Here is a 144,179-nt window from a genome sequence, read left to right on the forward strand (position 1 = left end):
TTGGCTCTGCAGTTGTCTTCATTGAAGTAGGGATGGTTATTTTGTGTTTTCCACAGATAACTAACATATTATACTATATTTGTCTGTGGTTTCTCCCCCGGATCTGCAGACATGGGCTGGACAAACACGCGAAAAAAGAAGGGTGACCCTAAAACGAATGACAACCTGAATGACGGAAAACGAATGACAGCATTTCTAGGTGGTAAACAGTGGAATGACACCCTTTTCTACATTCAGTTAGTTGAATGACACCCTCTGCACTGTATGACCAGTGGAATGACAGCCGCCACTCTATAAAATAAGTGGAATGACAGCATTTTTAATGCTTTAGAACTGGAATGACAGCATTTCTAGGTGGTAAACAGTGGAATGACACCCTTTTCTACAATCAGTTAGTTGAATGACACACTCTGCACTGTAGAACCACTGGAATGACAGCCGCCACTCTATAAAATAAGTGGAATGACAGCATTTTTAATGCTTTAGAACTGGAATGACAGCATTTCTAGGTGGTAAACAGTGGAATGACACCCTTTTCTACATTCAGTTAGTTGAATGACACCCTCTGCACTGTAAAACCACTGGAATGACAGCCGCCACTCTATAAAATAAGTGGAATGACAGCATTTTCAATGCTTTAGAACTGGAATGACAGCATTTCTAGGTGGTAAACAGTGGAATGACACCCTTTTCTACATTCAGTTAGTTGAATGACACCCTCTGCACTATAGAACCACTGGAATGACAGCCGCCACTCTATAAAATAAGTGGAATGACAGCATTTTTAATGCTTTGGAACTGGAATGACAGAATTTCTAGTTGGTAAACAGTGGAATGACACCCTTTTCTACAATCAGTTAGTTGAATGACACACTCTGCACTGTAGAACCACTGGAATGACAGCCGCCACTCTATAAAATAAGTGGAATGACAGCATTTTTAATGCTTTGGAACTGGAATGACAGCATTTCTAGGTGGTAAACAGTGGAATGACACCCTTTTCTACATTCAGTTAGTTGAATGACACCCTTTGCACTGTAAAACCAGTGGAATGACAGCCGCCACTCTATAAAATAAGTGGAATGACAGCATTTTTAATGCTTTAGAACTGGAATGACAGCATTTCTAGGTGGTAAACAGTGGAATGACACCCTTTTCTACATTCAGTTAGTTGAATGACACCCTCTGCACTGTAAAACCACTGGAATGACAGCCGCCACTCTATAAAATAAGTGGAATGACAGCATTTTTAATGCTTTGGAACTGGAATGACAGCATTTCTAGGTGGTAAACAGTGGAATGACACCCTTTTCTACATTCAGTTAGTTGAATGACACCCTTTGCACTGTAAAACCAGTGGAATGACAGCCGCCACTCTATAAAATAAGTGGAATGACAGCATTTTTAATGCTTTAGAACTGGAATGACAGCATTTCTAGGTGGTAAACAGTGGAATGACACCCTTTTCTACATTCAGTTAGTTGAATGACACCCTCTGCACTGTAAAACCACTGGAATGACAGCCGCCACTCTATAAAATAAGTGGAATGACAGCATTTTCAATGCTTTAGAACTGGAATGACAGCATTTCTAGGTGGTAAACAGTGGAATGACACCCTTTTCTACATTCAGTTAGTTGAATGACACCCTCTGCACTGTAAAACCACTGGAATGACAGCCGCCACTCTATAAAATAAGTGGAATGACAGCATTTTCAATGCTTTAGAACTGGAATGACAGCATTTCTAGGTGGTAAACAGTGGAATGACACCCTTTTCTACATTCAGTTAGTTGAATGACACACTCTGCACTGTAGAACCACTGGAATGACAGCCGCCACTCTATAAAATAAGTGGAATGACAGCATTTTTAATGCTTTAGAACTGGAATGACAGCATTTCTAGGTGGTAAACAGTGGAATGACACCCTTTTCTACATTCAGTTAGTTGAATGACACCCTCTGCACTGTAAAACCACTGGAATGACAGCCACCACTCTATAAAATAAGTGGAATGACAGCATTTTCAATGCTTTAGAACTGGAATGACAGCATTTCTAGGTGGTAAACAGTGGAATGACACCCTTTTCTACATTCAGTTAGTTGAATGACACCCTCTGCACTATAGAACCACTGGAATGACAGCCGCCACTCTATAAAATAAGTGGAATGACAGCATTTTCAATGCTTTAGAACTGGAATGACAGCATTTCTAGGTGGTAAACAGTGGAATGACACCCTTTTCTACATTCAGTTAGTTGAATGACACCCTCTGCACTATAGAACCACTGGAATGACAGCCGCCACTCTATAAAATAAGTGGAATGACAGCATTTTCAATGCTTTAGAACTGGAATGACAGCATTTCTAGGTGGTAAACAGTGGAATGACACCCTTTTCTACATTCAGTTAGTTGAATGACACCCTCTGCACTGTAAAACCACTGGAATGACAGCCGCCACTCTATAAAATAAGTGGAATGACAGCATTTTCAATGCTTTAGAACTGGAATGACAGCATTTCTAGGTGGTAAACAGTGGAATGACACCCTTTTCTACAATCAGTTAGTTGAATGACACACTCTGCACTGTAGAACCACTGGAATGACAGCCGCCACTCTATAAAATAAGTGGAATGACAGCATTTTTAATGCTTTACAACTGGAATGACAGCATTTCTAGGTGGTAAACAGTGGAATGACACCCTTTTCTACATTCAGTTAGTTGAATGACACCCTCTGCACTATAGAACCACTGGAATGACAGCCGCCACTCTATAAAATAAGTGGAATGACAGCATTTTTAATGCTTTGGAACTGGAATGACAGCATTTCTACGTAGTAAACAGTGTGTCATTCAACTAACTGATTGTAGAAAAGGGTGTCATTCCACTGTTTACCACCTAGAAATTCTGTCATTCCAGTTCCAAAGCATTGAAAATGCTGTCATTCCACTTATTTTATAGAGTGGCGGCTGTCATTCCACTGGTTCTACAGTGCAGAGGGTGTCATTCAACTAACTGATTGTAGAAAAGGGTGTCATTCCACTTTTTACCACCTAGAAATGCTGTCATTCCAGTTCTAAAGCATTGAAAATGCTGTCATATCACTTATTTTATAGAGTGGCGGCTGTCATTCCACTGGTTTTACAGTGCAGAGGGTGTCATTCAACTAACTGATTGTAGAAAAGGGTGTCATTCCACTGTTTACCACCTAGAAATGCTGTCATTCCAGTTCCAAAGCATTGAAAATGCTGTCATTCCACTTATTTTATAGAGTGGCGGCTGTCATTCCAGTGGTTCTATAGTGTAGAGGGTGTCATTCAACTAACTGAATGTAGAAAAGGGTGTCATTCCACTGTTTACCACCTAGAAATGCTGTCATTCCAGTTCTAAAGCATTAAAAATGCTGTCATTCCACTTATTTTATAGAGTGGCGGCTGTCATGCCACTGGTTTTACAGTGCAGAGGGTGTCATTCAACTAACTGATTGTAGAAAAGGTTGTCATTCCACTGTTTACCAACTAGAAATTCTGTCATTCCAGTTCCAAAGCATTAAAAATGCTGTTATTCCACTTATTTTATAGAGTGGCGGCTGTCATTCCACTGGTTTTACAGTGCAGAGGGTGTCATTCAACTAACTGAATGTAGAAAAGGGTGTCATTCCACTGTTTACCAACTAGAAATTCTGTCATTCCAGTTCCAAAGCATTAAAAATGCTGTCATTCCACTTATTTTATAGAGTGGCGGCTGTCATTCCAGTGGTTCTATAGTGTAGAGGGTGTCATTCAACTAACTGAATGTAGAAAAGGGTGTCATTCCACTGTTTACCACCTAGAAATGCTGTCATTCCAGTTTTAAAGCATTGAAAATGCTGTCATTCCACTTATTTTATAGAGTGGCGGCTGTCATTCCACTGGTTTTACAGTGCAGAGGGTGTCATTCAACTAACTGAATGTAGAAAAGGGTGTCATTCCACTGTTTACCACCTAGAAATGCTGTCATTCCAATTCTAAAGCATTAAAAATGCTGTCATTCCACTTATTTTATAGAGTGGCGGCTGTCATTCCAGTGGTTCTACAGTGCAGAGTGTGTCATTCAACTAACTGATTGTAGAAAAGGGTGTCATTCCACTGTTTACCACCTAAAAATGCTGTCATTCCAGTTCCAAAGCATTAAAAATGCTGTCATTCCACTTATTTTATAGAGTGGCGGCTGTCATTCCAGTGGTTCTATAGTGTAGAGGGTGTCATTCAACTAACTGAATGTAGAAAAGGGTGTCATTCCACTGTTTACCACCTAGAAATGCTGTCATTCCAGTTCCAAAGCATTGAAAATGCTGTCATTCCACTTATTTTATAGAGTGGTGGCTGTCATTCCACTGGTTTTACAGTGCAGAGGGTGTCATTCAACTAACTGAATGTAGAAAAGGGTGTCATTCCACTGTTTACCACCTAGAAATGCTGTCATTCCAGTTCCAAAGCAATTAAAATGCTGTCATTCCACTTATTTTATAGAGTGGCGGCTGTCATTCCACTAGTTTTACAGTGCAGAGGGTGTCATTCAACTAACTAATTGTAGAAAAGGGTGTCATTCCACTGTTTACCACCTAGAAATTCTGTCATTCCAGTTCCAAAGCATTAAAAATGCTGTCATTCCACTTATTTTATAGAGTGGCGGCTGTCATTCCACTGGTTCTATAGTGTAGAGGGTGTCATTCAACTAACTGAATGTAGAAAAGGGTGTCATTCCACTGTTTACCACCTAGAAATGCTGTCATTCCAGTTCCAAAGCATTGAAAATGCTGTCATTCCACTTATTTTATAGAGTGGTGGCTGTCATTCCACTGGTTTTACAGTGCAGAGGGTGTCATTCAACTAACTGAATGTAGAAAAGGGTGTCATTCCACTGTTTACCACCTAGAAATGCTGTCATTCCAGTTCCAAAGCAATTAAAATGCTGTCATTCCACTTATTTTATAGAGTGGCGGCTGTCATTCCACTAGTTTTACAGTGCAGAGGGTGTCATTCAACTAACTAATTGTAGAAAAGGGTGTCATTCCACTGTTTACCACCTAGAAATTCTGTCATTCCAGTTCCAAAGCATTAAAAATGCTGTCATTCCACTTATTTTATAGAGTGGCGGCTGTCATTCCAGTGGTTCTATAGTGTAGAGGGTGTCATTCAACTAACTGAATGTAGAAAAGGGTGTCATTCCACTGTTTACCGCCTAGAAATGCTGTCATTCCAGTTCTAAAGCATTGAAAATGCTGTCATTCCACTTATTTTATAGAGTGGCGGCTGTCATTCCACTGGTTTTACAGTGCAGAGGGTGTCATTCAACTAACTGAATGTAGAAAAGGGTGTCATTCCACTGTTTACCACCTAGAAATGCTGTCATTCGTTTTCCGTCGTTCAGGTTGTCATTCGTTTTAGGGTCACCCAAAAAAGAAGACCGACGCGAGGGTATATTAAGTGATGGCCTATTACAAGTGTAATACAGCCATGATGTTGTATAATAATGTATTGAGAGTAAATTGGATATTGAAGACAATTTTCAAGTACTCTATGGTTTTCGATTATGTGTATGATTTGAAATTTTATGCCACTAAATGGCCTCCTATATGGCCTTATTTTTATAAGTGCTTACCGTGGGAGGGAGACACCCCTCCCCACTAGCTATCATGGGGATGCTGTTTCTGCCCAAAATCAACATTGAAAGAGATAACCCTGCTGACTAAGTATTTCCAAGTAAAGGTTACAGCCCAATAAACATGTGAGACCTTTTTTGCAAAACCACATAATATACTTGTAAAGAAATCTCTCAGTGTAATAATGGATGCCGCTGAAGTTGATTTCCACTGCGGTGTTAGTTTGATGTAGTGTGCCACATTGAACATCTCTGAAGTGTGTGTGTGTGTGTGTGTGTGTGTGTGTGTGGGGGGGGGGGGGTTACTGTATAATTACACATTAAAATATGTGTGGGGGGGGGGGGCTATGACAATTCTTGGGTTCATATCGGGGGAGACCTTTTTTGAGAGTGCGGGGGGGGGGGCTTCGAAAAAATATTTTCTCCCCCTCCCCATCGTACATTCTGACCCCAGCCCAATGCCAAATAATTCGCCTAACCTCAGACCACAACGGGAGGCCTAACCACTTTGTGTGTAGATCGACGCCACATCCGAAACCGCGAAAAACATCGTGTTACATGTCGTGTCGTAAACACGGAAGTCCATCTCATCTCTACTGTACTGTTCTGATCAGGGCCACGTGTAGTTTTCGCGGAATTACATAATCTGTGCGATCCCTTTTAATCACGTGATCTTCCATTTCGTTCCTTATTGGCTAAATAACTGAGGTCGTAGTACAACGCATCGGATCGTGGAGGGCATGGTCGATCAGCTGCGTCTCCGATACAGATCGCGAATTACACAAGGGTGACGAACGGGACCTACTTTACTATATCACACTTTTGATATGATTTTGTTGGACGTTTAAGCAAGTCGCTAGTAACTGATCGATTGAACATCATGATGTTGGAAGAAGAGGACATGTACGAAAGCTTGCCGAGCACAACCCATGTATCGACTCACATGATGGCCGGGGCTATGGCCGGTATCATGGAGCATTGCGTAATGTACCCGGTCGACTGTGTCAAGGTAAGCAATCTATGTACAGAATGGTTAAATCGTTTAAAAATACTAAACTATAGATCCGGAGTACATGATCACTAAACTCAGCGAGACGAGGAAAGAGCACATTACTACAACGGTACTGTACGTACGTACACTAGTCACATACCCCGTAGACTACACACGTCGGAGGAATAGTAGTATCTGTATTAAAACACGGGTAGTGTTCTCTACACCTTTTATACTGTAATTTTAGATAAAAGAGACGTTTCAAACACATGTTCTAGTTATTGTGAACGTAACAGACGACCAAACTTTGAAAGTTGAGTGGGATTAGATACCAATGTCATCTCATGTTGAAGCAAGATGGCCGCCAAACATTCAGTGCATTTACGCAATGTAATACCATGTTACAATACTACTGTGTGTACTAATCGCGACACAGGCACTCGAATCAATGTGTATGATTTAAAAAAAAATGTGTAGTGAATCTCTTATTCAGATACATTTCCCCCCCCCCCCCCAAATAATACAGATTGATCCGAGTGCCAGTGAATCGCGACATCGCAGTGAGCTTACACACAGTCATAGATCGAACTCCGCCTGCAGTAGTAGACTGTGTGAAGGGTTTAAAGCTTTCAACAAATCGGTTGAATCCGTTTGAAATGTGTACGTCGCGCTGGGGTCCGATCAGTTTGACCTTTACCCTATCAGATACGCTATAACCTTGGAACGTGTACCTTCAGGTACGCCCCTGATGACCAAGCCAAGATGAGCTCCAATGACATAGCATTGACATGAAGTTGCATACAAGTCCACGTAGTTTCCATACCATTCACCTGCACATCGCACAACATGCATGCATGTGCGCACGTGACACACACTCACAGTATGCAATGTGTGATATGTGTAAATGCACATATGTGTTTACATATATATATATATATATAGGAACATGTACATACAATGACACAAATACATACATATATGTACTGTACACATACATACGTACGTACGTACATACATACATACATACATACATACATACATACATACATACATACATACATACATGTACAATGTGTATATCATAAGCTGCAATGAATAGAATAAAAGCTAGTTTCTCATAAGTACTAATTGTCCTTTACTAAAACAATGTTTCCAGTTACAGGAAGTTATGTGACCCTACAGAACCATTCTTATTATATTTACAATTTGTTCAAATAATTTGCAGCAGGATGCTGGCATGTTGTAACTTGCCTTACATGTACATGTATGTATTGTTGTCTCTGTGTACATCTGATCATCTTCCAATTGTTGTGTTCATAGCAAAAGTTTATGATACTTCTTTTCAATTAGTGTACTACAATGTTATAGGTATACATAATGAAAAAAAGAAGACTTTCCATAATTATTCAGTATGATTTTATTTTAACCATACGCATTGCTGCAAAGTGGGTGAAACCTTGATCATTAAAAGTGCAGGTATATAAATGTCTGTAATATGCATACATTGTAAGGTCAATTTCAAAACTGTAGTGACGGTACTGCAGTGCACAAGTTAAGTTCCATGACTGGATAACGGTGTTAAACTTTCAACTTGACAGAGACACATTTGCAAAAGTGTTTGATACAAATTTTATATCATTGAACAGAACTGTAATGTACATGTATGTATAAACCATGAGATTATTTTAAGATTTTCTTGAGCGATGTCACAGTATTCTCCCTGAACAAGGCAACAGGGGCACAGCACCCTCTTGTAAATTCTTGGCGCCCCCTTGCAAGTTTTGACGAAAAAAAAAATGAATTGAATATTTTTTCAACAAATGGGGCAAAACGATTTACTTCTCTTGCAGTTCCGCTACGATCTCATGGTCGCCATTTTGGAAAGTCAAATATCTCGGTAAAGCAGCTACTAATGTCAAACTTCGTGCAAATCACATTTATGCATACTTTTTTCAAACTTGTCATTCATTCTATAGCTTTCAAACAGTCAACATGTCTTCTCTTCTCCTCTGAGGAGAACAGAAGTGAGACAGGTTACTCAGCTGCTATGCATAAAGGCAAAGTTATCTTCACCCTTATGTGTTGGACTTTTGTTTGTTTTGGTAGTGGTATGGTGATGATGCAATAAAGCTTTTGAAAATGGATTTCATTTTGTAGTAAACACTACAACTGTCTTGAAATATCTTGAAATTTGTTGCAATTTTTTACAGAAAGTTGAAGATTTTGTTTTGTTACACTCTTTCAGCATTTGTGTTAAAAAGAGCTATTTGAGCAACTATTTAGGACAAACTATTAAAAAACTAACTTTGACATAGGTAAATTTGGCTTAATTCTGTCACTATTTAAACATTAAGATATCAAAACTCACTTTGACACTGCAGTTGTGTTGAAATATTTCACATGATTAAAATGGGTTAAAATGGCTAAAAAAAAGTGCCACCAAAAGCCACCATTTCAAGATGCAAATTTCAAAAGCTCCTAGGCAGGTGGGGGGGTCACATCCCTCCTGACCACCCCCAGAGTGTTGCGCGCATGCATTGCTTTGCTCTGCTCAGCAAGAATTACCCCTTCTTTTGACAAAATCCTGGGGAGAACACTGATGTCATACATGGTGTACATTTGTACATACCTGTGAACCATGTATTCACCCTCACAGCATGCAGTGCAACCGTAAACTTACATGAATGTGTATTTGCTACTAACTTAGTCTATGAAGTTCAAAAAGAAAAGTTTCAGATTTATTGAGATTGAAATGGTGACAAGATTGTATGAATATGTATCTGGAGGAAGTTTTCAGCATAGACTATTTGCCAATGGGGTATATTTACAACGTAGTTCCCAATAGGCATTGCCCGTAGGGAACTTACACTTTGGGTTCCATCCGTCCGTGTGTTCACCCTCATATCTCTGGCATGCATCCACTGATTTCAACAAAACCTGGCATAAAGGTAGCATAGTGTACTTACAAATGTAAATCAACACAAACTTTAGGTTGACAAGTTGAATTTTGCAATTTGAGTAAGGTCTACTAATTAGGCATTCAGTTTTATCAAAATGATAAAAGTTTTGAATTTTATTAATTTGAATATTATGCTGACTCTATGTATGTCATACAGATATAAATCAGGATACTGGATTTCACTTCTACTTACAATGTACATGTACATGTATGGTAGTCAGGTGTATCCAATTGAATTGTTTCAACTCCAATTTTCTATTGATGTCCATTGGTTTTAAACTGACTGCAATCGGATAAATTTGGTAGTCTACGGTTGATTTTAGTCCTGATTAATTATTACTAATACTACGTTAAATATTTAGAAGCAAGGGTAATGTTATTGTATCTGTTCTCACTAACTAGCAAGTGATGATAAACTAGTTAAAAGTGTAATAAATATAAATATAGGACTTAATTAGGATGACTCTTGTTTTCCATATTTCTTGACGGAAAATTGTATTTTTAATTTCTTACAGACTAGAATGCAGAATCTGAAGCCACATGCCAAGGCTAATTACAGAAATATTGTCCATGCATTTGGTACTATCATGAGAGAAGAAGGCATTTTTAGAACTGTACGTGGGGTTAATGTTGTAGCCTTTGGGGCTGGACCCTCCCATGCCCTCTATTTTGCTTCCTACGAGAAAATAAAAAAGGAGCTGAGCAAGAAGCCTGGACAAAATCCTTTAGCAAATGGTAAGTATCTTGTGTAAATTAACAGATACCATATATACTATGTACTAACAGTAGTGTTTGTTAAATGTATTCCAACCACTGTGTAGGTACTAACTAAGTGGTGTAGTCTGTAGTCATGTATTCCAACCACTGTGTAGGTACTAACTAAGTGGTGCAGTCTGTAGTCATGTATTCCAACCACTGTGTAGGTACTAACTAAGTGGTGTAGTCTGTAGTCATGTATTCCAACCACTGTGTAGGTACTAACTAAGTGGTGTAGTCTGTAGTCATGTATTCCAACCACTGTGTAGGTACTAACTAAGTGGTGTAGTCTGTAGTCATGTATTCCAACCACTGTGTAGGTACTAACTAAGTGGTGTAGTCTGTAGTCATGTATTCCAACCACTGTGTAGGTACTAACTAAGGGATGTAGTCATGTATTCCAACCACTGTGTAGGTACTAACTAAGCGATGTAGTCTGTAGTCATGTATTCCAACCACTGTGTAGGTACTAACTAAGTGATGTAGTCTGTAGTCATGTATTCCAACCACTGTGTAGGTACTAACTAAGGGATGTAGTCAGGTATTCCAACCACTGTGTAGGTACTAACTAAGTGATGTAGTCTGTAGTCATGTATTCCAACCACTGTGTAGGTACTAACTAAGCGATGTAGTCATGTATTCCAACCACTGTGTAGGTACTAACTAAGCGATGTAGTCATGTATTCCAACCACTGTGTAGGTACTAACTAAGTGGTGTAGTCTGTAGTCATGTATTCCAACCACTGTGTAGGTACTAACTAAGTGATGTAGTCTGTAGTCATGTATTCCAACCACTGTGTAGGTACTAACTAAGCGATGTAGTCTGTAGTCATGTATTCCAACCACTGTGTAGGTACTAACTAAGCGATGTAGTCTGTAGTCATGTATTCCAACCACTGTGTAGGTACTAACTAAGTGGTGTAGTCTGTAGTCATGTATTCCAACCACTGTGTAGGTACTAACTAAGCGATGTAGTCATGTATTCCAACCACTGTGTAGGTACTAACTAAGCGATGTAGTCATGTATTCCAACCACTGTGTAGGTACTAACTAAGGGATGTAGTCAGGTATTCCAACCACTGTGTAGGTACTAACTAAGTGGTGTAGTCTGTAGTCATGTATTCCAACCACTGTGTAGGTACTAACTAAGCGATGTAGTCATGTATTCCAACCACTGTGTAGGTACTAACTAAGTGGTGTAGTCTGTAGTCATGTATTCCAACCACTGTGTAGGTACTAACTAAGTGGTGTAGTCTGTAGTCATGTATTCCAACCACTGTGTAGGTACTAACTAAGTGATGTAGTCTGTAGTCATGTATTCCAACCACTGTGTAGGTACTAACTAAGCGATGTAGTCTGTAGTCATACATATTCGTATAGAAACTGATGACATGTGGGTGACATATTACATGTAGTTGTGATGTCACCCTGTTGTCTTTGTTCAGTGCAGTGTTGGTATTTTATGTTACATGTTTATTTTGTGGTATATTCTTTGGTATATTCTTTGTGTTGTTAGTGAAGGTGTTCTATACAGAGTAAGGTGATGATTATTGTAATAAAACTAAGTTGAATTGGAATACATAATCATGTAAGTTTATTTCAAGAAATCATTATTTTGGCAGCCATCTTGTATTATAAAATTTTCATAATTTGACCTCTGACATTGACAATGTATGATGTCATCACATAATGACTTAACAGTTTTGAACAAATTGTTTCAAACTGTGGTGTAACGCTTGACATGGTTCTTTAGTGACCCCCATAACATCATGTGCATTTATGTACATTTGAAGTCAAAGGTCAATTGGCCATTGTCAAGCTTTCATGCAAAATGACTAATATGAAGAGTATACATACATATTACTTTGTGTTGTGGTAGTGATGTACAATAAATCAGTGTAGATGACATGAGTTGTGTCTATAGCTAACTTTTTGGACTAGATAAGAGATGAACAGACCCATTGCTAGTTACTTAGCAAGTGCTATCTTTAAAAAAATTAGTGAGACATACTGGGTATTTCATATTGATATACATGTTACATGTAGGTCCAATATATTTCAAGTAAAGGCAGTAGAGCATCATATCCATTTTGTTGGTGGGGCTTGATAGAAATATTAATTAATATTAAGAAAACTTTTAAAATAGAAACATTATACAATGTCTATCAACAGAAATGTGATTTTAACACTATGTAAGTTCATCATCAAAATGTAGCCCTGACATGGTGTTTTAATTTTGTCAATAGTGTGATTGTTAGTGTCTGGACAAAATATACACATGCTATACTGTAGAACAGGACAGTATGAATTCCAGGCTACAAATAGCCATTCACATTCTATACTGTAGAACAGGACAGCATGGATTCCAGGCTGGCTACAAATTGCCACGCTATATTGTAGAACATGACAGTATTCCCATTTTCAAATAATTGTCAATGTTGTTTTCTACAGTATCATTGTTTAATAACCAAATACACTGCAAAATTCCAGACAAAGTTTTCAACAAACCTGATGTTTTAGTTATTTCTATGAAGTACAGTGAATGAAAAGAAATCCATAGCATGATACATGTATGTTTGCATTGTACTGGTTCAATGTGAATTGTTTTTGTTAAGTCATGATGACTATACACATGTACATGTACCTGTGATTGTTACTCAGTTGGGGAGAGATGAAAGAATGTACACATTGGATTACCATGATGGTATAACGGTAAATTTATGATAATACCGTTTAAGATGTCATCATGTTACATGTATGGTCACATTTAACCTGGAGAATAGAAAATATTTTGAAAGTAATATTCCACATAATTCCATCTGTCCGTGTGGTGTAGACAGGAATCTCTGAAAATTACTTGTCAGAAGTGGAACTACTTGTCTGAATCAGCCATCTGAGGCAGATCCAGATGTGTACAATGTATGTATCAAGCTGTTATACAAAATATTACACTTTATTGGTACATCCATCCTTTATGTGTATTTCACATTCTCACCTTCAGAGCTGATATTTCTTCCATGACACTGCTAAATAACGATGTGTCTTGGACACTGCTAAATAACGGTGCATCTTGGACACTGCTAAATAACGGTGCATCTTGGACACTGCTAAATAATGATGTGTTTTGGACACTGCTAAATAACGGTGTGTCTTGGACACTGCTAAATAACGGTGCATCTTCGACACTGTTAAATAATGGTGCATTTTGGACACTGCTAAATAACGGTGCATCTTGGACACTGCTAAATAACGGTGCGTCTTGGACACTGCTAAATAACGGTGGTGTCTTGGACACTGCTAAATAACGGTGCATCTTGGACACTGCTAAATAACGGTGCATCTTGGACACTGCTAAATAACGGTGTGTCTTGGACACTGCTAAATAACGGTGGTGTCTTGGACACTGCTAAATAACGGTGGTGTCTTGGACACTGCTAAATAACGATGTGTCTTGGACACTGCTAAATAATGGTGTGTCTTGGACACTGCTAAATAACGGTGCATCTTGGACACTGCTAAATAACGGTGCATCTTGGACACTGCTAAATAACGGTGGTGTCTTGGACACTGCTAAATAACGGTGGTGTCTTGGACACTGCTAAATAACGATGTGTCTTGGACACTGCTAAATAACGGTGGTGTCTTGGACACTGCTAAATAACGATGTGTCTTGGACACTGCTAAATAACGGTGCATCTTGGACACTGCTAAATAATGGTGTGTCTTGGACACTGCTAAATAACGGTGCATCTTGGACACTGCTAAATAACGGTGCATCTTGGACACTGCTAAATAACGGTGGTGTCTTGGACACTGCTAAATAACGGTGTGTCTTGGACACTGCTAAATAACGGTGCATCTTGGACACTGCTAAATAATGGTGTGTCTTGGACACTGCTAAATAACGGTGTGTCTTGGACACTGCTAAATAACGATGTGTCTTGGACACTGCTAAATAACGATGTGTCTTGGACACTGCTAAATAATGGTGTGTCTTGGACACTGCTAAATAACGGCTATATAGATTTTGTTGTGGTTAAAATGCAAGGATTAGAAAAATAATTTCATTTGTCAAACTCTGTGGGTGGTCGATTTAAAGAACAGCCAAATTGACAGAATTATTACAGGATTATCAACTGCTATCCATTACATGTGCCTTTATTTGTATTGTAGAATGACTTGGCATATTTTACCTATTGTACTTCAGTATTGACAGTGTTGATAGCAGTGTGATCCATACATGAATTATTACCTGGACAGGGCTAAAAATTAACTTTTTTAGTTGGTAGTCACTTTGACTACCACTTTTTAAAACTGGTAGTCAACAGGGAAGTTTTGGTAGTCATTATTTTTTCAGCATTTAATAATTTATGCATAAACAAAACATTAAGTAATAAACATCTTTTTTTCATGAAATTTGAAACCTCAAACTGACACAAATTTTGGCATAACAGGTACATAATAAAGATACACATATTTTACATTCATTCAGTCACACACACATGTATACAGTACATGTACACACACACCCCCCCCCCCCCCCCCCCCCCATCCATCCACCCACAAACACACACACCAAACAGTTACTGGCTTCAAACATATATATATATATATACAGGACGTGACTGAGAGATTGTGTGATTTTTGTGTGATTTTTGTTAACACAACTGAACTGTTGTTGATGTCAGGGGGTTGAAACTTTGGGTCGGCCAGATAATGAAAAACAGAAAAAAAAGAGTCGGGTGACCCTAACGAATTGAAGTACGTCAGACAACAATTTAGCATTTCATGATCATCAGATTTGTTAAATTTTACAGTTGAAGAAAGATCAATACTGGCAATCATGAGTAAAAATACCCAATACCATACTGAACTTCAGGCTCCTTTACTTAGTTGAAGTTTTTGCTACACTGTGAACATTTTATTGTTACATATTCAACAATGCGAATCTCGTTGTTGTATTCAGAATTTAAACCATATTCAATGGAAATGCGATACTAACAATAAATTACTGTATGATACAAAGTTGAAACAATATGAACTCGTAGTTTATATACTTCCAGGTAGTTTGTATTCTACAAATACTGTGTTGTAAATTAGAACAATGCTCATAAATAGATAATTGTAGGGCAACTGTTCTTCTTTCGACATATGGCACACTTCCTACTTTATTGGCCATGGAGAATATCATTGAAATTTTATGATAGTCAACGCCATAATCGTACAAACAGAGGCTACAGACGTGACACTGACAGAAGTTCTATCTATCAACACTTCATTTCCATTCTTATTGAAAATGAATGCGAATGAGTTCACAAATGATGATAGACGCAGTGTCGCTGTTCACTTCCTTCATTGACGGTATTGAATAGAATCTCTTGAAACACCAAAACAAAGGGGTGATGAAAGCAAATAAGTGACACCTTGATACCAAAGGAAAAGCTGCGTTGCTAGTCTGTTCTTCCGGTGGTCTGAGGTTATACATGTATCAGCTGGAATCTGTGTTGTCAAGGTCCTGTTTCTTATGGAGATTCCCTATGTCTGTTACCAGCTAGGTTTCCCTATATTGTATGTCTGTTACCAGGATTCCCTATGTCTGTTACTAGCTAGGTTTCCCTATATTGTATGTCTGTTACCAAGATTCCCTATGTCTGTTACCAGCTAGGTTTCTATACCTTGTATGTCTGTTACCAAGATTCCCTATGTCTGTTACCAGTGAGGTTTCCCTATGTTGTATGTCTGTTATCACTATGTCTGTTACCAGCTAGGTTTCCCTATATTGTGTGTCTGTTACCAAGATTCCCTATGTCTGTTACCAGCTAGGTTCCCCAATATTGTATGTCTGTTACCAATATTCCCTATGTCTGTTACCAGCTAGGTTTCCCTATATTGTATGTCTGTTACCAAGATTCCCTATGTCTGTTACCAGCTAGGTTTCCCTATATTGTATGTCTGTTACCAAGATTCCCTATGTCTGTTGCCAGCTAGGTTTCCCTATATTGTATGTCTGTTACCAAGATTCCCTATGTCTGTTACCAGCTAGGTTTCCCTATATTGTATGTCTGTTATCACTATGTCTGTTACCAGCTAGGTTTCCCTATATTGTATGTCTGTTACCAAGATTCCCTATGTCTGTTACCAGCTAGGTTTCCCTATACAATGCATTGTATGTCTGTTTACCAGGATTCCCTGGTCTGTCTCCATGGTCCTCAAAGTCAAACCCTAAATAAGTACTGGTGACCTAGTTTGTTGACCTTTTAACTTACAATGTATTAAGTATGTTGACCTCATTTTATGACATGTACCCACCCATAATGTTCTTTTTGTAACCCATGACTTACATACATGTACTAGTGAAATATCAATACCAAACTTAACCTACAAATACTACAATATCTTGTGTGTATTTTAACATTGTCCATTTTGTTTGTTCTACAGCAATGGCAGGTGTAGTAGCAACATTTATGCATGATGGCGTCATGACACCGATAGATGGTAAGAAATAAATACATTCATCATTAGGTATTGATCTATTTAGTATTGAGGAGACATCCAGATTATTGATGTATTTCATTGTTCTCCCCACCCTGATTAGTACTGGTAGGCACCATGGATCTATTATTGAAATATAAAATAGATCCATGTTGGCACAAACCAGGTCTTCATGACATTAACAAAATGATTAATGTGATACCTGTCCCTTTTATATATGAAGTATACATTTGTTGATGTCTTATATTCACCTCTGTCGATATCTATTAATTAAGTGAATATTGATGTTAATCAACACTTTGTATAATATATGGTTGGGGAGAATCATTGGTGAGCAATGGTCATGTACCATGTTTGCAGTTGTGTCTGTACTTTTGCTTGTCATACATGTACCATGTAGAGAAAAGGAGAAAAGGAACAAGCCTTCAACTTGTAACTAATCATCACATTTTGTACTATGTAGATATCTCTTTGCTTTGTCTAGTCTTCAATCAGAATGTAAAGAGGATTGATTGCTTGGTTCATTCATGAATCAAATATAATATTTATTTGGTTAAGGAGAGTGACTATAAATTATTATCCTAAAATTACTATAAATTGCATTGAAAATGGAAGTAGAATTGTGTATTTGCATAACAAAACAATACCTTAGTAGTGCTAAATGTATTCTCTTCTTTTGGGGGACTTTTGGTTTTAACTGTTCTCACTTTTGGGGGACTCCTCGGTTTTAACTGTTCTCAGTTTTGGGGGACTCCTCGGTTTTAACTTTTCTCAGTTTTGACTTTCTGTTGAATATGTGTAGCTTAGTCAACCTCTTTGCATTGCCAGACTAATGCTAATGTATTTGTATGTACCCTAGAGGTGCTAACAGTGTATTTGTATGTACCCTAGAGGTGCTAACACTACAGTGTATTTGTGTGTATCCCAGAGGTGCTAACAGTGTATTTGTGTGTACCCCAGAGGTACTAACAGTGTATTTGTGTGTACCCCAGAGGTACTAACAGTGTATTTGTGTGTACCCTAGAGGTACTAACAGTGTATTTGTATGTACCCTAGAGGTGCTAACAGTGTATTTATATGTACCCTAGAGGTGCTAACACTACAGTGTATTTGTGTGTATCCCAGAGGTGCTAACAGTGTATTTGTGTGTACCCCAGAGGTACTAACAGTGTATTTGTGTGTACCCCAGAGGTACTAACAGTGTATTTGTGTGTACCGTAGAGGTACTAACAGTGTATTTGTGTGTACCGTAGAGGTACTAACAGTGTATTTGTGTGTACCCTAGAGGTACTAACAGTGTATTTGTGTGTACCCCAGAGGTGCTAACAGTGTATTTGTGTGTACCCTAGAGGTGCTAACAGTGTATTTGTGTGTACCCCAGAGGTACTAACAGTGTATTTGTGTACCCTAGAGGTACTAACAGTGTATTTGTGTGTACCCCAGAGGTACTAACAGTGTATTTGTGTGTACCCTAGAGGTACTAACAGTGTATTTGTGTGTACCCTAGAGGTACTAACAGTGTATTTGTGTGTACCCTAGAGGTACTAACAGTGTATTTGTGTGTACCCTAGAGGTACTAACAGTGTATTTGTGTGTACCCCAGAAGTACTAACAGTGTATTTGTGTGTACCCTAGAGGTACTAACAGTGTATTTGTGTGTACCCCAGAGGTGCTAACAGTGTATTTGTGTGTACCCCAGAGGTACTAACAGTGTATTTGTGTGTACCCCAGAGGTACTAACAGTGTATTTGTGTGTACCGTAGAGGTACTAACAGTGTATTTGTGTGTACCGTAGAGGTACTAACAGTGTATTTGTGTGTACCCTAGAGGTACTAACAGTGTATTTGTGTGTACCCCAGAGGTGCTAACAGTGTATTTGTGTGTACCGTAGAGGTACTAACAGTGTATTTGTGTGTACCCTAGAGGTACTAACAGTGTATTTGTGTGTACCCCAGAGGTGCTAACAGTGTATTTGTGTGTACCCTAGAGGTACTAACAGTGTATTTGTGTGTACCCCAGAGGTACTAACAGTGTATTTGTGTGTACCCTAGAGGTGCTAACAGTGTATTTGTGTACCCCAGAGGTACTAACAGTGTATTTGTGTACCCTAGAGGTACTAACAGTGTATTTGTGTGTACCCCAGAGGTACTAACAGTGTATTTGTGTGTACCCTAGAGGTGCTAACAGTGTATTTGTGTGTACCCTAGAGGTACTAACAGTGTATTTGTGTGTACCCTAGAGGTACTAACAGTGTATTTGTGTGTACCCCAGAGGTACTAACAGTGTATTTGTGTGTACCCCAGAGGTGCTAACAGTGTATTTGTGTGTACCCTAGAGGTACTAACAGTGTATTTGTGTGTACCCCAGAGGTGCTAACAGTGTATTTGTGTGTACCCCAGAGGTACTAACAGTGTATTTGTGTGTACCCCAGAGGTGCTAACAGTGTATTTGTGTGTACCCTAGAGGTACTAACAGTGTATTTGTGTGTACCCCAGAGGTGCTAACAGTGTATTTGTGTGTACCCCAGAGGTGCTAACAGTGTATTTGTGTGTACCCCAGAGGTGCTAACAGTGTATTTGTGTGTACCCCAGAGGTACTAACATTGTATTTGTGTGTACCCTAGAGGTACTAACAATGTATTTGTGTGTACCCTAGAGGTGCTAACAGTGTATTTGTGTGTACCCTAGAGGTGCTAACAATGTATTTGAACAGAATTGTAACATGTTTACTAATCTATGTTGCATGTTGCTTTATACTCCTGATATTTCCGTTCGTTCAAGAGATCAAATTTGTGAAAATGTTGTATATTTTGTTCAATGGAATGGAAGTGACATGGGTGTGAAATCAAAATAGAATTTTAATGATAACTTGTTAAAGTACTAGTCTGGAGTGTCAGTTAGCCTAGTCCAAGGATTTCAACATTTTATAGAAAGAATTTCAGTTTAATATGGATGATGAAGTCTCGTTATGTGTGAAGGTTTACAAAATTTGCCATTTCATGCCGTATTGACAACATCTGTCAGAATTATATTGGCCATTTTGAATTGAAAAAACTTGATACAATTTTATTTACCATTTGTGGAATTTGCGCTATGACCATAAATTGTTTGGTGATGTTGTCCAAATTTGACATGTACCGATACAATACATGTACATGTATATGTATACCAACAAATGATAGATGGTCTATACTGCACAAATGTACCTGCTTCATATCCAAAATGGAAATGATAACACTGTAGAAAATTAGCATTGAGTGAATGCCAACAAATACAATTGTATACAGTTCTTGGCTATGGAATTTCTTCAAACTGAAATTGTTGCCTTTTTTTGTACTAACTATTCTTGTTTTCTTTCTTTTGCATATTGTCCTTGATTGTTGGAATCTACTTACTATTGAATCTTGTGATTTGGAACTATCATCTCCAAAACAGTCATTAAACAAAGAATCCAAGTTTACAGCAGTCCTCACAAAGGTGTGATGGACTGTATCAGGACTATATACAGGACCGAAGGCATACGTGCCTTTTATAGAAGTTACACAACACAATTGACTATGAATATACCTTTTCAGAGTATACATTTTATGACTTATGAGTTCAGTCAAGAAAAACTGAACCCCAAAAGAGAATATTGCCCAATGACTCACATAATGTCTGGTGCCATTGCTGGTGCTGTAGCTGCTGCTATTACAACGCCGCTAGATGTGTGCAAGACATTATTGAATACTCAGGAACGATGCATTGTCTCCAGAGTTGAATCAGATACTATCTCTGGTATGATGAATGCATTCCGGACTGTCTACCAATGTTGTGGATTTACAGGGTACTTCCGTGGTGTCAGCGCAAGAATAATCTATCAGATGCCTTCAACTGCACTATCTTGGTCTGTCTATGAGTTCTTCAAGTTTTTCATCAACGAGCACAAATTATACTAAATGGAAGACAGATTGAAACGACATTGTACAAAGGTGTATAGGAGCTTTAGTAAGAGTTCTTTCAGATATCTACGCTATAGTAGAAACATGCAATGATCACTGAATATCTATGTATCATACACATTTTATGTTCCCAATAGCCATTTAGATAGATAAGAAACAGATTTTACACAGAACGCTCATCACAAATATGAACAACACCACACCCCTCCCGACAAACAGGCACTGTATGTGCACACATGTCTCAAGGGGAACAACCATGCAAGCAGACCTGCTAGTTTCAATTAAATCGAAGTATACACATGCTTGTGTCAAAATTCTGAGCCTGCACTGTGATGATATTTGATATCTTCTTTGTTCCAGTGATGTATTGTGTGTGCCTGTGTATCAGTTGGGGTCGGCTAGTAATTGTTTACCTTTGTAATGAGTGGTCTGTATCAAGTGTGTTTCTTACCTATCTAAATCCTTGGTGCGGAACATAAAATGTTTCAAACACAGTCTCTTAGCAATCATTCCTTGTTCCTCCTGGAAGTGATAGCACTTGCATAACTTTACCATATATGAAATTCAACCAATAGGGACTATACATAAACAACCAATAAGAATGAGTTTTGTAGGTGTTTCACATTTTACTGTGTAGTTAGCTTCAAAAGCAATGAAATTCACTGCATGTCTATTTTTACATTGGTCATTTTTGTTAGCCATGTTAGAATATACATATATACCTTTATGTTCTGGTTGACTATTAAAATAGGGGTTCCTTTTTTTGAAATGGGAAAGTTGAAATTGAGAGGTGGAGTTTCAGAAGTCTTGCAAGTCAAGCTGTTATGGAAAAAAAAGTATATCAATATCATAAATTATTGAAAAATAGAAAGATTTCTACACAATTTGTTTGATGTTTGACAAATTTAAAACCTGAATACAGTCATAAACTGTCAGTACAGGAAAATGAGACTCACATTATTATCAGGAGGAAATATACAAAATCTTAGTATCATTGACTCTATCTCAAGGCTTCTTCACTAATACACACAATCTTAGCATCATATCAGCAATCATTTTCTTATTTTAATCATTTAAAAAGAGAGTGTATGTTAGGAACATAATTGTAATTTGTCACACACATTTACAACAATGTAATGTATATATAGCTTAATTTAACCTACGTTGAATCATCAAGGAAAATAGCTACAGTTACTTTTGAAATTAGTTGAAAGATTATGAGTTTTTTGCATTGGCAGCTGTGTGATATAGGTATTATTGCCCATGATATCTCACAGCATGACATGGTCGAGCGGATTATGTAAATAGTTTATTTCCGTATCACGCAGACTAACTTCATTGTGTATATTTCACAGTAGTTAATGGCCATATTTTTGCTAAGGTTTGGGAACCCCGGTAACAGAAAGGGGGAAAGAGGTAAAACTGGTAGTGCTTCGCATGCAATGTATCATAGTTTAGGTGGGGAACCTCGGTAAAATGATGTGGGAACCCCGGTAGATTTTACCTACTTACCGCCCTTAAATATTATTTCATGGGAGTTAATGGTCATATCACACAGCTGACATCATTGTGTATATTTCATGGGAGCTAATGGCCATATCACACTGCTGACATTATATATACAACATGGGAGTAAATGGCGACATTATATATACAACATGGGAGTAAATGGCGACATTATATATACAACATGGGAGTAAATGGCGACATTATATATACAACATGGGAGTAAATGGCGACATTATATATACAACATGGGAGTAAATGGCCATATCACACAGCTGACATTATATATACAACATGGGAGTAAATGGCCATATCACACAGCTGACAATATATATACAACATGGGAGTAAATGGCCATATCACACAGCTGACATTATATATACAACATGGGAGTAAATGGCCATATCACACAGCTGACATTATATATACAACATGGGAGTAAATGGCCATATCACACAGCTGACATTCTGTGTATGGCATGGGAGACTCACGTCAGTACTAAACTACTGGTCTGTGACAGCTAGATCAAAAGATTTAGGCCATGCCTTGAACTTGTGATTAGAAGTCCAAACAGAGGTCATTATTCAAATTATTGTTAAGAAGCTTGATGAGGCTAAAAAACACAACATATCTTACAGTCAAACAGCCAGATATTCTTGTATGTATTATTTAGTAGTTTATGCATTTTTGTGTATACGATATGGGAGTTGTCACTTGTCATGAAAGAGAACACCCGCAGGTTAAAAAAGAAGATACATATCGTAGTAAAATGTCATTATCACAGACATACATCAGTATGTATACATGTATGATATAGGACACAGCAGGACATCATTGTGTACATGATGTAGGAGTTAATGTCCACATTACACAGTATGACATCAAAGGAGTTAATACCCATATTACACAGCATGACATCATTGTGTACATGATGTAGGAGTTAATGTCCACATTACACAGTATGACATCAAAGGAGTTAATACCCATATTACACAGCATGACATAATTGTGTACATGATATAGGAGTTAATGTTCATATTACACAGTATGACATCAAATGAGTTAATACCCATATTACACAGCATGACATCATTGTGTACATGATATAGGAGTTAATGTTCATATTACACAGTATGACATCAAAGGAGTTAATACCCATATTACACAGCATGACATCATTGTGTACATGATATAGGAGTTAATGTTCATATTACACAGTATGACATCAAAGGAGTTAATACCCATATTACACAGCATGACATCATTGTGGACATGATATAGGAGTTAATGTTCATATTACACAGTATGACATTGTGTACATGATATAGGAGTTAATGCCCATATTACATCATTATGTACATGATATAGGAATGACTGCTCATATCACTCTGCCACAAATCATTGTGTATATGATACAACTGTTCACCCTATGACCATATGTACTTTAAAGGGGCAAGTCAAAAACTGTTGGATGATGTTGAGTCTAAAGTGAATGTGAAGATTAAATAGAGGGGATTATCCAAGCTCCTAATCTATATTACCAGAACAAATCACCCTTTTAACAACTTTCACTTCTGGTTGAATGATTTATGGTACAGTAATGCTGCCAGTAGTAGTAGCCATATTTGATTTATCAATGCTGTTGACAAATAAACTTATCATCCCATGTATTTACTGTAGTCGGATAATCTCTGATGACAACACAGTTCAACTTTGGAGAAAAATGAATAGTACACATGCCACTGTCTTGTTGCTAAGATATATAAATCAGTGAAAGCAACCAATTAGATATCAAATATGGCCATTACCGATGGCAGCAATATGTGTAGGTATCAACGTGTTAGATTTTAGGGAGCATTCTGTTGTTTCAGTCTAGTCACTTGAATAGATCGACCAGATTAATTATTCACAACATATAAAATAATATCCTGTCTGAGTTGCTCCTTTATAAGTTTTCATTGCCACTGTGCAACGTTGTGTGTATATCACTGCATAGTAGTATTAGTACATTTATATACAAACTGACTATATATATGTAATAATATATATATATATATATATATATATATATATATATATATATATATATATATATATATATATATATATATATATATATATATATATATATATATATATATATATATATATATATATATATATATATATATATATATATATATATATATATATATATATACACATACATACATACATACATACATACACACATACATACATGCATACTGTATACTGTATACATTCCATCGTAGCCATTAGATGTGGAACTCCATATGAAATCAGTGATATATTAGCCTTGGCCCATACTGTATTGTTACAATTTACATCTCCACTGTGTTAGAGACCCGGTGTCTGGATGCCAACGTGGCTAATGTGGCATCCATACTAGTGATGTATTGGCAATATCAAGTTGAGTGTCATCATAGCTACAAATTAGAATACTTTATCTAGACAAGAAATATTTACATACAGTCCAGTCAGCTGATTGTAATGCATGACTTGTCAACTTATGAAAAAGTTGAAAGTTACAAGATTTGTTAAGTTCAGAAGATTAACTTGTAATCTACAGAGTTTGTCAACTTCCAGGCCTTCATAGCGTACAGTTGTGCAACTCCTTGTCATAAGTGTATGAAGCAAACCTTTTATGCGCCCTGAATTTATAGAAAAATATTTGAAAACCTGATGTATGAGAAATTGTGCTATTACCAAATGTAGCAAAGCATAAAGTAAATTATGTAGAGACCTAGGTATTGGTCAAGTATTGTATTATTAAAGTATGTTACCAGACAAACTGATTCACTAAGAATTTGCAATCACATGGTACCAGGTTTTGGGGATACGGAATTTAATATCACAGCAGCAGTGGCAGAAATAATGGTATTTTATTGATGTCAGCATGAAATTAAGTCAGCACATATGTTTATCAGATGAGTAAAGTTGGCAGAATGCCAATACATGCATGTATATTTTGTTGTTACAGGACATTGTATGTTCTACTTTACTTATACCATTTATGGCGTACAAGATCAATGATACCAAATTCAATTTTTTATCCTCACAGGATATGCATAGATTTTAAAAGTCCTTGAACATTAAATGGAAATCTGCTTTACACCATGCTTATATTCACATTATGGAAAAGACAATACCATGATATGCAATTGTGAAAATTGACCGTTGTACAAAATACAGGCTGTGTGGGTATGTCATAACATGTTCCTGAAAATACTGGCAATGCATGCAAAATATGACATGAGTTCTGTCCCTCTAAAACATCGACTGTTGCAGGAATTAAAGCAGATTTACAGGTAATTCATTTCCATAGAATTGCTGAAATTAAAATGTTAATATTTGAACATCTGTCAACAACAATAAATCAATCATTTATGGATTACATCTATGAATATTTGATAAAATAAAAACCCCATGTCTGTAAAAGTTTTATAAACACAAGTAAAGTTGCTGGGAAAGTATTAAGGATGTTGATATTTTACATGTATTGTGCCTCTTGTCATGACTCGCCAACTATTCCAGGAGAGATAGTGAATGTTTTGTGTACACATTGCATCAAATATTAGGCATTTATGGGCTCAACACATTGTACCATTGTACTCTCTACTACTGTTATACTGTTCTCAAGAAGAGCTAACAACAAACAGAAACTTCACCTGTCCTTTCCAAGATTAATATTTTGTTAAATAAATGGCTATCAATTAGTTTGCCTAATATTTGTGAGGAAACTCCTAGTTTACAAAGATGCATAGTAAAATCCACTGTACCCATGTAATCTGACAAAAAGCTGAAACAGGAAGTAAGTGATAGTCAATACCTGATGTTACATTGGTAGAATACTCTAAGATTTTGTAAAATGTGTCAATGGAAAGTTTTGGAAATTTAAAAATCAACCACTTCCCTGTGATAGTCTTTGACAAGAATACTTTGTCTGACACATTGTGTGAATGTATCTGCTGAAATATGACTTAGTGACAAGATAGCCATAGCCTAGAAGCCAGTCATGTGGGGACTTTTGGCTCTCACCTTTCTCCTAGAACGCCTGGCATTTTGCTAACAGCCATTTCCTTGAATTGAAGGTGTGGTCAGAATTCAGATACAAATTGTCATTGGTTTTTAAATTTTCACTATGAGGTGACATGAATAACATCACCATGTGATTGGAACCAACTCAGAGGGTTGAGCTATATGATGTAAACATAATTACCATATTCAATCATCACTGCAGGAAATTGTAATCTAATTTTAGGTTTGAGTAAATCATTGCTAGCAAAATACTAGGCATGGTAGGGGAATGGCCAGAGCCAGAAATTGCCACATGACTGGATTCCAAGCTAACATTGCTGCTGTGTATTGTATTTCTGATTTACCACCTGTATACCACCATTTGATCTTTGTACATAGTTTGAAATAAATCTGACCATAGTAAATGAATCTACAGGTTACTGTCAAGGTAAGTCTGTGTAACTTTTGAGACACATCTGCCCCAGCTGACCTCTGGAGGTAAGTGTCAACTTTGTTGTTGTCATGTGTATGCCATTGCAACTACAACAATTATTGCAGACAACCAAATACAAATGAGACAGTATTGAGTTAGACTAAGAATTAATACGAAAGCACAACTGTTTCATTAAAAATACTACCAATGTTATTAAAATATGATGTAGGAATATGCTTGATTGCTTTATTTACCTCAAATTGCTTTCTATATTTTCCTTTGTTTTAAGTATGTTGTTATGCAAGTGAGCACCTGTGGGGAGCAACTTGCAGTACAACAATATAAAAGAACAATTTTAAAGGACAATGTGTGAAGGAATTCGAGGTAGTACAAGTGAGCCATCAAGTGTTGTCCCACATCAGATTATTAGATTGCAGTTAGCCATGAAATTGTCATACAGAAATGTATGCATGTGAGGCGAACGGCCGAGTCTTATACATACAGAAATGTGAGGTGAATGGCTGACAGTTTTATACACACAGAAATGTATGGATGTGAGGTGAATGGCTGACAGTTTTATACATACAGAAATGTGAGGTGAATGGCTGACAGTTTTATACACACAGAAATGTATGGATGTGAGGTGAATGGCTGACAGTTTTATACACACAGAAATGTATGGATGTGAGGTGAATGGCTGACAGTTTTATACACAGAAATGTGAGGTGAACGGCTGACAGTTTTATACACAGAAATGTATGGATGTGAGGTGAATGGCTGACAGTTTTATACACACAGAAATGTATGGATGTGAGGTGAACGGCTAACAGTTTTATACACAGAAATGTATGGATGTGAGGTGAATGGCTGACAGTTTTATACACAGAAATGTATGGATGTGAGGTGAACGGCTGACAGTTTTATACACAGAAATGTATGGATGTGAGGTGAATGGCTGACAGTTTTATACATACAGAAATGTATGGATGTGAGGTGAATGGCTGACAGACTTGCATACATGATGATACTAACTACATGAGTACATGTGTACATAGCTTATCAACAAACTAAGAATTATGATGTCCAACGCTTCTATTTGTTTGAAATAAGTCAATAGGTTTCTTCACTCTAGTTTATGTATCCAAGATGGCCATGCTTATCAAATTCATGAAATGCATCATGAGACAAAAATAATGCAAAATAAGTTCACTAGGTTTGAGATGATCGTATTACATATATGTCAATTCTCACATGATTGGTTGCCGAGTGTTAGATTATCACTCAAAAATTCACATCCTGGTACCAATTGACCTTTGACATGCCAATTCTCACATGATTGGTTTCTGGGTGTTAGGTTATCACTCAAAATTTCACATCCTGGGACTGATTGACCTTTGACATATATGTCAATCCTTGCATGATTGGTTTCTGGGTGTAATGTTATCACTCATATTAAATAGTCAAAATGGCACATCTTGGGGCTGATTGACCTTTGCCATAAAGCAGAGAATATTTTCCATGGACAATTTTCTTTCCAATCATAACTTTTCAGGATGGTTTATTTTCCAAGTTTCAGCCCAAGATAAATTCTTTTGGTATGAATTTATGCTTTGATGTTCTCCCACCAATGTTGCTGACAAATTCTTAAAGAGTTTTTTTTCCAATTCTCCAAATAATGTGATGTACATTTAAATGTCATGGTTCCTCTAGTGTTGCTGTATTGTGATTCTGCTACACTCATTCTAATGAGTACAGTGTTGCTGTATTGTGATTCTGCTACACTCATTCTAATGAGCACAGTGTTGCTGTATTGTGATTCTGCTATACTCTCATTTTAATGAGCACAGTGTTGCTGTATTGTGATTCTGCTACACTCATTCTAATGAGCACAGTGTTGCTGTATTGCGATTCTGCTACTCTCATTCTAATGAGTACAGTGTTGCTGTATTGTGATTCTGCTACACTCATTCTAATGAGTACAGTGTTGCTGTATTGCGATTCTGCTGCACTCATTCTAATGAGCACAGTGTTGCTGTATTGCGATTCTGCTACTCTCATTCTAATGAGTACAGTGTTGCTGTATTGTGATTCTGCTACACTCATTCTAATGAGCACAGTGTTGCTGTATTGCGATTCTGCTACTCTCATTCTAATGAGCACAGTGTTGCTGTATTGTGATTCTGCTACTCTCATTCTAAGGGACCGGTCAGTTTCTCCAGCCTGGGGGGGGGGGGGGGGGGGGCAGTGGATTCTTAAATCGGGCCGACAGAAAGTCACTGACCCCCCCCCCCCCATCTGTAAAACCCAAAACAGGCTGACCCCCCTATCACTTACTTTTAAAACATGATGACCCCCCCCCATATATGATATTCGCATGAGTGACAGGTATTTTTTGATCGTGACTCAGTGTGGACTTCTTGACTGTCTTGCATCTACTTTATAAGATCCCGGGTTAGCACTATCATAATTATAATTATTGACTACACAGGGTAAATATATTTGAAAAGGAGTTTAATAGCATCTTGACAGTGAAAGGTAGGGGGAAAGCTTGAGAAGGGAATATGTACAGCTGTTATGGGGGGGGGGGGGTCCTAGGGGGTCTCCCCCTAGAAGCCCAGGAGGTTTTTAACTCTGAAAAGTCAATTTTGAGACTATTCAGACATTTTTAGAAAATCATTTCCAAGCTTTACAAGACAGCACCAACATGTAAAAAGCAACTACATAAGGTTGAAATATTTTTGAAATATAGTTTGATAGGATCTTGACAGTAAGAGGCAGGGGGGAGATCTTGAGACTGGGATGTGTACACCTCATGGGGGGGGGGGGGGTCCTAGGGGGTCTCCCCCTAGAAGCCCTGGAGGTTTTTTCCCTGAAAAGTCAATTTTGAGACGATTCAGACCCTTTCAAACAATAATTTCCAAGCCTTACAAGACAACACCAACATGTAAAAAACAACTACATAGGGTTGAAATACTTTTGAAATATACTTTGATAGCATCTTGACAGTAAGAGGGGAAGAGCTTGAGACTGGGATATGTCCACCTCATGCGGGGGGTCCAAGGGGGTCTCCCTCTAGAAGCCCTGGATGATTTTTACTCTTAAAGCCAATCTTTAGGCTATTCAGACCCTTTCAAGCAATAACTCAATCCATGCTTTACAAGACGTACAGCACCATCAAGTATCAGAAACTATTCTTTATAACTTACATAGGGTTGAAATATGTTCTTAAAAAGTTAAATGGCATCATTATATACATGTAGTAAAGGTCAGCACATCTAATGGTAGTATCATTGGTAGGGGAGATTTGGAGATTAACGCAATTTTAGACTATCTTGGCAAACATTTCACATCTTGAAAAGACAATATCATCTCAAATTAGAATAGGGTGAAAATATTTAAGAAAAGTTTAATACCATTATGACAGTGAAAAGGTTGTTGGTGCATCTGATTGTTGGTTGAATGCATGAGTGACCTCTGGGGGTGAGGAAGTCCTTGGGGTTTTCCCCCTGGCAGATATGGAGTTTTTTGCTTGAGATACTAAGGCAATGTTTAGGTTATTCATAACCTTTGAGGTAATATTTCCAAGCTTCGAAAAGCTAACCTAAATGTACGTTTTAAATGAGTTTCCTATATCACACAGTTTTAACTTCCAGGGGGGGGGGGGGGGGAGGATTTTCAGTGGGGGGTCACCAATTTTTCTCAAGAAAAATTAGGGGGGGGGGGCTAAACAAAAATTTCACTATTTGTTAGGGGGGGGGGGGGGGCACAAAAAAAACACCTAAACCTGAATGTCAGGATGGACAAGTGCCAGATATGTATATAAAATAAAATATAAGCAAAACCCAACACTTGACTGTGCACAATGTCCTACAGAAGTAGCATTTAACATGGATTGATGATAAAACAGTGCACAAACCTATTAAATCACAATATTTGTATTCAGTGAAACAAAAATTAACCGGCGACTCTGCCACTTCTCAAGGTAACTTTCCCATGAAATTGTGTAGGACTTGTTTCATCACAATCACTGTCTGAGATATCAGCCGTGCTTGAAGTTTCAGAGTTATCAGAAAAACAATCATCACTGTCTATAACACCTATTATAGCATTTTCACTTTCAGAGTCACTACTATTTGTATCACTGTCAGTACTGTTGATGTTAAATAAAGTAAAGTTGAAACATGTGCATGTTTTGAATCTAAATGGGAACACTGTCTACTACACTATTTTTGGCACAACTGGAACTGTCGAGGTTCATTGTGCCTACATGTATGTCATCAAACAGTGTGCATGAGTGTGTAAATCAATGGGACTGATTGATTTGATATTTGGTATGGACATTACTTATAATGTTATCAACTAAACATAAACCTTCTGTAACAGTTCCTACTTTTCAAAGTGTGAGGTGATATTTAATATTCACTTGGTAGAATTATTTTAATTCTGAAATTAAAGTTTGAAGAGATGTTTTCACCATGGTAGGGTTCAAGTATTATATGATAGCTTTTGTGAGTTTGAATTAAACACAAAATTATTCACAGGTGCTGGGTGAGGAATGTATTCATAACAAGCCATGCATTCATAAAAATATTATTCAACCCTTTGAAGTGATACATGTACTGCCCCCCCCCCCTCAGCGCACCAGTTTACTCTCTTGAAATATAGTCCAGAAGTGTTTTATATTTTGCGTAGAGATAATATGAATACTTATAATATAGGAAGGGTCTTAATATGTATTTCAATCTTAAATAACATGTTTTCCATTTGCACTGCAATTAAAAATGTTTCTAAAATGTGTAATTTATGAAGTGTTTAAATTAATAATAAATGATTGTGTGACCATGCACCACTGCAAATTAATCCTAAAATTTGAATATGTTCACATGGAAAAAAGTTTCCTCATGGTGCAATTTTGCACTATTTTTTTCCAAACCTGTGATAAATAAGTAATATATATATATATATTTACTTGTTCATATATTTGCTAATTCATTTATGTCAGTGATGGGCTAAAAATCCAAGAAAAAGTGTAGCCAGACCAGTAGTCTATTCTGTCACCCCTCAGTTGTAAGTAGACATCCTGTCAGCCAATTTAACTTATAATTACGGTGGACGAGAAGGACATTTCCGCGCTCTCAATGATTGGGCGTTCAAAGCAATTTCCGCGCTCTCAATGACAGAGTTCAAAGCAATTTCCGCGCTCTCAATGACTGAGCGTTCAAAGCAATTTCCGCGCTCTCAATGACTGAGCGTTCAAAGCAATTTCCGCGCTCTCAATGACAGAGTTCAAAGCAATTTCCGCGCTCTCAATGACTGAGCGTTCAAAGCAATTTCAGCGCTCCCAATGACTGAGCGTTCAAAGCAATTTCCGCGCTCTCAATGACCGGGCGTTCAAAGCAATTTCACCGCTCTCAATGACTGGGCGTTCAAAGCAATTTCCGCGCTCTCAATTACTGGGCGTTCAAAGCAATTTCCGCGCTCTCAATGAACGAGTTCAAAGCAATTTCACCGCTCTCAGATGTCAGACATTTCCGCAACAGAAACGATTTCTCTGACAGAAGCGATTTCCCAGACGTACAGAAGTGGAATCCCCACAAGTCACGTGTTATTAGTGACCCGGAAGTACATGTAACTGGTAAAAATTGTGGACACAGTGACGGTGCCTGTGTGTACACATTGTCATTGATAACTACAGTAGGTATTGTCAGAGATAGCTATAGTAACAGGTATTGTCACAGATAACTATAGTCACAGGTATTGCATCCATGGCCAGAAGTCATATATTTTGCAGGAAATACATTTTTACATTTAACTCATGCACGTTTTACATTTTTTAAAACAGAAGTTAGAAATCATTTGTTACATTCTCTGACTGCACGAAATACATTCTAAGACCGGGCGGACGTCTTCGTTAATATCCCGTCGATCATCGGGCATGACGTGGCACATTAAATCGATAGCCCCACTTTGAGTACGAGGAATTTACACATAGGGTATAATAAACTATCATGTCAGAATACTGGTTTAATGATATTCTAAGCTCGGCAACCTTGTGTTCATAGTGGTCTGAGGTTTAACACAAACGTATAGTAATGACTATGTTACGTCGATTCACCCAAAATGTGCTGGAAAGGGGTAGGGGTTTTGTGCGAAGTGCCGTCTTAAGTATTAAGATCAAGGGTCTCGAGCTCTGTAAGTTTTTGTGTGTGTGGAATGTATAGAGTTTGGGTTTACCGTTTGGATTTGGAAGTCTCAGCAGAGTCATCTTATTTTATTTTACACAGTCTAGTTACGCAGCCGGCCCCTCCCCATCCCCGTCTAGGTAACAACACAAATATATTTAAACTGTATAACATCGTCGGTATGACATCACAATAAATACATTTGATTGAAAAAATAATGCCGACGATAACTCACTACCTAAAAACAATTCTTGTATAATGTACAAACAACCGTCACTGTATGGGATGGATGGCTGGTGTCACTTAGTCATGCAATATGCGCCAGAAACGAGGTCCCACCCCAAACATCTGATTACAAATTTACAATTTATTTGTACATTTAGGACGTCCAAAAGGATATGTTCATATTCCAACGCTATCTGTTACTTGTTGTCTTTGCTTTCCTTTGATCTTCGCTTTGATATCATTTTTAGTAAACAACCTGCAAACTTCATAGAAACTGTAGATAGTACGAGTAAAAGGTGTCCCTAACTTTCCAGTAAAACGTTGAAACGTGAAACGTTGTTTGTGGTTTGATTTTGATTGCGTTTCAAAAAACGAAAGTTCGAATTTCGATATCAACACCTAAAACACTAAGTTCCAAATTCACATGTAATTTCAAATGTTGATTGTTTAAACACGTATTCATGGTTCGAAATTACGTCAGAAACGAATCACATCATATCTGGATAGATTGGGATTTCACTTGGACGTCGTTAGTCACGCACCTAGTCAGTATGCAGACAGAGTATCGAGGATAGACTTCACGTGTTGTCATCAGAATGTTGAAACAACTATTCCAACATTGGTTGCAGTCAGTATATATGAAAGTTATCAAGAAATTGATATTTGTGTAAGATGAAAGGACTATGATGTTGTGATTATTGGTAACAGGACACTACACTACATGACTACGCCCCCAGACAAACAACCCGTAGGATAAATGCCCCCAATCACGCCTACAAATACACATACACTTTCATTTCAAACATGCTGATAAAGACTGAAATATTGATAATGAAATGAAATTTTAGAAAAAACGACGTGCGATAAACATGGGATTTGATTTCTAAATAAACAGTTATTAACTCATAAACAGGACCACTTTCGACCATGCCCTAGTATGTAATTATCCCACCTGAGGCCTTTCTCCGAGGGCATTTTTTTCGGGGGGGGGTGCCCTAGAACCGTCATTATTATGTTAAAGAGAAAAAAATAGTGTGACGAACTCGTGGAAAGTACACGAAAAACTCTGATATTTAACACCTAATAAAACACTAGAATAGATTGCCTACGCCGGAAAGCTAATAAGTGGTAGCGTTAGCAAGCCTTCGATAAGCGTGAAAAACCCTCTCCGTCACACCAAGCTGTTCGATTGACCTTGTGTATGGCAGAACATACACTATATAAACTTGAGTACAGACACATTCGCCAAGCCAGCGTCTCTAGACTACGGCACAACCCAAGAAACCTGAAATATCACGACCAACTCGTGAAAATAAACGCCTCAACCTCACGGAGGCATACTAGAAAACGTTTCCCTAAAGGAAGAAGTAGGTTTTAACAGGAGAGAGAGAGAGAGAGAGAGAGAGAGAGAGAGAGAGAGAGAGAGAGAGAGAGAGAGAGAGAGAGAGAGAGAGAGAGAGAGGGAGGAAGAAAAGTGTTGCTATAGCTACCTGACCAAGACTCCACCCCTCAGCAACTGACTGGCATATGAAAAGTGTGTTTCGAATAAAACACGGGATATCTAGACCTGAAGTACTGGGAAAAATCAGACGATCCAAATACAGGCACCCGGGGCGTGACACCCACAAGCTTTCCGCAACAACTATCTGTGACAATACCTGTTACTATAATAGTTATCTCTGATAATATCTGTTACTATAGCTATCTCTGACACTACCTGGTACTATAGTTATCCCGGACAATGCCTGTTACTGTTACGGCATTAAATCTCCCAATACTAGAATGTATTTCGTGCAACTCTAGAATGTATTAAATGCATTTATTACAAGCTCCCTGGACCGTCCGCCCGGTCTTAGAATGTATTTCGTGCAGTCAGAGAATGTAAAAATAGCGCAAATATTGCGTTGCCGCACAACTTCATGTTCAGGGCAATGATAGATATATAATTTTTTGAAGATTTAAAGTTGTAACCAAAACAAAATTTTCATACCTAATTTCCATCATCATAATCCAGCCATCCTATGTTGGAAGTGTACAAGACAAGTATAGCAACATCCTAATCAAACTTTAAAGGGATGTGTCTACAAGGTTTTGTACTTCTTTATTTTTTTAAATCAATTTGGAACCAAGTCATACCAATGTAACGGGTTTATCTTTCTTGGTTGTCTTATTGTAATATTGTAAAAGCTAGTTTATATGGGTAGGTGATGAAACAGCTGTCTTACAATATATTACATAATCCAGTCATAAACCAAACTGGCCATGCTACAGGCTTTACCACCAGAGGAAATAGTAAAGTAAACATTATTTAATTAACAATGTACTGTTCTCATATCACTATTAATGAGGACAAATCTACACATTCTCAACAAAGTTAAGCTCAATCTACTGGGTAATTTCAGAGTTGAAGATTTTTGAGGAAAAGCAATGACAAAGAATAACACTTCTAGAAACATCTCACCAAGTTTCAAACTCATTCACTTAGTATTTTTTGAGATATAAGTTTTTGACCAAAATTCACATTTTTACACCTTAATTCCATATCACTCATGGAATCATGGTATGCTTAACATATCTTCGTCCATACATCCCTAAATGCATTTCCATTAAATTTCAGCCCAATCTGCTCAGTGGTTTTGGAATTATAGATTTTTAACCAAAAAGACACATTTTCAGCCCTAATTTGCATATCACTGATGGAATCATCATGTCATGAACAAATCTTACTTTACACCCCCTAAAGAATGTTCCCACCAAATTTCGCACCAATCTGCCCAGTAGTTTCTGAGTTTAAGTTTTTTGACCAAAAATCACATTTTTTTTACCCAAATCACACACCTGTGATGCGATCATTTTGATTTGAACAATTTCCCAACTAGACACCCAAGGTAATGTAACCCACCAAATATCATGGCAATCGGTTCAGCAGTTTTTGACTTTAAGTTGTTTACACACATACACACACACACACACACACACACACACACACACACACACACACAGACACCGGGCGATGCCTATAGCACTACTGAACCTCAGTTCAGTTGTGCTAAAAAATTATTTCTAACTTCTGTTTTAAAAAATGTAAAACGTGCATGAGTTAAATGTAAAAATGTATTTCCTGCAAAATATATTACTTCTGGCCATGGATGCAATACCTGTTACTATAGTTATCTGTGACAATACATGTTACTATAGCTATCTCTGACAATACCTACTGTAGTTATCAATGACAATGTGTCCACAATTTTTACCAGTTACATGTACTTCCGGGTCACTAATAACACGTGACTTGTGGGGATTCCACTTCTGTACGTCTGGGAAATCGCTTCTGTCAGAGAAATCGTTTCTGTTGCGGAAATGTCTGACATCTGAGAGCGGTGAAATTGCTTTGAACTCGTTCATTGAGAGCGCGGAAATTGCTTTGAACGCCCAGTCATTGAGAGCGCGGAAATTGCTTTGAACGCCCAGTCATTGAGAGCGGTGAAATTGCTTTGAACGCCCGGTCATTGAGAGCGCGGAAATTGCTTTGAACGCTCAGTCATTGGGAGCGCTGAAATTGCTTTGAACGCTCAGTCATTGAGAGCGCGGAAATTGCTTTGAACTCTGTCATTGAGAGCGCGGAAATTGCTTTGAACGCTCAGTCATTGAGAGCGCGGAAATTGCTTTGAACGCTCAGTCATTGAGAGCGCGGAAATTGCTTTGAACGCCCAATCATTGAGAGCGCGGAAATGTCCTTCTCGTCCACCGTATATAATAGTCTTTATTTGTGATTTTATGAGTGTCCATGATTCAACAACTTTGTGCACTGGTTCAATTTTGAAGTAAGTATAAATATGGAATAAGTTAATACATGTAGCAACTGCTGGCAAATCTATGTGTTGCTGTATGTGTTTCATCTGTGCGTATTTTTGTTAGTGGTTTCAGGGGGGGGCCATGAAATAAAAACAAGAAGTCTTGGGGGGGGGGGGGCAGATAATTGATACCAGTTTTTGTAGGGGGGGGGGGGGGCACCAATAAAAATCCCTTGCTTCATTAGAAATCCTCTGGCCTCCCCCTGGAAATTAAAAATGTACACTCCCTAATGTTTTTTTAGGCAGAGATATACAGGATAGTTAAAATTTTATCACAAATTGACCATTGAAATCAGTGAAGAATATCTTAGATCGTATTGTTGTTGAATGTTGTAAATGTGGAGTAGTACATATAAAATTGAATAAAAAGTACAAAATGTATTCAGAGAAAAAAAAAACATGTGCGCCCAACGTGGGGCTCGAACCCACGACCCTGAGATTAAGAGTCTCATGCTCTACCGACTGAGCTAGCCGGGCTGCTGAAGGCAAAGTTAAAATCTTTAACTAAAAACAAAACATATCCAATCCAAAAATGGCGCGAACCTGAGATATATTTTTTCCTGATGATTTGTAAAGTATTTACAGTTCACATATATTTTGCAGTGTCTTATTTCTTCATTTTTTTCACGGAAGACAACAGCTGTCATTGATAAATGTCCCATACACACGGAATCGACATCGACAGTACAAATTCAGATAAAATAGGATGACTCATGAATGTATTCATCCTTGTAATTTTAAAGATTAAATAGAAAATCGAAAATTCCTGACACATTTTTTCCATAGATTGAAACATGAGGAAACACGTGGTTGAAACATCGGCAGTCATGATACGATGTCGACATGGCGCATGTGACATGACGGACTTGCTTATTATAGCCTGCTTATTATAGATCAAAGGCCATTGCACATGCTCAGTCTGACACAGGTATCAAACCTGAGCGTGGTGGTCGATGGTCTTCGAAAATCTGAAGAATCATAACATTTCCAAAACACGGGCTTACTTTATCAATGCCGCAAATATCCAGGACTTAGTGTTGTGAAGACAGACATGGCGTCATCTTCATCCCAGGTTGATCCAAACATCGTCGATGGGCTGGTTAATCACGTAAAGTCAGCTGGATTGTTCGACCAATTTCGTCGAGACTGTCTGAATGATGTTGACACAAAGGTTTGTAAAATTACTACAGTCGTCTGCTGCCAGTAAGCATGCAATGGCGCGGGGTGTAATATTGTATTGTATACTAATATAAAGAGGCCATTTTCAAACACACCTGATAGTATCGAACAAATTGTTGAACATACAAATACAATTGAGGACGTCAGCATGGTGGGTGGTACTTACAGATATGACACCACTAAATTTTCAATAATAATAATAATAATAATAATAATAATAATTAATAATTATAATAATAATAATAATAATAATAATAATAACAACAACAGTTTATTGTGAACGAGTGATGTTATATTGTTTAAGATACACAAGTAACATTGTGATGCTATTTCGATATTTGCTACATGTATTATTGCGTACAATATTTGCAAGATTTGTTAGTCTTCTTCAGCAAATCGAATTATGCAGTAAGCAAAATTATAAAATACCTAGTGATAATGCTGTGCCATGATTCGCTAGAATCAGTCACGTGATAGGAAATTAGAATGACTATTTCCCTAGGGAAATAGTTCCATCAACTTTTACATGGTCACGTGACCACCGCACATTCACAGCATGTCAAAATGGCAGCTTCTGACGATGTCGTCTGCCACCGCTAGTTCACAGCATGAGGTATATTATAAAACACATATTGACTGGCCTATATTCGGGCTATAGCACTCGTTCATTACCCCCTCGTGACTGTGAGTTGCCAGAATCACATACTATTTCCCTCGGCCTTTGGCCTCGGGAAATAGCTTGTGATTCTGGTAACTCACAGTCCCTCAGGTGTAATAAACGGGTGCTATAGCCCTCATGGCCAGGCAATATGTGTTCACTATTGTTATGGCCTATGATCAGTCTATAGTTACTAAATGCTATAACTATCACTGAGACGACACATCAGACTTACACAAAGTACGCCATCTTTATTATAAGGTGACCTGACGTCATCAACAACATTATACATGACCTTTGACCTATGACTGTGACTTCATACATTAACTCATATATACTAACATCTCCCTTTTTCCAAGATTTGTATTTGTAAACATCTGACTTTGACATTATACAGTGTTTTGTTATTGCATTGTCTTTGGCAATTATGTCAAATCAGAGTAAGGGTTATTGCATTGTCTTTGGCAATAATATCAAATCTCAGGCGAGTCAGTAGACTATACTGTAACGTGTTCATCAAAGCATATGATATGAAATCAATACTGTACAGTCAATAATTGTTCATTGTTCTCCGAGTCTTTATATCTTTATATGGTCCGTACTTACAATTGACAGTTGCATGCATAACTGTACATTTATATAGTTGAACACAAACTATAACTAAGTTTAAACTTCAATTTAGACAGTAAAGTCTTTATACTTGTGTGGTGCAACGCTTTGCCTCCCACACCTTGTGGTTACTACTTTTGTTACTGGTGTTGAAACCAATGGCTTAGAGTCAATGATATTGTCTTTACATTTAGCTGTTGTGATGCTGGTTGACATATCCCTTTGTCCAGATGAGGGCGCTGTTGTGGAAGACTGTTTCACAGTGTTTTCAATTTCTGACTTTACAGGATGAGACATTGTTGTTTTCTCAAACTTACTGGGTGTTATTTGTGTTGTATGATTAGGTTTGACATCACTATGATCTGGTCGTAGAAATTTCCTATTTCTTCGATACAGTTTACCTTGTTCTGACTCTATCAAGTATGAACGCGTGCCAACCTTTGCTACACACATTCCTTTCTCCCATGGTTCTCTATGTCTTATCGGCTGTAATCTCACCGAATCCCCTATCTCCAATGCTGGAAGTGGCTTAGCATGTTTGTCATATGCTGCTTTGGCTTTCTGACGTTTGGTTATGATGTTGTCATAAACACCATCAACAATTTGTGGTTTTAGTAATGGTTCAGATGTTGGTATAGTGGTTCTTGTCCTTCTGGACATCAGTTTTTGAACTGGACTTGAACCATATATATCAGGTGTATTTCTCCATTCAAGCAAGGCTAATTGTATGCACTTACTATCACGTTTAGCTTTCTTAACAAGCTTCTTAGCAATCTTCACTGCTGACTCTACCTTGCCATTACTTTGGCTGTGATATGGCGAAGTAGTTGTGTGTTTAAACTCCCATTCGCTAGAAAAAGTGGAAAATTCATCACTGATGTATTGCGGACCATTGTCTGTTACCATATCCGCTATTCCATGTCTTGCGAAATGAATCTTGGTAGTATTGATTATAGTAGTAGACAAAGTGTCATTAAGTAAGTCTATCTCAAAATAATCACTGTAGTAGTCAACGGTGACTAGATAATTTTCTCCATATAATGTGAAGAGATCTTGACCGACCTTCGACCATGGTGTGCTGGGAATTTTATGTGTCATTAATGGTTCCTTTTGTTGTTTGGCTAGGAAGTCATTACAAATTCCACATGACTGTACTTTGTCCCTAATTTCTGCTACCATACCTGGCCAAAAAAGAACGTCACGAGCTCTCCTCACACAAGCATCCGGGCCTAAGTGGCTAGAATGCGCTCTCGCAATCATCTGTGATCGCATACTAACTGGAATAATTACCTTCATCCCCTTGTACAAAACACCGTCTTGTACAGTGAGTTCATCTCTGAAATTCCAATACTCTAGGATGCAAACTGGAACGCTATCTCTCGAGTCTGGCCATCCTATCATAACTGTACTCATTAAAGTTTGCAATTGTGCATCTGCATTGGTGCACGACTTTACTTGCTGGTGTGTGCCTTCAGATAAACGCATATATTCTACCTGATTGATCTCAGCAATTTCCTGAAACAATTGCTTCTCTCTATAAAGCTGGAATATCTGGTAATCTGGTGTGCTTTCCTCCTTGATGTCTGCATATGTACTGGGCTCGTAAGCCCTGCTCAACATGTCTGCAATGAACATCTTAGATCCTGGTAAGTACTCAACATGTAGGTTGTATTTCTGCAATCGAAGCAGCATTCTCTGAAGCCGTTTAGGCGAAGAGTGTATTGGTTTGGTGAAAATCGGGACCAAGGGTTTGTGGTCTGATCCAACTGATATAGATTCTCTACCATGCAAATACTGGTCAAACCTACAGCATGCGAATACTATAGCCAAACATTCCTTTTCTATCTGCGCGTATCTGCGTTCTGTTGCTGAGAGTGATCGAGATGCGAATGCTACTGGCTGTCCACACTGTAGTAATGTAGCACCTAGTCCCGACTCTGAGGCGTCACACTGAATCGTAACTTCACTTTGTACGTCGTAGTACTTGAGTAGTGGTGCTGTGCTGATAAGCTGTTGTATGGTGGCAAAAGCTTCTGCTTGCTGGCTTTCCCATATGAACTCTATATTCTTCTCCATTATCTTACGCAGAGGTTCACAAACTTCAGAGAGTTTGGGCATGAACCTAGATAAGTAGTTGATACATCCAAGCAGGCGCTGTACTGCCTTCTTATCGCTTGGTGGTGGCATATTGGTAATTGCAGACACCTTCATAGGATCTGGCTTCAATCCTTCACTGGTGAACAGCTGACCCATAAAGGAGACTTCCTTTTTCCTGAGTCTGAACTTCTTCTTATTCAGCTTTAGATTAGTCTTGCGTGCTCGGTCTAGAAGTTTCATCAGATTTTTGTCATGATCTCTGACTGCTTCTTCCATTGTGTTTCCACAACCGTAGCACAGAATGTCATCGACTATGGCTTCTACGCCATTTAATCCAGATAATACCTCATTTTGACGACGCTGGTACTCCTCAGGAGCACTGCTGATGCCTTGTGGCATTCTTAGGTAACGATAACGACCATACGGCGTCCAAAATGTAGTCAGGTGAGAGCTCTCTTCATCTAACTTTATCTGGAAGAAACCATCTTTGGCATCCAATACTGTAAATACCTTGGCATTTGCCAGTTTGGGCAACAGTTCGTCCACTGTAGGCAATTGGTATTTTGGTCTCTTAATCGCTCTATTCAAGTCTCTTGGATCCAAACATACTCTTAGCTTATTTGGTTTCTGTACTGCTACAAGGCTGCTGATCCAGTCAGTTGGTTCTGTTACCTTGGCTATGATGCCTTGTTTCTCCATTTCATCAATTTTAGTCTTTAGCTTCTCCTTCAAAGGCACTGGTACTCGACGTGGAGCATGCTGAACTGGCTGAACAGTAGGATCTACCTGGATATGATATTCACCAGGTAAACATCCCAGTCCTGTGAATATATCTTTATATTCACGCATAATATGCTCAAATGATACAGGCTTGTATTCCTCTCCTTGTATCATATTCACTGACTTGGTAAGCTGAAGTGACAACCATCCATTCCTAATGCAAGTGTTGCCATCTATAATGGGCCATGGTGCTTGCCTTAGAATGTCAAATGTTGTGCGATGTTTACAACCGTTGCTATGTCTAACAGTCAACGTGTATGTACCCAATGGAGTAATCACTCTACCATCATACAGCTTGATTTTGCCTTTCGGCGGATCCAATTTCACACGACCTATTTGCAAAATGTTCTGTAGATCTGTGTATGACATGGCACTACATGTCGCTCCAGAGTCAAGCTGTACAGAGACTGTAGATGGATATGCTGTGTGAAATGTTAAAGGTACCATAAATGCTGACTTGACATCCATATGTTGTACTGCACCCAGACGATGAACAGTAAAAATGGAATCATTAGAATCCTCAGAATCATCCTCATATCTGTCTTGGGCTGTAGTGTGATGCACTTTCTTAGATCCCTGTCTGGACATTCTTCTATGTCCCAGACATACAGCTGCAAAGTGATTAGGTTTGCCACACTTGTTACAGTTTTTTCCATAGGCAGGACATCTGCTTTTATCTCTAGCATGATCTGAACCACAATACTTGCATACACTGCTTGTGTTTTGTTTCTTGTAGTATCCTGATCTGTCATTCTTGACTTGCTTTCCCTTGCTTCGGGTGTTGCCTTGACGACTCTGCTTATGTACACCATGTACAGTATCTTGTATTTCTGTAGATTCTTTCATCTGCTCTTTGTGTACTCTTGTCTGTTCATTTACTCTCAGTGCTTCAATACATCTACTCAGGTCAGGGACTGGGCGTTCCCTTAGCAACCTGTCTCTAGTGGCTGAATCGTGAGTGCCCATAACTAGTCTATCTCGTATCAAACTGTTATTCAGAGTGTCAAACTCACAAGACTCTGCTAGTTGGCGCAGTCTCACTACATATTGGTCAATAGTTTCGTGGTCAGTTTGGTTAGCAGAACCAAATTTAACCCTTTCAAATAGTAGATGCTTTTGAGGCACAAAATGGTCACTTAGTGCTTTCAAAATCTTATCTGGGTCTTTCTTGTCATCTTCGGACAAGGTAGTGAGGCTTTTCATGACTTTGACGCAGTCCATACCCATTACACTACACAGGGCTCCAGCTTGAACTTCTTTGGATTTTTCTTTCAACTCAGTGGCAGTGGTATAGTAGTCCCAAGCTGCTTTAAAATTGTTCCAATTCGTGGAAACATCCCCTTTCACGTTCATGGGTTGCGGTGCTGGTATCTGGTATGAAGCCATAATGTTTCTAATCGAAACGTGTACTTACGGCTAGGTTAGCTGATACCACGTGTCTGTGCTGAGACGTCGGAAGTTGTGGAAATTTCCGTGAAGAAACAATCAGTTTCGCTCGCAATTATGGACTCTACTGCATCAAAATACTGCTACTCACTAGTCGCTGACGACCCAAGTTCACTTCTGACACCATGTTATGGCCTATGATCAGTCTATAGTTACTAAATGCTATAACTATCACTGAGACGACACATCAGACTTACACAAAGTACGCCATCTTTATTATAAGGTGACCTGACGTCATCAACAACATTATACATGACCTTTGACCTATGACTGTGACTTCATACATTAACTCATATATACTAACAACTATGTATTGTCAGATTTTAAAGCCAGGGTATTTATTATCTATGGATTGAAATCACAGGTAGTGATTAATCATTATATTGATAAAGTACATGCAAGTGAGGTATTTAAACCACTTAACACTTCGTTATTTTTATGTGTACAGGCTACAGGCACTTGTTTCCCAAGATATATTGAACAATATGTTCATATCAGAATACAATAAAATTATCAATAATAGTTACATCTATACAGTACAGAGTGTATGTTCTCAACCCCCCCTTTTCATTCCTCCATTAGGCAAACTTTAGAACTGTGCATCGATCTAATGTGTATACAGTGTAGCTTCAGAGACAAAACTCTACAAATACAATTCCTCAGGATAATCTGAAATATCGATGTAATAAAAAAAATCATTAAATTGAACTTCGCTTTGTTGAACAAACAGTGATAATGGCATTCATCATATAGGACTGGTCTAATTTCATTAAAGTCATTTCTCTTGTGGCACTTGTACATGTAGCTTAGTTGAACAGTGTCATTTGCACTCATCCAGTGTCATTCAAGAAAGAACAGATGTGAATATACACATGAAGTACATGTACTAGGGTCTGATTTGTAAATATACACATGAAGTACTAGGGTTTGATTTGTGAAGAATATACACATGAAGTACTAGGGTTTGATTTGTGAATATACAAATGAAGTACTAGGGTTTGATTTGTGAATATACACATGAAGTACTAGGGTTTGATTTGTAAATATACACATGAAGTACTAGGGTTTGATTTGTGAATATACACATGAAGTACTAGGGTTTGATTTGTGAATATACACATGAAGTACTAGGGTTTGATTTGTGAAGAATATGATGAAGTACTAGGGTTTGATTTGTGAATATACACATGAAGTACTAGGGTTTGATTTGTGAATATACACATGAAGTACTAGGGTTTGATTTGTGAATATTTTATCCAGTATCTATTAGGGTGACTTTACTTTTTTTCTGTTTCTCATTACCCGACCGACCCAAATTTTCAGCTCCAACATCAAAATAAATTTTTTTTAATTTTAGCCACCCTTAATATTTTGTGGAACAGCACCCTCTCTGGCAAGAATAAACAAGTGTCTGGACAGTTGACATCATCTCTACAGTCATAGTAACGACACTTGTTCATGAACAAAACAATTCTTTCATGATGGAAGTTGTTCAAGTAGGGCCTGAGAACACATTGCCAATTGTGTAGATAAGCTGGGAAAGGGTTTGTTATAGGAATCAAATAAAAAGATGATAGATAGGAGGAAAAGGAGAAGCAGAGAAACCTGAAGATGATTTTTTATTTTTTTGCTCTTTTTTTTTAAATGACTGACCATGTCTTGTTGCAGTTTTCTGTTTTGAAAACCAGGAATCAAATGTTAAATCCAATATATGCATATATGTACATGTAAATGATGTAATATTTTAGGACAGTTGTATCCAACCAGTGTTTATCCTTCTTTTACAGCCAGCTTATCAGAACCTACGACAGAGAGTGGAAGGATATGTGTCTAATTTTTTGTCCAAGCACACATGGGCTCCAAACCTGAACAAGAAGCAGTTACGTGACAGTCTAAGAAGACAAATCCATCAGTAAGTATACAGTATACTGTGAACCCTATGTCACTGTAGTGGTTTCATCCACTCAAATAAGAATAATAGGAATAAACCAAAATTTAGGAATGTTAAGGTGACCAAATGTTCAAATTTAATCCTCTAAAACGCAAGTCTGTAGTGGAATAACCCATCCTACAAACACCTAAAGAAATACACAAAAGATAGGGAGGATGTCTTCTGTAAGGCCTTAGATTACTTCCTTTACTCATTATCTGTTTCTCTTTGCTACCATACATGGTACAAATGCTTATAACTTAATTTGTAAATTTCATTGATTATTCAAATAACTTATTAAAATTAAAAGCTATCTTAAGTGGCCGTATGGAGGACAAATGGGGTATTTAGTTTGGATTTTTAATTCTTAAAACAACTCTACTATGTTTTCCTACTAGAAGAAACTAAAGTCCATGTTTGTAACTCAATAAGTTATAAAAAACTAAAAATTGTGTATAAAAGTTTCGTATTGTACATACAATAACAAGTATTTTACACATTTTTTTTAATGTTTTGCAATTTGTTGAGTTACGAATAAGGATTTAGTATATGTTGTTTCACATTGTTTTCCCAAGTATAAAAACATACTAGAATTGTTTTCCCAAGTATAAAAACATACTAGAATTGTTTTCCCAAGTATAAAAACATACTAGAATTGTTTTCCCAAGTATAAAAACATACTAGAATTGTTTTCTGAATTGAAAATCCAAAGTAAAGACCCATTTGTTGTCCATACATGTGTATGACTACTTTAACTTTGTTATCATCATCAGTGTATGTACCAAATGTTATGATACTGTAAGCTTGCATACTTCAGAAATTGCCTAATTTTGAAAAAAGAGGTGACACAGACAGACATCACCATATTTTAATTGTCCCTTACTACTGAAGGTAAAAAGTATTTATTGTAAAGTCAGGACATTGTTCCTTTTGTCCAGTCTAAATAAGACATTCATTGGGTATCATGATATATTTCAATGCATAGCAAACAAGTAAGAATGTCTTTGTCATTGTCTTTCTTCCATAGGTCTGAGATGCTTTCTATTGGAGTAGAAAGAATTGTAGAACAAGTTGTTGAACCCAAAATTCACCACATATTCAGACCACAAATTGAAACAGCTTTTCAGGAATATACAGAGAAAGCACATGAGGAGAATCGCAGAGAAGAGACTGTTACAATATCAGAAAATTTAGCATCAGGATCATCATCAACAGAGGATAACAAAGCAGGACTCTCAATTTTAGCCACACATCCAGGTACTACAGGTAAAAAAAGGTGTATTTATATGTACATCTGTGTCTTCAATACTGTCAATTTTATAAACACATACAGGTAAAATGATGTATTTATGTATATTTTTGAAATGGTCATATAGATAAGGATTTGGTATTTATTTTGGATTTTTAATTGACAACAATTCTAGCATGGTTTCCTACTTGAAAAATAAATGTGAAACAGCATATACCATGTCCTTGTTTGTAACTCAATAAATTGCAGAAGATTAATGATAAATGTTTGTTATTGTACATGCTATGTAATAATAATCTATATACAAGTATAACCTCCCCAACTCCTTGGTGATCACGGAGTCCATACAAAATTTTGACCTGCTAAGGGTTGGAACTATCACTGTCATTCACATTTATACATTTGTAAGATATGAATAATATTAAACCTGCACTAGCCTCAACTGGGACATTTTTTATCAAATAACCAAAGATATATTTGCTTAAAATTGGTCTGTTACTTATAAAAAGTCATTGTATCTGTTAATTAGTGGTCAATATTATCTGTAGGTAGTCTAGTGACAAGTTTAAATCTTGAGTGAAAGCTTGGTTTTGAATTTGTCACTATGTTAAAACTGTAACATATGTAGTTGTAAGTGGAGTATCATTTTTCTATCAGACAACTACAGTTACATGTATGCTTACAGACAATGTTTAAAATACCAGTAATTGATTTCTGTAAGAGACTACTTCCATTGAAGTACAGTAGTGAAATGAAAACTAATTATATCCATATTTTAACATTAGGTACTCCACCAAGTGTGAAAAGTGTTCACAAGATGGCCTTGGACAAACCTATTGTGGATATACCTGCAAGGGTTAGAACTGTAAGTGAGACTTCAGAGAAGAGTATTGCCAATAAACCAGTCAAAACAGCTGGTGATCAACCACCAAAGAAACAAGTGACTGACAGCAGTGTTACACCAGAGGTTAAAAGTCGTGTGAAAGAGGGAGCTTCTTCAAAATCCAGCAAGGATTTAAAGAAGAGTGGTGGCAAAGTGCTTGACAAGACAAAATCAGCGACTGGAAAAAGTTTGAAAGTTGGTGAAGGAAAGAAATCTGATCAGAGTTCACTTAAGATCAAAGGAGGAGAGGCAGAGAAAAGTGGTGTTACAGGAAAGTTAGATTCAAGTACATGTATGAAAATGAAGACAACAGAGCAAAGTGGAAAACAGACTGAAAAACAAAAATCAGCTGACATACATATGAAATCAAAAGTAGAACAAAGTTATAAACAGTCTGACAAGCCAGATAAAAAACGGTCAACTTCAGAATCAATTTCTTCTGTTGGTGATAAATCAGTTGTTCGAAAGCAAGAACAGTTAAAAGGTGTTTCTAAAGAAGAGAAACATAAGTCAGATGTCAAGGATAAAACTGAAACAAGTAAGTCAGGAGAGAGAAGTGACAAGATGAAAACTGTGATCAAAGCAAAGGATAGCTCTGACAAAGTTAAATCAAAAGATAAAACATCTGAAGTGAAAAAAGATAAAATTGTAAAAACTGTCAAAGAGGAGAAAACAAAATTGAGTTCAACTAAGTCAGACAGTTCTTGTGATAAAAAGAGTGGAATGTCTAAAATTCTGTTTGATGTAAAAGGGGGAAAAGAAATTAGGAAAGAAAAAGCTAAAACTGCACCTAACAAAGATAGTAAAGGTCTGGCAGGTAAAGAGAGAGATGGGACAACTAGTAAGGAGCAACAAAAAGATATGACAAAGGGAACAGTAGACATAAAAAAGAAATCAAGTTTAGAGAGTAATAAGTACAAGGGAAGTGAGAGAACAGATGATGCTGGTACTTGTACCAAAGTGATATCTCTGTCAAAGGCTAGTAAAGAATCTAAGAAAGAAGTTAAAAAGGAAAGTACTGAGGTCAAGGAAAAGAAGGTTGAAAGACCAAAGGAAAACAAAAACTCTCCAGAACAAGCTGAAAAATCTACCCAGGGAATGATTGATAATGAAATATCCAAGATCTCTAGTGAAACAGTAATTGCTAAAACAAAGGACAACCAGGCTGTGACTGATCAAGTTAGAGTTAACATAGAAAGTGAAGAGTCACCAAAACTTGAAGGAGAAACATCAGGCTTAGAAGACAAGAGTGTGGCTTTAGACGAACCTAAGTCAAAAACTGAAGAATTAGAATCAGTTAAACAAGAACCATTAGACAAAGATAACAGAGATGAAGAATTTGAAGAAGATGATGATGATGATGTGTCTGATATTACAGTCAGTTCTGTACACACCAGTGACCTTTCATCCTTTGAAGATGAAATCAGCTCTGTTTCATCCCCATCCTCAACTAGCAGTGATGAAGACTTGTCATCCGATGAAAAAGATGGTAAGTCTTGTATTTCATATTTTATTTTTGAAGAAGAATGTCATACCCATGTGCCATGTTTCCAGATATCCAGACCTCCAGATTTTACATCATCTTTATATCTAATGTATTTTACACCAAGTGTGAAACCACAGTTCAACTTTATTACTAATGTAAAGCATTAGCATGATTTGCCACAATTGTCTAATAGTACATGTATCCATATATCATGTATAAAAGTATATTGTACATTGTATACCATTTCAATATTCTAATAGCATCCATATCATGTATAAAAGTACATTGTATACCATTTCAATATTCTAATAGCATCCATATCATGTATAAAAGTACATTGTATACCATTTCAATATTCTAATAGCATCCATATCATGTATAAAAGTACATTGTATACCATTTCAATATTCTAATAGCATCCATATCATGTATAAAAGTACATTGTATACCATTTCAATATTCTAATAGCATCCATACCATGTATAAAAGTACATTGTATACCATTTCAATTGTCAAATAGCATCCATATCATGTATAAAAGTACATTGTATACCATTTCAATTGTCTAATAGCATCCATATCATGTGTAAAAGTACATTGTACATTGTATACCATTTCAATATTCTAATAGCATCCATATCATGTATAAAAGTACATTGTATACCATTTCAATATTCTAATAGCATCCATATCATGTATAAAAGTACATTGTATACCATTTCAATTGTCTAATAGCATCCATATCATGTATAAAAGTACATTGTATACCATTTCAATATTCTAATAGCATCCATATCATGTATAAAAGTACATTGTATACCATTTCAATATTCTAATAGCATCCATATCATGTATAAAAGTACATTGTATACCATTTCAATATTCTAATAGCATCCATATCGTGTATAAAAGTACATTGTATACCATTTCAATTGTCTAATAGCATCCATATCATGTATAAAAGTATATTGTATACCATTTCAATTGTCTAATAGCATCCATATCATGTATAAAAGTACATTGTATACCATTTCAATATTCTAATAGCATCCATATCATGTATAAAAGTATATTGTATACCATTTCAATTGTCTAATAGCATCCATATCATGTATAAAAGTACATTGTATACCATTTCAATATTCTAATAGCATCCATATCATGTATAAAAGTATATTGTATACCATTTCAATTGTCTAATAGCATCCATATCATGTATAAAAGTACATTGTATACCATTTCAATATTCTAATAGCATCCATATCATGTATAAAAGTACATTGTATACCATTTCAATATTCTAATAGCATCCATATCGTGTATAAAAGTACATTGTATACCATTTCAATATACTAATAGCATCCATATCATGTATAAAAGTACATTGTATACCATTTCAATTGTCTAATAGCATCCATATCATGTATAAAAGTACATTGTATACCATTTCAATATTCTAATAGCATCCATATCATGTATAAAAGTACATTGTATACCATTTCAATATTCTAATAGCATCCATATCATGTATAAAAGTACATTGTATACCATTTCAATATTCTAATAGCATCCATATCATGTATAAAAGTATATTGTATACCATTTCAATTGTCTAATAGCATCCATATCATGTATAAAAGTACATTGTATACCATTTCAATATTCTAATAGCATCCATATCATGTATAAAAGTATATTGTATACCATTTCAATTGTCTAATAGCATCCATATCATGTATAAAAGTACATTGTATACCATTTCAATATTCTAATAGCATCCATATCATGTATAAAAGTACATTGTATACCATTTCAATATTCTAATAGCATCCATATCATGTATAAAAGTACATTGTATACCATTTCAATTGTCTAATAGCATCCATATCATGTATAAAAGTATATTGTATACCATTTCAATTGTCTAATAGCATCCATATCATGTATAAAAGTACATTGTATACCATTTCAATATTCTAATAGCATCCATATCATGTATAAAAGTACATTGTATACTATTTCAATATTCTAATAGCATCCATATCATGTATAAAAGTACATTGTATACCATTCCAATATTCTAATAGCATCCATATCATGTATAAAAGTATATTGTATACCATTCCAATATTCTAATAGCATCCATATCATGTATAAAAGTACATTGTATACCATTTCAATATTCTAATAGCATCCATATCATGTATAAAAGTATATTGTATACCATTTCAATTGTCTAATAGCATCCATATCATGTATAAAAGTACATTGTATACCATTTCAATATTCTAATAGCATCCATATCATGTATAAAAGTACATTGTATACCATTTCAATTGTCTAATAGCATCCATATCATGTATAAAAGTACATTGTATACCATTTCAATATTCTAATAGCATCCATATCATGTATAAAAGTACATTGTATACCATTTCAATATTCTAATAGCATCCATATCATGTATAAAAGTACATTGTATACCATTTCAATTGTCTAATAGCATCCATATCATGTATAAAAGTACATTGTATACCATTTCAATATTCTAATAGCATCGATATCATGTATAAAAGTACATTGTATACCATTTCAATTGTCTAATAGCATCCCATATCATGTATAAAAGTACATTGTATACCATTTCAATATTCTAATAGCATCCATATCATGTATAAAAGTATATTGTATACCATTTCAATTGTCTAATAGCATCCATATCATGTATAAAAGTACATTGTACATTGTATACCATTTCAATTGTCTAATAGCATCCATATCATGTATAAAAGTACATTGTATACCATTTCAATATTCTAATAGCATCCATATCATGTATAAAAGTACATTGTATACCATTTCAATTGTCTAATAGCATCCATATCATGTATAAAAGTACATTGTATACCATTTCAATATTCTAATAGCATCCATATCATGTATAAAAGTACATTGTATACCATTTCAATATTTTAATAGCATCCATATCATGTATAAAAGTACATTGTATACCATTTCAATATTCTAATAGCATCCATATCATGTATAAAAGTACATTGTATACCATTTCAATATTCTAATAGCATCCATATCATGTATAAAAGTACATTGTATACCATTTCAATTGTCTAATAGCATCCATATCATGTATAAAAGTACATTGTATACCATTTCAATATTCTAATAGCATCCATATCATGTATAAAAGTACATTGTATACCATTTCAATATTTTAATAGCATCCATATCATGTATAAAAGTACATTGTATACCATTTCAATATTCTAATAGCATCCATATCATGTATAAAAGTACATTGTATACCATTTCAATATTTTAATAGCATCCATATCATGTATAAAAGTACATTGTATACCATTTCAATATTCTAATAGCATCCATATCATGTATAAAAGTATATTGTATACCATTTCAATATTCTAATAGCATCCATATCATGTATAAAAGTACATTGTATACCATTTCAATATTCTAATAGCATCCATATCATGTATAAAAGTATATTGTATACCATTTCAATTGTCTAATAGCATCCATATCATGTATAAAAGTACATTGTATACCATTTCAATATTCTAATAGCATCCATATCATGTATAAAAGTATATTGTATACCATTTCAATTGTCTAATAGCATCCATATCATGTATAAAAGTACATTGTATACCATTTCAATATTCTAATAGCATCCATATCATGTATAAAAGTACATTGTATACCATTTCAATTGTCTAATAGCATCCATATCATGTATAAAAGTACATTGTATACCATTTCAATATTCTAATAGCATCCATATCATGTATAAAAGTACATTGTATACCATTTCAATTGTCTAATAGCATCCATATCATGTATAAAAGTACATTGTATACCATTTCAATCTAATAGCATCCATATCATGTATAAAAGTACATTGTATACCATTTCAATCTAATAGCATCCATATCATGTATAAAAGTACATTGTACATTGTATACCATTTCAATTGTCTAATAGCATCCATATCATGTATAAAAGTACATTGTATACCATTTCAATCTAATAGCATCCATATCATGTATAAAAGTACATTGTATACCATTTCAATATTCTAATAGCATCCATATCATGTATAAAAGTACATTGTATACCATTTCAATATTCTAATAGCATCCATATCATGTATAAAAGTACATTGTATACCATTTCAATTGTCTAATAGCATCCATATCATGTATAAAAGTACATTGTATACCATTTCAATATTCTAATAGCATCCATATCATGTATAAAAGTACATTGTATACCATTTCAATTGTCTAATAGCATCCATATCATGTATAAAAGTACATTGTATACCATTCCAATATTCTAATAGCATCCATATCATGTATAAAAGTACATTGTATACCATTTCAATTGTCTAATAGCATCCATATCATGTATAAAAGTACATTGTATACCATTTCAATATTCTAATAGCATCCATATCATGTATAAAAGTACATTGTATACCATTTCAATATTCTAATAGCATCCATATCATGTATAAAAGTACATTGTATACCATTTCAATATTCTAATAGCATCCATATCATGTATAAAAGTATATTGTATACCATTTCAATATTCTAATAGCATCCATACCATGTATAAAAGTACATTGTATACCATTTCAATTGTCAAATAGCATCCATATCATGTATAAAAGTACATTGTATACCATTTCAATATTCTAATAGCATCCATATCATGTATAAAAGTACATTGTACATTGTATACCATTTCAATTGTCTAATAGCATCCATATCATGTATAAAAGTACATTGTATACCATTTCAATATTCTAATAGCATCCATATCATGTATAAAAGTACATTGTATACCATTTCAATCTAATAGCATCCATATCATGTATAAAAGTACATTGTATACCATTTCAATATTCTAATAGCATCCATATCATGTATAAAAGTACATTGTATACCATTTCAATATTCTAATAGCATCCATATCGTGTATAAAAGTACATTGTATACCATTCCAATATTCTAATAGCATCCATATCATGTATAAAAGTATATTGTATACCATTTCAATATTCTAATAGCATCCATATCATGTATAAAAGTACATTGTATACCATTTCAATATTCTAATAGCATCCATATCATGTGTAAAATGTAAGCTTCACAGAAATCTCAGGGCTTGTCCCTCAGACTTATGCGGTCGTGGGGACTCGGGTTCAAACAAGCAGGCCAATGATACCGTGAGACTGATGTTCAATCAATACAACAATATAATTTAGATCTGAATAAATAATATCAATAATAATTGTAAGTTGATTACAAAGTCAAAAGAGAAAATGAACTGGATTCTCTAATAAATGTAAGTACTCAGATAACAATAAATAGTAGATTCAAATATTATATTCAAGTAAATGGAATTGATTCATGTTGATATGAAATTAAACGTAGATGTGATTCACTTGCATATACTTAAGTACTTAGAAGAATGTTTGCTGAAGTTGGAATTAGTGAACACTTGATAATTACACTTAATATGTACAATTAACTGTTGAATAAATTGGTTGACATCAAATACTAGGGACGGCAATCATTTGACCAATTAATTAAATAATATCTTCAAATATAGGAAAAGTGTACAAAAAGGTCAAATATTACAATAATTCACTCGAAATAATTCATTCTTAATTAAATTAAATACATTACTTGGACTTCTAATATAATTACAAATTAAAGAAAGTGGAAACAAACTATTGAAATCACTCAAATAGTGTAAAGAATTTGTTCACAAATTATAAAGTATTAATGCAAAATGTCACTATATTAATCTATTACACCAAAAGTAAACGAAAGAGTTCGACAAAGCAACCGCAGAAGTTCATTCAAGATGGCTGTCGTGAATCGCATTAATTAATGCACAGACGAATAAGTAACTGGAGTAAATCCTTGTGGTATAGTCCTAATCGAATATCAAACAGAATTATACCTGAATGTACTTGAAATTGTTAGAAGTCAGTACGCGTGAAACAGCTTTCAGCAACAGGCGACATGACAATTCGAATGGGAACAATGAGATAGTGTACGACAAGTCTTCAATGAAGTTCAATAAAATACGAGTTAAATGCCTACAGTAAGAAGTTTACAAAGATGAGAATTCTATGTACAGACGATAATGTCACGCACACACAATGGACAACAATAAAACACTACAAGAACAAATATAGTTGACGGAGTCTTGCACAATACATTGCACCAACACTCAGTAGTGGTTTCAAGTTCCGAATGGTCTTGAATACTCCAGTCCCTGCAATAGTTTTCTACCGTTTCCCATGCACAATACAAGTTCCAAAGCGATACAGTTTAACTCCGAACAATGATATCCCAACGACAACGGGGTGAGTTGTTGAATGAGTAAATTGGAAATATAAAGTTTTGTAGAGACTCACGGTTACATTACGACAGTTCCTGTGCGGATGATGTCTTCAGAGAGACTCGGTTACGTTACGACGGTTCCTATTCAGACCACGTCTTCAGCTTCCTCCCAAGGAATTGTATTTAGCTGGTGGACGACTTTATACCATTACTACAGCAACATTAATATTGACCATGGTGTATACAAAACTCTCACGTACTTCGTCATAGAGCAACTGTCGACAAACTGCTTACATTTACCACTATTTGAGGTTGATGTATATTACGGGACCATTGTAAAATGACTGACTGCAGACGTGGAAATGACACGTACAACACAGTACATCCTAAAGTCATAGACCTACAAGGAACTCATACAGGTGGACAACTCATACAGGTGGACAACTCACAACTGATAGGTTGATAATGTAAATAAGAATGCATAAACGAATAATAATAAAAACAAAGGCATAGAAATAAACAAGCGGTGGGGGCATCCTATACATCACGGCTGCACATACAATATAGATGTCATGAAACATTGTCTACATCTCATTGAGAAGTACATGTAATCATTGGTGTGACAGCTATCAATGCATTTACATGTATTGTACTCAGTCTGCTGTTAGCAGAAATCACTTTACTAATTGACAGTGTACATTAGAAAGGCCACATTACTACATTAATTTTTTTTTTCAGTTAGTTCAATGTTCTTTTTATTTAGTACTTTAAAGCAAGTGTGTGTGGGGTACATTTTCATTTGCTTGTTCACGATTGGCTCTGCAGTTATCTTCACTGAAGTCAAATAATCATGTATATTGCAAAGATAACAGGAATTGAAAGACAAATGAATAAAGCATTAAAAAAAAATGTATGCAAATGTGCCTAGCAACAAGACCATGCCCATACCAACAGCCAAATGATAACGTATATTGCAAAGATAATATCAGGAATTCATACACAAGTGAACAAAAACATTCAAAAATGTATGCAGTATATCTAGCGACATGACCACACCCATAGCAACAGCCAAATGATCGCGTATATTGCACAGATAGCAAGATGGTTGGATAGGCAACTGGATAGTCATTCATCAAATGAACACTTATTGTTAGCATTGACTAGCGTATGGATAAACATTTTTAAAAACTGCCCAGTTGTGCTACAATGCCATTGGCGGTATTTTTTTTGGTCTAAGTATCAACTTATATGTATAAATTATTAACTGGTCTGTATAAATTATGATATTAGTAAATTCACCTGACTCGTGATACCAAATATGATATCATTTGTGATTCGGATGACTGCTATAGTTATCACTGAGTATATAAAATATTATTTATACAGTTTACGTGTAGTTTTCCATATATAATGTTACCCAGTGGTGTTATGTATATGATACAACAACTTAAAAGCATTTTTGAAAGTTGATATTTTTGATAGTTATTAAAGCCTTCCCTGTTGTTACAGACACAGACAGATCTAGTGGAACTGGGAAAAGAATAGGCAGGGAATCTCCCTATGGTACCGGAAGTATCAGTGGAGATTCTGAAAAAAGTGGTGCATCAAAAAGGAGACCATCTTACAAAGCTTTGGCTCTCAACCGTTACTATAGCGACAGCGAAGATGAAGAGTCTAGAGAGGAAAGGAGAAAGAAGGCCGTAAGTAGAAACATTGTAAAACTGGAAAAAGGAAAAAGAATGAATTGAAAGTAACACTACAAGAATGATGAATGTGTTGATATCAAGTAGTTTATGGGTAGAAAAAATTCCTACAAGTTGATACAACTTACAAAAGTTATTGTAATCAAGGTAAAGGCAATGCCCAAAGTCACAAGATCTCATGCCATCAGCAACTTTCCCCTATCTCAAGTTTCTGAGGTGATACCTCATATTGTGCCATCAATCAATGACCTTTGAATATGTCTACAGTCTTTAGCCCTCATGGAATTTAATCTTCTTTCTAACAGGGGAGTATTTGTTTGTACTCATAAAACTAAAAGTTAGGAAAAGTAGGATTAAGGCTAATGTGAAACTACTGTTACTAGTGTTAGTGCCACATATTAACTTTGGAATGCCATAACAATGTACATTTCATTCAGACTTCTCAAAAAAAAAGCCTCAGGTGTCAGGATTCTAGTCTAGGATTGAAGCCGTGTGTATGTAATGTACATGTACACTATCAAATATAATATCAGTCATGTCATTGGACCATCACAACAGTAAACTATGAACTTTGTAGTTTTCATCACTCTTTTACATTGGACTTTTAACACTATGTACACTAGGTTGAGCAAAACAATGAGATTATAAAAGTCCTTACATGTAGTTTCTTCAAAAGTTGTGGTTTGCTGCATAGGATGTACATGTAGATGCTTTTGGAGTTAGTTATCAGGGGAAACATTGCCCTGTAGTCATCTGATGGTTTGATAAGACTTGCAAGGGATTCAGCCAGTAGATATATACCTTGAAGGTGAAATTTGCATATTTCAACTTTCAGTTATATATCTACTGGCAGAATCCGAACACATCTTTTCAAACCTCATTATAATATGCCACATGTGGAATTTACTGGAAAAAAACCCGCTATGTCTTCACTTTAAGCCTGTCCAAGGTAATGCATGTGAACACATCTTTGGGCTATTCTATTATTAAATGGGTGTTGTGATTTGATAAGGGATGATTATAATATTTGTTTATTTTGTTGAGAATTGAGTTCAAATTGTCATATGACTAAATGAAATATTAAATGTAATTCTATATCAGTAATTCATAAAACCCCTGGAATATGTATATTCCAAACTTAAAACAGGTATAGTTGTTGTTCCATGTTCTACCCAAAGGCAAATGGTTTATTCCATATCTTGATGTTGATATTATTCAAGTTCAGGGCCATATCATACAGTGCAGGAGTGATGATATTCAATTATTTCGGAATTTAGTCCAATGAACCCATTGTGTTGTACATGTATGTTGCAAGTTTTATTTTTAAGCTTCTAGTAGGATCAATTTGAAAAACAGACATAAGAAATGAAAAAAAGATTTATTGAAATAAATGACTAATGTGGATTTTAACATTGCAATACAGCGTTGGAGTCTAATACAAGGGTATATATTGGGGGAAATATAGAGTCTCATCGTATATGAAATAACAGGTATCATGGTAAGCATATTATAATTCATGGTATTTTAAGTGCTAATAAAACTGTACTTCGTGTAGGCCAAGGAGAAAGAAGAGAGAGCTGCAAGAAGACAAATGTTAAAAGAAGATATGAATGAAAGATTGAAACAATATGAGGAAGAAAAGAAGAAAAAGAGAGATGAGAGGAAGAAAGCCAAACAGGCTTTGAAGGAGAAAGAAGGTAGGGGTTTATGTTAACTGTAGTATAAATATGAAGTAGTGCTTATATAAGATAACATCACATCACATACATGTAAAATACAAATTGTTTTACTGTATCTTTATTAAGCCATGTAACACTGTCAAGGGGACATGGCCCAGCACATAACATATAACACAAATTGTTATAGATAAAAATGTCCACTCATAGAACCAAGTTTTTTGGAAAAAATGCAGTGATGTCTCATCAACATTATCAACTGGGGTCATACTAGTGTGCTGTCATCAACAAGTTAGTTGGAGTTTAGTTATTTGGAATTTCACACGTCTTGTTTCATACATGTATGTCCCCAGCAGGGAACGTTACAGCCCATTGTAGTACGCAGAGCACTAGGTGATGAGTTATCAGGTCTTGTCAGTAAAAGCTTTGGATTTGTTTTCCAATTAAACCTTTTCAACTGTATTCAGTTAACTCTGGAAAAGCTGCATCAATTCTATAATACTTTAATACAGTATGAATCAGCCAAAGTAATTTGCATGAGAATGTAAAGAAAATGAAGTAGCCACACCCTACATCCCACCCCCAGATAACAACAATGTTGTTTTCTAATTTTGTGATGTGTTAGAATTACATGCAGTACCATGTCCAACTTTAATTGTTAGTTCATTTCAGTACAAAACTACTGTTATAATATTAATAAGGCTACAACTTACAGCAAATACATAATATGAAAATTCCATGAAGACATCAAACAAATAATAACTTGGAATTCTGAAAATTAGTTAGATTTTGAGGGAAAGGCATTGTTTCATCTTTAGTGGTGTCTTTGTCTTTTTGTGGCAGTGCTTGTACATGTAGTACAGCTAATGAAAATACAAGTGAACAACATATCCATTATATCAGATGTTTTCCTCTGGTTCTCCAGTGCATTAGTTGATGTATTTAGATGTTTTATTCCCAATATTTTTCTTTGTTCAGCCAAGGACATTATGAGTGACCTAAGGAGGCTTTGTCACGAGTTGCCAGATTCGTAGTGACAACTGTAGAGTCTAATGTCGTTTGTATTTTCCAGCTGAATGAAGACAAATATTGGAGAATAACATAATTTTACCAGCACCAGTAATATCAAAGAAAAATTGGGGAAAGTAATGGCAATTTTGAATATTTTGACTCGTATTTCGAACACAGCAGAACCAGTGACACAGACATGCATTGTCATGACATAGATGAACGCTGTTGTGATGTAGAACGACCAGAGTATATATTCCATATTTTCGTGCATGATATAATAACTATTATGCCATGCACAAAGCCAAGATATTGTCTTTGAACAGAAAATATGGATTATATACCCTGGTTGTTTTATGTCACAACAACCTATGTCTATGTCACTGTTCTGTGGTGATAGCAATATGAGTCAAAATGTTAGAAATGCCATTATTTTTCCCAGTTTTTCATTAAGTATGCTTGAGGAGGTACTAAGTATAATTATTAATCCCCAATATTTGTCTTCATTCAGCTGGAAAATAGTCATGACCTATGAGTTTGTTACTACTTGTCTAGCAACTCTTTCACATGTAGTTACAAGACCCTTAGGTCACTCGTATTTTCCATGGCTGAATGAAGAAAAAACTTTGGGAATAATGTTGATACCAGATATTCACTCAAATGTGTTTTGTTGGTCCCTCTGTTAAATTTGAATTCACATTGGAGTGTTATGAGAAGGTTCTAGACTTATCCTAGGAACTAAAGTTAGAACTTTGTCATATGTGTTTAACTTTTGTGATATAGGTGAATCCTGGCACTTTTTTAGTGATCACTCAGACGATGTGTTTGCATGAGAAGAAAGGTTGTCTCTTAATGTGCCTTAAGTTAGCAGGTTTATATTTATGGTTTTTTTATTCTTCTATTTTTACTAGAAGCAGAAAAGGGAAGGCGAGGTAGAAGGACTAAGGAACAGAAAAAGGAAGAAAAAGTGCAAGCTAAAAGAGAACAAAAGGTTTTAGAGAAGAGAATGGCACTGAGGAGACAACGTACACTTAATAAAAAGTATCTTTCAGAAGATTTTACTTCCATCTTTACTGACAAAGAAACATCATTTATAAAAGGAGATCCTGATTCAGAGAATGACAACCTCAAGTCAGATTCTGGTATGAGTTCAACTAGTGGCAAATGTGGCAAGAAACGACGAAACTCCCAAGGTAATGACGATAGTGGCGCACAAAGCATATTTTACATGTCTAATATTCCTGATGTGGGTCCATCTTATGAGCAGACATTTATTGCCAAGGCAATGGAGTTAGCTACTTACAGCTGTGGTCTTCGCCGCTCTTGTCGCAAGATATCTGGTTCAGGACCAAGCCCGACAGAAGGGATGTTAGCAGAAAACCAAGAGTCAGGAGTGCAATTACCACCACGTAAACGTGGACGTCGAGCTAGTGGTGCTTCCACTTCTTCTACAGAGCTATCTACAAACAAGGATCGAGTAGAGATAGGTGTTCACAGCAGAGACCTAAAGGCAGGATCAGACGAAACAACAGAAAGAGAAAAAAGAGATGAAACCCCAAGGCCTTCTTCAACTACAGATTTTGAATCTCCAGCCACTCCAACACAAGATGAACCAGCCTTTCCAGATGACCCAGTAGAAGGTCAGGCTGTGATGGCCACTGCAGGAGACTCAGCCATTCCAATCTATAGTCTCACTCCCCTTGGAAATCAACCTATACCACCGCCTCCAGTAGCCACCATATCACAGACCGGAGCAGATAAGTCTGTGGACAAGAAAGAAAGGGATGAAACTGATATAGGAGTTGTTCAAAAAAAGGAAGATAAAGATGTTCCAAAGAAAGTAGATAAAGATGTTCCAAAGAAAGTAGATAAAGATGTTCAAAAGAAGGAAGATAAAGATGTTCCAAAGAAGGAAGATAAAGATGTTCCAAAGAAGGAAGATAAAGATGTTCCAAAGAAGGAAGATAAAGGAACATTAGAAAGAAGAGGAAGATCTAGGACGTCAGTGGAGGAACGGTTACCAAGTCAACGAAGACAAGAACGATCATCAAGATCTGACAGTGGACATGAACAATTCCGTAGAAGTGAGAGAGATTCGCGGTCTTCCATGTCCGAGTCACGTCGAGACAGGCGTTCTTTGCACGATAAAGAAGAGCGTAAATCACCAAATGATAGTTACGGCATAAGACCAAGACGACAGTCTAGCAGAGAACATTACAAACCCATGTCTGATCAATTTGACTACTACAGTGGGAGAAAGTCTTCCAAAGATGACGACCCTAGAGGGTCTCATTCATCCCATTTAAGGCACTCTCCTCCTAGAGAGAGTAGGTCTCGGAAAAGACATGCTTCATCACCACCTCCTAAAGAACACAGACAATCCAAATATAGAGGATATCCCAGACGATGAACACTAAACTTGTTAAAAGACATGTTAAATGTTAAGAATTTACATTTGTTGAATAACAAACATGATGTGATATTACTCTGGCAATATCACATTCAACAAGCTGTGAGACAAACAAACAAACTACTATTAATATATTGATATGTTTATATATCTATCAATGGAGTTCACATGACAGACAGTTTATGGGTTGATTAGTACTAACATTTCAAAATAGAACATATAGAACTTTAATTCCAGGGTTATCTGTTGAATACAAATAATATGTAATTTTGTTTTAATGACAATGTTCACATTAATGTAAATAAAAAGATTCCTCATCATGAAAATAGACAATTTCATAGTGGGTTTCACAATTTGTCTGTTAAGTGCAGCTAAAGTTCAAATTTCACCTTACATAGAAAGTCGGCATAAAATTTTAGGAGCATTTTGACCCTAAAAAATCTTTTTCAAAGAGTCAACTTAATAGGCTGCATAATTTTGATAACAGTGTGATTGCATCTGCTTCACCAGGGTACTGCATGTTACCTATTTATGTGACATAACACATGCAACAATGATAGTTCACTTTGTGTGTGTCATAGCTTGTCAAAACTGAGGTTTCAATTTAGAAGTCTATGAACTAATTAGACTAGGGGCTACTTCACTGTCACATATAATAGGTTCTATCTGTTAATTATGTACAGCTGTTACATAATATTAATAATGTTAAGAACTTGTTAAGATCAAATGTCCGTATTTTACTGGTCAACAAAAAGTTGAAAAATAGTTGATGTTTTGGGAGTAAACCTTTATAGCCTTACATTTAAGGTGTGGGAACCCTGATACTAGAAAGAGTAGAGTAGTTTTCACTAAATGTACATTGTATACTATCATTTGATATTTGGCTGGGAACCCAATGAAATGATTGACTGCCACAAATTACATCTACTTACTATGTATTATCATGAGGAGCAACAACACGGTCTAAACAGATGAGATTTGTGTCACACCAGTCACCAGTATTCTCCAATACTCATATTATTCCTTCAAAGTTTTCTTTGTTCAGCCAAGGGAAATATGAATGACCTAAGGGGCCTTGTCATCACAAGTTGCTAGATGAGTATTGACAAAACCCTTAGAATATAAGTATTTGCAACTGAATGAAGGAAGATATTGGGGATTAGTATAATTTTATTATACCTTTGCAAGCATAATTTATGATTTTCAATGTTATGACTCATATTTTGAGTTCTGCAGAACACATGAAGATACTTGTGTCGTGACTTAGAATGGCCAGGGTATAAATTCCATATTTTTAGTTTAAATGCATTCAACTTGGCTTGAGTGAGGTATAAATATTTTTTAGCACAACTGATCTAAGTCGAAGGTGGAGTTGTTGACTTGGAGAATTCAGTCATTTGAATTATACTCTACGGCTACGTCAATTTTTTTGATACTGTTCTACTTTCAGAATAATTATACATGTACTTACAAACAGTGGATTGTTTAAGTGAAGTTGTTGTTGTTAAGTTTTTATACTTGTACAAAAATGTGAAGTTGCAAGTACTGGAACTTTTGATACATGGTGTAGATTGGAAATTCAGATTGTTTCCTCCGTAATTCTTGTAGTGTACACTACAAATGATACAAAATGGTCAAATTTGGAATTATATACTAATATTAGTTTTACCATAAAAATTGTTTTAACTGTGAGAATAAATGTTGCTTAATAACTATGGCAGAACCTCAGCTTGTGAACAGTTATTGTGACAAGTGTACTATATAGTTATTACTCTAAAGTCGTCTAACCTTGTCAACATATATGGCATTGAATAGATACTGGTGTACCACTTCTCACGGACCAAATGTTAGATTAACTTATTGGCCAGTTAAACAGCATTTCAAAGAGATTGATTCCTTTCATGGTCTTTTTTTTTTACCATCACAGAAACATGTAGTTACAGCTATTTTGACATTACAAAATATTTGTTTGTTTTGTATGACTGAATCACTGCCGCCAAATAGTTGGTTGTCAATAAAGTTGATAAGTATCAAAGTTAAAATGTATTTGTTGTAAACTGAGTAGTGAAAATGAACTGGAGTGGTAGTAAAGATGTCAATATTTCAGAGGTGATCATACACAAAATATACATTACCATATTTTGTATACTATCTGTACCAGCTACAATACACTAGCTGCAACCTGGACATTTTTTCATCAAATAACCAAAGATGTATTCACTGAAAATTTGTCAATTACACATCTTCAAAATGCATCCCCATTACATTTCAGCATAATCTGCCGAGTAGATTTCGAATTACAGATTTTTTGACAGAAAAGACACATTTTTGACCTAATTTGCATATCACTCGTGAGATCATCATGTCATGAACACTTCTAGGAACACCCCAATCAAAGTTCAGCCCAATCTGCTAAGTAGTTTTGGAATTAAGATTTTTGACCAAAAAGACACATTTTTGACCTAATTTGCATATCACTCGTGAGATCATCATGTCATGAACACTTCTAGGAACACCCCAATCAAAGTTCAGCCCAATCTGCTAAGTAGTTTTGGAATTAAGATTTTTGACCAAAAAGACACATTTTTAGCCCTAATTTGCAGCATATTACTGATGGGATCATCATGTCATGAATAGTTAGAAATCTACATACCCCTAACAACGTTCCCACCAAATTTCAGAGTAATCTGCCCACTATTTTTTTTGTCTGCCCAAAATGCACATTTTTGATGCTCTCATTTTAATTTTTATAAAATCTAAACTAGACACCCAAAGAAATGTCAATACCAGATACTCAGGCAAATAGTCCGGCAGTTTTTGAGTTTATAGTCATCCACAAACACACACACAGATAGACAGATGGACAGACATCACACCATGCCTATAGCACTTGAATGTCAGGTTTGAATGAAATTGGGTATTGTATGTCTGAGAAATGATGTATTATGGGTGGATGGCCAGATGATTGGAACCCATTGCAATAGTATTCATGAGGGGGTGGGGGGGTGGTGCTAGTAATAACTAACAGTAGGCAATTGAAATTTGACTGTAAAATGCAGTTTATTAGTGGCATAGTCAGATACCGTTCACATACAAAACAAACATAAAATTACAACTGACAACAGCAAAGGTTAAAAGTGCCAAAAAATAGATATCTGAGTAGGAGGAATATAAAGTTTAAGGTAATTCTATGGTACTTAGGCCTAATAAAAAATATTGTGTGGTTCCGATTACACTCGATTTTAGAATAGGTGGGGTAGGTACATTTTTACATTTTTTTTTTCAGGTGTGAGTGTGTAGTTCAGGTAGTTATGTTTTCCATTGCTTTCCAAATGGACTCTGTGTTATTGGTTTCTTCCGATGTACAGCCATTACAGAGTGGAAGAATAGTTTTATATTGTCTTTTTAAGTTGATGTCAGTTTCCGCATCCACTATTTCTGGTGAGACTTCACAATTTTCGCGATTTTCTTTTTATTTTCTAGAATACCGGAAAAAAAGGGTTTAGGGTCGGTATGAAAAACTAGGTGGGGTCGGGTAACCAGAACCAAAGAATTTTTTTTAATAGACCTTAGATAAAGTCAAAGCAACTCTATGGTACTTAGATCAAGTCAGACAGGTAGTTGCATCTAACATGGCTGAAGTCAAAGATAAAAGGTAGAAATTAACAATAATCATGAAATAATGATAAAATGAACTGCAATATTTATGTATTTGTCCTAATATTATCATTAGTTTTGTTCCTTTGGTACTTATTGGAATTATTACTTCATTAAATGCTGTTACTATACTCAACTAAACTCTACAATAAATATACTTTATTCCATTTATTATCTTTGTTTTACTAATTTACGTCAGATTAGAATATTACATGCACAGAAATATTTGGATTGGATACAACTATGAGTCTTTGAACTCTGATTGGCTAACATATAAAAGTCCCTAAACTCTTACTGGTCAGCAAGTATGAGTATTTTAACTCTGACTGGCTAATGTATGAAAAGTCCCTAAACTCTAAATAGCTAGCCAGTACAATATAAACAAGAGTTCCATCTCTATTAAATAAATATGTTACTTCTTACTACATGAATAATGAAATACATTTCACAGAAAGAAAGGGTGTATGTTGACCAACAGGACTAGAGTGAAACATAATGGCTGACATGTTGACAGCTTAAATACAAACTCAAAGTGATTTCAAAAAGGAAATAAAAAATATTCTATTTTCAGCTGTAAAATGATTGGTTTGATTACTGCATTTACTTATTATAAATATGTCTTGTTTGGACTTTGTATTAATTTATTGCTGTAGCAATTAGTTTCAATATACATTATTTTATCAATGTCATTCAAAATATAAATTGCTAAATGGATGTAAGTAAAGTATATTTCAATTTCATTCTCATTATCTGATGACTTTTCCACTGTCATAAATTTCTTTCACTCAGAAAAGAACTTCACTCACTCGTAGTCAGAGATAAAAACTCAATTTCAAGTTAGGGGGTCAAACACTGATCCGTTCCTTAGTTAATGCTTGCTCCAACTCCCTAGCACAGTTTCTAATATGTATGTCTTTTATATGATGATCCACTTTCCTTCATTCTCACCAAGTACGGATTTCTGTCTGTCTTAAAAACTTGAGATTGATCCAACATATTAAGAAGTACTGCAGCATCATGCCAGTGGAGCATAATACTTGAGATATGAAATATTGACACAGATTGAGTATCAACTAGTCGCAATGCTATACATTGCTTCGATCCTCTTCAATCTCTCTCTCTCTCTCTAACATCAAAGAGGATCAAAGCCATGGATAGCCTGTAGACTTGATGTGGGCATATAGTGTAATCATTGTTAAAAGTTGTATTTCAAATAATGCATATAATAAGTTAAAGAAATATATGACCTGAACTGAAATTCACAGATTTTTACAATGATTACTGTATATGAATATGAATATGATTTGACAATGCTTTTTTAATAAAGACAATATTGATGTTAATTTAGTAATTAGCACCCGCTTTGGTTGAGAGTAGATGGCTAGATAGCGTTAAAACATAACAACTTGGTAACAAATCAGTGGTCATTCAAACCTTGCCAAGCTTTAGCAGCTATCTCCTTATCATTCATCACTTCTACATTTTGTAAAAAAATACAGAAAAGGAAAATACAACTATGACATTTTAATAAAATAAATACACAGTTATGTATTTCTATACTGCGTGTTATTCAGCTTTTAATAAATAAGTAGTGAAAAAAAGAAATCATTTGAAAGAATTCAACACTTTAGCACCAAACCTAGCCAGCCCCTACCCCTGGTAACTTGAATTTTGTAGTCTAATAAATAATTCACATTGTAAACTTCTATAAGTGCTAGCAGAATCACCCCTCCAACCTTACTTGGGGCAGAAAGGACAAATGACCCTGTTTCAATCAAACATACTTCACCTTTCTACAATTTTTATTTTTCTCTACAAATGCAAATTAAAATTTGTGAAGTATGCAAATTAAAATATGTAAATGAATGTCACATAGACCCTCTCTTTAGAGTGCCATGTGGTGGCGCCAATCTTGAACGAGCTATTATTTATATATAATATAAATACTACCACAGGTCTTTTGACGCCATGTTCTCATGCTTCTATTTGAATTGTATATTTTGGGGTGATGTGCTGTAAGTATTAGAAAGCAACTAATGGCTGTGTCATCTACTTCAATGTACTTTGTTCTAATTCTGTTAATCAATTTTTACAAAAAGTATATGACACAACGCAATCACTGATCCGTTAAAATATGCAAATGTTATCATTAATTAAAATTTTATGGAAACCAGCAGCCATCTTGAAATCTGATCAATAACAGAATCTAACGAAAGTTTACAGTAACAGAAAAATGAATTTTTTTAATCTTGTTATTGCTTTCATTTGACACTACTTTCTCTTTTGTACTTTACCCCAAATGACATTTTTAATACGAATTTCAGGAGATCATCAAAAAATAAAAATTTCCATTCAACTGAGTTGCGATATGGCAGTTTTTTTAAATCTTCAGCCTCTTTCCTTTTAATAATTCATTCATCTTGTATAACAGTTATAGACAACCGTTGACCAGGCCATATAAATTTTTTGGGAAGTTCAACCTGCAATGAAAAAGTAATAAACAATAATTCTATATTATTTAAACAATATTACAGGATGAAAATCAATAGGTTCTATCATTTAACACTTTCCAATACAGATATATTTCATAACATCTTTGAATGGTTCTTGCAACAATGGATCATTTTGATTGAAATTCTCACATTGACCATATATGGCAATACAGCTTTGTCATACTGTAGAGTATGTAGTACTGTACTACTACTAGACAATTGTTATACTGTAGAGTACTGGTATGCAGTACTGTACTACTACTAGACAATTCATATACTGTAGAGTACTGGTATGTAGTACTGTACTACTACTAGACAATTGTTATACTGTAGAGTACTGGTATGTAGTACTGTACTACTACTAGACAATTGTTATACTGTAGAGTACTGGTATGCAGTACTGTACTACTACTAGACAATTCATATACTGTAGAGTACTGGTATGTAGTACTGTACTACTACTAGACAATTGTTATACTGTAGAGTACTGGTATGTAGTACTGTACTACTACTTGACAATTGTTATACTGTAGAGTACTGGTATGTAGTACTGTACTACTACTTGACAATTGTTATACTGTAGAGTACTGGTATGTAGTACTGTACTACTACTAGACAATTGTTATACTGTAGAGTACTGGTATGTAGTACTGTACTACTACTAGACAATGGTTATACTGTAGAGTACTGGTATGTAGTACTGTACTACTACTAGACAATTGTTATACTGTAGAGTACTGGTATGTAGTACTGTACTACTACTAGACAATTGTTATACTGTAGAGTACTGGTATGTAGTACTGTACTACTACTAGACAATTGTTATACTGTAGAGTACTGGTATGTAGTACTGTACTACTACTTGACAATTGTTATACTGTAGAGTACTGGTATGTAGTACTGTACTACTACTTGACAATTGTTATACTGTAGAGTATGTAGTACTGTACTACTACTAGACAATGGTTATACTGTAGAGTACTGGTATGTAGTACTGTACTACTACTTGACAATTGTTATACTGTAGAGTATGTAGTACTGTACTACTACTAGACAATGGTTATACTGTAGAGTATGTAGTACTGTACTACTACTAGACAATGGTTATACTGTAGAGTACTGGTATGTAGTACTGTACTACTACTAGACAATTGTTATACTGTAGAGTACTGGTATGTAGTACTGTACTACTACTAGACAATTGTTATACTGTAGAGTATGTAGTACTGTACTACTACTAGACAATAGTTATACTGTAGAGTACTGGTATGTAGTACTGTACTACTACTAGACAATTGTTATACTGTAGAGTACTGGTATGTAGTACTGTACTACTACTAGACAATTGTTATACTGTAGAGTACTGGTATGTAGTACTGTACTACTACTAGACAATTGTTATACTGTAGAGTACTGGTATGTAGTACTGTACTACTACTAGACAATTGTTATACTGTAGAATACTGGTATGTAGTACTGTACTACTACTAGACAATTGTTATACTGTAGAGTACTGGTATGTAGTACTGTACTACTACTAGACAATTGTTATACTGTAGAGTACTGGTATGTAGTACTGTACTACTACTACTAGACAATGTTTAATTGTATGATTTGTTTGGACAGTGTCAAGTGATGACACAGTGGTAAAACACACAAATGCTATAATTGGATGTTATTCCCAATATTTTTCTTCATTCGGCCAAGAAAAATACAAGTGACCTAAGGGGCCTTTGTCAGTACAAGTCACTAGACCCGTAGTGACAACCCTTAGGTCATGAGTATTTTCCGGCTGAATGAAAAAAGTACTGGAGAATAACATAATATCAAAGAAAAACCAGGGCAAAGTAATGGCAATTTTGAACATTTTGACTCATATTTTGAACACAGCAGAACCAATGATGTAGACATGCATTGTTGTGACGTAAAATGACCAGAGTATATATTTCATAGTTTTTCTTCAACTTGGCTTGTGCATGAAATAATGACAAATGTAGTACAAGATATATATATAAATATAACAATGTCTGAATAGAAAACAAACTGCGGAGGATATTCATGGTCTTATCTTTTTAAACAGATTCAGTTTTTGGCCAGTTATCAACAAGTCACCACCTTTACTTGGCAATTGTCATGGTTTAAGCAGCCATATGATAGATCAGGTGATATTAAAGCCTTACTCAAAGACTAATATCAACTTTGTTGTGTTGGTATTGTAAGTGCTTTGATGTGGACCACTCATGTCTGCCATTTTTCACTGACATTGACACTGTTCACAATCATTACTTTTGCAAAAGCTATCAATTTTTTGTGAGTTATTAAAACATCATAATACTAAGTAAACCTTTTTTTTGCAGTACATTCAAATGAAAGGAATGGCATCATGTCATGATTTATGAGACAAATATGCAAACTGGGGTGAAAATATTAGGTCCAACTACTGGTCAGAGGGAAGTTTTCCATGTAGTTATGATATTCTCAATGCAGAGCCATAAATTCACAATTACATCATCCACAAACATTTATTCAAGCTCTTTTTTTTTTAATTTTGCCATAAAAAACCTAAAAGTAACATACAATACATGTAAAGGCTTTTATAGTCAATTTCAGTGTTTTTCTGAATAACATGACCTTGTCCACAAATTAAGATAAGAAGTGTACTGGTAGTAATATTTGCTTTCATGTCATGATAATACATGTACTTACTTCTGCAGGGTTGGTTAACACATCTAAGTCTTCAATCATTGTATCTAAAACTTCATCTGCCACAAGAATCTATAATTTAGAACAAGAATTGAGAGAGAGCATTTATATGTGGCATATGAAAGTATATTGAATCTGTACAGTACACTGGAGTAGAAACAAGTTGACATCATTGTTATGAATGGAAAGCAATATACTAACTAATTAACTCACTCACTCACTCACTCACTCACTCACTCACTCACTCACTCACTCACTCACTCACTCACTCACTCACTCACTCACTCACTCACTCACTCACTCACTCACTCACTCACTCACTCACTCACTAACTAACTGACTCTATTATTATCTGACTCATTGGTGAAAAGCTCACAGAATAAATTCCTTATGACTATTACTATCCAGCATTTCATGAGATATTACTTCCTATTTTTGTCATATCTTATTTTACTTTTGTTGAAAAATATTGTGACTTCTTATAAAGCGATTCCCAACACGATGTCCTCAAAGTGCTTCACAATCATTAACCCTAGGTGAAAATCAATAATGACAAAATGGTCCTTTTTAAGTATCTCAACTCCCTGGGAGTACACAAGCCTGCAGCTGCAGCCATTGAAGCTCAATGGACTAAAGACATATTAAACTGTATCCAATTATACATGTACAACTGGGTTGACTGGGCTACATATTAAACTGTACCCAATTATACATGTACAACTGGGTTGACTGGGCTACATATTAAACTGTATCCAATTATACATGTACAACTGGGTTGACAGGGCTACATATTAAACTGTATCCAATTATACATGTACAACTGGGTTGACAGTGCTACATATTAAACTGTATCCAATTATACATGTACAACTGGGTTGACAGTGCTACATATTAAACTGTATCCAATTATACATGTACAGCTGGGTTGACAGTGCTACATATTAAACTGTACCCAATTATACATGTACAACTGGGTTGACAGTGCTACATATTAAACTGTATCCAATTATACATGTACAACTGGGTTGACAGGGCTACATATTAAACTGTACCCAATTATACATGTACAACTGGGTTGACTGGGCTACATATTAAACTGTATCCAATTATACATGTACAACTGGGTTGACAGGGCTACATATTAAACTGTACCCAATTATACATGTACAACTGGGTTGACAGTGCTACATATTAAACTGTATCCAATTATACATATACAACTGGGTTGACTGGGCTACATATTAAACTGTATCCAATTATACATGTACAGCTGGGTTGACAGTGCTACATATTAAACTGTATCCAATTATACATGTACAACTGGGTTGACTGGGCTACATATTAAACTGTACCCAATTATACATGTACAACTGGGTTGACTGGGCTACATATTAAACTGTACCCAATTATACATGTACAACTGGGTTGACTGGGCTACATATTAAACTGTACCCAATTATACATGTACAACTGGGTTGACAGTGCTACATGTTAAACTGTATCCAATTATACATGTACAACTGGGTTGACAGTGCTACATATTAAACTGTATCCAATTATACATGTACAACTGGGTTGACTGGGCTACATATTAAACTGTATCCAATTATACATGTACAACTGGGTTGACAGTGCTACATATTAAACTGTACCCAATTATACATGTACAACTGGGTTGACTGGGCTACATATTAAACTGTATCCAATTATACATGTACAACTGGGTTGACAGTGCTACATATTAAACTGTATCCAATTATACATGTACAACTGGGTTGACAGTGCTACATATTAAACTGTATCCAATTATACATGTACAACTGGGTTGACAGTGCTACATATTAAACTGTATCCAATTATACATGTACAACTGGGTTGACTGGGCTACATATTAAACTGTACCCAATTATACATGTACAACTGGGTTGACAGTGCTACATATTAAACTGTACCCAATTATACATGTACAACTGGGTTGACTGGGCTACATATTAAACTGTACCCAATTATACATGTACAACTGGGTTGACAGTGCTACATATTAAACTGTATCCAATTATACATGTACAACTGGGTTGACAGTGCTACATATTAAACTGTACCCAATTATACATGTACAACTGGGTTGACAGTGCTACATATTAAACTGTACCCAATTATACATGTACAACTGGGTTGACTGGGCTACATATTAAACTGTATCCAATTATACATGTACAACTGGGTTGACAGTGCTACATATTAAACTGTATCCAATTATACATGTACAACTGGGTTGACTGGGCTACATATTAAACTGTACCCAATTATACATGTACAACTGGGTTGACAGTGCTACATGTTAAACTGTACCCAATTATACATGTACAACTGGGTTGACTGGGCTACATATTAAACTGTACCCAATTATACATGTACAACTGGGTTGACAGTGCTACATATTAAACTGTATCCAATTATACATGTACAACTGCGTTACATATTAAACTGTATCCAATTATACATGTACAACTGCGTTACATATTAAACTGTATCCAATTATACATGTACAACTGCGTTACATATTAAACTGTACCCAATTATACATGTACAACTGGGTTGACAGTGCTACATATTAAACTGTATCCAATTATACATGTACAACTGGGTTGACAGTGCTACATATTAAACTGTACCCAATTATACATGTACAACTGGGTTGACTGGGCTACATATTAAACTGTATCCAATTATACATGTACAACTGCGTTACATATTAAACTGTATCCAATTATACATGTACAACTGGGTTGACTGGGCTACATATTAAACTGTACCCAATTATACATGTACAACTGGGTTGACTGGGCTACATATTAAACTGTATCCAATTATACATGTACAACTGCGTTACATATTAAACTGTATCCAATTATACATGTACAACTGGGTTGACTGGGCTACATATTAAACTGTACCCAATTATACATGTACAACTGGGTTACATATTAAACTGTATCCAATTATACATGTACAACTGGGTTGACTGGGCTACATATTAAACTGTATCCAATTATACATGTACAACTGGGTTGACAGTGCTACATATTAAACTGTATCCAATTATACATGTACAGCTGGGTTGACTGGGCTACATATTAAACTGTACCCAATTATACATGTACAGCTGGGTTGACTGGGCTACATATTAAACTGTACCCAATTATACATGTACAACTGGGTTGACTGGGCTACATATTAAACTGTACCCAATTATACATGTACAACTGGGTTGACAGTGCTACATATTAAACTGTATCCAATTATACATGTACAACTGGGTTGACTGGGCTACATATTAAACTGTACCCAATTATACATGTACAACTGGGTTGACAGTGCTACATATTAAACTGTATCCAATTATACATGTACAACTGGGTTGACTGGGCTACATATTAAACTGTACCCAATTATACATGTACAACTGGGTTGACTGGGCTACATATTAAACTGTACCCAATTATACATGTACAACTGGGTTGACAGTGCTACATATTAAACTGTACCCAATTATACATGTACAACTGGGTTGACTGGGCTACATATTAAACTGTATCCAATTATACATGTACAACTGGGTTGACAGTGCTACATATTAAACTGTACCCAATTATACATGTACAACTGGGTTGACTGGGCTACATATTAAACTGTATCCAATTATACATGTACAACTGGGTTGACAGTGCTACATATTAAACTGTATCCAATTATACATGTACAACTGGGTTGACTGGGCTACATATTAAACTGTACCCAATTATACATGTACAACTGGGTTGACTGGGCTACATATTAAACTGTATCCAATTATACATGTACAACTGGGTTGACTGGGCTACATATTAAACTGTACCCAATTATACATGTACAACTGGGTTGACTGGGCTACATATTAAACTGTACCCAATTATACATGTACAACTGGGTTGACAGTGCTACATATTAAACTGTACCCAATTATACATGTACAACTGGGTTGACAGTGCTACATATTAAACTGTACCCAATTATACATGTACAACTGGGTTGACTGGGCTACATATTAAACTGTACCCAATTATACATGTACAACTGGGTTGACTGGGCTACATATTAAACTGTATCCAATTATACATGTACAACTGGGTTGACAGTGCTACATATTAAACTGTATCCAATTATACATGTACAACTGACTCCACAACCAGCAATGTACAGATACAAGCCAGTCACTCTAACCATTCAACCATCATGACTCCACAACCAGCAATGTACAGATTACAAGCCAGTCACTCTAACCATTCAACCATTTATGACTCAAAACAGCAATGTACAGATTACAAGCCAGTCACTCTAACCATTCAACCATCATGACTCCATAACCAGCAATGTACAGATTACAAGCCAGTCACTCTAACCATTCAACCATTTATGACTCAAAACAGTTTGCCATACCTGTAGCCAGGGTCCATGAGCTGCATAATGGTGGTGTTCATCTACTATTGAACCCTCAACGTGAGCTGATACTAATGTCACTGCAACATCTCCAGTTATACTTTTAAATGTAAAATGGCGGCCATGTTTTAATCTTCCTCTGTCATAAAGAGATCAGCACAATTGTAAAATTAACAGGGTATATTATGTAGAGAACATTTTCCACTTTCTTGCCATCATTTCATTCAATCTTTTCGAGAGAAAAATTTAGATTTTTAAGACTAATATTAAGGCTTATTCTGTGTACAAAATAATTAAGTGTACAGTTTTTAATTAAAGATTATCAGGCCCCTTATATATATCTTGTTCTCTAGAGATAGAAATACAAGTGAGGTTGGAAGTGAATGTGTTCTGTTACACATACCGTGTAACAGAACTCTTTTCAAAATATCACCAAGCTGAACTCATGATTTGACGTGAATCCAGGTGGCAATAAAACCTCAAACCATTGGACTGTTCCAAAATATTGTCTGATATGAACACAAGTGAGAGTTACATGTTGTATATAACTTACTTAAATGCTAAGGGTAACAAAGCACCAGCTTCCATATTGAACTTCAACCTTACACCATCCAATGTTCTCGTTCTGATAAGCTCCATCGAACTTCCTTCAAGATCACTTTCTGAACTTCCTCCTAGAGATGGCTTCCGTTTATCAAGAATGTCTTGGTTGCTATTAAAATGTAAAGTATGATTATTGTAAACTTCCATCAAACAGTCTTTTTCACAATAGTGTCTAGGTAGTGGTTTTGATGGGAGGTACCCCACCACATCAATTACATACAAACACATCATTTTCCAGGAATATGTTCAAGCAATATCATTTTGTAGTACATTTCATTAAAACACTGTTATTTGATATATTGTTGTAGTAGAATACATGTATCCAGTGTGAATGCATGGATGTTCTATTTCCATTCTTGTTGGGGGTGTATTTGCATGCATACTGTCATTGCTATGGGCCAAGAGTTATCATCAGAACACTTGTTTTGTAAGAAGTGGTGAACATATTGTCTCCTCTTCTACATATACATCTATATCAAGAAGTTTTTTTCTATGATGAAGTCAAAATTGACAAATTTGTAGAAATATGTATTCAAAGTGAAATGTGACACTTATGTGGTCAAAATGTCAGGTTTTATGTAGTTATCATCTTGTAAACAGCACTGGAACTTGTTGGCTATTGTCACTTTTGACAATGTGTAATGCCTTTAAACAGAACACCACAACCAAAGAGATAAATGCATATACCACCATTAGATGAAAATTCTAAGAGGGGTGAGCTCTAGAAGTTAGTGTATTGGCAAAGTAAAAAAATCAATGGTTTATCATCTGATTGTGGTATGTCATTTCTGAGCACACTTGTACCCGTGTGAAGTTTTTATGTATGTGACAGCAATGATACCTGAGTCTGTCTTCAAATTTTCACAACAAATGATACATTTGGAAATAAGTAAAATGCAACGAACTCCTCTGAGTGCTCGGTTCGACAGAAATTTGAATTTTGCACATGCAGACCACCCACGTTGTGCATGATGAGAACAATAGGATGCACAACCAAGCGCTTACACTGTATCTATCGGTCTTTTAACATATTTCTAAAGTTTCACTGCAGTTACTTCATCAACTAAAACAATATGTACTGGTATATTACCAGTACATGAAGAAAATTGTGCAGAAAGTACTGAAACTGGCATGATTAATAGATTTCAGTATAGCAGTTGAGAAATGTCTCTCCCACGCCAAAGAGAGTGGTTGCCTAGCAACAATAAAATGTGTTCTAGAATGCCTCTCTACTATAGAGATATACATAAAGTGAATTTTCTCCAGACAGAGATAGACAGACAGACAGACAGACACTGACGGACCATACAAGCTCTAACAATGAAAACCATTCACCTATCCCGTTCATGCCTGATATTAGCTGGTGTTTGGACATCTATTGGTGGTAGTACTGTTCTGTCTTGTCCCAGACCTCGCTGCAATGCTGCTTTGATTTGTTCTGAATCTGAAAACAAAAGTACACAATTGGTAATATTTACAACACATGGGGTGCTATACAATATTACTTTCTGAAGTGTAATCACAACACTTTTGTCAAAATAACATGTATATTATTGTATGAAATTCAAGTTGATGGTTGCAAGTTCTACAGCACAGATACTGTACTATACTCCTGAATAAACAAAGTGGAACCAGGTGTTATCTTTTTTCTGGAAATCTGTTCGAAGTAGACTCACAATTTATCTATTTACAACATTAAGTATTGACTAGCAAATACAGACTGATCATGTAAATATACAATATTTGAATTATACCGTATTTTGAAATGTGAGGTGTATTTTGTTCAGTTCCACTGCTTTCATTGGAGAAATCATCCCAATCTTCCCATGAACACTTAGCACTGACACCACTCAGATTGGAGCCATCAGCCTCAATACCATGATCCACTAGTTCTTGTAAATGAGGATCAATTTCAAATATGCTTTCTCCTCGCCTCATATCAGTTACCAACCATGGACCACCAGCACTGCAAATAAACCAGGAAAATGTAGTCAAAAAGTCATCTTTCATGTTATTAAATTTGACTTGTACCATTGTAATATGTCACTTATGTGTTTTAATCCATTCTACCTAATTCTGATCATGATACATCTCATATTGACCCCATGTTTAGGGAATTTTCAGATGAAATGTGGATGTATGTTTTATATTCACTACATGTAACACCCCCTGATTATCAACCTTGTATTCAAATTCAAACCATAGTACTATATATTGGATTAAACTGTGATATGTTCACAGTATCTTCCGATAGTGATGTGTAAACCATACATGTTCCTGCATTAATTGATTACAAGTTGTTGCTAAAATTTCGTTAAATGATGAATGAAAACTTACAGGTGTGTTTTCCGGACTAAGTCTAGCACAGCCGGACCATTCCATTGTTGAGCTGCTTGTAACTCTTCACTACACACTCCTAAAACCTACAAACAAACAAACAAACAAACAACTATTACAGTTTTTAAACATTAATAAAATCTATGCTTTATAACAAACTTTTATGAGATAAAATTTATACATTGGGGATTTGATATGATTGACAGATTTTGTTGCACAGAAAAAAAACAATGTGAAATCAGTAAATGTGAATTTAAGTTTTCTGTGTTACAATGAATTGTTCATGTACATATAGCAAGCTCTAATGCATTTATATCCCATAATTTATCACTGCCATTAATGGTGGCCATATTTGATTTCTTCTTTTCTGACTGGTTGCTTGCATCAACTTTTCAATAAGATGGTGGCCTACATCCATATTTTACTACATACATGCATAACATAGTGTAACTTTACTGTTATCAGAGATGGTGGCTGAATCATGTAGTCTTATGTAAATCATGTTTTTTTCAATTCTCAAAGGTAATTTAGTATGTTGTAGATTATCGGACAGTGGTAAAATGTGTATATTTAATATTAATGTTTTCATGTATTTTAATAAATCCAATATGACTGCTACAGATTGCAGTATTGCTTGAAATACTTGACCAGAAGTGAAAGTTGATGGCGGGAGATAGTTTGTGCAATGCTGTGTAGATAGGTGATATCATGATAAAATATCAACTACTAATAATAAATTGTAGATTTATTGATGTTTACAAAGATCAGAGTTATAAGAGCAGTTTTGGTTTATACGTTTTGTATGCAAATAGTTTAGATAATGTTAAATTTTCAAATATTTAATATTCAGGTTTGAGGGCCGAGAGACAAAGAAGAGAAATCTCATGAAGGATGGGTTAGATTTCTAGACCTGTAGCATAATTTTAGTTTGGGTACCTGGTATAACACTCAGGGAATACAAGCAGATTTTATATATTTTTAACTGTTCTCAATATTATAAATACATGTAACAAAGGAGAGCAATGGGGGTGGGGGGTGGGGTGTGGAACATGTTCTGTGCTGTCTCAATTTGTCAGTTTTTGTTCTATTTTTAGACTGAGATGTTGATAACTATTGTGGTATTATGTGTTTCATAACATTGTTATGTACATTTGTACATTGTAGTAAAAGCTGTGTTTGTTCTATTTCTATTCTCCAGTGTCTTGTTAGTCTTGAAATATTATGAGATGACAGATTCTCTTCATCAAGCCCAATGCTGAGGTATCTAGGGGCTATAAGAGCTGAAAGAGTTTATTCCGTCTATGTACATGTAGTGTTCCTTTATAATAGCAGTTTTGGTTTATATGCAAATAGCTTATACGTTAAATTTTCTAATATTTAATATTCAGATTTGAGAGCCAGGTAACAATGCAGAGAAATCAAAAACCCAAAGTTTTATCAATCAAAACAACTATTTTATGATTGTTGTTGTTATTCTGAAGAGATTAATGTTACTGTACAGTTTCTTAAATAACAACTAACATACACAGCTTACCCTTGGTTCTGAAATTTACCTACACTGGCCATAATTAATGTGTATAGTGTGTACCTTAGTTTTAAAATTAACGTGCACTGGCCATAATTAATGTGCACAGTGTGTACCACGGGTTTTGAAATTAACCTGCACTGGCCATAATTAATGTGTATAGTGTGTACCATGGGTTTTGAAATTAACCTGCACTGGCCATAATTAATGTGCATAGTACATGTAGTGTGGTGTACCCAAGTATTTTGAGCCCCCCCCCTCCCCCCCCCCCCCCCCACACACACACACACATTCTATACAAGAACTACAATAAATGTACAATAAATGCTGAAATTTACCTGAACAAATTGCACGGTACCAAACTGTGTCGTAATAGGGGGAAGCTGGGGATCATCAGCCATTAGCATGTGATTTATTCTAGACTCACTGTTGTCAAGGGGACAGTGCCATGACACATGGTCTCCACTACAAAAAATATTCTCTGAAAAAAAAGTGAATCGAGCAGTTGTAATATAAGTGATAATTTACGTTTATCATTTCATTTATAATAGACAAATATAAGAACATACAGACAAACTAAACACCACAACATACAGACAAACTAAACACCACAACATACAGACAAACTAAACACCACAACATACAGACTAACAAGTCATTGAGAATGACATAGTCCCTGCTATGATTGGGTTTTAAGGAATTAGCACTACTCTGATCACACTTGTGAACCTAAATCAAACAGATTTAGATATGTTGTGTCTGCTTGTTGGACATGGAACATGCCTACAACAATAAAGGATGGGTCGGGTATGGGGGATTGTATCACGACGAAAATGGATATGCACATGTATGTCATAGAACACTGTCCTAATACTAACTTTGAATGAGATCTGTTCAAGCATGTCTGAGTTATGGCTTTGGACATAGAAAAATCGCAAACAAAATGGCTGCCAGGGGGCCATATTAGATTGTATCACAACAACAATGAATATGCACATGTATGTCATAGAACACTGTCCTAATACCAACTTTGAATGAGATCTGTTCAAGCATGTCCGAGTTATGGCTTTAGACAGGGAAAATTTACAAACAAAATGGCTGCTCGGCGGCCATATTGGATCGTATCATGAAACAAATTGACGTGCATATGTATGCCATTGTATGTTGCCCCTGTACCAAGTTTGAAAAAAATCGGTCCAGGCATCTCCAAGAAACAGCTGCGGACGGACGCACGGACAGACAAAACCCAATCCATAAGTCCCCGTTCCAGACTTCGTCCGGCAGGGACTAACTAAACACCACAACATACAGACAAACTAAACACCACAACATACAGACAAACTAAACACCACAGAGTGTCTGTATGAAAATTCAGAATAAATATTCACAACAAAATGTATATGATCACTAATTTATAAAATGTTGATAGAAATCTAAACATATTGATAATTTTTACAACTCCTATTTAAAATTAAGCAATAAACCACCCACTGGGGATGGTATACCAAGAGGTTTTGACCAGTGAACGAAATATATGCACGAGCGATAGCGAGTGCATATATTGAGTTCACTGGTCAAAACCGAGTGGTATACCTTCCCCAGGGGGTGGTTTATCGCTATTATATTATACCAGTATATTGAAAATATCGGAAACAAGATAAGAACTAACGTTTTCTCGTTTCATATGCGCCTCTGTGTCTAATTTGCATAACAATAATGCTGCTTTTCAAGACAGCTGATCTTGGCCTCAATGTGGTGGAACGTCGTGCAGCGACTGGATTTATTTTATCTGCTCGTCGTTTCTAGGGATAATCTGTACATTGATCGGCTCATTAAAAGTGCACAGTGATGAATAAACAACCTGTTTGACTCAAGGTATAAACTTGAAGTGGTTTATTGAATACAGCGTGCTTCGATCGTTCCCGGCCGAATTCGCGACTCGGTGAAATGATAGACAGGTTGATATTTACATTATTTATATTACTGGAAGTTACATCAGTAGATTTTCGGGTTTGGGGATTTCCCTCTCAGATTGATGACTGATACTCTAGGACAGGGTCCCAGACAAATTTCTATTTAGATTAATGGTAAGTCGGCCAGTGTAACCTCTTTCACTTGCTTCATTTTTATGACAGGACATGATCAGCTCACCAATGTTTCCACTCCAACCGCGCTGTGGCTGGGACCGATCTCGTGCATGCCTAGTGCCTTGACCTTAGTACATGTAGTAGGCAATGATTTGAACAAATACGCGATGACTGGGTTGCTTTCGAAATTTCCTTCATAATTTCTCATAAAATATTGTCTCATTGAGAGAAAATCCTCCTCTGACAATTCGAAGAGTTCACTATCAGTATCACGGCGGACTACAACTCAACGCTCGTAGACGAACAAAATTTGGACGTGTGCCAGCAGTGCATTATCGTACCAGCAGTGCATTATCATTCGTTTTAGACGCGCTAGTTCAATGTCTAGACCAATCAGATCCCTCGATTTCCACCATCAATATACTGGTATAATATAATACTGTTTATATAACAATCCAATATGCAAGCATTGATATAGAATAATTGGCCCTGAAGTACTTCCTGTTAAAGTACATCCCTTGCCTTCAACCAGAGACAACAAAAATGACCATTATTAACAATGACAGGAAGAACACTGTATAATGACTTTAAGTGATAAATATTTATGCTTTAACAGATCTCTTTAGTTATAATAGTTAATAGTAAGCTTTACAGACAAATCTACAACTACATGTACTTCTATCTATTGATCTGTATCCATGGTAATGGTCTATCAACTCATACTGTCATAGACGTAAAAATACAAAATGTACATCTTTACCAGAGGGAAATATCACAAAGGTCTCACAAGATGATAAAGTCAGGTAACCATGGAAAAATCACAAATATCTTGCTAAGTTTTGGCTGATAAAGTCAAAAATGTGGTGAGCTGCATGGAGATCACTAAGAGGTGAACAGTTGGACACTGTACCTAGATTAATGGCACATACTTCAACCTTTGACATTCTCATTTTCAATTAATAGTGCATGAAACAGTACACATACTTTCTGTATAGTTCCCTTTATGTTTGGAATCAATTTGTATTCTTATTGATTTGAAATGAGTAAAATTGAAATAAAGGGTAACATTGGGATGTGTTACTACTATAACAAACATGCCATCTGCAAACTATCAAAGATAGACACAAACTGAAACTACTGTTGTTAATACACTATTAGATTTCACAAATAGATGATAGCATTGTTGAATATACAGATTTCACAAATAAATGATAGCATTGTTGTATATACAGATTTCACAAATAGATAATAGCATTGTATTGGTTATGTTGAATATACAGATTTCACAAATAGATGATAGCATTGTATTGGTTATGTTCAATATACAGATTTCACAAATAGATGATAGCATTGTATTGGTTATGTTGAATATACAGATTTCACAAATAGATGATAGCATTGTATTGGTTATGTTCAATGTACAGATTTCACAAATAGATGATAGCATTGTATTGGTTATGTTGAATATACTGATTTTACAAATAGATGATAACATTGTATTGGTAATGTTGAATATACTGATTTCACAAATAGATGATAGCATTGTATTGGTTATGTTCAATATACAGATTTCACAAATAGATGATAGCATTGTATTGGTTATGTTGAATATACAGATTTCACAAATAGATGATAGCATTGTATTGGTTATGTTCAATATACAGATTTCACAAATAGATGATAGCATTGTATTGGTTATGTTCAATGTACAGATTTCACAAATAGATGATAGCATTGTATTGGTTATGTTCAATATACAGATTTCACAAATAGATAATAGCATTGTATTGGTTATGTTGAATGTACAGATTTCACAAATAGATGATAGCATTGTACAGGGTTCGTACACTTAAAGCAAAACAAAATTCCAGGACTTTCCAGGTTTTTTTGGTCAGTTTTCCAGGGGTATTCATATTGATTCTGGCCATTTTCCAGGGGTGTTGACACTAAAGTATATTTTTTAATGACATCTTATTGTCTGATGTGGACGAGAAAAAATTAACAACAGTTTCATAATTAGTCACAAAACATTTTAAAGACAACCAACACTATGCAAGATGAAAAATAATTTTCGCCATTTCACATTTACGAGATTCAGAATCATATGAATGCCAGAATGGGTGGCTCGAGCACAGACATGACGATCGTCAATATTAATCGATCGATTGATCATGATCATTTTCCAGGGTTTTCCAGGGGTAGGACGCATTTTTCCAGGGTTTTCCAGGGTTTTCAAGGGAGGGTTTGAAATTCCAGGGTTTTCCAGGGTTTTCCAGGACCGTACGAACCCTGATTGTATTGGTTATGTTGAATATACAGATTTCACAAATAGATGATAGCATTGTATTGGTTATGTTGTACATGTACATGTATAGTTGTGTGTACATGTGCATGACTGTATAATTGTGTGTTTATTGTCAGGTTCAAGTAGTGCAGTCAGTCATGCAGGTCAAGTTGTTGGCTTTATATATGACTGTACAAAGTGTTGGTAGTACATAACATATACTATAACCTGTTATCAGTTATCTACATTAACACAGAGATGCTTCAGTATGCACAAAGAGGAATGTCTACAAAGAAGATGTATTTTTCACATTTTTTGGTACAATCCCCTTCCCAGTACTCGGCCAGTACAAGTTTGCTGATCACTGCAAAGGAGGTTTTTTTTCTATTACATGATGTATCTGTTATTACTATACACTTCCATGTTATTCATGACTCAGAGACAATTATAAAAATACCGCCAATGGCGTTGTAGCACAACTGTACAGTTTTCAAAAATGTTTATCCATATTCTAGTCCATGCTAACAATACATGTAGGTGATCATATCATGAACAATTCTTAGTAAAAACACCCTGAAGAATGTTTCACCCAAATTTCTGCCTAGTAGTTTTTGAGTTTAAGTTTTTTGACCAAAAATCATATTTTTTTACCCCAATCACAAACCGATGGTAAGATCGTTTTGATTTGAACAATTTCCAAACTAGACACCCAAAGTAATGGACCCACCAAATATCATGGCAATCAGTTCAGCGGGTTTTGACTTTAAGTTGTTTACATACACACATCCACACAGACAGACAGACAGACAGTCAGTCAGTCAGACAGACAGACAGACAGACAGACAGACAGACAGACAGACAGACAGACAGACAGATACCATGTGATCCCTAGGCTATAGCACAACTGAACCTCAGTTCAGTTGTGCTAAAAATAACAAGGATTTAGATTTAACATTAAACAAAAGAGTTTACATTGACATACATGTAACCAGTGGGCTGCTGAATTTTTTCCCCCATTATTTTGATCCCTGCTATGTCTCTTTATAATGTAAGACAGTATGTTAAACCTACATACCAGACTGGAACACATATCTTTATAATGTAAGACAGTATGTTAAACCTACATACCAGACTGGAACACATATCTTTATAATGTAAGACAGTATGTTAAACCTACATACCAGACTGGAACACATATCTTTATAATGTAAGACAGTATGTTAAACCTACATACCAGACTGGAACACATATCTTGCAAGTCCCTGCATCAACTCTGCTGGCCATGTTGGAGGGGCAGTTTCTGTAGCTTCTCTTTTCAATCGAAATGTGAGTTCCAAACCAAAACCACTTGGTCCCTCACCTCCAGTGAATCTAAATGTTGACATTAAAAATTTCACTCTGACACTTATAAACACATTGGTAAGTACAATGTACACTGTCAGCAACACTCATAAACATATTGGTAAGTACACTGTCAGCAACACTCATGCACACATTGGTAAGTACGTTCACAGCAACACTAACAAGTCATTGAAAATCACATAGTCCCCGCTATGATTGAGTTTTAAGGAACTGATTTTATGTTGTCATTTTCAAACCTGGTTAATGTTGTTTGGCCTCATATGGTTGTTTTTGATATCACTACTCTGTTCAAGCATGACATGAAAACTGCGCCAACAAAATGGCTGCCAGGCAGCCATATCGGATTGTATCACGACGAAAATGGATATGCACATGTATGTTATAGAACACTGTGCTAATACCAACTTTGAATGAGATCTGTTCAAGTATGTCTGAGTTATAGCTTTGGACATGGAAAATTAACAAACAAAATCACTGCCAGGCAGCCATATTGGATCGTATCACGACAACAATGAACAACATTAATTACGAAGCCTTCAAGACCCAAGAAGTGTTCAGAGGTACCCCAATTCCGTCAAAATCGGCAAATGTAGCAACGCATGCAACATTTTGAAACGGGCAGTATGCTGACACCTCGCTCACGTTTTCAACGTGGTCTCGTTTGCGTTAGAGGAATTGTAGCGCTTGATATGGGTTAAACGTCGGAACGAAATAAGGCACAAAAACACATAATTATTGCAGCTAATTGGTAAGTACACAATGTCTGTACAAGTATGGAATATCTATATTATTATTTACACAGTCATGTTTTTACATGAATAATAACAAGATGATAACAAAGTACAGAATGTACTGAATAAATACATCTCTGTTTACTTACTCATGAACTCTTCCATCGCCATGGAGATCTGAAAGGCCAAAACTGACATAATGCCAATGAGGTGGAATTCCCTTCTCTGGAATACCTGGATTTGGATACATACTGATATAATCTAGGGGGTCAGGACCACCTAACCTGAAAACAAAAAGCAAAACATTTTTAATTCTGTTATTGTTAAAAGATGAAATGAGCAATAAGTTTTGATAATCCTTTTAAGTTTTATTCCAATATCTTAATCTTTTAAATGATGTGGTTGTTTAATGTCGGAAATTTGAAAGTAAACATTTATAAATTATAATTTGATGAACTATGTTGTAACTCATTTCTTTGTTTACATATTTACATGACTACATGTACATTTGTATTCTTATTCAATAAAAATATCAGCTCTACACTCATTACAGGTGCCTATAAATTGTCACACAACCAGACATAAACTGAGGACGTGCTCTCCTGGGTTAGTTTCTCAATAGTAGGCTCAATCGAGGTCTAACAGAATAGTATATAGTATACATTTTTGACAATAAACATTGTTCTTACACTGGTATAGGAGAGAAACACTTCACTCCTATATCAATCCGATTAAAATCTGATGTATTGTATGGGTTCTCCTAACAAATCACAGACTTTAAAATAGTGCCAATGGCATTGTAGCACAACTGTACAGTTTTTAATAATAATAATAAATACTTTATTAATCCCACAAGGGGAAATTGGGACACTGCCAGCAGTACAACAATTCCCAAAATACAAAAATAATACAATTATACCAGATACACAACAAGATACACATACATGTACATGTAATGTTAAATTTAAATAGCTACAATAATTCAAAACTCAAACCCACAAGATCTCTGCACTACAGCTCAACATTGGTCATTAAAAATTCTTATTGCCTGTGGTAAAAAAGAATTCCTGAAGCGCTCAGTTACAATCTTTGGTAAATTAAATCGTTCGCTAAAAGTGCTCTTACAGTTACAAAAAGGGGTCTAGAATTGTTAACAGCTTTTTCAAAACTCTCTTATTGTATATCTCCTCAAATTTCTCTTGTCTTTTACCTATAACAGAACCCGCTCTCTTAACAATTTTATCTATGCCACCTTTCAGTTGTTTGTTCAAATTCCCTTCCCAACACGCAACACCAAAAAACAAGACACTGCTTACAACAGCTGTGTAGAAATTACCCAGAAAGTCACGACTAATGTCAAAGGATCGCAATTTACGAAGGCAGTACATACTAGAGTTACATTTTTTGAACAAATTTTCAGTGTTTTCTCTCCAATTTAGTTTTCCATCAATCCCCATACCAAGACACTTATATGAATGAACCATCTCAACCTCTTTATCATTGATGTAAATAGGTGTAATTGCTGTTGACTTTTTCCTAAAATTTATGACCAGCTCCTTACACTTGCTGACATTCAAATACAGGAAATGTCTGTCACACCATTGGACAAAATTATCGACTTCCTTCTATACATGGTATCATGGTCATTCTGAATAAACCAAGTCAAAGCCGAGTCATCTGCTAATTTCTGAAGAGAACAGGTGTCATCGGCATGGCGGCAATCCGCTGTATACAATGAAAATAAAAATGGGGAAAGCACAGTGCCTTGAGGCACACCTGTATCTGTGTATAAATTATCTGAAACTAGATTCTGTACACGGACAAACTGTGGGCGGCCTGTCAAGTATTTAATAATCCATACAATAGTGGATGGATTAACAGACATTTTCGTTAATCTTTCTGCTAGGAGATGGTGCTAGATTGTGTTAAATGTGCTATTAAAGTCAAAGAACATTATTCGAACCACACTACCTTTCTTTTCCAAATGGGAATAGACTTTGTGTAAAAGATGCAAAATTGCGTCTTCCACGCCAATCCGTTCCTGATAGGCAAACTGTAGAGGGTCTAAAAAATCTATGACTTGAGATCTTATACTAGGCAAAACACAACGCTCAAACACTTTCATAAACTGAGAAGTCAGCGCTGCTGGTGTTACATCATTCAATGAACATGTAGCTCATCTGCATATTTGATTACCAGACCCTCCCTTCCCTTTATATCCAGAAATTAACTTCATGCCATCCCAGACTGCTTTCATATTAGTGGTTTTTACATGTAACTTTTGTTCTAATTACAAATGTACCTCTTATATGCATGTTTACCAACATGCTGATCCATGCTAGGTACATAGGTGTTCATTTGCTGAATGATTATCCAGTTGCCTATCCAACCCTGTTGTTATCTTTGCAATATATGTGATCATTTGGCTATTGCTATGGGCACGGTCATATTGCTAGACATATCTGCATACATTTTTTGAATGTTCGTTCCCTTGTCTATGAATCCCTGATGTTATCTTTGCAATATCTACATGATCATTTGGCTGTTCCTATGGACATACATGTAGTCTTGTTGCTAGGTATATCTGCATACATTTTTGAATGATTATTCACTTGTCTAACTCTATTAATCCCTGTTATCTTTGCAATATACGTGATCATTTGGGCATGGTCTTGTTGCTAGGGATATTTGCATACACTTTTTGAATGTTCACTTGTCTAAGAATCCGTTATCTTTGTGAAATACAGCAGTTTGGCTGTTGCTATGGGCGTGGTCATGGTTGCTAGGGATATTTGCATACAGTTTTTGAATGTTTACTCACTTACATGTACCTACAAGACGACATTGCTATTTAACCAAAGTATACTGCCATTTGGTTGTTCCTAAGGGCGTGGTCACTGTTGCTAGGGCCAAATGTGTCAAAATGTTTTGAAGAAAATCTGCAGAAGAACACTTTTAGAAACATCTCACTAAGTTTCAGTCTCATTGACCAAGTACGTTTGAGATGAGTTTTTGACCAAAATTCACATTTTTATACCTAATTTGCAAACATTTCTTCATCTACATTGTATATAGTCTTGCTGCTAGACGTTCGGGCTTTCTTTCGATGCTATAACTATAAGCGAACAAAGTTCGCATGTGAGGGCTTGCCCGAACAGTCTAGCGAATGTCATTTCCAGACCGGACATTCCATTGAGATTACGGTAAGCGATGGGTTGGGCCATATATGCATATATATACTTTAATATATTCAATCTCTGCATGCAGGTGCTAACAAACACATTTATGTCATTACTATGTCTTATCAGTTTATGGTAATTGTGTTTGATGAGTGTGTAGACATTGTTATTCACACATTTTAGTTAACGCATTGGTGGTTATTTATACAAGCCCCTCCTTAAGATGAATATGCATGAAAATTTAGCTATTGTCCTCTGTTTGTGCTTGTCGCTAATATGGTTCTCTGATTGGCAGTTATTTATATCCTGATGACATTCGCTAGACCTCGGATATTCCATCCTCGATAGCGTTGTTCGGCTGTGTGTCGTATTTTATCGGAAGAACATCCGAGGGCTAGCTGATAGACTACATTGTATATACTCCCAGGTGCATCCCCATTAAATTTCAGCCCCATCTCCTCAGTAGTTTTGGAATTAAAGATTTTTTACCAAAAGGACAGCCTAATTTGCATATCACTGATGTTCATGTCATGAACAATTCTTAATCTACATAAAAACATGCTTAAGAATGTTCCCACCAAATTTCAAACTGATTAAAAATCACATTTTTTGACCCAAATCACACATTTTGATCATTTTGATTTGAACGATTTCCCAACTACATATAGACACCCACGGTAATACACCCATCAAATATCAGGGCAATTAGTCCAGCGGGCTTTGACTTTAAGTTGTTTACACACACACACACACACACACACACACACACACACACACACACACACACACACACACACACTTTGCCATGCCTTTAGCACTACTGTGCTGAACCTTATCAGTTGTGCTAAAAATCTGATGTATTGTATAAGTGGTTTCTCCTAAAGTATCACAGACTTTCAAAAACTACTATTGTGCTACATGTATACCGTATGTCCAATCCGATTAAAATCCAATGTATATTTTTTACAAATGTAGTGTACACGTTGCGATTTCTTTTTGGCTGTTACATTTCCTGTCGTTTGCTCTTTTGTGAGCACTCATTACATACATCTGACACAATACCATAGGTTTTCGTGAGCCACACAAGAGCGTTGAGTGAAATCACTCAACCAATGAAAACACGTACATGTAGTACGCTGAAACATACAGATACAGTACTTCAGAGAGCTCTATTCGAAAACAGCATGAGTACAGAGCACAGAGCACAGACAACGATATTATCATTATTATTTCGTCTTTTTCTTTCTTTCAATTTTGAACATTGAGTGTTATATTTTGGTTGGCTACTCGTAAGTATGTGATTGGGTTTGAGAAAACTTATGGTATTGTGTCAGAGAAATGTACATGTAATGAGCGCTCACAAATGAACAAATGGGGCAGTAAACTTAACAGCCAAAAAGAAATCGCGATGTGTACATTACATTGGATTTTAATCAGACTGACCACAACTTATACTGGAATTAATACTACCTGCAATGTACACTACTGTGATATACATGTACATGTCATAATATGCAATTGTAACATATCTTGCGGTCAACACCCATCCAAGTATTCATTACTGTAAATGGACAATTTCATTATTGTCTAACAAAAACAGACCTATAGTATATCAAAATAATTTTGATCCAAGTCACTATGAAAGATGGTCATACATGTATTATGATTTGTTTATGTTTTCCATAATTCTCTGTACCTGCAATAGCATTTTACCTTGTACCATGGCTTATGCTAGAGGGTCAAAATAGAATACCAACTTGCAGGTCGCCATATTTTCACATGTACCTACAATGTATAGTAATGTATGTGAAATACCTGGAGTGGAAGTTATGGTGTTGACCAAAAAATCAAATGTTTGTTATTTTTATGATGTCTGACTTAACCTGGTACATGTACATGTGTATGTACTTATGTGGTAGTACATGTTGTTGTATCAGTACTGTTACCATAACAGTATGTGTATGTGTATGCATATCAACAGCCAGGCTACATGTACATGTACATTGTAAGTATATGTTGATTGTAACTTGCATACAGTACTTGTCCTTGTACAAGTCAATTACTGCTAACAAAAAACTAAAATTAACAAAACAAGACTGTTACTAGTGTTAGTCATTCATTTATAGAGTACAGACCCCCTGGTAAGATAATAGCTATTACGCACACAGTGTTGTGGCTTTCAAGCCATACTCCACACTAGGCATCTATAAATATACAGCAGGATCTACATACTTCAAGTAAATCAAAACAAGTAAGAACACCCAGCTTGAGGTAAACAACATGATGAAATCATTCTACAGACCACTAGGACAACCAGAATGAAATGCTATGGTACAGACCACCAGAATGAAAATGTGGTACAGACCACCAAAATGGAACATCATCATCAATGGTACAGACCATGAGAATGAAAACAGCATGGTATTGGTGGGACCACCAAGAAGAACACAACATGGTATACACTAGTGTATACAGAATAAAAATAAAATGGTACAAATCACCAGAATAAAGACAAAGTGGTACAGACCAAGAATGAAAACATTCTTCTGGCCACCAGAATGAATTTGTTTAAATACATATACATATACATTGTACGTAAAGGGAATAAACCCTTCCACTGCCTGGGTTGCCATTCAACTTATCCCAAAACTAACTTGTCCCAAAGCAACTCATCCCAATGCCAACTCACAGTGTGCACCTTGACTTTGGAATTTACCTGCACACAGTATTTCAATTAAAGTTTACCTATTTACATATATTAGATTGCAGATATGTTATTGGACGAGTTTAGCACTCTTACATGTAGATGTTATGAGATAATGGTGATGAGTTTAGCACTCTTAGATGGTATGAGATAATGGTGATGAGTTTAGCACTCTTAGATGGTATGAGATAATGGTGATGAGTTTAGCACTCTTAGATGGTATGAGATAATGGTGATGAGTTTAGCACTCTTAGATGGTATGAGATAATGGTGATGAGTTTAGCACTCTTAGATGGTATGAGATAATGGTGATGAGTTTAGCACTCTTAGATGGTATGAGATAATGGTGATGAGTTTAGCACTCTTAGATAATATGAGATAATGGTGATGAGTTTAGCACTCTTAGATGGTATGAGATAATGGTGATGAGTTTAGCACTCTTAGATGGTATGAGATAATGGTGATGAGTTTAGCACTCTTAGATAATATGAGATAATGGTGATGAGTTTAGCACTCTTAGATGGTATGAGATAATGGTGATGAGTTTAGCACTCTTAGATGATATGAGATAATGGTGATGAGTTTAGCACTCTTAGATGGTATGAGATAATGGTGAGACAAGATTACCTTTAAATGACAGAATTTGTCACAGATGTAATAATTATGAAATAGATGATGAGTTTCTCTTATTATTTTCATGTAATGAGCACAATCTGAAAGATTTATAGAGTTCCAGAGTTGTAAATTGAATGCTTCTACTTCTTCTACATTTTCTTAAAAATGATAATAAAACACAATTAATTGAATTATCTTAATCTTGCTATATCTTAAAAAATCACTGATATGTGCTGACTCTCAAGAGGAGTCAAGTAGCTCTATGCAGCAAGTTGATTGTATATCATTTATCAACTCTCTGGTAGTGTGTGTAGTGTAATAAAGATTGAATTGAATTAAACTGAAGTTGACAGTGGTACAAGTGTATGGTACAAGTTGGTTTTGGGACAAAGTGACTGCCACCCTTCCAGTATGGTAAAGTAAACAATATTTTAATAGTAAGGATTGCAAACTGCTTGTAACCACACAGTATTTAATAGATGATAAGCCCTACCTCCAAGTCATACCACACATCAGCTCTTTAGAGGACTGCTGTTGCTATAGCAACAGACTGATTCCTATGTTATTCATGCATTAGCAATATACAAATAGTACTGGGTTTTTTTTCAATATCATATGCACAATAGCATTTTTACTTGCGGTTCAAGCACTAGAATTATACTTAGGTGTAAAATAACCAATATCGCCGTCTACTAGAAAGATTTCAAATGTGATGTATAATACATACACACTGTATGTAGCCATCACTTACATGCATAAACAAAGGCTGACACAGAAAAGCGAGTGATCGCTAGTGTCAATGGCCATGAGAAGTTGAAGTAAGAAGAAAAGTGTTTCGTAAACAAATCTGATACAATGTTTGCAAGGGAAGGCTGTTATGGATAATGAGCTCATCAAAAATAAGTTTTGTTCGCCAATTTTGGTAACTGTCGAAGATTGTTCAGCAGGGTTGTACGTGAGTTAACATATAGTACGACCCCGGCATACGATCGTCTCTTACGATCGACCAGACCTCCCTGATGGAGCACAACATCCACAAGACGAAGGGAAGATGTCACAAAACATTTACTTCCTTCGAAAAATCTCTTACCAATACTTCACGACTGCTGTTACTTGAAGCGGGTTGGGCTGGACAGGGTAGAGCTTTCTACATACTGAATAGATCGCTTCTAGGCCGATCGGCAACGGAGAATTCGCTTGGAAAGATTGCGTGGATCCCTCAGTCCCTGACTCCATTTTCACATAGACGTTTGTAATATTTGACGGCACTGAAACCTAAACAAGGGTGTCCTTGCTATCCTTTCTATTGTTGTCACTCCATCTGTAGATACATAAATACATTTTGATATGCCAAATTCTGAACAAAGATCCAATATAACATTTTCTTGGAAATATCTTCTTAACGTTTTGGTAACAGTATTTTTTTTAAATCGGTAAACCTACGCCGAGTAAAACTTTCCGGCAAAATTAACGTAATTGCCGTGTAAACATTTAGGGGATATACACGTAAAAGAGGACAGCCTGAGACTTCCGTTTAGGGCAACAAAGACCACCCACGTGTTGCCGGAAAAATACGATTCTTTACAGTCAGGATCATTATAAAAACTGACTGAAGTGGATGTCATTTAATTTTTTGTCAAGAAATGACCCGAAATCATCAATAAAACTATGCATACCCTTTTCCCGGCATTCTGTTCTTCCCGAACTAACAAAGATGACATCATTAAATTGCGCATGCGTACTTCATCGACGAAAGTTAAACATAATACCTTCCCAAAATGGAACCGTACGATGTCATTGCAAACCAGCCGGTCGTGATCGACAATGTAAGTAAATTTGGTACTTATCATCAAGGTTTGTCGATAGGACCAAGAAAAAAAATCACACATCTTTGGTGATAATCACTGAATAGCAATTTTAAAAATATATAGAATTCAATTTGTAAATGATACCCAGCAGACACGATAACACGCAGTCGATGCCGCGCCTGACGTGGGTGTTTCCATAGAAATTTTCGATTTAGAAAAGTGTAATATGAAAGCATTACAACTGTATATATATATGTAAATTGAACATGGTTTCCTGTTAAAGTACTGAAATATAATGCACACTCAAAGACGGTCTTTTAATAAGCGAAACATATAACGTATCAGGCAAAGACAAGATTCAAATTGTGTTGACATTAGACGTAGAAATCCCTAACCCTAATTTAAATCATTTTGATAATGTGATATCACGTTATATCATTTTTTTTTATACTTTTCACTCTCTTAAATATAACATTGCTGTGTAAAGTAGTTTTTAATACTTTATTACCCCTAACATGATAAAGATGCATCATAAAAACGACTATGTACAGTGTGCATGTCATCAAGAACTAATTTTATTTGTTTTGTAAATTGTAGGGATCTGGAGTGATTAAAGCTGGTTTTGCTGGTGATCAAATACCCAAATATCACTTCTCAAATTAGTAAGTACAGTGGTAGTAATCAAAGCTGGTTTTGCTGGGGATCAAATACCCAAATATCACTTCTCAAATTAGTAAGTACATTGGTAGTAATCAAAGCTGGTTTTGCTGGGGATCAAATACCCAAATATCACTTCTCAAATTAGTAAGTACATTGGTAGTAATCAAAGCTGGTTTTGCTGGTGATCAAATACCAAATATCACTTCTCAAATTAGTAAGTACAGTGGTAGTAATCACAGCTGGTTTTGCTAGGGATCAAATACCCAAATATCACTTCTCAAATTAGTAAGTACATTGGTAGTAATCAAAGCTGGTTTTGCTGGTGATCAAATACCCAAATATCACTTCTCAAATTAGTAAGTACAGTGGTAGTAATCAAAGCTGGTTTTGCTGGTGATCAAATACCCAAATATCACTTCTCAAATTAGTAAGTACATTGGTAGTAATCAAAGCTGGTTTTGCTGGTGATCAAATACCCAAATATAACTTCTCAAATTAGTAAGTACAGTGGTAGTAATCACAGCTGGTTTTGCTGGTGATCAAATACCCAAATATCACTTCTCAAATTAGTAAGTACATTGGTAGTAATCAAAGCTGGTTTTGCTGGGGATCAAATACCCAAATATCACTTCTCAAATTAGTAAGTACAGTGGTAGTAATCAAAGCTGGTTTTGCTGGGGATCAAATACCCAAATATCACTTCTCAAATTAGTAAGTACATTGGTAGTAATCAAAGCTGGTTTTGCTGGGGATCAAATACCCAAATATCACTTCTCAAATTAGTAAGTACATTGGTAGTAATCAAAGCTGGTTTTGCTGGTGATCAAATACCCAAATATCACTTCTCAAATTAGTAAGTACAGTGGTAGTAATCAAAGCTGGTTTTGCTGGGGATCAAATACCCAAATATCACTTCTCAAATTAGTAAGTACAGTGGTAGTAATCAAAGCTGGTTTTGCTGGGGATCAAATACCCAAATATCACTTCTCAAATTAGTAAGTACATTGGTAGTAATCAAAGCTGGTTTTGCTGGGGATCAAATACCCAAATATCACTTCTCAAATTAGTAAGTACATTGGTAGTAATCAAAGCTGGTTTTGCTGGGGATCAAATACCCAAATATCACTTCTCAAATTAGTAAGTACATTGGTAGTAATCAAAGCTGGTTTTGCTGGTGATCAAATACCCAAATATCACTTCTCAAATTAGTAAGTACAGTGGTAGTAATCAAAGCTGGTTTTGCTGGGGATCAAATACCCAAATATCACTTCTCAAATTAGTAAGTACATTGGTAGTAATCAAAGCTGGTTTTGCTGGGGATCAAATACCCAAATATCACTTCTCAAATTAGTAAGTACAGTGCCAGTGGTAGTAATCAAAGTGCATACAGAAGCTGATTGCATCTAAACACATATTTCTGTTGCTTCTCAAAGTATAAATATTGACATTGAAGTGAACAAAAAACCGATGTTTTGTCTACCTATGACATTGTTTTGTCCTTGTAATTGATTGTAAATAACCAGGCTGTAAAGACCTGTTGTTGCTTCCAAGATGCATAGTTTCTGTGTCCATATTTTCTGTATGTGCAAAAGGGTTTGCACATTCTGCTCAGGGGATAGTTGTCACCTGACCATATCCTGGGATTATCTGTAAAAATCCTTCTCTGCCATTGATGGTGTTTAGTCTTTGTTCTATAAAAATCACTCACAATTAAAGAGATCAACATGTCTTTACATCGTGTCATCATCAGTCAATCAGCAAATTTATAAAGTGCCAGTTTCCACAACAATGTAGAGTTCTGAGACGCTGAATGTTCAGAGAATAGATAGGTTCTTTTTGAAGGCATTAGCTGTTGGTTTTTGTCGTACATCGAATGGTGTAGTGCATTCCATAGACGGGGTGCAGCATGTTAGAACGCACAACCACCATTATAACAATAGTTAGTAATGTTTGTACTTGGATCCAGCAGTAAACATTTGGCAGATGGTCAGAGTGTTCTGAGAGTTGGCTTCATGTGAATTTGGTGAAAATGATGAAAACAATAAAAATGTTATTTCAGACATAAGAGAGACAAAATAATCCTTACAAAAGTTGACATGTCTTTCCATCATTTCATCTCAGTCAATCATTGAATTTATAAAGTGCCAGTTTCCACTACGATGTAGAGTTCAGAGACGCTGTATAATTAGAATGATAAGTGACAGCATCTCACACAATGCGTCTTGGAACTGGTAAATCAACTATTTGGTAATGAATGTTTTTTATGGTTACATTTATGTGTCATTGCAGTGGATTTGATTTGATGTTGATTTATATCATGTATTGTTTGCAATTTACAACAGCCAGATTATATGATATCTTTTGATTACATTGGAAAACAAGTCTGATAAAACATGTTTATTCAGCATTCACAACAGGAGACTAATTGTTTTCATTGTGTACAGTGAATAATGTGATATTATGCTCTAAGAAGATGAAAAATTGTTTTATTTATTTATTTATTTATTTTTTAACATAGATGTTATGAATTTAGTGTTGACAGTTTTTCGTCCCTTGATGTTTTGTGTACTTATTTGCAGTGTTGGCAGACCTAAACATATCCGTGTTATGGCAGGTGCTCTTGAGGGTGATATCTTCATTGGACCCAAAGCAGAGGAACACAGAGGATTACTAAGTATTAAACATCCAATGGAGGTAAGTTGATCCTGGTTATCATGTATTGTAAGTTTATCAAACTCTCTTTTCACCTTTGACAATTTTGTAATTGTATGGAATAATTGAAATGGGTATTATGTTGTCTTTATGCATTTAAGAATTACCACGGGCAAAATATTCAAATATTCCAAAATTTCTTTGAATATACTATTATGTACTGCTAATCTGAATCCCAGACATAATTATCAAAGAGAACTGACACTCTTGTAAAACACGGATGTCGAGTAAAAATTCATTCTACGTCCTGGCTCCAACAATTTTGTTGGCTTTCACTCACTGAGTAGAACAGTGGCGTTGTAAAGTTGTCGGCCAAAGATCACTTAAACAAACCAGAACTGACGTCACAACATAGCCAGCCTTTCTGAATATGTTGCATTCACTGAGAATACGTACTAGGTATATGGCCAAGTCATGTGTACAGCTTCAAAAATAAAATCATCTCTGTTTCTTGCAATGAAAGCAAACTAAAAGGCCAAATCCCGAGTGACTGATACTGCTGAACAAACACAAATAGTACCAGTGTTGGAAAGCAGGAGAAAGTTTTATATTTCTAATAAAATTACTAATGTTTGTCTTCATAGGTAGAAATAACCACACAGAACAATAACTACTTAATATTTTCACCAAAGTTTATTGTATCACTATCAGTAAAACAACAATATGTAAATAGGGTAAAAAGTGAATGGGGAATCAATTGATATATTTTTTTGTAACTGAGATATTTAGCATTGATGTCAGGGAACCACGTTCTTATCATTCTGACAGCATAGCCAGATATCACACATGGCTAAATGCAAGTAATTCACCTCGGTGAATCCAAAGTATAAATGCCTGTATGCCATCATACAATTTATGTGTCTAAAATCAATATTGAAAACAATTTGTATAAGGTAAAAAGAGTGAAAAGATCATCCCAATACATATATCCATTGCAATGAAATCAGTGATAGCATGTCCTTGATTCCAAACTGTTCTTGAACTTTGAGGTAAACATTTGACACTTTCTGTTTGGCCAGCAATCACATCCATTTCATGGCAACATCTACATTCTTAGTTTTAGTTCACTTTGCAATGAGTACACCTGCAGTGACCACTTCAATACATGCATCATGTTGTACCGATCAGTCGTGAATGATTGCGAATTGTCACCAGGTCACTTGCTCAAATTGATTGTCAGAGATTCACTCTCTAAATCCCAATCTGTTGAATTGTCATCCAGATAGTGTGATATTCAGGTTCAAAAGTTGTTAATCTGCCATTGTGACCTGTTACTTCCCTTACTAACAACATAAAGATTTGACCATCCCTATACATGTATGTATAAACACTGGGGTCACTCAGAAAGGATTATGACATCACTTTCAGTTTGAGTGGTCTTTTGCCGACAACTTTAAAACACCACTGTGCTTGTAATAGTGAGTGAAAGTGATCAATATTGTTAGAAATGAAACAATTTTAGCCTAAATTTGTATTCTATGGCTGTGTTTTACAACAGTATCAGTTCACTTTAAATTATATCTTAATCACGGCTGATCATTCTGTGTCTGGAAAATCATGTCAGAGATCTATTGTTCCCATTAAGAAAACACCAAATCATCTCCAATATTGTTAAGGCATAACCACAGTGTGCACTAAATACTTAAGGTCTTTATTGTCAAGGAATCGGAATAATAACTGCCTTTGACTCATATGGTAAATATTATACATTGTAATTTGTAAATGTACAGATCAAAAGTTGATATTTTTATGCATGTGATATTTACATTTATTTATGATTTGATCCTAAATTCTGTACAAACATGTATTTCGCACAGCATGGTGTAATCATTGTATGATTTGATCCTAAATTCTGTACAAACATGTATTTCTCACAGCATGGTGTAATCAAAGATTGGAATGATATGGAGAGAATTTGGCAATACATCTATTCCAAAGACCAACTTCAAACATTTTCAGAAGAGGTAAGAAGACAAAGCATTGGTTGTTTGCTATGTCATATGTGCTACAGAGCTATTAACTACATTCTACATGTATTCTGTTATCTTTGACAATATTGAAGTAAAGCACTGTCTCTATGTGCTACACTCCGTAGGATTCATATCAAGTGTAAAAGTATACTTTTTCAATTGGTTTATTTACAAGCTAAGCATGTGACCTTTCTAATGTGGTCAATTAGCAAATGAAACAGTATACTTTTACACTTGATATAGATGCTGTAAATGATTCTGGTAAATACAGAAAACACTTTTCTTTGGTGTAATGGGTTGTAGTTTGGAGCAGTTATCGAAACGAAATACTGTATACCTTACAGGTGTTGGCTAAAATGAACCATTATTCAAAATTATACACAGGATTGTGTCTGTGTGTTGTTTGCATGTGTGTATTATCTGTATGTGTGGAATGAATATATTTGTGTGTGTGTGTGTGTGTGTGTGTGTGCGTGCGTGCGCGTGTGTGTGTGTGTGCGCGCGTGTGTGTGTGTGTGTGTGTGTGTGTGTGTGTGTGTGTGTGTGTGTGGATGAATACCTCACTGGAGAGAACAGTGCTCAATTCAATATTAGTAGTAGAGTATTGTAGACTTAGTCCAAGGAATTGACATTTCTATTTCTAATTATATTCATTGTATTTTACAGCATCCAGTCCTACTTACAGAGGCTCCTCTTAATCCCAAGAAAAACAGAGAGAAAGCAGCTGAAGTATTCTTTGAAACTTTTAATGTACCAGCCTTATTTATATCCATGCAAGCTGTGCTTAGTCTGTGAGTAGAAATCAATGAACCAGCCTTATTTATATCCATGCAAGCTATGCTTAGTCTATGAGTAGAAATCAATTGTGTTTCACCTCCATCATGTCCCACAAATGTCAAAAAAATCTACAAACCCAAATTTGCAAATAAAACAACTTTTAAAGTGAATTCTATATGTTAATAAATTCACATTACTTCTCTCATACTAAGTTCACATGTGTTTAAAGTGTAGGAAAGCACATGATGTACTATGGTATCGTATTCTATACATGTTTCTCGGCCTGGGTGATTCTGTAATGGACTGTTGGTTGACAGGGAAATACTGAACAGTTCTACAGTGATGTGAAAGCGAGCATGCAACTATGGTCTGCTAGGTGTGCATCAAAACACTACCTAAGCATGCAACAAAACCCTGTTATGTGTGCAACAAAACCCTTTACCTATGTAGTCCCAAGCCTGAATGGATATCTACATAATTATGTGATGTATCTTTGTTTAGTGTTGTATGAAAACTCATTGTGAGGAACTCCTAGTGTGAATAAAAACAATAAGTAGAGGATATAATTAACCTAATGAAGCCCTACTTCACTTGACATGTGTTCTGCCATTTTTGGCATTTCTTGTAAAGGTTTATGGCGAAACCTCTGATGATGACATCACATTTACCAGTGTCTTTGTCTTAACACTCCTGCAAAGGTTTATGGGAAAACTGCTGATGATGACATCACATTTACCACAGTGTTTTTGTCTTAACAAACAAACAAAGTGTCAAGACTGAACACATGTCAAGTGCAGTAGGGCTTTCTTAAAAGATTCCAAAGCTGACTAAGTTACCAAGGTGCTATTTTACAACCAAAATTACATGCAAGTTGATAGCAGTAATCAATACAATAATAAATATGACTAGTTTTACCCTTTAAATTATGGTCTATGTTGTACCAATTCATGTTATTACTTTTCTAAATAATGTGTAATGAACTTTTTACAGTTATGCCACTGGTCGTACTACAGGAGTAGTACTTGACTCTGGTGATGGTGTTACCCATGCTGTACCTATTTATGAAGGTTTTGCATTGCCACACTCTATCATGAGAGTAGACATTGCCGGCAGAGATGTTACACGATACTTAAAACTTCTTCTAAGAAAAGAAGGTTATAATTTCCACACATCAGCAGAGCAAGAAATTGTCAGAACTATTAAGGAGGTAATGTTGTGTAATTATGCTAGTTAGGCCAAAAAAAAAGGGGGAATTGGTTCTGGTCAGCCCTTGCATCACTTAAATACCCTACATTTATCTTGAATTAATGATTTATATACATGTTTCAAAAAAATATACCTCTGTATAAATTACGGGTACACTGTTTTTATCTGACTTGAAAATACTAAGTGACAGAAGTGTTCATGTTATTTGTCATATTTAGCACAACTGAACTGAGGTTCACCATGCTATAGGCATCACATTGTGTGTGTGTGTGTGTGTGTGTGTGTGTGTGTGTGTATGTGTGTCTGCATGTGTGTGTGTGTGTGTGTGTGTGTGTGTGTGTGTGTGTGTGTGTGTGTGTGTGTGAACACCTTAGAGTGAAAAACCGCTGGATCGATTGATTTCAAATTTTGAACAATTAGTCAAATGAAAGTGATCCAATCAGTGGTTTTCAATTTACGTCCAAAAGAGTGATTTTTCTGTCAAAATAGTCGTTCCTTTACGATGGAATTCCATAAGGTATGATTATATAATTTTACATAATCACTTGGCTAAAGTCCATGGGATGTTCCATTATTTTTTCCTGTAGGGGTGTTTTCATGTTTGAGGTGTGTTTCCCTCACTGCATGTGTATGTCAGCATTGGATATCAGTTGTATACATTGTCATTGACAGTAGTTTTGTGTGACAAGGCTTGTTGTAGCCTAGGTTTATTGATAATCCCATCAACACTACAAAGAAAATATTACAATTAATATTTTTGTGAAAGTGATTATTACCATACAGAAAATACAACTTTTATTATAAAAAGCTTGAAACTTATGAGTGTAAATTTATTGTTTTTGTAGAGAGCATGTTATTTAGCCCTTAACCCACAAAAAGAGGAAACCACAGAAGTTGAAAAGACACCTTACACACTGCCAGACGGAAGTACATTAGAGGTAAGAATAACACATTATCTACTACTATCAGGGTGAAATGTGAATTATGAATCAATTGCAGACACTAAACTTGATTCATGTTTAGTGGAAATGAACATAACAGTGAAGAAAATCAAGTATTAGTACCAGTCATAAAAGTTCATATAAATCTGTACTGTGCAATCAACAGTTCTAACAATGCCAGATGACAATTGTAATGTCATATAAATCTGTACTATGCAATCAACAGTTCTAACAATGCCAGATGACAATTGTAATGTCATATAAATCTGTACTGTGCAATCAACAGTTCTAACAATGCCAGAAGACAATTGTAATGTCATATAAATCTGTACTGTGCAATCAACAGTTCTAACAATGCCAGATGACAATTGTAATGTCATATAAATCTGTACTGTGCAATCAACAGTTCTAACAATGCCAGATGACAATTGTAATGTCATATAAATCTGTACTGTGCAATCAACAGTTCTAACAATGCCAGATGACAATTGTAATGTCATATAAATCTGTACTGTGCAATCAACAGTTCTAACAATGCCAGATGACAATTGTAATGTCATATAAATCTGTACTGTGCAATCAACAGTTCTAACAATGCCAGATGACAATTGTAATGTCATATAAATCTGTACTGTGCTATCAACAGTTCTAACAATGCCAGAAGACAATTGTAATGTCATATAAATCTGTACTGTGCAATCAACAGTTCTAACAATGCCAGATGACAATTGTAATGTCATATAAATCTGTACTGTGCAATCAACAGTTCTAACAATGCCAGATGACAATTGTAATGTCATATAAATCTGTACTATGCAATCAACAGTTCTAACAATGCCAGATGACAATTGTAATGTCATATAAATCTGTACTGTGCAATCAACAGTTCTAACAATGCCAGAAGACAATTGTAATGTCATATAAATCTGTACTGTGCAATCAACAGTTCTAACAATGCCAGATGACAATTGTAATGTCATATAAATCTGTACTATGCAATCAACAGTTCTAACAATGCCAGATGACAATTGTAATGTCATATAAATCTGTACTATGCAATCAACAGTTCTAACAATGCCAGATGACAATTGTAATGTCATATAAATCTGTACTATGCTATCAACAGTTCTAACAATGCCAGATGACAATTGTAATAATGTCATATAAATCTGTACTGTACAATCAACAGTTCTAACAATGCCAGAAGACAATTGTAATGTCATATAAATCTGTACTGTACAATCAACTGTTCTAACAATGCCAGAAGACAATTGTAATGTCATATAAATCTGTACTGTGCTATCAACAGTTCTAACAATGCCAGATGACAATTGTAATGTCATATAAATCTGTACTGTACAATCAACTGTTCTAACAATGCCAGAAGACAATTGTAATGTCATATAAATCTGTACTGTGCTATCAACAGTTCTAACAATGCCAGATGACAATTGTAATGTCATATAAATCTGTACTGTGCAATCAACAGTTCTAACAATGCCAGAAGACAATTGTAATGTCATATAAATCTGTACTGTGCAATCAACAGTTCTAACAATGCCAGAAGACAATTGTAATGTCATATAAATCTGTACTGTACAATCAACAGTTCTAACAATGCCAGAAGACAATTGTAATGTCATATAAATCTGTACTGTGCAATCAACAGTTCTAACAATGCCAGAAGACAATTGTAATGTCATATAAATCTGTACTGTGCAATCAACAGTTCTAACAATGCCAGATGACAATTGTAATGTCATATAAATCTGTACTATGCAATCAACAGTTCTAACAATGCCAGATGACAATTGTAATGTCATATAAATCTGTACTATGCTATCAACAGTTCTAACAATGCCAGAAGACAATTGTAATGTCATATAAATCTGTACTGTGCTATCAACAGTTCTAACAATGCCAGATGACAATTGTAATGTCATATAAATCTGTACTCTGCTATCAACAGTTCTAACAATGCCAGAAGACAATTGTAATGTCATATAAATCTGTACTATGCAATCAACAGTTCTAACAATGCCAGATGACAATTGTAATGTCATATAAATCTGTACTGTACAATCAACAGTTCTAACAATGCCAGAAGACAATTGTAATGTCATATAAATCTGTTTGTGCCACTTTAATAAGTCAATAATCCTTCAGATTTAGTCTTGTCAAAGTCAAATATTATGCATGCTGTTAAAGATATGTTTTAGAGTTGTGAATCCTATATTTTGGTAAATTTACTAGGTTGGACCAGCTAGATTCCGTGCTCCAGAACTCCTGTTCAGACCAGACCTTATAGGTGAAGAATGTGAAGGTCTCCATGAAGTGTTATCATTTGCTATTCAGAAGTCAGACATGGACCTGAGACGTACACTCTTTTCTAATATCGTCTTATCAGGAGGGTCCACACTCTTCAAAGGTTTTGGTGACAGACTACTCAGTGAAGTTAAAAAGCTAGCACCCAAAGATGTCAAAATTAGGGTGAGTGTCTGGTGAAGAACGTGTGTACCCCTGTAATTATTAACTAATGTGAAATCCATGGAATATTTAAAGTTGCTTACAATAGGATTGTAACATTTTTTACTGCATGCTACTTGTTTTGTAACAAAATGACAGCCCAAAATCAAGCAGCGTTTCTGTTTTACCCACCCGTTTAACCCTGGTGCACATACGCATTGTCAAGTCAATGAACACCTTCTATATGGAGACCTGCTTTCTACACAAGTCACTTTGTAGTGAAGTTGGTTACAGAGCATGTCTTTGGAGAGGTAGGTAAAGAACTAGAGGTACTGTGTTCGAGACCCACCAAAGTAAGTTCGATTGATTTTTTACACACACTTTACAAAATGGTGCAGAATTAGGCATGGCAGCACATGGTGTTAGGCAGGGCAGCATGTGTTGGTTGCATTGTAACAGTGACAAGGTGGGGACAGTGCCATAGAAATGATTAACAAGCTGTGGACTGTTTCTTTCATGAGTTTAATGTGTTAGCGGACAGTTCCTGTCATGGATTAAAGTATGCAGACACTTTCTTTGTGTAAAAGTGTTGCATTAACTGAAAAAGAGTCCACTAAATGAAATAGAGAGCACAGTTGAAACAATGGGGAAGGGTCAGAGAGGAGTATAACTAATGTTGTATGATCTGTTTAAATTAGGAATGCTTTGTATTGTTATAGGATGCCCTTACTTAATTCCATGATTCACATAGTAACACCTTAAAAATTATGGGTTGGTCGGTTGGTTAAAAAAAAGAGTAAGTATATGTGTACATGTTGGTGATACTTTTATTTCATAATCGTATTTTAACAGAAATAACAATTAAAGTTAGAAGGAAGTTGAGAAGCATGTGTTTTATTAAAGTTCCCTAATTTCAGTAATAAATGATAATTTTTTCTCAGATATGTTAAGGGAGTCACCATCTTGCAATCAGTGATGATGTGATTTTTTCCTAATCTGCCATAGAGGGCATCATTTAAAATTGTTTTTGTCAGATTGCAGGAATAGAGGTTATTAGAAACATAGAATTAAGTGCAGCCACTCTAATGATGGCACCAAGCATATAAACCACTTACATCAAACCAAATCTGTTTATAAATTTGATAACATACATGTATAATTAATGTAAATTTCATTTTTTTCCCTCACAGATATCAGCACCTCAAGAGAGACTTTATTCAACTTGGATTGGGTAAGTAGTCAGTGTGATGTTATCTTGTTCCATGCAAACAAGTATATTAGTAAATTAGCATTTTGGCAAAACTTAGGACTGTTTACCCCTCAGTCTTGAAGTTCACACTCTCTTACAAGGTGGCAGTATTGGCTGTACAAATTGTATCTGCAATTTCTGACCATGGCTAAAAGCATTGTGCCTCCCCTAAGTACCAGTATTCAATGCTTTGATAATTCATCTAATTGACATTATTTGTGAATTTTGAATTCTTTCACTCTGTAATTTCTATACTGATTGTTTATTCAGGTAATCATACGTAGTGTTTACAGAATGTATGAAAACACATAGTAGTTAATTCAAGTGGCACCTGCTGAGGTTATAAACTGTTTAACGTTTATACTCAAGTGACAATACTTGCAATAAAAACTTAAACCATAATGTTGATGTCAGTGCATGCCTTCTATGACATTAAAATTATCTTCTGGCATTGTTGAAACAGTTGATTGCCTAATATGGATTCCTCAACATTTTTTTATAGTACAAAACAATTAAGTCAAATTACCTCATCGGATCGTTTATATGTTATATCTTAATACCAGGTTTGAGTTCAATCATTTGTGAGTGATGGTTAAGTGTGCTTTATAAGTATGTGGTACGAGTGGTTTTTAAATGCGCAGCATAAATCTCAACTCAAAACATATAAACTCAGCCTGTGCCCCTTTAACACTACTCTGTATTTATAAACTCAGCATGTGCCCCTTTAACCTTTTCACCACCAATTGCCCCCTGGGAATGTTTGTTCTCCACCACCCCCCTCACTGACCACCAGGTGAGCGTGAGTGTTATGTAATCAAATTGATATAAAAATACTTGCTCATTTTTAAAAAATGAGGTATCATTTCATTGGAAAATAAATTCTCTACATCACACTTGCAAATACATGCATTCAAATTCAACAAACACAACCGAAATATGAATTAAAGTAATAAAATATGAATAAAACTAACACAAGTCATTTATTTATTGACATATCACAAATAAACAAAATATTTAAATTACAAATAAAATTCAAAATACCAACATTTATGTTCCTACAAAACTTCTCTTTACTGGTTAAATTGTCAAAATTGGCGAAAATTTGGCAGAAAATGACATTTTGAGTCGTAAAAATTTGAACGAAATTAATTAATGGCTCACTAATCCGATTATGACGCAACAGACGGTGCCGCACCGGCAATGAAAGTCTTAAAATATCTAAAGTTGTCACCTTGATACCTTTTGAAAAGTTGGTTTTTGAAAATATAATTCATAATTTAGCAGAACAACAAAAAATTATTACTCAATTCATGCCAGAAATCGGCAAAAAATGACCGTAAGTCAGTAGCATCAGCGCCAAAATCGGATGGGCAAAATGGCTTTATTTGCCGACGCACATACCGACCAACAGATATATGCAGCCTGTAATTTGAACCCACGCCGCGGTAATGTTTTCGTCACATTGAGTACATTGAGTTCACACAGCCATCTCCTTTCATTCATAAATGCCATCAAAGTCAAAATTAAACAGAATTTTTCATGAACAGAGCCGTTATTTACATCGCAAACGATGTTAGGGGGGACAATTTTCGGTGTGGCCATGTTGAAATTTGAATTTTACCGTTAAAAAACGCATTCAAAAATGTGATCGGAAAATCTTCAGATTGTGTGTAATCTACCGCCCACATTGTACCACTAACCAGTATAAATTGAACTTGTATGAGTATTATTCATTATTGAACATTACCACAAAGAAATATGACCAAAATAATTACTTTTGGAGCTAAATACTGGCCCCAAGGCCATAGTATGAGCGAAAGCTACGGGTCAACAAGTTACGCAATTTGCCAACTTTCACTACGGCAACGGTGAATTCCCCGCCGGTAGATCACTCGGCCCTCGTGGTAGTTCTGAAGCCTATGCCGTTCCCACAACTGACCTGATGTATTCAACAATGTTTTTGAGTAAAAATTCAGTTGAAATTTCTCAGGACAGTTGTCAAAATGACATCGTAGGATATGCTACGTGAGCCGTTAATTACTTCCGCGTTGTTGAAATTCGATCTTTCTGGCGAAAAACGCACACAAAAATTACGATCGCTGGTCTTTCCAATCGTGCTAGAAAACCATCCACTAACATGTGTTCAAAATGGCAGACTATATAAACAAGGCTAATACGCATGTGTGGAACTAGTTATGGCAGCAAGTTTTGCAGCAATAGCTGCCGTTAAACGGTTTGAACGTCGTAGTAGTTGAATGACCTTTGGCGTTCCCGTTGTAGAGGGAATCGGTGGGCACCCTAGAGCGTTCCCGCTGTAGCGGGAATCGGTGGTGAAAGGGTTAACACTACTCTGTATTTATAAACTCAACATGTGCCCCTTTAACACTACTCTGTATTTATAAACTCAGCCTGTGCCCCTTTAACACTACTCTGTATTTATAAACTCAGCCTGTGCCCCTTTAACACTACTCTGTATTTATAAACTCAGCCTGTGCCCCTTTAACACTACTCTGTATTTATAAACTCAGCACGTGCCCCTTTAACACTACTCTGTATTTATAAACTCAGCCTGTGCCCCTTTAACACTACTCTGTATTTATAAACTCAGCCTGTGCCCCTTTAACACTACTCTGTATTTATAAACTCAGCCTGTGCCCCTTTAACACTACTCTGTATTTATAAACTCAACATGTGCCCCTTTAACACTACTCTGTATTTATAAACTCAGCCTGTGCCCCTTTAACACTACTCTGTATTTATAAACTCAGCCTGTGCCCCTTTAACACTACTCTGTATTTATATACTCAGCCTGTGCCCCTTTAACACTACTCTGTATTTATAAACTCAGCCTGTGCCCCTTTAACACTACTCTGTATTTATAAACTCAACATGTGCCCCTTTAACACTACTCTGTATTTATAAACTCAGCCTGTGCCCCTTTAACACTACTCTGTATTTATAAACTCAACATGTGCCCCTTTAACACTACTCTGTATTTATAAACTCAGCCTGTGCCCCTTTAACACTACTCTGTATTTATAAACTCAGCATGTGCCCCTTTAACACTACTCTGTATTTATAAACTCAGCCTGTGCCCCTTTAACACTACTCTGTATTTATAAACTCAGCCTGTGCCCCTTTAACACTACTCTGTATTTATAAACTCAGCATGTGCCCCTTTAACACTACTCTGTATTTATAAACTCAGCCTGTGCCCCTTTAACACTACTCTGTATTTATAAACTCAGCCTGTGCCCCTTTAACACTACTCTGTATTTATAAACTCAGCATGTGCCCCTTTAACACTACTCTGTATTTATAAACTCAGCAAGTGCCCCTTTAACACTACTCTGTATTTATAAACTCAGCATGTGCCCCTTTAACACTACTCTGTATTTATAAACTCAGCATGTGCCCCTTTAACACTACTCTGTATTTATAAACTCAGCATGTGCCCCTTTAACACTACTCTGTATTTATAAACTCAGCCTGTGCCCCTTTAACACTACTCTGTATTTATAAACTCAGCCTGTGCCCCTTTAACACTACTCTGTATTTATAAACTCAGCCTGTGCCCCTTTAACACTACTCTGTATTTATAAACTCAGCATGTGCCCCTTTAACACTACTCTGTATTTATAAACTCAGCATGTGCCCCTTTAACACTACTCTGTATTTATAAACTCAGCCTGTGCCCCTTTAACACTACTCTGTATTTATAAACTCAGCCTGTGCCCCTTTAACACTACTCTGTATTTATAAACTCAACCTGTGCCCCTTTAACACTACTCTGTATTTATAAACTCAGCATGTGCCCCTTTAACACTACTCTGTATTTATAAACTCAGCCTGTGCCCCTTTAACACTACTCTGTATTTATAAACTCAGCACGTGCCCTTTAACACTACTCTGTATTTATAAACTCAGCCTGTGCCCCTTTAACACTACTCTGTATTTATAAACTCAGCATGTGCCCCTTTAACACTACTCTGTATTTATAAACTCAGCCTGTGCCCCTTTAACACTACTCTGTATTTATAAACTCAGCATGTGCCCCTTTAACACTACTCTGTATTTATAAACTCAGCCTGTGCCCCTTTAACACTACTCTGTATTTATAAACTCAGCATGTGCCCCTTTAACACTACTCTGTATTTATAAACTCAGTCTGTGCCCCTTTAACACTACTCTGTATTTATATACTAGTAGTCAGCTTTCTAACTTCAGTCATGTTATCCAGGATATATACTGATATTTTTTCTAAAATCTGTTGTTCATTTTCAAAGGTGTTACATAATGTTGGTAACCCTCTGTCAGCTTTAACATTAGCATTTCAAATTATACTGATCTTATTTTGTCTTTCATTGTAGTGGATCCATCTTAGCTTCTCTTGACACGTTTAAGAAGATGTGGGTTTCAAAGAAAGAATATGATGAAGATGGTGCCAAGGCAGTTCACCGTAAAACATTCTAAGAGCATTCAGCATAGAGCATTCCATCTACTTTAAATGTTTACTGACTGCCAAGATGCTGGCTAAGTCAAAGGTCTTGGTTAGGGATAAAAACATTGGTTTCCAACGACAACAGATTGTACAGTTCAAACATAACAAGTGAAACTGTTGATGAAAACATCTTGTGTTTTGCTGTATAGAGTTTGTGCAAAGAAATTATGTTTATTAAGTTTTCTGAAAGAAAAGAATGCCTGGTCTCTTGCAAAGATGTTTTTGTTCCATTCCTCTGAGGGTTATCTTCTCCAAAGAATCAGTTTTAGATAATAAGGCTTAATTAGTTCATTGATCATATTGCATTTGTAAATCAGCCTACCAGTGTATGGCTGACCTTACATATACACATTACTGCTTGACTAAATTTGAATATGCTAATGAATATTTATTTGCATATGCTAATCAGTCAATGGCTGATTTGCACATGGTAATTGATGCAAGGTTGATTTTCCATATGCAGATAAGTACAATGTCTTGGAGGAAAAATAGTGTTTACATTAGTGTTTGCAAACAATTAAAAAGTATGCCATGTAAAATTGGACACAATAATAGGTCTTTCTATTAAACATCCCTGACTAGAATTTGAAGGAATCTTTCGTTTAACAGTTTCTTTGCGATATGTGGTGTCCTTTGGCAAGAGTACTTCCACCATGAATGTAATATACCGATTTCAACATTTACTCCATGTATTCAAAACATAGCATTTCAGAGTTGAACACACAGACATATAGACATAATAAATGAAGCACTCAACTGACCACATCGACTGTGAACTTGACCAATATAATATCTAATCTTACTGCAATCCATCCAACACCTAAACTATGTCTTGTCTACAAGTAGGATTTATCCTTTGACATGGTGTATGTTGAAGTGAACTGTCATGTGGTTCTGTCTACAAATCTGGCTGTCAAACTCTGTAATGCTAAACCTTTATGACAAGGAGTATGTTATATAAAGATGGGGTTCCAAAGTAACCCAAAAAAATACAAATTCAGTCAAAACCCGTGTCAGTTACTTACTTTAAGTGATTTGTTCAGAATGATACAATTGTCTGATTACTTTGCCCTGCATTGAATTAAATATGAATATGATATCTTTACAGTAAAAATATAGTAGAAATTTGGAGAATATTTAGAATATAAGCACATATTTTTTTCTTGTTTTGTGTCACTAATACATACAGTCAAATTTATGGTGCAATTTCCAGGGGGAAAGAGCCAACAACACATTTATAGGAATCATATATGTAAGTTATTTATGTTATGCACATGTTATGCATAACTTAGTGTCTTAATGATGATTTTATTTTGCAATTTTAAATTCTTATTTCCATCAGCTTTAATTATCACTGCAAATTGTGTCTAGATCAACCGATAGGTAGTTGTAATTTTAAAATTGTACTTTGTAAGTAAATGTTCGTAGAACTGAAGCTTGTTTGAGTTTCTTCATTGGGAATACACCGTTTGTGAAACATTTTATTAATTGTCATCTTTTGAGAAGAGGGATATGTTACATTTGGTACCATGCAGACACCCCTTTTCTCAAGAAAATGGACCGATCCATTATTCAAAAACTACTGGATAGTTCCAAGTTTCCAATGAGAGAAGGGATGTATAGGTGAAAGTACACAATATTTTGTTTCTGTCGTCATCTTTATCATTTTCCAGAAATGTTAATTTATAATTTATTTGTATTTTCATCCCAAATTTTTGACATTTCAGCTCAATGTTTTACGTTGTTGTTATTTTCTAAATTGAACTTTGGGCTTTATTTTTGTATAGTTTGCATAAACTCTAAGTTTGTATTTTTGTTGAGTATGATTTTGCAAAATTCTTTTTGTTTCATGAGATGTGCCTTTAATTTCAGAATCACAGTTTGAAAGGAATCTGTTAATATAAATTTTATGGACAATTTTCAATCATGTCAACAAAATTCAGTGTTGAAAGTTCTCCCTGTATATTATGATTTGCATGATGATATTCATATTGTAATGTTTCTTATACAGTGTATGAAGTGGTTCGTTGTCTGAATGGTCATGTTACCATGGTAACCAAATGGACCGAAATGAAAATAAGTGATCTGAAATATGTAGCAAATTAAACTAAATACACAAAACAGCTGACAAACCAATACTAGTGTAATGAGAAGTTTATTAGAATATTGAATTTGATCCCGGTGACATTCTATGAAAGCAATGGGTCAGGCCTATAAAGTACACCCTCTAGTGGTAGAGAAGAGCAGTAGAATCATCTGTTGCCGTTGTCTATTACTTTGTCTTTAATTACGCTTTCAGCGACCAGACTTTGTAAGTTGCTATGCATTTCTACCTTGTAAATTGTGTAGTAATCCATATTGAGAACTTTGAACTTTGACCTCATTATTCACGCCTTTATGTGACAGATGATCATAATACATGTACTTTAAACACATAACTGTTTGACTTTGTTGTAAGATCTGTTCTACCACTACATGTAATTTTGTTGTGAGATCTGTTCTACTACTGCAGGGCATAACAGACAGGACTGATGTAAAGAATGTCGGTAACGTTGAATCTTACAGTCTACAGAAACACTTGGTACACTCAGAGAAACATTGTCAGGTGTGTGTATTGGTTGTCAATAAAGTGCTTCCAATAAATTGATTGTATAGTTTTTGTATTGTTTCCCTTGCTGTATTCCATGTAGTACATGGTCGTAAAAGTGCTAATTTACATAAATTAGCATGTAATTTACATAATGTCTATTTTAGCACATGCAATTAAATATCATATGTAAGGTCAGAAAAAATAAAAATATGCTGGTCAACGGGTAACCTAACCCATCACATTTGGTAAGTAGGTTGATTTCATTTTTTCACAATGCTTGACAAGGAGAAAACAAACCATATATAATGATAGCAAAATATTTCAGGTCGAGTTTAGATAGAACTTATTCAGTCATCTTGATACTATCTCATTCAATTTGTCTGCATAGCTACAGTTAGGAAATGTACAAAGTTACGGTTCAACAAATGGTGTAGTTCCTCTCACCCTCTCTTCTCAAAAAATGTTAAGCCCCGCCAATTGAAACTCAAGCATTACTTTAGCCACTCCTTCTGTCACCTACACTACAGTGGAGATATAAAATTATATGGTACAATGATGCATTGGAAGGAGACAACTCCAAATGTGAAAAAATTAAAATAAGACAGTGTAGGAGGACATTTTTAGAGGCATAAAATATCAAACCATAGACATAATAAAATACCAGAATTGAAACAATTATGCTATGCATTACATATTATCTGGAAGTGTATTTTTTGTTGTGGCAATGCTGAAAGATATTATGCGGATGTGCACATGGTAAATGACTTCTCCTGAAGTTTAATTTGGTTCCAAAAAATCCTGAATGAAGAGCAAAAAATTTCAAGACTTTCAGACTTTTGATGGCCCAATGGTCGTAAACATTGTTTAATTCTTTTTAGTGCACATTGGATATTTAATATCAATTTATGATTGTATGCAACATCAGAGCCAAGTAAACCACTGTATAAGATATTATATTATTTGGAATAGACTCAAATGTATATTGTAACATGTACTATTAAGAAAATATAAAGAAATATCCCTAATTTTGAAAAAAAAATGTGAAGCCCGCATGAGGATATATTGCCCATCACCAGAAAAAAATATATGTGTAGGTTGAACAGCTTTTTTATTTTTTCTGGCCTAATGTCGTATCTTTCAAAGTAGTTGCCGAAAAGATGTCACATTCAAAGTAAAAAAAATGGATGGTGCTTTCTCAAATAAGTAACACAACAAAATAATCATTTTCTTTACCCAACTCCCAAAACTGTTATGGCCTCGTTTATGTCGGAACCCAAGGTGAACTCAGTGAATTCTCCTTGTCATTATCATTATAATGGAAATTGAAGTTTGGATTTTGATGTCGAAGGTACAGCTCTGTTTACAAATTCAGGGCCATTCTTTCCATAGCAAATTGTCGCTTCAAAATGGATTGCGGAATAACGCTAGTGTCAGTGTGCAATGAGATAATTATATCAAACAACATTTCAACCAAAGACAACGTCGAACACAATTATTGAAAGAAATATCTTCAAATAGTGGATCTTAAACTGCGTACCTAGTTTAATAGTTTTTCAGGGCCACCAAATATTCCAAAAAGAGATCTGCCGTTTTATCAGTATGAAATGTTTTAATATAAAGAACAAGATGTAAATGAGATCGACCTTACGTTCAACGACTTTTCCGTCTTTTTTTTTTGAGTTTCACTCGCTGACATTATAATTGCAACTTGCTATCTCCAAATGAAGGAGACTTTCAAGACTACTGTTACTCGCGGAAAATGCACAGTGCATGTGCGCACTTCGTTTGCACTTTCCCGCACAAAGAATTTTTAATTTGCTGCAAAAAGTTACAATTTTGAACTGGACACATTTTTATTCAAAGTTAAGCCAGCGTACAATAGCGATATAAGATACATATTAGCGAGGAGTCAGTGTACAGTCACTTTAGTGAACTATTCATTTAAATCGCATGCTAGGAATCGTCACGTAAATAGCATAGTTTTGAATTTGTCACTATGTTAAAACTGTACCATATGTAGTTGTAAGTGGAGTATCATTTTCTATCCGACATCCACAATATTTTCACCTGAAATTGTTAAAATACCAGTAATTAGACTTTGCTCATATTAATCATTGGCCGATATTATCCCTAAGCAGTACAGAAAGAAGTTCAAATCGTGATCGCCGTTGAGGGCGCTGATTTTTGGATGCAGACCCAAAAATCAATTTTATTTTATTTATCGTGTATATAGCAACAAAATTACGTTTCCTAACAGGTGATGCAATACTGTTTACAGTGTACGATGTTACAAGTAATTTATAGTACCTTATAACAAAACATTTTCAAAAAGCCGTTCCAGTTACAGCTAGCTAGTGCAACTTATTGTGGTTGGTAAAATGGTCGACCTACAATTATGCAATCTTCACAAAGGTGTCATCTACATACATAATTCATTTCTCGGTATACAAACGCAAACTAGATTTTCTGTAGGTTTTGAAACATCCTGAAATACATTTTATGACAACTCCAGTTGTACTTTAATTACAGCCTATATTACAACAATGCAAAGAACGATTATGTTACATATACAAACTTACTGACACTCGTACTCCAGGACAGTTACTTGTAGCCGTTATCTATAGAGATAACATCGATGTTGACAGGAGAAGTGGAACAACATTTAAAGTACCGGATACTGTGATAATACTGACGAACTGTCAATTTGTGATTGTAGGTTGAAGCTAACTTTGAGAATATTTGGAATAGCTTCTTTTTGTAGTGGGCTCTCTCGTTGAAAGCCCCACAACAATTGTCGGCAATGCAAATTCTTTTGGGTGACACTTCTTTTTCTTTACTTTTAAATCATTTGTTGTTGATTGTGAAAAAAATGGTCTATGATTGCAAATGGAAAAAAGTCATTCCATCTTTTAATCTAGCTATCATAAATATCAGAACTGCTAAACAAATTGAGCTACATATTGCAAAAAGAAATGAGCACTACAGTAAATTTATAGACAAATGGTCTGTTTTGACTGTGTGATATCCGCTTACCTCTTTTAAAAGTGGACAAATCGTGTATTTTCATGAGTAACTGGAAAGTTGGCCTGTTTTCTGGGGTAGTTTTGTAACTTTTTGAGTGGACTTGCAAATATATTTTAAAAATATTTTTGAGAACAATCTTTTCAGGTTCATGAGACAGTAAGCTTACATCAAAGAGGTTGTCTTAGTTGAATAGTATCTCTCTCTATTAGGGAGTTGTCATTATGACCGGGGGGAGGGGGTCGGAGAAATTGCTTTGATAATTTTATTTCGACCCCCCCCCCCACCATTTTATGTCATAACGGTATGGCGTTCTACAAACATTACACAAATTGAGGCTGAGTGTTCCATTGATCCACCCATCCACCCATCCATCCATCCATCCATCCATACATACATACATACATACATACATACATACATACATACATACATACATACATACATACATACATACAAAACAAAACTTTTTATTTTGAAATTGAATTTCCTAATAACGTGATGGATGCAGCTTATTTCCAAAGTAGCTATTAAATTTGAAAATTATATTAGGCGATATACATTGAATCGCAGTTTGAGGGAGCCAGGTAGGGGTGGGTACGTCCCTGGACATTTTTCACATTCAAGGACTAAATGAATGTGTTCTGGTGTTATTTTAACTTGTCAAGGTGATAACAATACCCTCTCCTGATCGCAATTGAAATTTTAATTCAGAAAACTAACACTAGAAAAATTCTCAAAGTATAGTTACATGCCATACCATTTACCAGATTTAACTGAATGCCTTCCATATGATAAGGGTATAGTCTTGCAATTTCATGATTTATGCAAGAAATTTAGCTCTATATATATGTGATTTTTTAAGTCCCGATGAAAGTTAGTTGTCAAAATGTTGTTCAAATGCCTGCCTCCTATTCTCAGCACACATGTATGTATGTATGTATGTATGTATGTATGTATGTATGTATGTATGTATGTATGTATGTATGTATGTATGTATGTGTGTATGTGTGTGTGTGTGTGTGTGTGTGTGTGTGTGTGTGTGTGTGTGTGTGTGTGTGTATGTATGTATGTATGTATGTATGTATGTATGGGAAGTTGTCTTGGGCCTAGTTATGCTTGTTTATTTATGTCTTATCAATTAAGAACACCATATTTTCAGCTCGTATCAAGGGATCTTACCTGATCTATATAAACGATTTATTGATGACGGCGTTGGTGCAGCTTCACTCAAACTTGAGGACTTTATGCAATTTATTAACTACATATGTAATTTTAATCCTGCTATTCAGTATACTTATGATATTTCTGAACTAACTATCAATTTCCTTGACATCTCCCTTAGGGTTGATGGTGATGATATAGCTACATCTCTTTATACTAAACCTACTGATTCACATTCATATTTGCAGTATGGTTCATCACATCCTAATAAGTGTAAATATTCCATTCCCTGTTCACAATTACTTCGTTTACGTCGTACTTGTAGTAGTGATTTGGATTTCAGAGAAAGGTCTGCTGAATTTTGCACGTACTTCCATCAACGTGGTTACCCTATGTCGGTTACCAATGCGGCTTTACTTAAAGTATCATCTTTGTCTAGGGAAGCTTGTATCAAATCACATGATCAGAAGAGTAACAACGATCGTCCCATACTAGCTCTTGCATATATACCATCCCTTTTCCACTAGAGTTAAGAACATTATATACAGGCATTTTAATATCTTACGTTCTAATAGGATTACCAATTCATTGTTTCCTGAAGTACCTTTAACAGCTTGGCGTCGTGATACCAATCTTAGAGATATGGTGGTCCATACAGAACAACGTGAATTGGAAGTTAATGCTGGTTCATTTCCATGCGATCGTACTCGATGTGGTACATGTCGTTTCATTATTAATACTATAATAATGTTTTTGGCCCTTAGAACAGTGCCTGTTACGAGTAGATTTACTTGTATTAGCACTAATGTAGTGTATTGCATTACATGTCAGAAATGTGTTTTTTTCTTCCGTAAGGAAGAGATATATTTATGGGTGGAAGTCTGTGTGTCTGTGTGTCTATGTGTCTGTGTCTGTCTGTCTGTCTGTCTGTCTGTCTGTCTGTCTGTCTGTCTGTATGTCTGTGTCATCGTTTTCTCCATAACGGCTAGCTCAATTCAAACGAAATTTTGAGACTAGAATTGGTAACGATCGTGATAATTCAGAGAATGAATCATCCAATCACAATTTAGAGTGGCTTAATAAAATTAAAGTACCCTACGAGGAATTTACTCCTGAACAACAGAAACAGTTGAAAGACTTGTTAGTAAAACATCAAAGTGTATTCAGTAAAAGTGACAATGATCTAGGTTACACTGAGACTATAAAACATCAAATACACACGACTGACGACATCCCAGTTAAATTACCTCATCGTCGTATCCCTCCTCATCTACAACCCGAAGTTAAACATCATTTACAACAATGGTTATTGAATGATGTCATTCGTCATAGTTCTAGTCCGTATGCTTCACAAGCTGTCCTCCTCGTGAGAAAGAAAGATGGTGGTCTACGAATATGTGTTGACTTTCGCGCTTTGAATAAGAAAACACGTCGTGATGCCTATCCACTTCCACGAATAGAGGAGTCTCTCGAAGCTCTGCGGGGAGCTAAGTATTATAGTTCGCTGGACTTAACTCAGGGTTATTTGCAATGTGCAATGGACGAAAATGACGTACATAAGACCGCCTTTAGAGTTGGGGTTGGTGGGCTCTATGAGTTTACACGAATGCCTTTCGGCCTATGTAACGCCGTAGCTAGTTTTCAACGACGTATGGAAGCATGCTTAGGAGATCAAAGTTATGAAACCCTCTTACTATACCTGGATGATATTTTAGTTTTCTCTCGTACATTTGGAGAAATGATAGAAAGATTAGATATGGTTTTTGATCGACTGAAAAAGGAAGGACTAAAGATAAAACCTAGCAAATGTTACTTGTTTAAAAGAGAAGTAAAGTATCTCGGACACTTAGTTTCTGAAAGGGGAATATCTACTGACCCTGAAAAGATATCGGCTATAGTGGAATGGGAACGACCACAGAACGAATCTCAGCTTAGGGGTTTCCTCGGGTTAGCTGGTTATTACCGTAGATTTGTTCCACACTTTGCTCGTATAGCATCGCCATTACATGAATTGTTGAACGGTCCGAGTGGAACGAAAGGAAAGAGAAAGAACAGGAATAAAAGAACGAACGTATCGAACTCTGTGGTCATGTCAGTGACAGAAAGATGGAACGAAGAATGTCAGGCTGCATTTCTTGAACTAAAGAAACGTCTTGTTTCAGCACCAATACTAGGGTATCCTGACTTTACAAAACCGTTCATAGTTGAAACGGATGCCAGTTTTAAGGGACTTGGTGCAGTGTTATCTCAGGATCAAGAAAATGGTAGAGTGGTGATTGCATATGGTAGTCGAAGTCTTAAACCTTCTGAGCGCAATATGGAAAATTACAGTGCCTGAAGTTGGAGTTGTGGGCTGTGGCAGATAAATTTCGAGACTACCTCCTCGGTGCGAAATTTGTAGTCTATACGGATAACAACCCTTTATGCTATTTGGAGACTTCAAAATTAGGAGCTGTAGAAATGCGTTGGGTTTCTCAATTATCACAATTTGACTTCACTATTAAATATAGGTCTGGTCAGCATAATAGGAATGCAGATGCACTTAGTCGCAGATTTGGACTGATGGAAAATCCGCAAGAAACTATCGTCCAATCAGCTAGCATTCAAAATGATATTAGGAACATCTTCATCCAGTACAATCATACCACTTGACTTAAAATTTGCAGTAGAAAATGAAATCATCACAACTAGAATGAATAATATCAATATGCAACCAAAATCTTCATCTACATTACCATCTATTTCTAGGGATGAACTCATTAAGTTACAGAACGAGGATCCTGTAATTGGTCGTGTCATGCATCATTGGCGTCTGGAACGACTACCCACAAAACGGCAGTTAATGGTTGAACCAAAGCCAGTTAGAAAACTACTTCGAAGTTGGTCAAGATTCCAGATAGATGATGGTATACTTTATAGAAAGATCCGTGATTGTGGCGAAGAAATTCTACAAATAGTACTCCCTTTGTCTTTGCAGTCACAAGTATTGAACTCTCTTGATGATCATGCTGGTCATCAAGGTATAGAACGGATACTCTCATTGGTCAAGACACGGTGTTATTGGTCAGGATTCATCAAAGCTGTAGAAAGTTGGTGTAAGAAGTGTGACCGTTGTAAATTGGCGAAAGCACCTATGCCGAAAGTTAGACCATTGATGGGCAACCTGTTAGCATCTAAACCACTTGATATTTTAGCTATGGACTTTACAATCTTAGAGCCAGCTACTGATGGTAAGGAGAACGTCCTTGTATTGACCGACGTATTTACCAAGTATACCCAGGCTATCCCTGCTAAGGTACTTGTCAATGATTGGTTCGTACGTTTTGGTGTACCAAGGAGGTTGCATAGTGACCAAGGACGAAATTTCGAAAGTAACGTCATCAAAGAATTATGTAAATTATATGATATCCAGAAATCGAGGACGACTCCGTATCATCCCCAAGGAAACACACAGTGCGAGCGTTTTAATATGACTTTGCACGATAGATTACGAACACTTTCACATGAAAAGAAGAAAAAGTGGACAGAACACATATCAGAGTTAGTGTGTGCTTATAATGCTACCCCACACTCATCGACTGGTTATTCACCATATTTCTTGATGTTTGGCAGAGAACCGAGACTACCTGTCGATCATTTGTTGGGAATTGGTCTACAAGATGGTGAACAAGTTACCATATAGATGACTGGGTCTACCGGCATGGTTTAAGACTTTCAGATGCTTTTGGTAAGGCTGGCACTAACATGAAAAGGGAAGCTGTATATAGACAGAAGAATTATAATCAACACGCGGCTGAATATCCGATTCCAATTGGTGGAAAGGTGTATCTACGTAAACGAGTTTTAGGTCGAAATAAAATCCAGGATACTTGGAATGCTATCCCGTATAAAGTTGTTGGTAGACCTGATCCGAGTGGAAACGTGTATACTGTTGAACCAATTGACGGAGTTGGAACTAGTCGTAATGTAAATAGAAATGAAATATTGGACAGTAAGGAAATGGTGGATGAAACTATCAAGAAATACGATTCGTCTGAGGATGAATTGGACGTCCCTGTACCGACTAACAAACTTGACGAAAGTGAGACTGACAGTGACGATGACGAAACGTGTGTCTTACGTATACCACGTGACGATATTTCATTACCTGATGTTTATTCAAAACCTAGAGAAACTGTTATTGAGTCAGACTTAATTGACTATAATAAAATCACTCCTAATTATACTGTAACTGAAACCTCTAATCATACACACCCCACTAAAAATTCACATATCGATGATCAACACGAAGTTCAGCTGACTGATAGTCATAATATACCTTTGAGACGCAGTTCACGTAGTACTGCTGGTAAACATAGTAATCCGTACCATCTACCCCGTTCTGTTCTCCAACAGTCCCAAGTAGTTGACAATATAGAACATAGTAATCCTCAACCTTCGGTAATTGAACTAGGAAATGTACTGACTAATCTAGGATCAACTTTAGGAGAAGTAATCCTCAAGGGTTGGTTGAAAACTAATAATAAATAACTAGAGAAAAAAAATCTAACCCCTAACGTAGTGTATATAAGTTTTGTTTTGTTATTGTTGTAAGTTTAAATTTTGTTGAGTAATCTGCCGAGACAGCAGAATTTAAGTGGGAGAGAATGTGAGCCAAGATTTCTCGTTCTCTCGATTGGTCACTTGTTGTGTTCGACAGGTGTAAGTTTAGATATTTTACATTCAAATGAGCTTTATAAGGCGAGCCACACCCCAGATATGGCGTAGAATGCCTGCCAATATTCGAAAATACAATACTGCAATGACTATATGCAATACTGCAATGACTATATGCAATACTGCAATGACTATATGCAATACTACAATGACTATATGCAATACTGCAATGACTATATGCGATATGACTATATGAGATGACTATATGCGATATGACTACATGAGGTGACTACATGCGATATGACTACATGCGATGTGACTACATGAGATGACTACATGCGATATGACTACATGAGATGACTACATGCGATATGACTACATGAGGTGACTACATGCGATGTGACTACATGAGATGACTACATGCGATATGACTACATGAGATGATCTACTACATGCGACATGACTACATGAGATGACGATATGCAATACTGCGATGATGACATGATATGCGGCGATTTTGTAATGACGTTATGCCATTCGTAGATTATTCAATACGCATAATACGAGTATTAATATGAAACAGGCTAGGGAGTACTCCTCAGCATGTTGCACGTGGTAAGAGGTGGACCATTTGATATCCTGGGGGGGGGGGGGGGAGGGCTTGGAAGATTTTGGGGGAAAAAAGATGCCAAATGGATTTGCTTGAAAAAAAATCCGGATATGAGAGGGTTATGGAAAAAAAAGATGGACCACTGCTGCTAGAAAAAAAATGTCTTGGCAGGGAAATGATGCACAGGTTCGAGTATACTGTTCAAATTGCTCGTACCTCTCCAACCAGGACACTTGTCAAATCATGACAAACAGTTTCAAACACATGTCAGGGACCAGTCAGTTTCGTTAGCCTGTGGTACATATAATATTTGTTCTTGTCTCTGTTTCTTTCAGAAATGGTTTAAATATTACTTCATGTAAGGGTTCAAACATAACTATACATAAAAAATATACATATAATACATGTATTACCTAGCTACAACACTAGTTACAGAACATGCCATGTAAGTGTTTGGCTGTTTCACAATCAGTGCTTCACTTATCTTACACTTTGGGGCAAAAGTGAACTTGAAGGTTTTGTAATGGTAACCTTCATACTATTGGATAGTTTATAAAAGAACTTAATCTAAATTGTTCTAGTCTCTTCAGTATGAATTTGTCAAAAGGGATGCTATACTTCCTATTTCAGACACTACATGTATCGACACCACAACTCAAATTCAAGTTTATATTGTACACTCCTAAAGTGCTCTAACACATCAGTAACTTTACTATAAATGCAATATCAATGACCCTATACCAATGTTACAGGCCCACTTTTATAACATGGAAAACTTATGTAAAAAGTTATATTTACTTTAGCTTTTCGATGTTTGGCAATATATATCTCAGAGGCTATGAATAACCTAAAAATCGCCTAAATAGAAACAAAAAGCTGCAGATCTGGCGGGGGGGGGGGGGGGGGGCCTTGGACTCCATCACCCCAGAGGCCACTCATTCGTTAAACCAACAATAAGATTCACCAAAATTGGTAAAAAAAAACTTAAAAAGCTTCTAGGGGAGATCCCCTAGGACCCCCCCCCCATAAGAGGTAGACATGTCCAAGCCTCAAATCAAAGTTCTTCCCTCCACCTCTTACTGTCAAGATGCTATGAAATTTTATTTCAAAAATGTTTCAACCATGTGTAGTTGCTTTTTACATGTTAGAGCTGTCTTGTAAAGCTTGCAAATTATTGTCTGAAAGTGTCTGTGAATAGCCTAAACATTGCCTTTAGAAGTAAAAATCATCCAGGCCGTTTTCTAGGGGGAGACCGGCTAGAACCCCCCCCCCCCCCATTCACAGACACTCGCACAAGAGGTGGACATATCCCAGTCTCAAAGCTCTTCCCTCTACAACTTACTGTCAGATGCTATGAAACTTTATTCAGGGGGGGGGGGGTCAGTGACTTTTTGTCGGCCCAATGGAAAAAAAACACTGACACCCCCCCCCCCCCCATCCACCAATCTGGAGAAACTGACCGGTCTATCTGAATGTTTGAGCTCACCAATCAAGTTTCCGATTTGTATTTTCAGTGTGTCACCATACCATGGCATGCTTATTTATTTGAAAATCAAACATGTATGAAATATGTAGTTTTTTAAATATAATATGTGTGTGATAGAACAGCATCTTTTTACTCTCTCTATTACCGTGTGCCAAAACCAAACAGAAAATTGTGGCAACAAATGTAGGTGTTCAACATTGACGTAAAAAAATCCGGATATCTCAAAGAAGCAAAGAAAAAAAAAGTTGCCAGCATAGGAAAAGGAGAAAAAAATAATTCTCAGGCAAGCAGGTGGGAAAAAAAATAATGACTCTCCACCAATCTTCCAAGCCCCCCAGGATATCGAATGGTCTACCCCTTATGCATATTGAATAATCTACGAATGGCATAACGTCATTACAAAATCGCCGCATATCATGTCATCATCTCGCATCGCAGTATTGCATGTAGTCATCTAATGTAGTCATATCGCATGTAGTCATCTCATGTAGTCACATCGCATGTAGTCACCTCATGTAGTCATATCGTATGTAGTCATCTCATGTAGTCATATCGCATGTAGTCACCTCATGTAGTCATATCGCATGTAGTCATCTCATGTAGTCACATCGCATGTAGTCACCTCATGTAGTCATATCGCATGTAGTCACCTCATGTAGTCATATCGCATGTAGTCATCTCATGTAGTCATGTGTGTCATTTAGATTTATTGTCATGTGTGCATCATTCGCCTTGTGTGTGCGTCATTTATAGTCACGAGCACAGGACACGTATTATTGCTTAGATTGCCGCCCTGGATCGCCGTTTTCTTAGGAAAATATCGTACGAATCCTGCTGCTACAAATGTGTCAATCTCTAAAGTAGCGGAAATGTTTTTTTCTTACTTACAGGTAGGAATATATAGTCAAAAGGTTGTTATATCTAGTCTGTAGACCAGGAAAACAACAATCTAAGAAATATTACACGCCCCTGTGGTCATACGTGCATTACTTGCCTTATGTGTGTCATTTATTTCCATACGCTAGTCATTTGCCATAAGATGTGTGTCATTTGCTCTTACGCATACATAATTAATTGTGTGTGTCACTTACGTTAGACTGTAAGATACGTCCTGACGTTCCGCCCTCACCGGCGTGGGAGGGGTTGGCTGAAGTGTGAGGGCGCCCCATCACGGCGTACCTTACAGACTACACTTACGTTCATCATCATCACACATCATGATCAAATGTAGACGAATAATAAAAAGTAAGTACCCTAGAGAAGACACTTAACACTCTAAGCCGTCAGATGTAGGTGATGTACACTTGATATCTTGTAGATGTAATAGAAATTGCCTTGAATGACAGCCACAAAAGCCAGACGATAGTACTTTCAGTTGGTCATTATATGTATAGACTATTTATAGAACTTATGGTATATTTTATTTCATTTATTTCATTCATCTAGATTAACGGGTATATACCGAGTACCGTTATGATATGGCAAGTCGGGCAAAAAAGTCCCCTGAACGTTAGATCCTTGATATTTTTATTGTCCATTCCTAATCCCATATGATGTACAGGGTTGGTAGAACTTCACTGAGCTCTGTTGAAATGTGGCACATGAAATATTGAATCTAACGTCCATATTATCTAGTCAATGCTAGGGGTATCATTGCTGCCAAGCAATTCTTTGTCGCTTCCTTTGAGTTGCCATACATACCCTTTTATATACAATAGGCCACAGTTTTTCCTTTATTTTTATTTATTACTTTTTTTTATTTATTTATTTATTTTTTTTTTGGGGGGGGGGGGCAAGTTTAATACACACACTCACAATGCTTGACAGCCAATAGTGAGGAGTTATGAGGGTATGGTGCCATTATAACTCTCAAACATGAAAACCTATAGTTTGTGTTGGTGTTGGTGTAAAAATAACTTGAATATGACACAGGGCGAACATGACGAATGCAGGTGGAGACGCGGGAAGGATGGCGAATGCAGATGAAGACGCAGCGAAGATGATGAATGCAAATGGAGACGTGGTGAAATTGGTGACAGTGGTGGAAGTGCGAAATTTGTGTCTGTGGATGTTAAGTATGAGAGAAAGTCCATAGCCAGGCAAGTGAAAATAATCCAAACTACCGACCCTCTGACCTAACCTAACCTGAGGACAACCCAAAATGAGAAGAAAAAGAAAAAAGATGAACCGTTTGTGTATATGTAATATGTGGTCATGCGTCGTGATGGCAAAAAAGGACCGAGGCGTGAGGTAGTTGATGGCGATGATGATGAAAATACGGGTAGTATTTGAAATGTGTAGGTTGGAGAGGGGGTTATAAGAACAACAGTCACTCATTCATTCATTCATACTTAGAAAAGTAAAAGCATTTTAATTTCACAAGATTTTGATAATCATTTTCTTTGGCCTTTGTAACCATCTATTGTTTTGTTATAGTTCCATGCTAATGTTATAAAAAAATAGTATAAAAATTAAAATTACTGAAAATGTAACATGTAAAATTAACTATATATGCAGTGTGCGTGAACAAAAAGAGTGTTTCCTGTCAACAGATGGGCAGGACATTGTGTTTTTATATTTGTCAAGTGGGGGGGGATTGTTTTGTGGATGAATTGCAGGGGGGGGGGGGTCACTATTTTTAAGTACAACATGAACGGTTGCTAGTATTCAATTCCCACATTTCTTGCAATAGTGCTATTTAATACCGGGTGCTAGTATTCAATTCCCACATTTCTTGCAATAGTGCTATTTAATACCGGGTGCTAGTATTCAATTCCCACATTTCTTGCAATAGTGCTATTTAATACCGGGTGCTAGTATTCAATTCCCACATTTCTTGCAATAGTGCTATTTAATACCGGTTGCTAGTATTCAATTCCCACATTTCTTGCAATAGTGCTATTTAATACCGGGTGCTAGTATTCAATTCCCACATTTCTTGCAATAGTGCTATTTAATACCGGGTGCTAGTATTCAATTCCCACATTTCTTGCAATAGTGCTATTTAATACCGGTTGCTAGTATTCAATTCCCACATTTCTTGCAATAGTGCTATTTAATACTTGGTGCTAGTATTCAATTCCCACATGTCTTGCAATAGTGCTATTTAATACCGGTTGCTGGTATTCAATTCCCACATTTCTTGCAATAGTGCTATTTAATACCGGGTGCTATTATTCAATTCCCACATTTCTTGCAATAGTGCTATTTAATACCGGGTGCTAGTATTCAATTCCCACATTTCTTGCAATAGTGCTATTCAATACCGGGTGCTAGTATTCAATTCCCACATTTCTTGCAATAGTGCTATTTAATACCGGGTGCTAGTATTCAATTCCCACATTTCTTGCAATAGTGCTATTTAATACCGGGTGCTAGTATTCAATTCCCACATTTCTTGCAATAGTGCTATTTGATACCGAGTGCTAGTATTCAATTCCCACATGTCTTGCAATAGTGCTATTTAATAATGGATGCTAGTATTCAATTCCCACATTTCTTGCAATAGTGCTATTTAATACCGAGTGCTAGTATTCAATTCCCACATGTCTTGCAATAGTGCTATTTAATAATGGATGCTAGTATTCAATTCCCACATTTCTTGCAATAGTGCTATTTAATACCGAGTGCTATTATTGAAGTGTGTAATAGTGACCCACTTTGAGTGTTATATTATCCATATCCATATTATTGATAATGGTCTTTCTGAGACCTCGACCTTTGACCTCGACCTTTGACCTCGACCTGTATCTTCAAGGTCAAATAGCCAAACATTAATCATAGTGCATAGTACACAGCAGAGATGCATAGACCAATTTCAACCAAGCCTGGCACAAATGTCAAACTTCACATTTTGTGCACAAGCTCAGTCTGGTAGCTTAATACATAGAAACCTAAATTAAATGACTTAATACCCATTTTATTTATAATGAGCTTTGAGACCTCGTCATTGCTTTGTTTTGTGACCTTTGCAATGATGACAAAATATTGGCCATATTTGTCATAAAAAATTCTGAATTTGACTTGGCTAGTAAGTTGAAATATTGAAGACTGTCTTTGATGAAGACTTGATGAAAATTTATCAGTTTATGAACAACTTTCAGATGAATATTTGAGGCTACATCACTTTTCATCTGTGTTCATGACAGCACAGATCAATTGTAGATGAACAGCAAAGATAAGTAAAGAACTTCTAGATGACGCTTACCATTCATAGCTTTTAGGTGTAAGTGATGTATACTTGATATTCTGTAGACGTACCAAAGAATAGATATTGCCTTGAAATACACTGCCATGGATACACTAAAGACGACAGTACCTTAAATTCACTCAGTCATTAGTAGCATTTTTATGCCAACAATTATTTAGACTGAGAATGTAGTCATACTCGTATGGTAATTCTGGCTATATGGTCCCCTGGATTTGAGAGTTTAATTTGAATGTTTGTAGTGAAATTGACCAACCCACCCCCCTGATAAAAAGAGGATTAAATGTTTGATAGCTCTACTGAGCTCTGTATGCAGTTGAATTTAGGCCGCATTGGAAATTGATTACTCTAAAATCCATATTATCTAGTCAATGCTAGGGGTGTCATCGCTGCCAAGCAATTCTTTGTTGCCAATTTGAATCACCATACAAGGACACATACTTTTTGTTTTTTTTGGGGGGAGAGGGTTAACATACATGCACATGCTTGACTGCGAATATGAAGAGTTGTAATGGAATGTGCCATTATAACTCTAAACCATACAAACATACATACAGAAAGTTAAAATGAATGGGGGACTTTATTGTATTGTTGTAATGAATATGACGCACAACGGTGATGGCAAATAAAGATGGCGACACGGCAGTAATAGAGATGGCGGCGACACGGCGGAGGTTTGTGAGGTTTATGTGTGTTGGTATGAGAGATTAAGGCCATAGACAGCAAGTGAAAAATATGTAAAACCTACAAAGGACTAACCAACGAACCATTGCCAACCAACCAACCAACCAACCGACCGACCAACCAACCAACGCCAACCAACCAAAAAACAAAGTAATCAACCCTAGAGACCCACCTAGTCAGAGAAAACCAAAATCCACAAGAAACCAGACGTACGGAAAGGGATAACAAAAATCGAGGAGTGCTGTTTGTGTATGTCAATATGTAATATATGATCATGTGCAGCGAAGACTGCGGACCGAAACGCGAGGTAGATGATGGCGCAGATATGACAATTGGTGCCAGAGACGCAAAAATGATAGTGTATTTGATGTACTTATGTTGGAAGGGGTGAGGTGGGATAGTTAAAAGAGCAATCATTCATGCAGCCATACAAACTAAAAAAAACTCAAAAAACTTACTTGGTGCTGATGTCTGAAACTGTTTTTCTGTTCTTCTAAACTCCTCCAAAAGTTCTACTAAGAAAATAACTTAAAAATACATTTCAATACATAAATTACATTTTAATAGATATACATAAATGCAAAATACACATCAGTATCGTAATAATCAAATACATCGATCAGTCTTGGGTCTTCTTATCACCACAGGCTAAAAGAAAGAAATTTAAGAAATAGTATAAGAATTGAAGTATTCACTCACAATGCAATTATATTATTTTCTAAATTTATTTTATATTGCAGACATGACAATCAAATAGAAATAAAGTTTCTAAATCTAACTTTCAATGTATAAACATATTAAATATTAAAAAGACAGTTTTTTGACTCACATTTTCCATCATTTGTCCATCTTTGTCGAGCCTGGCTTCCTGAAAATAAACTTGCATGGAAATTGTATTAATACAGTTTGGTTAATATATTGTGTTTTATTTAATAAAATAATGAAAAAATACATTCAATATAAATTACATTTACCAAAGTGCTCCCATATGGTTGATATTAAATTTTCAAGGTTATAATTTGTAGACAATATTTTTTTATGAAATGGGGTGAAAGGAAGAAATCAAATCTTGACGAAGGTAAACTTGCCCAGGTTTGGGAAACCACTATAAAGAAAGAACTGTGTGTATAAATTTGCAAATACAGTATAATTAATTGATTTTTTATTGTTCTACTGTTTCTCCCTGAAAAATCGACCCCAATGGTTAGAAAAGCCAATGAGAATAAGTCAAGCAAAAACATTTTTATACTATTAAATTGATTATGAAATAATAACTGACTAAAGTTGCATAAAGTGGGTAGAATTTGTATGTGTTATCAAAATGTGTATTTTTGTCCTATCTCAGAGAATTAATTTTTTTTGCAGAAGTAATATGGGAGGGGGGGGGGGGGGGGTTGCACAACTCCCATAGGTGGGAAAGGTCTGCTGGAAAGCAGTGTTTTTTTGTATACTTTTCTGGGCTGGAAAACTTTGGAAAACCCTGCTCAGCTGGACTGATAGATTTTGCTTCAGTTGCAGCTTAGAATAAATCTATAAATTTCAAAACATTATTACAATTCTTAAAAGTGAGATTTCATTTTCCAAAAGACAATTAATTTGGTCAGTTTTTAGCTATTTCATCGTACAAACTGCCGCCTGTATCTATCATAGATCTGTAGAGTATCTATTTTGTGCTATAAAGTTGGTATTAGAAAGTGTCTCCATTTTTGGGTATGTAGTATGACAACAGTAAGGGCTTGGTAATCTTAGCAAAGCCTCCTAGTATCATTTCACACAGAGTTGTCCTGTCATATGAACATGTTTAATGAGAGTAATCCATAATGCCAATACTATTTCAACTTTAAGTGCAATTAATTATGAAAGGAGAATTAGGAATTAACAGTCATTGGTGCCTAATTATGTGCTTATTTACTATATATTAGTATTTATTATATATTAGTATTTATCATACATTAGTATTTATTATATTAGTACTTATTACTTATTAGTGATTATTTATTATATGTTATTATTATTACCCTAAAGTTATTATTATTATTATTATCATTATTGTTATTAAGATAGAATTTAATAGTAGGGCCGGCAAAGAAAATTTATCTAAAGTGTGCTTCTTTGAACTAGTATTGGCAAAATAAACCACTTTCATTAATTTTGTGGGCAACTCTTTGTGAAATGACATAGGGAGGCTATGTTGAAACCCCCAAAAACCAAACTGTTGTCATACTACACACCCTAAAAATGGTCTGACTCTTTCTTATACCAACTGTATCACTCAAAATACATACTATACAGGTCTATAATACATGCAGACTGTAGTTCATATGATGTAATACCTAAAAACTGATCAAAAATAATTAATTTTTTGAGAAATGAAATCTTACTTTTAGCAATTGTAAGAATTATTTTGAAAAATATATCAATATTTTGAACTACAATTAAAATAAAATCAACCAGTCTAGATGGGCAGGGTTATCCAAAATCTTCTCGCCTAGAAAAGTATATACCCTATATCATACATGTACATGTACCTTATGACATATGCATACAGACTTTACAGCGGACCTTCCCCGTATAGTCCATGGGAGCTCAAGGCCAGGTTTCAAAATAAAGCTTGTTTTATGATTAATTATGCAGAAAATATTGATTTTTGATGACAAATATGGCATATTTTCCGAATGACATGTCACGTTTGTGCCAGTTTTGAAAGAAATCAGATATTGGAAGTCTGAGCCCATTGTAATAGTCACTCACTTTGGAGGACTAAAAGTGCTTTTGCTGGATGAATTCTATTCCCTTTTCTAAACATTGTGATCTCTGATTGAGAGAGAAACACAAGTGTGGTAAACCATAATATTTTTGTTCAAAATTTCAATTGATAAATATTGAATCAAACTTTTATGATTCAGTTTTAATTTAGCAAAACCAATTGCAACCTACAGGAGCATTTTGGTTTACACCAGTTATATTTTTACAGCTTTTATTTTATTTATTTTTTACAGAGGTTAATGAGGGAGACGGTAGTTCTCTTATAAAAACTTTTTTTTTAAACTCCTCCCATGTAACAAAAACTACTCTAATGGTGAAAAACTAATGGTCCTTGCTCAGTGCTCGGGGATCATCATGTTATAGACTTTTTGTAATTACAGATTTTTAGTTGTAGTCTTTTTAGCCCTAATTTGCATATCACTGATGAAATTATCATATCAAGAATACATCTTAATCTAATTATAGACAACCAAAAAGACATTTTAAGATCATAATTTACATATCACTGATTGGATCGTGTTATAGACCTTTTGTAAATATAGACTTAGTTTTAGTCTTTATAGCCCTAATTTGCATATCACTGATGAGATAAACACATCAAGAATACATCTTAAACTAATGATAGATTTTTTACCATAAAGACACATTTTTAGGCACTAATTTGCATATTACTGATTGGATCATCTTATTATAGACTTTTTTAAATAAAGACCTTTAGTTTTAGGCTTTTTAGCCCTAATTTGCATATCATCGATGAGATCATAGTATTAAGAATACATCTTAAACTAATGATAGACTTTTGACCAAAAAGCCACATTATTAGCCCCTAATTTGCATATCACTGAAGAGATCATCTTGTTATAGACGTTTTGTAAATATAGACTTTTAGTTTGAGGCTTTTTAGCCCTAATTTGCATATCACCGATGAGATCATGGTATTAAGAATACATCTAAATCTAATGATAGACTTTTGACCAAAAAGACATGTTATTAGGCACTAATTTGCATATTACTGATTGGATCATCTTGTTATAGACTTTATAAATATAGACTTTTAGTTTTAGTCTTTTAGCCCTAATTTGCATATCACTAATGAGATAAACACATCAAAATTACATCTTAATCTAATGATAGAATTTTGACCAAAAAGACATATTATTAGGCACTAATTTGCATATTACTGATTGGATCATCTTGTTATAGACTTTCTTTTAGTTTGAGTCTTTTTAGCCCTAATTTGCATATCACTGATGAGATAAACACATCAAGAGTACATCTTAATCTAACGATAGAATTTTGACCAAAAAGACATATTATTAGGCACTAATTTGCATATTACTGATTGGATCATCTTGTTATAGACTTTCTTTTAGTTTGAGTCTTTTTAGCCCTAATTTGCATATCACTGATGAGATAAACACATCAAGAGTACATCTTAATCTAATGATAGACTTTTGACCAAAAAGACACATTATTAGACACTAATTTGCATATTACTGATTAGATCATCTTGTTATGGACTTTTTGTAAATATAGACTTAGTTTTAGTCTTTGTAGCCCTAATTTGCATATCACTAATGAGATAAACACATCAAAATTACATCTTAATCTAATGATAGAATTTTGACCAAAAAGACATATTATTAGGCACTAATTTGCATATTACTGATTGGATCATCTTGTTATAGACTTTCTTTTAGTTTGAGTCTTTTTAGCCCTAATTTGCATATCACTGATGAGATAAACACATCCAAGAGTACATCTTAATCTAATGATAGACTTTTGACCAAAAAGACACATTATTAGGCACTAATTTGCATATTACTGATTGGATCATCTTGTTATAGACTATTTTATTTTTAGTCTTTTTAGCCCTAATTTGCATATCAGTGATGAGATAAACACATCAAGAATACATCTTAATCTAATGATAGACTTTTGACCAAAAAGACACATTATTAGGCACTAATTTGCATATTACTGATTGGATCATCTTGTTATAGACTATTTTATTGTTAGTCTTTTTAGCCCTAATTTGCATATCACTGATGAGATAAACACATCAAGAATACATCTTAATTTAATGATAGATTTTTGATCAAAAAGACTAATTATTAGGCACTAATTTGCATATTACTGATTGGATCATCTTGTTATAGACTATTTTATTGTTAGTCTTTTTAGCCCTAATTTGCATATCACTGATGAGATAAACACATCAAGAATACATCTTAATCTAATGATAGACTTTTGATCAAAAAGACTCATTATTAGGCACTAATTTGCATATTACTGATTGGATCATCTTGTTATAGACTTTTTGTAAATATAGACTTTTAGTTTTAGTCTTTTTAGCCCTAATTTGCATATAAGTGATGAGATAAACACATCAAGAATACATCTGAATCTAATGATAGAATTTTGACCAAAAAGACATATTATTAGGCACTAATTTGCATATTACTGATTGGATCATCTTGTTATAGACTTTCTTTTAGTTTGAGTCTTTTTAGCCCTAATTTGCATATCACTGATGAGATAAACACACCAAGAGTACATCTTAATCTAATGATAGACTTTTGACCAAAAAGACACATTATTAGACACTAATTTGCATATTACTGATTAGATCATCTTGTTATGGACTTTTTGTAAATATAGACTTAGTTTTAGTCTTTGTAGCCCTAATTTGCATATCACTAATGAGATAAACACATCAAAATTACATCTTAATCTAATGATAGAATTTTGACCAAAAAGACATATTATTAGGCACTAATTTGCATATTACTGATTGGATCATCTTGTTATAGACTTTCTTTTAGTTTGAGTCTTTTTAGCCCTAATTTGAATATCACTGATGAGATAAACACATCAAGAGTACATCTTAATCTAATGATAGACTTTTGACCAAAAAGACACATTATTAGACACTAATTTGCATATTACTGATTGGATCATCTTGTTATAGACTTTCTTTTAGTTTGAGTCTTTTTAGCCCTAATTTGCATATCAGTGATGAGATAAACACATCAAGAATACATCTTAATCTAATGATAGACTTTTGACCAAAAAGACACGTTATTAGGCACTAATTTGCATATTACTGATTGGTTCATCTTGTTATAGACTTTGTAAATATAGACTTAGTTTTAGTCTTTTTAGCCCTAATTTGCATATCACTAATGAGATAAACACATCAAGAATACATCTTAATCTAATGATAGAATTTTGACCAAAAAGACATATTATTAGGCACTAATTTGCATATTACTGATTGGATCATCTTGTTATAGACTTTCTTTTAGTTTGAGTCTTTTTAGCCCTAATTTGCATATCACTGATGAGATAAACACATCCAGAATGCATCTTAATCTAATGATAGATCTTTGACCAAAAAGATGAGATCATAAGCCTTAATTTGGTTTTGAGACACATATATTTGATCACTATACCATGGGTATAACTGAAGCGGTGACATTATTTTGTATTGTAATTTATGAATGTTCTGACCATCACAAAACGAAAAATAAATTTGGTTCACATTGTTGGTTGTTATGTGGTTATTAGCTATATTTGTAATATTGTAAACAAATTTATCTTTTTCATCATCTTCAAAGAAGAATGTCTTTACGGAAATAACTCTTAAATTTGTAACATGAATGAAAAAAATATGCACTGCAGAGCAAAATACACGGGTTTTAATTTTGTATGATTAGCATTTTAATGAAAGAAATATTTCGATTCAACTTTGTATTTCTTGAAAAAAAACTAACTAACTAGATTTTGCGAAAACTTTAACCCTAATTAGAAGTGGCACAGTCAGTATTTCTAGAAACAATCTATTTTAAGTTTACATTTAGTTAACTAGTTTTTGCGAAAGTTTTTAATTTTAGAATGGGAACCCTAATTAGAAGTGTCACAGTCTGTATTTCTAGGAACAACCTATTTTAAGTTTACATTTGGTTTACTAGTTTTGGGGTAACTTTAGTATGGGACCCGAAATAGAAGTGGTTTTCTGTGGTTATAGGCAATTATGGTTTTCAAGTTTGTGTTTCGTAAATAGTCTAATATAAACATCAATGATTTTTCATTTGAACATGGCAAAATACAATTGTTTCGGTTGTGAAAGAAATGTGTATACCGGAGGTGGCTGAATTTATAGGAATCTGGGTACCCGAGAACAACTTTGTGTACATGACTATGTATGACGTATCTATTCAAATTTGTTTGTCGATAAATTTTGATTTGTATTTTTTATTCGTAGATAAATTTTGATATGTATTTTGCGTTCTTAATGTTTTCGAAAATGGGGAATATTACAGTCTGTGCCACTTGAACAACCAATGACAAACTTTCCTCCTGACAAAACCGTCTAAATCCTAACCTGTAAACCCGGGCCGCCACCTTCCCGCCAAAAAAGGTACCGCGCCGAAATTGCCACCATGGCCCCCATTCCCATACAACGGGCCCAAATGCAGCAGAAAGAACAAACATAGCAAACCGACTTATCTCATATACCATCCTTCGACGTTCTCGCAGGGACCAAAACATGATAAATTGACGAACCAATACGCAAACCATTGACTTCCATTCTCGAACAGTCTCTATTGTACAGCGAACAAACATCTGAAGCAAACACAGCATCCATACGGTGATACACATTGCAATTTTTCCTTCCAACTTCCTCTTTTCGACCAGTGAGCGAAGTAGACAGCATACAGCATCCAGGACCCATACCAAACATCGGAATATTCTTCTATCATCCACTCTCAGCAGTACAAGGCTTCGGACATATACTATGACGACATAGACCAGGGTGAGCAGCACAATACCAGTATCCATCTTTGTTTATCGTTTGCTGGAGTCGCAAAGACAGTTTGAAAATGTATCACGCGTCATTTATATACCCAACCCAAGATGTTAGATTCCTGTCGAGAACCATGAACCAATCAGACCTAGAGGATCAAAATTTTCCTCTACCCCTCCAGGTGCACTTTAAAGGTGGTGGCAGGGAAAACTATTGTGTTTGTAAGACTAGTTAGGTGTTGTTTGTTTCAAATTGGTCAATCACTTGACAGGGAGTACACGTGTTACATTTGACAAACAACCAATCAAAAGTCCGGAGTTGATTTCTCCACATTCTTTTATTTTACAGGAATACAAACTTATGTAACGTGCACAGGGGTGAACACTGTGTAATGAAGGTATAGACTAGCGTTCCTCGCTAAATGCGTGCAATGACGGATAAGCACCGGTATTGTTGATGAATTATGAATGTATGTGTCGACCCCCGTTTGAATGAAAGTGTAATGTATAAAATTATGTGAAAACCAGGACGTGGTGACGGGGGCTATTGTCTTGGAATAATAAGGTGTTGTATTTTGTTACCAATTACTCAACTCGTTGACATACAGTTTATTTATTTATTCCACGGAAGGCCGGCAAGTCCCATTTACAGGCTCCTAAAAATGAAAAATTCAAGAATACAAAACACACAAGCATATCAAACAAACAAAACTAACTTAATGCACATTAAAAACACATTTTTCGATTACTTATTCTCTAAGTATGTCAGTCATTTCATGATGAACGAAGAAGTCATAGTCAAATACAGCTGTAAGTCTTGCACCGTCAACCAGTTCAATTCTGATAGAAATCTTTTAAACAGTTCATGTTCTTTCCTACATTGCAATGTCAGATCCCTTACAAAAAACTTTGATAGCTTTGTTAACTTTCTAAGCATGTTAGATCAAAATTTTCTTTTTATAGCTCTAACGGAAACATGGTTACATCCCGATTCAAATTGCTGTCTTTATGATTTGCCTTCCTATACTTTCGTTACTTGTAATCGTGAAGCCTCACAAGGTGGTGGAGTCGCTCTGTATTTTCACAACTCGTTGTCCTTCTCTCGCATTAACACATGTAAAATTAATCACTGCGAATCCATCTTTGGGGAAACTATGATCAACAACAAAAAGATTGTTATAGGCGTTATCTACAGAAGACCCAACACACCTTTTAATGAATTCATTGACAGTTTAGAAGCATGCCTTGATCAGGTGTCAGTGAACGGGCGTGATTGTATTCTCCTTGGCGATATGAATATTGACACATCTTTAGATAGCCCACCCGTTACTCATTACAATACTCTCCTGAATGCATACAATATGACACAATTAATTAACACCCCTACCAGAGTTACTAACACCTCACAAATATTACTGACCACTTTATTGAGTCCGGTACAATTGAAACAGACATTTCAGACCACTATCCAATTTTCGGCATTATTAAAAGTCTGCATCACGTTTTTGAAAACAGTACCAAAACACACACCTACGATTTCTGGAATTACAACAAAGAGGCCTTCTTAGCTGACCTAAGCAATGTATCCTGGCAACCAGTCCACATGTGCGAAGATCCGTCTGAAGCATACAATATTTTTAATGATTTATTTCATACTGTTATCAGAAGACATCTTCGAATAAAAACATTTACAAGAACATAAAAGTCAATTAAAAGACCCTGGATCACAAAGGGCTTATTTACATCCATACATACAAAACATAAACTTTTCTCGAAAATGAAAAATCACCCAAGGAATAACCAAATTAAAAATATGTATACTAGGTACAGGAATACGTTGACGAAGCTCCTTAGGTTGGCTAAGAAAAACTACTACACCAATAAAATTTCAAATGCCTCTGGCAACACCAACAAAACTTGGCTTATTATTAAAGAGATGTTGAACAAAACACATACCAAATGTTCTCCCGATAAATTAACTACAAACAACCCTGGAAACACATGCTTAACAGATACAAGAGATATTACTCAAGAATTCAATAATTATTTCACTGGTATTGGGCCCAATCTTGCTCAAAAGATTACAAGCAACAAAGACTTTAGACAATACCTGGATGGGAACTACCTCAACTCCTTTTTCTTTCACCCCGTGTCTGAAGAAGACGTCCTTGGAGAAATATTCAAGCTTGATCCCCGCAAAGCTACCGGTCAGGACACAATTAATCCCCTCTTAGTTATACACGCTGCTCACATTATTGCATGCCCTCTCACACATATGATTAACTGTTCTCTCAACAATGGTATTTTTCCAAGTCTACTTAAGATTGCCAAGGTAATACCTATTTATAAAAAAGGTTCGCCATGCGATGTTGGCAATTATCGCCCCATTTCAATTTTGCCCGTAATCAGTAAAGTGTTTGAATCTATTGTCAATCATCAACTTGTTATATATTTTGAAAAATACAACATCCTCATCAAAACTCAGTTTGGTTTCAGGAAAAAACACAGTACTAAGCTTGCCCTGTTTGACCTGATCACTGGTATTGCTAATAAGCTGGACAATGGATATCTGACATGTGGTATATTCATTGATTTGCGGAAAGCCTTTGACACAATAGACCATAGTATTCTTCTACAGTGTCAGAGGCTTGCCTTTACTTTGGTTTAAAAGTTATCTCTCCCAGCGTAAGCAGTGTGTCTGTATAAATAATGTTACCTCGCCATATAGCGAAATACAATGTGGAGTACCACAAGGCTCAATTTTAGGCCCCCTTCTCTTTCTGATTTACATCAATGATATTGTGAACGCTACTGATGCATTTGAATTTCGATTATTTGCCGACGACACAAACTTGTTTCAATTTATCAACAATCCCTCAAATATAATTCAGCTTGATCAACTCCATTTCGACTTCAGGAAAGTCTGTGACTGGTGCGACGCCAATAGGCTCACTATCAATGTAGAAAAAACGAATTTCATGATTTAAGACTTCGCAAAGATTGGTGAAAACGGAGGGAAGTCTGGGCATCAATCGCTCACAAATTTCACAAGTAACGTCAACCAATTATCTTGGCGTGTGTTTAGATCAAAATATGCTTTGGACATCACACATTGAAAAAGTTGGGAAAGCAATTTCTCCAATTAATGGCATAATTTCCAAAATTCGCTATTACGTACCTAAATCTACTCTTCTTCTGCTGTATAACTCTATGATCTTGCCCCATATCTCATATTGTATAGAGATATGGGGCAATACATACAATACATTTCTCAAGCCTATCTTAAACCTTCAAAAGAAAGTTATTCGCTTTATAACTTTTTCAAATATTGGTGCTCCCTCCTCCCCTCTTTTTCAGCAACTAGGAATTGTGTCCACCAGCAATGCAAATTTAATACTTCTTTATTTATTTTTGATTTGAGGGCCGGTCACTTCCCGCAAACAGTTAACGACTATTTCAACACACCACCAAATACGTATCACACTCGGAATACAACGAGAGATAACTTTTACATTCCAAAAGTAAATCTTACTTTGACACAACACAATTTTCAGTATGCAGCTGCAAAACATTGGAACTCCTTACCTGAAGAATTGAAAAAAATACAATCCAGGACTACTTTTAAATCTCAGTTAAAACAGTATTTGTTACAAAATTAATTCAGCTTTTTCTACCTTACATTGCATTTAATGCCAGTTGTTATATATTTTTTTTTGATGAGAACGCGTTTTGTTTTGTTTGTTTTTTGTTTGTTTTTGTTTTAATTTCAAATTTGTTTTTGTTTTTGTTTTTGCTTTGATTATTTTATGTTTAATCAATTGTAGTATGGGCCACAAACTTGACTAGTTTGTTTCAAACTATTTCTGTGGTCCAGCCATAAACTCTGTATCCATCCATCAGTTTAATTGTAATATTTATTCCACTGTCTTTTGTACTTTCTCTCTTGTTATGTTGATATGATTTTGAGTTTGTGGCAAATAAAATACTATATCTAAAATACATTATGAGGCAAATATATAAAATCAATATTGTCAGGTGGACAATCTGGAAAATTAAATTTGATAAATTAAAGTCAATATTCAAAATACTACAACAAAGACCACTATACGTTGTTATACATGTACATCTGTGAACGGCACAGTGTTTAAAAACATTAAATTTACTGGCATCAGGTTTGTAAACTTTCTAGTTCTCCGATCCGGCATCTGTGGAACTTTAAAATGTAACTTGAAAAGCATATATGGACTATCATAAACATTACTTACACACTTGTAAAAAATACCATGTCTAAAAACATCCTCCGTTGCGCTGAGAGGGGATTGGCAAATCGAAAAACTTGCATAATGTGCATATTGTGTCGGTTAAAAATTATTCCGTTTAATGAATTTTCCAGAACCCTTTCAATGCTAGCCTGTGGTTTATTTTGGCAAGGTTACCAAATGATTGAGCCCTATTCCAGAATACTCCCCATGGGTGATCAAGGTATGCTGTTCCTACGCCAAACCACAATTGAATGGGGTTGGCTAAGTATCTCCAAATATAGATTACGATCCAACCTCTCCTTGCAAATCCCACACTTATAAAGAAATCTCTTATTATGTATGAACACTGAAGTCGATTACCACTGTTATTTTATACTAGTGTATCATACATTTGCACATCTCCAGAATACGGGAAGTATGCCATATAACTGCACAAATGAAAATCAGCGACAACGTTTTTTTGTGAGCTTGAAGGGAAGAGGGAACTGGGAAACAATTTGTACAAAATATTTTCTCATCAGCCCCCACCCCTTCCCTAAGTGCTGTTCGTTCCCTCGGTTTGCATTTGCGCGGAAATGTAATTCAGGCCAGATATACTCTCTGTCTAAAATAGGTGGAACAACATTATCCACATATTAGGGCAAGAAATGGCAAGACAACTAGTTTATTAACTGTTGAAAGCTTCATAAGACAGTTGATTTCTCGGGATTCAATTACGATATGAGCAGTCAAATTTTTGGTCGCTTCTTTCTTTATGTGAGGAGGATTTAATTTAGAAGTGTTTAAGACGATTTTTATGAAGATAGCACACTCGAGTAAACATATAACTATCAATCCAACAATATATACCAATGACAACTGTCAATCAAACGTGTCACGTGAACTGATTGCTTTGGTAAATGAAAATATAATTTCATTGAGACACTGACCCGCCCCTGTGCTACATCCAAGTGGGACACACAGAAGTATCTTTATACGCATATAAAGTCCAGATACGTCCTGATAAAGGAAGTCAAAAGTACAAACCATGTTTGGCAGTGTCATTTTATTTTGGTACATGCAAATGTATAATTGTTTTTTCTTCTGAGCTAACATAAAATGGAATATTAATGCTAGTACCTTTAGAATTCAAACTGTTCTTACTACATTTATCAAGTAAACAAATATACCTCACGTCTGAATAAAGACTTGAATATGTGCTGAACAAGAAAAAATGAATCGATTAACTAGAGATTCTTACATTAATACTTTGGTGACTTCTGCACAAATGTTGAAGACATTCATTGACATCACTGTACCAGTCATTCTGTAACGTACACGTACTATAGCGTAGAATGCCTGCCAATATTCGAAAATACAATACTGCAATGACTATATGCAATACTGCAATGACTATATGCAATACTGCAATGACTATATGCGATATGACTACATGAGATGACTACATGAGGTGACTACATGCGATATGACTACATGCGATGTGACTACATGAGATGACTACATGAGATGACTACATGCGATATGACTACATGAGGTGACTACATGCGATATGACTACATGAGATGACTACATGCGATATGACTACATGAGATGACTACATGCGATATGACTACATGAGGTGACTACATGCGATATGACTACATGCGATATGACTACATGAGATGACTACATGCGATATGACTACATGAGATGACTACATGCGACATGACTACATGAGATGACTATATGCAATACTGCGATGCGAGATGATGACATGATATGCGGCGATTTTGTAATGACGTTATGCCATTCGTAGATTATTCAATACGCATAATACGAGTATTGATATGAAACAGGCTAGGGAGTACTCCTCAGCATGTTGCACCGTTGCACGTGGTAAGAGGTGGACCATTTGATATCCGGGGGGGGGGGGGGGCTTGGAAGATTTCGGGGAAAAAAAGATGTCAAATGGATTTGCTTGAAAAAAAATCCGGATATGAGAGGGTGATGGAAAAAAAAGACGGACCACTACTGCTAGAAAAAAAAATGTCTTGGCAGGGAAATGATGCACAGGTTCGAGTATACTGTTCAACTTGCTCGTACCTCTCCAACCAGGACACTTGTCAAATCATGACAAACAGTTTCAAACACATGTCAGGTACCAGTCAGTTTCGTTAGCATGTGGTACATATATATATATTTGTTCTTTTCTCTGTTTCTTTCGTAAATGGTTTAAATATTACTTCATGTAAGGGTTCATAAATAACTATACATAACATTATACATATAATACATGTATTACCTAGCTACCACACTAGTTACAGAACATGCCATGTAAGTGTTTGGCTGTTTCACAATCAGT

At 35.7% G+C, this 144,179-nt stretch overlaps 4 protein-coding genes and 1 non-coding gene across 7 annotated transcripts; 3 read left to right on the top strand and 2 right to left on the bottom strand.

Annotated features, from left to right (window-relative positions):
- Positions 1-6,381: 6,381 nt before the first annotated feature.
- LOC144446144 (mitoferrin-1-like) lies at positions 6,382-24,308 on the top strand. The gene is made up of 4 exons (XM_078135865.1): positions 6,382-6,653; positions 10,110-10,329; positions 16,789-16,845; positions 20,277-24,308. The coding sequence occupies exons 1-4, from the start codon at positions 6,525-6,527 to the stop codon at positions 20,777-20,779; spliced, it is 909 nt and encodes a 302-aa protein (XP_077991991.1). The 5' UTR covers positions 6,382-6,524; the 3' UTR covers positions 20,780-24,308.
- A 13,116-nt stretch (positions 24,309-37,424) lies between these two features.
- Trnak-cuu (transfer RNA lysine (anticodon CUU)) lies at positions 37,425-37,497 on the bottom strand. Its single transcript has one exon. It is a non-coding gene; the product is annotated as a tRNA-Lys (tRNA).
- A 574-nt stretch (positions 37,498-38,071) lies between these two features.
- On the top strand, positions 38,072-64,498 carry LOC144446826 (uncharacterized). Its single transcript, XM_078136669.1, has 7 exons — positions 38,072-38,191; positions 45,577-45,701; positions 46,747-46,985; positions 47,754-49,340; positions 57,248-57,438; positions 58,997-59,138; positions 61,037-64,498. The coding sequence occupies exons 1-7, from the start codon at positions 38,072-38,074 to the stop codon at positions 62,533-62,535; spliced, it is 3,903 nt and encodes a 1,300-aa protein (XP_077992795.1). The 3' UTR covers positions 62,536-64,498.
- Positions 64,499-67,115: 2,617 nt separating this feature from the next.
- Positions 67,116-94,727, bottom strand: LOC144446151 (suppressor of fused homolog). Its single transcript, XM_078135876.1, has 11 exons — positions 94,384-94,727; positions 86,945-87,079; positions 85,937-86,073; positions 80,670-80,812; positions 78,807-78,892; positions 78,224-78,435; positions 77,805-77,913; positions 76,420-76,578; positions 75,867-76,005; positions 71,391-71,459; positions 67,116-68,672 (listed from the first exon to the last, which is right to left on the bottom strand). Exons 1-11 carry the CDS (start codon positions 94,527-94,529, stop codon positions 68,604-68,606), a joined length of 1,404 nt encoding a protein of 467 aa, XP_077992002.1. The 5' UTR covers positions 94,530-94,727; the 3' UTR covers positions 67,116-68,603.
- Positions 94,728-95,014: 287 nt separating this feature from the next.
- On the top strand, positions 95,015-114,233 carry LOC144446129 (alpha-centractin). 3 transcript variants are annotated; one of them, XM_078135841.1, is made up of 10 exons: positions 95,015-95,119; positions 95,699-95,763; positions 98,341-98,455; positions 100,351-100,437; positions 101,110-101,234; positions 102,211-102,427; positions 103,272-103,364; positions 105,621-105,857; positions 107,024-107,064; positions 111,453-114,233. In XM_078135841.1, exons 1-10 carry the CDS (start codon positions 95,072-95,074, stop codon positions 111,553-111,555), a joined length of 1,131 nt encoding a protein of 376 aa, XP_077991967.1. In that variant the 5' UTR covers positions 95,015-95,071; the 3' UTR covers positions 111,556-114,233. The 3 variants fall into 3 exon arrangements, with proteins under 3 accessions (XP_077991967.1, XP_077991968.1, XP_077991969.1); XM_078135842.1 differs by lacking the exons at positions 95,015-95,119; positions 95,699-95,763 and adding an exon at positions 96,930-96,969; XM_078135843.1 differs by lacking the exons at positions 95,015-95,119; positions 95,699-95,763 and adding an exon at positions 97,086-97,111.
- The last annotated feature ends 29,946 nt before the right edge of the window (positions 114,234-144,179 follow it).

The sequence above is a fragment of the Glandiceps talaboti genome, chromosome 15, assembly GCF_964340395.1.
Source record: "Glandiceps talaboti chromosome 15, keGlaTala1.1, whole genome shotgun sequence".
Taxonomy (NCBI): domain Eukaryota; kingdom Metazoa; phylum Hemichordata; class Enteropneusta; family Spengelidae; genus Glandiceps; species Glandiceps talaboti.

What these genes read in the sequence shown, in the direction of transcription:
- LOC144446144 (XM_078135865.1), top strand. Translation starts at nt 6,525, where the DNA reads ATGATGTTGGAAGAAGAGGACATGTACGAAAGCTTGCCGAGCACAACC. An exon ending in ACCCGGTCGACTGTGTCAAG is followed by an intron (nt 6,654 to 10,109) that starts GTAAGCAATCTA and finishes AATTTCTTACAG; the next exon opens with ACTAGAATGCAGAATCTGAA. An exon ending in CGTCATGACACCGATAGATG is followed by an intron (nt 16,846 to 20,276) that starts GTAAGAAATAAA and finishes TCTCCAAAACAG; the next exon opens with TCATTAAACAAAGAATCCAA.
- LOC144446826 (XM_078136669.1), top strand. Translation starts at nt 38,072, where the DNA reads ATGGCGTCATCTTCATCCCAGGTTGATCCAAACATCGTCGATGGGCTG. An exon ending in CACACATCCAGGTACTACAG is followed by an intron (nt 46,986 to 47,753) that starts GTAAAAAAAGGT and finishes TTTTAACATTAG; the next exon opens with GTACTCCACCAAGTGTGAAA. An exon ending in GTCATCCGATGAAAAAGATG is followed by an intron (nt 49,341 to 57,247) that starts GTAAGTCTTGTA and finishes CTGTTGTTACAG; the next exon opens with ACACAGACAGATCTAGTGGA.
- LOC144446151 (XM_078135876.1), bottom strand. Translation starts at nt 94,529, where the DNA reads ATGGAGTCAGGGACTGAGGGATCCACGCAATCTTTCCAAGCGAATTCT. An exon ending in GTACCGTGCAATTTGTTCAG is followed by an intron (nt 78,893 to 80,669) that starts GTAAATTTCAGC and finishes GTTTGTTTGTAG; the next exon opens with GTTTTAGGAGTGTGTAGTGA. An exon ending in TTAGTCCGGAAAACACACCT is followed by an intron (nt 78,436 to 78,806) that starts GTAAGTTTTCAT and finishes GTTTATTTGCAG; the next exon opens with TGCTGGTGGTCCATGGTTGG.
- LOC144446129 (XM_078135841.1), top strand. Translation starts at nt 95,072, where the DNA reads ATGGAACCGTACGATGTCATTGCAAACCAGCCGGTCGTGATCGACAAT. An exon ending in AGCCGGTCGTGATCGACAAT is followed by an intron (nt 95,120 to 95,698) that starts GTAAGTAAATTT and finishes TGTAAATTGTAG; the next exon opens with GGATCTGGAGTGATTAAAGC. An exon ending in CCAAAGATGTCAAAATTAGG is followed by an intron (nt 105,858 to 107,023) that starts GTGAGTGTCTGG and finishes TTTCCCTCACAG; the next exon opens with ATATCAGCACCTCAAGAGAG.